The sequence below is a fragment of the Pipistrellus kuhlii genome, unplaced genomic scaffold, assembly GCF_014108245.1.
Source record: "Pipistrellus kuhlii isolate mPipKuh1 unplaced genomic scaffold, mPipKuh1.p scaffold_m20_p_142, whole genome shotgun sequence".
In the NCBI taxonomy this organism is placed as follows: domain Eukaryota; kingdom Metazoa; phylum Chordata; class Mammalia; order Chiroptera; family Vespertilionidae; genus Pipistrellus; species Pipistrellus kuhlii.
Genome location: NW_023425452.1, coordinates 195 through 141,856, shown reverse-complemented (window position 1 = coordinate 141,856; position 141,662 = coordinate 195). Strand labels below are relative to the sequence as shown.

At 55.5% G+C, this 141,662-nt stretch overlaps 3 protein-coding genes and 1 long non-coding RNA gene across 4 annotated transcripts; 1 reads left to right on the top strand and 3 right to left on the bottom strand.

Annotated features, from left to right (window-relative positions):
- Positions 1-8,135: 8,135 nt before the first annotated feature.
- Positions 8,136-21,686, bottom strand: LOC118718754. The gene is made up of 3 exons (XR_004987916.2): positions 21,538-21,686; positions 9,140-9,144; positions 8,136-8,148 (listed from the first exon to the last, which is right to left on the bottom strand). It is a non-coding gene; the product is annotated as an uncharacterized LOC118718754 (long non-coding RNA).
- Positions 21,687-72,115: 50,429 nt separating this feature from the next.
- ZSWIM2 (zinc finger SWIM-type containing 2) lies at positions 72,116-84,662 on the top strand. Its single transcript, XM_036437601.2, has 9 exons — positions 72,116-72,353; positions 73,930-74,006; positions 74,871-74,911; positions 75,628-75,838; positions 77,162-77,413; positions 78,325-78,409; positions 78,786-78,898; positions 82,136-82,289; positions 84,072-84,662. The coding sequence occupies exons 1-9, from the start codon at positions 72,186-72,188 to the stop codon at positions 84,660-84,662; spliced, it is 1,692 nt and encodes a 563-aa protein (XP_036293494.1). The 5' UTR covers positions 72,116-72,185.
- Positions 84,663-90,950: 6,288 nt separating this feature from the next.
- FAM171B (family with sequence similarity 171 member B) lies at positions 90,951-111,438 on the bottom strand. The gene is made up of 9 exons (XM_045581610.1): positions 111,128-111,438; positions 101,662-101,895; positions 101,097-101,189; positions 100,337-100,495; positions 99,288-99,458; positions 97,880-97,996; positions 94,693-94,816; positions 92,424-93,557; positions 90,951-92,334 (listed from the first exon to the last, which is right to left on the bottom strand). Exons 1-9 carry the CDS (start codon positions 111,312-111,314, stop codon positions 92,211-92,213), a joined length of 2,343 nt encoding a protein of 780 aa, XP_045437566.1. The 5' UTR covers positions 111,315-111,438; the 3' UTR covers positions 90,951-92,210.
- A 1,902-nt stretch (positions 111,439-113,340) lies between these two features.
- ITGAV (integrin subunit alpha V) lies at positions 113,341-141,082 on the bottom strand. The gene is made up of 20 exons (XM_036437602.2): positions 140,967-141,082; positions 140,044-140,246; positions 137,489-137,680; positions 134,166-134,211; positions 132,272-132,379; positions 130,346-130,404; positions 129,159-129,313; positions 126,874-127,011; positions 125,736-125,803; positions 125,078-125,225; positions 123,773-123,865; positions 122,086-122,165; positions 120,182-120,262; positions 119,592-119,697; positions 118,408-118,566; positions 118,101-118,211; positions 117,383-117,496; positions 117,198-117,305; positions 116,001-116,123; positions 113,341-115,448 (listed from the first exon to the last, which is right to left on the bottom strand). The coding sequence occupies exons 1-20, from the start codon at positions 141,017-141,019 to the stop codon at positions 115,353-115,355; spliced, it is 2,241 nt and encodes a 746-aa protein (XP_036293495.1). The 5' UTR covers positions 141,020-141,082; the 3' UTR covers positions 113,341-115,352.
- Positions 141,083-141,662: the final 580 nt, after the last annotated feature.

Genomic DNA, 141,662 nt, shown 5'->3' with positions numbered 1-141,662 from the left:
GAGGAGGGGGTGAGGAGCTCAGAGGCCTGGAGGAGGGGGTGCGTGAGCTCAGAGGGCTGGAGGAGGGGGTGCGTGAGCTCAGAGGGCTGGAGGAGGGGTGAGGAGCTCAGAGGCCTGGAGGAGGGGTGAGTGAGCTCAGAGGGCTGGAGGAGGGGTGAGGAGCTCAGAGGCCTGGAGGAGGGGGTGCGTGAGCTCAGAGGGCTGGAGGAGGGGTGAGGAGCTCAGAGGGCTGAAGGAGGGGTGAGGAGCTCAGAGGCTTGGAGGAGGGGTGAGGAGCTCAGAGGCCTGGAGGAGGGGTGAGTGAGCTCAGAGGGCTGGAGGAGGGGTGAGTGAGCTCAGAGGCCTGGAGGAGGGGTGAGTGAGCTCAGAGGCCTGGAGGAGGGGTGAGTGAGCTCAGAGGGTTGGAGGAGGGGGTGAGGAGCTCAGAGGCCTGGAGGAGGGGTGAGTGAGCTCAGAGGGTTGGAGGAGGGGGTGAGGAGCTCAGAGGCCTGGAGGAGGGGTGAGTGAGCTCAGAGGGTTGGAGGAGGGGGTGCGTGAGCTCAGAGGCCTGGAGGAGGGGGTGCGTGAGCTCAGAGGCCTGGAGGAGGGGTGAGGAGCTCAGAGGGCTGGAGGAGGGGTGAGTGAGCTCAGAGGCCTGGAGGAGGGGTGAGGAGCTCAGAGGGCTGGAGGAGGGGTGAGGAGCTCAGGGGGCTGGAGGAGGGGTGAGGAGCTCAGAGGCCTGGAGGAGGGGTGAGGAGCTCAGAGGGCTGGAGGAGGGGTGAGGAGCTCAGAGGCCTGGAGGAGGGGTGAGTGAGCTCAGAGGCCTGGAGGAGGGGTGTGTGAGCTCAGAGGCCTGGAGGAGGGGGTGCGTGAGCTCAGAGGCCTGGAGGAGGGGTGAGGAGCTCAGAGGGCTGGAGGAGGGGTGAGTGAGCTCAGAGGCCTGGAGGAGGGGTGAGGAGCTCAGAGGCCTGGAGGATCGGGTGAGTGAGCTCAGAGGGCTGGAGGAGGTGGGCTGGGGCGGAGGAGCTGGGGCTGGTGACCTGGTACTGTCACCCAGTCCTGTTCCCGGTTCTGATCTGAACCGTCTCCCTGAGCGTGTGGTTTTGGATTTCGTTAGTTTTATCCTGGAAAACACGCATGCTTAGCCTGAGAATATGGGGATGGGGCCCGGTGGGCAGAGGCCGGCCGGGCCTGTGTTTCCCTGGCTTCCCTGTGCCAGCCTCGATGGGAACCCAACGCTGCAGGCGTCCAGCGGTGCCAGAGGTCAGAGCACAGCCCAGTGTGAGGAAACGGTGCCATCTGAGCACGGATGGCAGAGGCCCAGGGGGACGGCGCCAGCACCCTGGCTGCCCCCCAGCGCCATCCCCGGCCTCACACACAGGCCGCGGCCTCGTCCACCCCCGGAGCGTCCGAAACCAGACCGCACTCACCAGGCTTCACCGTCTTTTCCTTATTTGGTTTTTAAATCCTCACCCAAGGATATTTTCCCATGGATTTTCAGAGAGAGTGGAACGAAGGGGTAGAGATAGAGATAGAGGAACATGGCTTGCCTCCTGCACACCCTGACCAGGGCCCGGAACTAGCGAGGAGCCTGCAACGGAGCTGTGCGCCCTTGACCGGAATCAAACCCGGGACCCATTGGTCTGCAGGCCGGCACTCTACCCATTGAACACCCTGGCCAGGGTGCCTGTCCTTCCTCTGTCACTGTGACAGGGCTTTCTCAGGTGGAACCAGGCCAAGAGCTGTGAGGATAAGCCATCGCCGCACACGAAGACCACGATCTGAAAACCACAATCAGGGTTTCTCCTCATCGGGATTTCCTGGAAGGAGCTCTGAGGGACGGCTGCCGAGAAGGCGAGGTTCTGTTCACTTTGAACTTGTGAGAGGATCCTGCGCTGACCACAGAGGGCGGCCCAGAAAGCCAGATAAGAAGCTGCGGCGGAGGAGTGCCGGATCCGGGGCTGATTGCAGGGTGCACGCCCCGGCCCCTAGATCCAGGGCTGATTGCAGGGTGCACGCCCAGCCCCTCGGCCTTGGGGTCAGCCTTGCCCGCCCAGCTGACCAGGGAGGCAGCAGCTGCGGGGAAGATGAGGTGGAGGCGGGTGGGGCAAGTTCCCTCTGAGTTACATAAGCCTCCAAAAGGGCAACCCACATCGACGCCCCAACTTTATCTTAATTTTTCTCTGTAAGGTTAGAAAAGAGGAGCGTTTCCTTTGTTGGCAGCGTTGCCGGGAGACGGGTGTAGGAGCGGAAACGTGAACCGAAGGAGGCCGGGGCGAGGAGAGGCGGACTGATTGCCTTCCTGTTACTCAAACCCTAAAAATATGCTCCAGAGGCACAGGTCACGGGGAAGGGCAAGCCATCCGCGGGGTCACGGTGGCAGAGCGAGGCCTGGGCAGGCGGGTGACATCCGGCGGGGCCACTCCAGTCCTGCCACGGCCCAGGCCCCCCTCCTGCCACAGCCCAGGACCCCCCTCCTGCCACGGCCCAGCCCCCCCTCCTGCCACGGCCCAGCCCCCCCTCCTGCCACGGCCCAGGCCCCCCTTCCTGCCACGGCCCAGGCCCCCCCCTTCCTGCCACGGCCCAGCCCCCCCTTCCTGCCACGGCCCAGGCCCCCCCCTTCCTGCCACAGCCACGGGGGGAGCAGGTGGAGATCTCTGGTGCCTGAGGCCCGGGACGCGCTGGAGAGAAACAGGCCGCGGTGAACCTAGGACCAGCCGGGCCCCGGTCCTGAGTGACAGGCTCACAGAGCCTCTGAGAGGGCGACCCACATTTATGCCCGACGTTTATCTTAATTTCTTTATGGAGACGTTCTGAAAAGAAAAGCGTTTCCTTTGTTGGCCGTGTTGCTGGGGAGACGGGTGTGGACGCGGATATGCGAACCGGACGAGGCTGGGGCGAGGGGACAAGGAGCCGCGTCAGCATCGCATGGGGCACACACACCAGACGCTGGGTTTGTCCGTGAGCAGCTTCGGAGCCCCCTGAGCTGTCATCGTGTGTCTTCAGGTTGAGGGGCCCCATGACTCTGCCCAGAAATAACCCTCCTGAGTTCAGCCAGCCCGGCCAGGCCCTCCCCCAGGGCGGCCGCAAACCCAAGCGGTGGCCCTCGTGGACGCCTGTATCTATTTCTCTGCATTCCCTCATGACGCCTGTATTTATTTCTCTTAATGTGGTGAAATATGGGGTCTTCCAGGCCCTGAAGGGACAGGCCAACAAGCACGCAGCGCCCGACGCAATGTGAGCAGAGCTCCATGGAGGGCGGCTTACCTGGACCCGGAGAGACGCAGTGATCCGAACGGGCGCTGGGCGCCACACCTACCTCGGGCAGTCCTGAGGGTCCGGCTGCTCTCCAGCCCCAGCTGTCCCAGCGCTGTCAGAGGACAAAGGACACAGGTTAGCAATGAGGGCGATGTCCTTTTCCTTTCCAATATATTTGTATTGATCTCCCAGAGGAAGGGAGAGAGAGAGAGAGAGAGAGAAATATTCATGATGAGAGAGAATCATTCACCAGCTGTCTCCTGCACGCTCCACCTTGGGGATCGAGCCCACAACCCGGCCATGGAACCAGGACCTCCTGGTTCACAGGTCGACGCTCAACCACTGCACCACACCGGCCGGGCTAGTGGGATGTTCTTGACTCAAAGGAAAACCATCCACATACGGGGAGCGTGCGGTGCCTCGCGGGCAGCTGACTTTTATGAAACTGCAGGCACCTGTGTCGGCAGAGCTCTGTGTTCCAATCAGAAGAGAGGCTTATGAGAGAACGTGATGTGTGTATGGGTAGCAATTTCAACACCTTGGCTTTGGACAGCAAGAGTGACCACAGAACTCAGGCTTCAACCGTAAAGCGTGGAGCGAGAATGGTCCACGAGGCGGTCAGAGCAGGGCCCTCCGCCTGACGGGTGGATTTGGACACTCCTCGCAGGACGGGAGACTCGAGAAGAGTATGACTGGGTTTTAAACACGGGTGCGTCTCTGAGAATGAACCCAATGGGCTAGGCCAGCGGTCAGCAAACTCATTCGTCCACAGAGCCAACTATCAACAGGACAACAATTGGAATTTCTTTGCAGAGCCACATTTTTTAAACTTAAACTTCTTCTAACGCCACTTCTCCAAAATAGACTCGCCCAGGCCGTGGTATCTTGTGGAAGAGCCACACTCCAGGAGCCAAAGAGCCGCAGTTTGCTGACCATGGGCCTACGTGAACTCTAGGCTAAGCTCTGACAGTTAACCGGGACCACAGAAACCCAGATGTAGACGCCAGAGCAGAGCAAACCGGAGCCTTCTTCCCAGTGGTCCCAAAGCCTGCAGGGCAACGAACCACGAGGCACAGGCCGAAGGCGTATTCAGGCAGGGGGCAGCGGCGGGTCCCCACTCTCCAGGGCCTCGAGGGAACAGAACTCACAGGGAACGGAACCAGCAGGGACCAGAACTCACAGGCTGAGAAGCTGCGGGAAAGGACTTTTGGAAATTTATACCAAAACGAGGCCCCAGAATCAACCAAGCCAGAGGGATCCTGTCCTCCACCCTGAGTGGCCAGTGCATGTCCCGGGCGATGCCTCCTGGCGCCCTGGGAGCCCACATCACCGCTCTCAGGAAAGGAGGCCGCCCGGGGTCCTCGGGCCTAACCGGATTAGGCTGGGCCAGCTGCCCGGTAACTGCTCACCAGACGCAGGAGGAAAAGCGTCTGTGGAGGAAGATAATGGGATCGCAGCACAGCACATCGCAGCTCACATCTGTCATGGACGGTATCTGCTCTCCGGAGGAGGGAGGCAGCATGAAGAGAAGTTTAAAGGGGGAGGGTGCCTGCTGGACCTCCACGGCCCCGAGCGGAGAAAGGACAGCCTTACGGTGATAACGGGCACAAAACACGCATTATCTACGGGAATATCCTCTAGGATCCACCCTTTGTGTTAGGATCGAGACTTTTCTTTTCTTTCTTTTCTTTTTTTTTTTTTTTGCTTTAATTCATTTGACAAGAAGTAAAAATATCTGATAGAAAATGCCTAAAAGAGATAAAGAATTTTCTAAAATTGTCATTTTCTGAAAACGAATAAAGAACTGATAGAGCTGAACAGTGAATAAGTTCGGGCGGTTAGCAATGTTGCTCTCTGTACTTGACACTAGCTGAGGCAGTAGCTCTTTGGTTTTTCCCGCACCGAAATAAAAAAATAATAAAAAGGCAACAATGTCAGATGACGAAATGTTGATTAACTTCATCCTGGCAACCACCTATAAAGTATACCTATATCCAAACATGGCACTGAGCATCTTAAATATGTACAAATTTTATTTGTCTGTGATGCCTCAATAAAGGGGAGACATTGAATGACATCAATCAGCTAAAACCGGTTTGGCTCAGTGGATAGAGCAAATTGAAGGGTCCCGGGTTCGATTCCGGTCATCCGGTCGGGGGCATGTACCTTGATGTCCGGCACATCCCCAGTGCGGGGTATGTAGGAGGCAGCTGATCTATGATTCTCTCTCATCGATGTTTCTAACTCTCTATACCTCTCTCTTCCTCTCTGTAAAAATCAATAAAATATATATTTAAAAAAAAGGCATCAATCGATTAACAAATACCACGTGTGACTGGAACCACAGGACAATTCTCTCAGGAGTGATGGCGCAGCCACCACTTCGGGCTCTGTCTTCGGTCCGAAGAGCCTGCAGGGGACCAGCGGGTTATAATGCAGAAATGGGGAGCATTTCGCTAATCAGCACCGAGACGATGCTTCAGTCTATGGGTCTGAAAAGCAGGATGTAAACATGCTCCCACACGCACACCAGGGTCCCTCCCGTGTGAAGCACACGGCTGGCACGGACACCTGTGTTTATTCCTCTTCAAGCACAAGCCCCCTGGTTGTTCCTCTGTGGATGGCTCCCCCTGCCCTCTGACCTCTCAGGAACACAGATTCTCCAACGCCCTTGTTTTGTTTTCGTCATGGGCAGCGGTGGGGAGGGAAAGACGTCTCAGAGTTCACCGTCTTTCTTAACCCATCCTATTAATGTGTCGTTCCTAATAACTGCTTAGACGCCCCCTCAGGTCACTGTGTGAGGAGAAGTGTGATGGTGATGATCAGCACGAGATCACATTGAACTTCTGAGCGGCCTCCGTGCCATCCGTCCTCCCCGTCTCAGCCGCCGGGCGCGGCTCTGTCTGCTGCCAGTGGCACCGGCCCTTCCCCTGACTCCGCCCGCTGGAGCGGGAGCTCTTCGGCTCAGCAGCGCCCGTGTATGAACGCACATGAACTTCCTCGTCATGGTCATCACCGCCATCCTCACCGCCGCCTCCACACAGTCATAACACAGCCTTTGTCAATGCGTGTCTGCAGCAAAGCCTGCTGTCCCCGCCGACGCCTTCCTTCCCGCTTTCCACAGGAGCCGGTGTTCTCAGCGGGGCCCGCAGTCAGCCCCAAGAGGAGTCTCCAGCCCGTGCGTCCACCGCCTGCGGGCCTGATGCGCTTCCCGCCCGTGACGTGGAGGCAGGAGCAGCGTGAGCACCAGCAGGCCACGCCTGAGAGCAGGCCCGGCCCGAGGGAACGGGGCCCTGAACGGGGCCCCGCACACAGCGGGGGCACCCCCGGCGCTGCTGGCTCGCTCTGGCCAGGCTTCCAGAAGTGACTGCTACACACCGGCGGGTACGCTGTGGTCGCTGAGCATCAGCTATTCTCCAGGGCCTGCACCACGAACACCACACACGCCACAGCCCTGGGTCTCGCTTGATCTTTCCAGAGCACCCGCTTACGGCCCGCCTCCGGGAACTTCGCACGGATCGGAGGAGCACGGAGACAGAACACGTGTCTGGGTCCCAGGACCTCGTCTGAAGGAAGGATGTCAGCAATGGCCTGTCACCGCATCCGGGTTCATCCTGGGGCGTGGGGGTTGGAATGTCAACCTGTGGGTTCCGGGAGCACAGACTCATCCCCAGCAATGCCTGGTCCTGGGGTTGGATTTATCTACACTGATTAATGGGCAATATGCTAATTAGACCGGATAGGCCAGACGTCTTCCAGGCATCCTTCCCCACAAAGCCACGGTGGCGGGGCCGAGGCAGAGGCAGTAAGGGGCAATCAGGCAGACAGGCAGAATGATTAGGGGCAATCAGATGGCAGGGAGAACCGTCAGGGGTGATCAGGCCCGCAGGGGAAAGCAGTTAGGACGATCAGGCAGGCAGGCAGAGGTGGTTACAGATGATTAGGCAGGCAGAGACAGGGGTGATCAGGCAGGCAGGCAGAGGTGGTTACAGATGATTAGGCAGGCAGAGACAGGGGTGATCAGGCAGGCAGGCAGAGGTGGTTACAGATGATTAGGCAGGCAGAGACAGGGGTGTTCAGGCAGGCAGGCAGAGACAGTTAGGGATGATCAGGTAGTCAGGCAGAAGTGGTTACGGATGATCAGGCAGGCAGAGACAGTTAGGGGTGATCAGGCAGGCAGGCAGAGGTGGTTACAGATGATCAGGCAGGCAGAGACAGTTAGGGGTGATCAGGCAGGCAGGTGAGCAGTTAGGAGCCAGCGGTCCCGGATTGAGAGAAGGATGTACAACAGGGATGGGGCCACAACCGGCAGTTGGACATCCTCTGGACTCTCAGGAATATAAAGTTCTCAAACGCCATTGTTTTGTTTCCATCATGGACAGCGGCGGGGAGGGAAAGACGTCTCAGAGCCAGCCTCTTCGCATCGGAGCTGCGGAGATGACTTGCAACGCCTGGGGTCATGCTGGATCACGGCAAACATGGGTCTTAGCGGGGACACTCCCTGAGTCGCTCATCGGGGTGAGACTGGCAGCGATGGAGGTCCGGGGCGCCCTGGCGGCTTGGGAGCCCCCCGATGCTCGGCACGTTGACGGGAATCATCTATTTCCCTGCAAATAGGAGCCTTGTTCCCCGTGTTCTCTCCCAGCCCTGGGTCCGGGGAGGGAGAGGCCTCGTGTCAGAGCGTGTGATGCTCCAGCTGCTGAGCTAGCGGCCCTGGGCGCCCTCTGAGTCAGAGCCCCCGCTGCTCCATCCACCCAGGCCCTGCTCCGGGAGAGCCGGCCTCACCCGCCTCCGTGGGAACAGCACTGAGACCGTGACCCATGACACACCTTTCCTCTGGGAACCGGCACTGCGTCCCCCCCTCCCAGCACCGGGCCTAACCCTAACCCAGCACCGGGGCCCCTGCCAGGCCTGGCCGGCACGGGGGGGGGGGGGGGATCCTCCTTGCTCAGAGCCTCCTCTGGGACCGGGCGAGGCAATGCCAGCAGCTCTCGGGGACCTGTGGGGAGCAGGGGTCCGAGCTCTGAGCCCCGCCCGGAGGCCTGGCACGGAGCACCCATTGCTCAGGAAGCAGCGGAGGCAGAGCCCCCAGGAGGAGTCCGGAGCCATAAAGCTGTCACAGCCGGGCCCCACGTCCAGCAGCTGCCCGAGGGCGGAAACCGCGAGCACATCCTGCCGCCGGCCTTGGAGGCCATTTCTCCCCAGGAGCACCCCGGGAGGAGGGGTGGGGGGGGCGCTTTTTGCAAGCGGAGGGGGGGTGGACGGCAGGTGCTGCTGTGGCCAAGGAGAGGCCAGCAGCTCCCCTTGTCTCTGCTGCCCGCGCTGTCAGGCCAGGGATGGAAAGGCTGGAACTGATCTCACCCGCATGCGGGTCTGATGAGTGTGGGGCTGGGGACCGGAAGGGAGAAGCCAAAGAACTTACACGTAGGTGCGCGGCCCGCGGACCATGGGCACGGGCAGGAGCGGATGAAGGCCGGGAGGAAGGGGACACATCCGTAATACTGTCAACAATAAAAAACACATCAAAAAAGAACCCAGGAAGAGAATACAATCCCGAAGGCCAGCTCGGGCGTCTGCGGGCGGTGTCTGCTTCACGTTGGAAAGAGCCGCTCACGGAGACACGCTCACGGAGACACGCTCACGGAGACACGCTCACTGTGACAAGGAGACACGCTCACGGAGACACGCTCACGGAGGCACGCTCACGGAGACACACTCACGGAGACACACTCACGGAGGCACGCTCACGGAGGCACGCTCACGGAGACACTCTCACGGACACACGCTCACGGAGGCACGCTCACGGAGACATGCTCACGGTGACATGCTCACGGAGACACGCTCATGGAGGCACGCTCACAGAGACATGCTCACAGAGACACTCACGGAGATGCTCACGGACACACGCTCACGGAGGCACGCTCACAGTGACACGCTCACGGAGGCACACTCACGGAGGCACACTCACGGAGGCACGCTCACAGTGACATGCTCACGGAGACACGCTCACGGTGGCACGCTCACTGTGACAAGGAGACACGCTCATGGAGGCACACTCACGGAGACACACTCACGGAGGCACACTCACAGAGACACACTCACGGAGGCACGCTCACGGAGGCACGCTCACTGTGACAAGGAGACACGCTCACGGAGACACGCTCACGGAGGCACGCTCACAGTGACAAGGAGACACGCTCACGGAGACACGCTCACGGAGGCACGCTCACAGTGACAAGGAGACACGCTCACGGTGACATGCTCACGGAGACACGCTCACGGAGGCACGCTCACTGTGACAAGGAGACACGCTCACAGAGGCCAGCGTGAAGGACCAGAGCTCGCCCGGCTCCGGCTATGCCCGCTGTGTCCACTGAAGACGGTGCCGCGAATAACTGGACAACTGGGACCTGAGGGAGCTGCCGGCAACACTGAGCCAGAGCTGCTGTGCTGCGGTGCATGGGGCTGGACTGGCCGAGTGACAAGCTGACCTGGTCAGAGCGACCTCTGAGGATATAATTCAGAGACAGGCAAACCACGCCCTGGCCCTGTGGCCCAGTGGATAGAGCGTCGGCCTGTGGACTGAAAGGTCCCAGGTTTGATTCCAACAAAGGGCACAGGCCTGGTTGTGGGCTCGTTCCCTAGTAGGGGGTGTGCAGGAGGCAGCCGATCCATGATTCTCACCATTGTTTCTCTCCCTCTCCCTTCCTCTCTGACATCAATACAAATGTCTATACAAGGGCTTTTCCTCGATTGTGCTAACGCCGAGAGGACCCCCCCCCCATGTGATACAGGCCTGATGGGTCCTGGGTTCGGAGCACCCAGCACTGCGGGGCGGGGGGATGGGCTGGAGGGACAGAGGGCTGGGTGCCGCTGACGGCTCCGGGCTCTGGGAGACCTCTACACGTGGTTCCTGCCGCTGGCCAGGCCGGCAGCTGCTCAGACAGGACAGCTGAGCTCCTGGGAAACCCGAGCGGCACAGGCAGCCCCACCGGGCCCCCCAGCCAGGCCCCCCGGAGCCCCCGGGCGAGGGGGCCTCCGGGCGAGCATGGCCCTGGGCCCTGAGACCGAGCGGAGCCTGCTCTGAGGCCAGCGGGGTCACGTCTGCGCGGTGCTCACAGCCTCCACTCCCAGCAGCAGGACGGACCGGAAACAGTCCCGCACCGGAGCCCGGAGCACCCCCCCAAGGAGAGGGAGTGCGTCCCACACAAAGCCTGGGTGCTGGGCGGGCCTTCCGAAACGCGTGAAGATAAATGTGTGTGTGTGTGTGTGTGTGTATAGACTAGTGTGTGTGTATATGTATGTGTATATGTGTGCATGTGTGTGTATATGTGTGTATGCACGTATATGTGTGCATGTGTGTATATGAGTGCACGTGTGCGTGTGAGTGTATATGTATATGTGTATGTATGTGTGCACACATGTGTGCACCTTGTGTATGTATGTATGTACACATGTATACGTGTGTATGTGTATATGTGTGCGTATATGTGTGTATATGTGCATGTACATGTGTATGTGTGTGCATGTGTGTATCTGCATGTGTGTGTGTGTGTGTGTGTGTGTAAATAAATAAATAAAGCCTGGTCTCCAAATTGAGCTCTGAGCTGCAGAAAATGGCAATGGGCATACACGAGTTAGCTGACCTGTGGAGCTGACTCTGACCCCAGGACACATGGATGCAGCCCGTTAATGAGGTGTGAGCCTGCTGGTGGGAAAGGCGGCTGTGACCTGTGACCTGTGACCTATGGTGGCAGCAGTGGGCTGTGACCTGTAACCAGTGGCAGAGCAGGGGTCTCCCAGGGGCAGTAACGGGGTCTCCCAGGGGCTGGACCCACCAGGACGGGGCGGCCGCAGTGGGTGCATCAGCTGCCCTAGTCCCTCCCGAGTGTGCCCCCTAGACAGCTGTGGCGGGAAGGTTGTAATTTTGCAGGAAAGAAGGAAACAAGAGAATGACAAACGGCTTTTAGAATCCTCTCCCAGAAACATGGGGAGCACAGAGCTCGGGGCAGAAGGAAGAGATGTGCAAACACTATGAAGCCCTCATTCGTTTTTGTCCTCACAGTTAACTCTTTAAACAACAGCCTGAGCACTGCCTGCAGGTGAGCTTCTGGCCCTGGTGTTTGGCATCGGTGATGACTGCCTGATGGATGCCCAGTGAGTCCGTCCGTCAGAGAGAGGGTTTTCCCTGGTCTCAAGAACACGTATGAACATCCAGCCTCTGCCGTGCTGCCCACGTGGCCACAGAGCTCACAAGCACCCTCACCAGCACCCCTCAGCAGCACCCCCTCGGCATGGGCTGTGCGGCTGGGACACTGGGGTAAACGTCCATCGGGGGCCTGGCCTGCCCCCTCCCCGGCCCTCCCCCCTCCGGCTGGGGTGCAGGCGAGAGGCAGGAAGCGCGGCCCCGCCTGCTCCCAGCCGCTGGTGCAGCTCGAGCCTCCACAATGGCAGGAAGCGGGTGAGGACTTTCCTAGAAGGGCCCGCCGCGGCCGCCCCCAGCCGGCCCGCCATCAATGGGAGGAAGCCTGGCCCGGCCTGGCAGGCCGCCCCACAGAGACCGCTCCCGCAGACGGATGGACGGACAGGCTGCCAGGGCGCGCCCCCCTCCATCCCCCACCCTCCCCGCTTCCTGCGCCCCGCTCCTCGCCCTCCTCCCAGGCTCCACTTGGCGATAGCCTGCCCGTCTCTCTTCTCTGGAACACGTCCAAGGCGGCTCCTGAGAATGACCCCGACCACACACTGCCCAGGGCCACCGGACTGAAAGCCCGTCTGCTTCCGGTTGGAGCAGGAGGCCCTCCTCCGGGGACACAGGAGTGTGTGACCAGAGGTTCGGAAGACGCCCACCCAGGAGCCTGCGCCTTCCCGTGACAGCGCCACCAGGAGCAGGGAGGGCCCTGGTCTTTACGTTTGCCTCCGTTTTAACTGTGAGGATGGGGGAGGACATGAGCACAGAGCGCCTGAGCCAGGCACTCTGCCCCGCAGCCGGCTGCCCACACACAACGCAGTGAGCTGCACAGCAATGAGCACGACGCAGGGAGATGCACAGGACACAGACGAGGCAGGGAGATGCACAGCAATGAGCACGACGCAGTGAGATGCACAGGACACAGATGACGCAGTGAGATGCACAGGACACAGATGACGCAGGGAGATGCACAGGACACAGACGAGGCAGGGAGATGCACCCGGCCTCCCCCGGGCGCTTCCCCGGGCCACGCAGCACAGGAAGGTGTGGAAACAGGAGAGCGCTCAGCCGTCAGGCAGGCGCTGCTGGGCGTTTGCAACTTCCAACAAGGCTGCTCTCCCCCCACACCCGTGTGACACGTGAGTCAGTGCCCGTGGCGGCTCAGGCTCAGGGTCCCAGGTGTGTGTTTCTGTGGAGGCACGGGCCCCGGTCGCACTGCCTGCTTTCCAGCTCGCACAGCGGCGAGGAGTGAGACTGCCCGGGAAGAGAGGTGCGTTCGAGGTGATTAGGACATTGAAATCGTGTCGTTGCACACCAGGCCGTGCTGTCACTCGCAGGACGGAGGAGGGAGCTGTCAGCCACTTTCGGCGGTCAGCGCCCGAGTAACACATAAGCATGGTCAGGTTCACAGTGAATTAACGGAGACCTGTTATCGTGTACTTAGGATTCCGTCGTTTTCCCCGGGCGGGCGTGCTGGGAGTGGGAGGAAGGCGCCGACGTTAAGTCACGGAGAAGATCAGTTACTCCCGAGGCCTGGACATTAACCCTTGGCCCACGCCCACGGGGGAAGGATCAAACCCAAGGAGCTTCCAGGCACGGTGAGGACAAGGAGGCAGCTGCTTCCGGAGGGCTCAGCGCTGATTAGAGGAGCTGGGAAGCCTTGGGCGTCACTGCCGCCCGCCCTCAGCCCCCGAGCGCTGCTGTTTCAGGGCTGACAGCCTCAGAGAGCGAACGGTGGTAGGTGAGCTGTCTTACATTTAAAGCATTTTGTGGCCCAGGAGACTCCCGCTGCCTTAGCCATTTCAAGGCGCCCTGCAAGCTGTGTGCTCACAAGCAGTCCGCTCCCACGGCCTGAGAGCCACACGGAACGGCCGAGGGGTGTTCTCAGCCTCAGAACCACAGAAGCACGGACCCTGCGACTCCGAGGAGGTTCATTTCTTCAAGGAACCTTTCTCTCCAGCATGCGGAGACGATACCCTCGTTATAAAGGCTGGTGGAGTGAGATAATAAAATAATACGGTGCGGAACACTTCATACAGCCCCTCCCGGGGACCGCTAAGCTGAGTCCCTCACACGTGTCGCTCATTTCCCTGAAATCCGGGATTGTCTTATTTTGGTTTTGCCTCTTCTTGTTCCCCCAGAAATGTCAAACTCTAAAGCAGGCCAGTTAGAGTCTCCATCATGTCATTCTGGCCTGTTACTCGTCCATACGGTTAGGACATGAGGGCCGTCTGTTCCTGCAGCAAATCTCTCCCACACTCCAGGTGCCGGGACCTGCCAGACGGCGGTGTGAGCACAGCTCCGTCTGGATAAGAGCAGGGTGTGCGAGGCCGTGTGTGGCTGGCTCGGAGTCTCTGCCCCTCTCACAGGCAGGAGTCTGTCTGGCTGTGCTCCCAGGATGGAGAAGCTTCTGCTCTGGTTGTGGCCGGCGCTGCTCCTGGTTCAGAGGGAGCACACGCCCGGGCTGCCCATCATTGATGTTTCTCTCCACCCCCCTTCCTCTCTGAAGTCAATAAAAATATTTTTAATCAGTTTTTGGTGGTGAACTCTTAAGTATAGTGTACAATTTGCCAAAGCAAGAAAGAAAAAAAAAAAAGTCTGGTAAATAATATTTTCTCTCTTTTATTAAAATACCCAATTCACGTGGTCTGCAGTGACGATCCCTCACACCTGTCCGTTCCGGCGAGCGGGGCGTTCCGTCGTTTTTTAATTGGTGTGGATCAGACGTGCTGTCTGGGCGTGCTCCCCTCTGCTCACAAACGGGAAGGCCCCTGGACGGATTTAGATCAAAGAAATGGGAAAACGGGCAGCAAAAGCAGCATCATCACAGGGAGCGTGGGGCCAAAGGGCACAGGCCGCTCGCCTTCCCCCTTCCTCTGAGCACCTGCCCTGAGCGCCTCCTGCAGGAGGAGACCTGCGAACACGGGGAAGAGGACTGACCCCTGTGTCTCTGAATAGATCGGTTCCGGCAACTGTAGCAGGTGTTCTCACTAACAAAAACAACAACCCACAGTCTTACCTAATAATAGACAAACATGTAAACTGACTGCACCTCTGCTACACTCACAGCCAATCAGAGTGCGTATGCAAATTAACCCAACAAAGATGGCGGGATAATTTGCATATGCAGGCTTGGAGCAGCCGGCAGGAGCAGGATGCCTGCTATGAGGGGAGGGGGCCAGTGGAGGGAGCCACAGTGCTCCGGACAGAAGGGACTTGCGGGCACTCGGGCGGGCCTGGAGCGGGGACGTGCCGGCCCCCAGGTGGCTGGGAGGGAAGCCAGGGGAGGGAAGGCCTGTTCTTGCCCGAATATCGTGCACCGGGCCTCTGGTATAATATAAAGGAGGTGAAAAGCGGGAAATGGTACAGAGGAGCAAGAAGCAAGCTCTAAGGAACTAGAGAAACCTCATGGAAGGGTTTGTATCTAACCTGGATCCTGAGAAACAGGGGACTCGTTACTTTATTTCAAAAAGTTCAGGACATGTACGAGGTTTTTACTGAAAACAAAATACAGAAACATCCAGCTCTCACTTTACAGTACAATTAACAGCATTTTCCAGAACATTCCTGCACCATGCTTATGACTATGAAAACCCAAAAGCAAACGCTAAGAAGACCAGTGTGGCTTCACTCATGTGTGGAAGGTAAAACAGACAGTCACGGACGAGAGCGTGGCAGTGACGGAGGGAGGGGTGGGCAGCGAGGGGCCACGGGGCCACTCGGCCGGTGGCCAGGATGATGGGACGCGGGGCGGTGGCATGCAGAACCACACACAGAACCACACACAGAACCACACACAGAACCACACACAGAGCCACACACAGAACCACACACAGAACCACACACAGAGCCACACACAGAGCCACACACAGAGCCACACACAGAACCACACACAGAACCACACACAGAACCACACACAGAGCCGCACACAGAGCCACACACAGAACCACACACAGAACCACACACAGAGCCGCACACAGAGCCGCACACAGAACCACACGCAGAACCACACACAGAACCACACACAGAACCACACGCAGAGCCGCACACAGAGCCGCACGCAGAACCACACACAGAACCACACACAGAACCACACACAGAGCCGCACACAGAACCACACACAGAACCACACACAGAGCCGCACACAGAACCACACACAGAACCACACACAGAACCACACACAGAACCACACACAGAGCCGCACACAGAGCCGCACGCAGAGCCGCACGCAGAACCACACACAGAGCCACACACAGAACCACACACAGAGCCGCACGCAGAGCCGCACACAGAACCACACACAGAACCACACACAGAACCACACACAGAGCCGCACGCAGAGCCGCACACAGAGCCGCACGCAGAGCCGCACGCAGAACCACACACAGAGCCGCACACAGAGCCGCACGCAGAGCCGCACGCAGACCATGGTGAACCTTCTCCTCCCAGGTCTCCTTATTTCTCTGGATTTGATGTCCACACTTTCCAGGAGGCGTGCGGTTGCTGTGTTTGAATTTGACGGATTGTGTGAGGTCTGGGCTGACGGCTTTCTTACTTCCTGAGGCCACGGATAAGGCTGGGACATGGCACAGAGGCGTCGGGGATTAGCCAGGAGGCCCTGGGAGGCTGACACTGAACGTGGAGGGACGGGCGGAGGACACGGCGGTCAGGGTGGCAGCTGGAGGCGGTCGTGTTAATAACATTCCCGCACCAGCGGCTGCTCCACCGCTATTGCTGCCCCACCGGGCAACAGCCACTGCCCCGGGCACAGCTCTGAGAGCTCGACAGAGAGAGACAGAGAGAGAGAAAGGAGAGGGAGAGAGAGACAGAGAGAGAAAGAAGAGAGAGGGGAGAGAGAGAGAGAGAGAGAGAGAGAGAGAGAGAGAGAGAGAGAAGAGAGGGGAGAGAGAGACAGAGAGAAGAGAGAGAGGGAGAGAGATAGGGAGAGGAGAGGGAGAGGAGAGGGAGAGAGAGACAGGGAGAGGAGAGGGAGAGAGAGACAGAGAGAGAAAGGAGAGAGAGGGGGGAGAGAGAGAGAGAGAGAGAGAGAGAGAGAGAGAGAGAGAGAGAGAGAGAGAGGAAGCATGAGGGCCTGGAGCCACACTGCGGGGATGATAACGAGGATGGCGTCACCCTGTGAGTCGGTGGTTTGAACACACACCGCTCGCCACACACTCACTAGGGCCAACGGAACAAGCTCTCCATGAGGCAAACCTACATGAGCAACTAGTGACACACACAGTCAGTCAGAGCAGGCAGCAAAGACACCCTCAGAGACCGGAAGCTAGACTTGACTTATTACGCATCACTTTCTCCCGGAAGAACTGATGTGACTTAGGGGATGTGTAACCAACATCCAACCTGTGCGACTCACTCAGATGTGAACATGAAATTCTTATATTCCAACCGGGGCCTGGAGATAATTAATTAATTAATTAGAAGGTGGCCGGTGGGGCGGGACTGGGCGAGGCGGGCCAGACACACCCTGGAGCCAGTCTCCCGTGGCCCCTCCCCGGCTGGCTGCAGCTGGGCAGCTCGAAGGGCCTCTGCGGAGTGTGCAGCCCCTCTGGCTGGCTCTCCGACATTCCCCGAGGGTCCCAGGTGTGCGAAGGCGGTTCTCGGGTGAAGCACCCCAAATTGGGCTCCCTTCTCTCTGATTCCAGGTGGGTCACCGAGAATCACAGCTGCCAAGTCACCACAGCTCGGCAGCTCCTGCATTGAGCGTCTGCCCCCTGGTGGCCAGTGCATGTCATAACTACCAGTTCTACCATTGCTTAGCCTTTTATATAGAGAGAGAATTTTATCAGAAAAGTTCCATCGAGACATCTTTTCCACTGAGTAAACTTCCTTAGACATCTGATAGCTCGACTTCATTACTTTTGTATTTAAAACAGGCTTATCCTAGTGGTTTGGACTTAGTCCCCTTCGTTTAAAAACTTTAACCTCGTGGTTAATTCAAATAAAAAATAGCATCTTACATGTTTGCTGTTGGTAAAATGGCCATCTTCGTTCTCTTCATCATGACTAAAGATCTACTGCTTCCCTCCAATGCCAGGTGGACAAATACCCAGCCTCTAATCATATGTTAGTACCTCTTACCTTCTTCCTATACAAACAACACCTGGGTTTTCACTGAATGCCCTTCTATTCAACTAGATTTTTACTGACAGATTTTTTAAATATATTTGTATTGACTTCAGAGAGGGACAGAGAGAGAAACATCAATGATGAGGGGGAGAATCATTAATTGCTGCCTCCTGCACGCCCTCCATTGGGGATCAAGCTGGCAACCTGGGCCTGTGCCCTGACCTGGAATTGAACCGTGACCTCCTGGTTCATGGTTCGACACTCAACCACTGAGCCACATTGGCCAGGCCTGACGGATTTTTTAAATTATTAGAGGAAAAGTTTTACAGAACCATTTTGATTGATCAAATCAAATTTGATTTCTTCATCAATGCATTGGATTTCTCATCCATTCCATTGATTTCTCATCATAGATAGATATGCATATGCATATTCACTTTCATACATTTATATACGTAACTATGTACATGCTATTTGGCCACAACACACATTATAAAATAGTCTTCTCTGCACAGATGCAATATTATTTTCTGCTACATAACTTAAACCACATCCCACCTCTTATTGGAACTTTACCGTGGCTTTCCGTAGCATTTAGAATAAAACCAGCTCTCTCACCAAAGCTGACCTCATGGAACCCAAACTGCCTTCCCAGCCGCCTCAGGGAAACCTTTCCCCGGGCCTCACACGCCTGGTCCTTCTCCCCAGCCTCCAACAACTGTCAGAGAATCACACCCCTCCCGTCACCGGCCAGCTCCTTCTGTGGTGGCTGCTCCCCTTACGCTGTCTAAACTCGTATGCTCGTCTGTGCATGGGTTTACTGTATTCCCATGATCCGAGGACCTGTCACACAGAACACAGACACCAGGCCCACAGAAGCATGCAATGCAGATGTCTGTTGACTGAAAAATGTTTACGAGGTAAGTGGGCATATAAATGATGTAGCCCATACAATGGTTCATGCTGTTGAAACTGAGACGGAAAGAGAGAGTACCACTTTGTTTATAAATAATTAACAGCTGGGTAGTGGCAAAGCGGGACAGAAGCTCTAGTCCTCTGTTTTCCTCATGAAAGCTGTGGTCACTGGCCGCCATGTATGCTATCCACTTAAAGGCATATACGATGACAGAAGAGAAGAGCCGATGGGATTTTACAAATTGTAGAAAACAGCACTTAATACAGACAACGTAATTTTGAAAAAATGCTCGAAGTCAATCAATGTCTTGATATCTTAGCAGTCTACCTTTTTTTTAATCCATTCTAATTTTTTCCCCACTGAATTGGTAAATGTTATTCAGTACCTTTCACGAGCTGGATATGTTGTTAGAAACACCACTGGTTAAAGAAGGATGCGATGTTTCTGTTATAGAGGCTGTATGTGTGGTAGTTAATACTATGACTTAGCGGGCACTTCCACAAAAGCCTCGTTTGCAGCGGAATCGGTGGCAATAACACCATTATTTCTCAGGAATCGCTCACCAGAGTGACTCGTCAGGAATATGCATCACGTGTTCTTTATTCCTCAGTAAATGGCCTCATGTCTACAATTCTTTACCAAATCTCCTCTCTGCCAAATCTCCTTTCTTGCAAAGACCTTATAAAATCCGTTTACATGACTGGTGTTTTTTTAAATTATTTTCTTATGGCCACCAAATAAATCTATGTGAATAACTAAAAGGGATGCTTTAAAGATATAGGGAACTCATCTATTAAGCTTAAAAAAAAATCCTTATTCTAACTAAAGTTAATAATGATTATACTGACACATTTTCCCAGAATCTTTAGGAAATGTTTTATTTAGTCATTACTATGAATTTTTAAAAATCAAAATAATAATACAGTTTTCAGCCAATTCAACAGATGTTGTTTTTAACTTCAGTTCCAGAGGAAATTATCAAAAGAATTGACAAAAATGGACCAAGTGCAATCACTTCGACAATTTTTCCTGGGTGGCTTCGTAAAATACAATGCTTATCTTTATAAAATAATTCTTAGGGGAATCACCATGAATTCAATGACAACATCTAGTATCGCCACTGACAAAAACAACAATGGCCATGACTCAAAGACACTGAAAGAGTGTTTACTCTAGATGTTATTTGGCAGCGCTGTGTACTGGAACATTAGATCAAAATCACAGTTCCATTTCACGTGGAGACCGTGGATGTTTCCGGAAGGAAGGTAGTCAACTACTGTTTAGCCATCTGAGTGATGCTCGCGCTGATAACCGTGCCACAGAAATGTTCATCAATAAACATGCCACAGGAAAGCTTTAACAAAAGGATTGACATGAGGAGTTATTTTAAGGAAGTAAAGACTGCGTGTTTGTGTGTGTGCTTCTCCTCAGGGCACACATTTTACATACATGAGGCCATTATCACAATAAATACTTGCCATTGGATAAGTCAGATTTGAAAAGAATATGCATCTGCCCCAACTTGAGACTCCAAAATATTTGCAAAATTGCATCGGTTTTGTCATCGGACTATACGAATACACGGAACATACCGCCACGAGAAATACCCTTTAGCATAGAGCAGTGAGGTTTCCGGAGGTGTTTCTAGCCAACACTTCGATAGCTGTAAGGACATTTTAAAACCTAAGTTCACAGTCGGAATTTTCAATGAGAAGAAACCGGTGCCTCCGCGTGTCCCATGCTGTTTGCAGAGCCACACGGCTCAGGTGCCCACGTCGGAGAGAGCCCAGTGCGACCCCCAAAGACATCGTGGCTCTTCAGGCAGCAGCTGGTCCTCCGGCCGGAGGTTCCCCATCGGAACCCAGCTGAGGCCTCGAACCCAGCACCGCTGTGAGCAGGCGCGACCTCTCTGTCCTCCTTCCCTCCGAGGGGAGCCGTGTGTGCCTGTTCTGGAAGGTCTTCCTCTCGCTCTCGCCCGGCGAGCAGCCTGGTGGGCAGAGGGCATGCTGCGGTGAAAGCCGGGGCCGCGGAGGACCTGGATGTGGCCAAACCTCGGGATAAAAGCCAAGCACATGCACCCTGTGGCTCCGCATGGCGTGTTTGTTACAAGCAGTGCTTTGTGGCCTGGAGTGCAGGGTTAGGAACTATGTGGAGGGGAACGCTGCTTAGTATTTAAAAAAGCAAACATGCTAAGAGCTACCCGATTTGGAAAACATGAACTCTGGGCTGCCCACGCGCTAACAGTGAGCTCGTTAAATGGAACAAGGGGCACTCGGGCCTTCTTTCTGAAAGTCCTAAAAGGCCAGCTTTATAAAGAAAAGAGGGGGCCCAGCCTCCTACGTCTTTGCCGACAAACATGTGTCCCATGAACGTGACCTGAGCAGCCAGTAGGTCTCGGCTCTGGGTCATGGGTCTGAAACGATGAGATACAAACCCCGGTGAGTTTATGATCTACCGGGAAGACAGGCCTGGGCACAGACAAACCCAGAAACGAGACAGGAACAGAGTCTCCCCGGAGCTAAAGGCGGAGCCACGCTCCGTCGGGGGAACCCTCTGTGACACTTGTCCACATGGACAGTTCTCGGCCTGCACATCACACCTGCGGAGTCATCGTCTCGAGGGCCACCTGGGGATTTGGGGGAAGCTTTGCAAGCGCCCCGAGATGAGTTTTCATGTACAGACGCTCCCAGCCACTGGAGAGGAACCCCCACTTTCTGAAAATATGGGGCAGTTTACTCAATAAGAGGGCGCCCCGGGACCGCCGTTCTTTGTCCGAGGTGCGTGGGACAACGGGAGCCGATGGCCTTGTCCGTCCTCACTCGGTGTCTGGTGAGTCACTAGGTAAGGAGCACCTGCTCTATGCCAGGGGCCTGGTATACGGGGCTGGGCAAAAGTAGGCGGACAGCGGTGGGTACACAAAACACAGACTTACTCTTGTATTCTTGCTTAGTAACTGCTGTGTTATGTATTGGTATCGCAACTGTAAGCCTGCTTGTGCCCACCGCTGGATGTGAAGCAATGGGCTCGGCGACACTGAGCCTCAGGTTTAAGAAGATAAGAATGGGCCCTCTCACTCCATGGCAGAAAGGAGAGGAGACGCGGCCTGCACGGCTCAGGGCTGAGCTTCGGACCTATGAACCAGGAGGTCCCAGTTCGATTCCCTGTCAGGGCACAGGCCCGGGTTGTGGGCTCCATCCCCAGTGTGGGGCTTGCAGGAAGCAGCTGATCCATGATCCTCTCTCATCATTGATGTTTCTCTCTCTCCCTTCCTCTCTGAAATAAATATTTAGAAGAAGAAGAAGAAGGAGGAGGAGGAGGAGGAGGAGGAGGAGGAGGAGGAGGAGGAGGAGGAGGAGGAGGAGAAGAAGAAGAAGAAGAAGAAGAAGAAGAAGAAGAAGAAGAAGAAGAAGAAGAAGAAGAAGAAGAAAACAGAGCACTTAAAAGCCATGCCTGTAGAGACCTTTCCCAATGGGAAGAGTCAAAAGGTGTCAGAAGCCCTTTTTATTCCTTTACTAGTGACAGTGCAAGTGGGGCTTGAGGGGAGGGTTTCCCAGGTCCTGGAACGCTGATGTGGGAAATAAGAGAGCAAAAGTGTGGAACGGTAAACACACTCAAACCCAAGGGAGCTGAGTGACAAAGCCCGGTTCAGGATCACCTCCGGAGACCAGGAGCCGCTTTCCGGGACGGTAAGTCCAGAAGAGAGAAGAGCTTTGTCACCTGACTGCGTGGCTCTGTGGTTGAGCGTCAACCTAGGAACCAAGAGGTCAAGTTTGATTCCCGGTCAGGGCATAAGCCGGGGTTGTGGGCTCCATCCCCAGTAGGGGATGTGCAAGAGGCAGCCGATCCATGATTCTCTCTCATCATTGATATTTCCATCTCTCCCTCCCTCTCCCTTCTTCTCTGAAATCAATATAAATGCATTCTTTTTACTTAAGAAGATGGCTCTGGGCTTGCTGAAGGACCTGGGAGAGAAGAGGATGGTAGCTGGAAGGATGTGGCGATAATTCCAGACAGAAATGAGGAAGGCCTGGATACGGGTTGCGGAAGCAGAAACACACGCCGTGGGCAGACGGCTCTTTGGGACGTGGATGGGAACTGGTGACTGGCCGTGTGAAAGGGGCGGGCGGGAGGGGAGGAGGCTGCAGTTGGCTGTGGGGCCGGCTGGACGGGGCTGATAGAACGCAGTGTAATCAGAAACATAAGCTTGGCCGGGCTGGGAGAGGCGCTCTGGTTCAGATGTTGTTGGGCCACGACCCGAGGCCTCCCGTCGGGCTGGGGGTGCTGCGTCGTAAGACTCGGGTCCGTATTTCTCTCTGGGACAGAGCGAGGCTTGTCCCCGGGGGCGCCTCCGTCGTCCATGGCAACTGGGAAAGCAGAACATCTCCTTGTCCACGTCCTCTTTTCTCTGGGGCGTGAAGCAAGTAAACAAGCGCGTCAAAACAACAACAACACTCACAGGCGTTCCCCTTTCACAGACATCAGCGCCCTGCGTGTGAGCGCTCCTCTGGGAGTGGAGGTGGCAGCTGGGACGGGATCACCTCTGTGTCATGTCATCGCTGACGGAGAGCAGCTCCGACCAAGTCCCTTCTTCCCAGCATGGACCACCCTCCGCACGGCCCTGCCCATCTGTCTAGCTCTTCTTCTTCTTCTTCTTTTAAAATATATTTTATTGATTTTTTACAGAGAGGAGGAGAGAGGGAGAGAGAGCTAGAAACGTCGATGAGAGAGAAACATCGACCAGCTGCCTCTTGCACACCCCCTACTGGGAATGTACATGCCCTTGACCTGAATCGAACCCGGGACCTTTCAGTCCGCAGACCAATGCTCTACCACTGAGCCACACCGGTTTCCGCCAGCTCTTCTTTTTCATCGCTTGCCTCTCTCGGCAGTGATGCCAGCTGCACAGGAGCAAGCAGCTGACTTTTATTTTTGATCCTTACCACCACCCCAGCGCCTGGAGTGGAGTGGGCTCAAAACCACCATCAGTGGCTGCGATCGTGGCCGAGAGGGGCGTGTCCGCTGGAAACCTTTGCTGGATCTCCAGCCTCCTTCCCGGTTCATCGGGAGAAAATGCCCACCCTCCCGGGGCCCCTCCAGACTCTCGGGTCAGGACAGACTGCTCGCCGGCGGAGGTCCGTGACCCCGGGGCTCTGTGCTCTGCCAAACGGCCCTCACTGCTCGGGCGGCCCCGCCGTGCACGCCCCTCGGAGCGGGGTGAACTGGAGTAAACCCGCTGATGTCAGGGCGCTGAGCTCACTGGGTGTGACGGGGACATCTCCGTCTGTCCCGCTGTTGTGAACAGGGTGTGAGCACGAGATCATTGTCACAGGACCGAGCTGGCCTTTTTCTGGGAGAACATTGCAAAGCACAAGAACAAGATAAGCTCCTGGAGGGAAGGGCAGGGCCGGAGGCGGCGGGGGAAATGGCCTGTCCCTATGACACAGGAGCGAGCGAGGGGAGGCCTCCCCTGGCACGCGGGTTCCCTGGCAGCTTCCCCGGGGAGCAACCGCCTCACGCTCCCCAGCACTGCCAGGAGAGGGTCTCACAAAGGGGAGCTGGGCTCCTGGGCGGTAATGTCAGGGTGCGAGGGAAGGGGCTTGCCTGCCAGTCTAGCCAGGGATAAAGAGACGTATCTTTGATGAGAGAGAAACAACATGAATCAGCTGCCTCCTGCACGCCCCCTCCTGGGATCGAGTGTGCAGCCTGAGCATGTGCCCGGGCCAGGAATCGAGCCAACTGGTAGATCGATACCCAACCACTGAGCCAGCCGGCCGGGCGGGAACGGCCTGTTTTAAGTTCAGGCGGGAAAGGCTCGTTCAGCAGTGTGGACAGGGAGTCAGCCATTGAGTCACTGAGTGCCTGTTCTCCCTCAGTCACAGGCTGATCTGATATCCCAGCCTCCTCTGCTCAGTCCTTCCCCAAGGCTCCAGAAGTCGGCACTGGAGGGGCGTCTGCAGCAACCACACCGGCTCTGACCTCACCTCCAGGCACCAGCCCGGACACCCTACCAGCTCTGCTCCCTCTGTCTGGTGGACTCAACTTTCTCCAATCTCTCCCTAAAATACTTGTATTTTTGTAATATATATTTGCTTGATTTTTTACAGACAGGAAGGTAGAGGAATAGAGCCAGAAACATTGATGAGAGAAGAACATCGACCAGCTGCCTCCTACACACCTCCCACTGGAGATGTGCCCGCAACTAAGGTACATGCCCTTGACCGGAATTGAACCTGGGACCTTTCAGTCCACAGGCCAACGCTCTATCCACTGAGCCAAACCGGTTTCAGCATATACTTGTATTTTTAATGTGTCTAGTGCCTAGGCAAAGTAGTAAATCATAAGGTTAGGAAAAGAGGCTCATTATTTTGGCAATCCCCATGCTTTTAAGTTCCTTCAGTCCTTAGGGAAGTGCCTAGCACATGGTAAGTACTCAGTCAGCATCGCAAGCTAATTGCAAACGGTCCCCTGAGAAAGACATGTTTCATATGGCATCATGGCCATGCACAGAGATGAAGAGTAGGAGAAGGTAAAACTAAACAGAGTCACATTATTTTACCAAATAATATTTCCATAGTTGAGGGAAAGATGGCAAAAAAAAATGACTAATATTGATTAAAATTTAGAATTCGGTTATTATCTGATAGAAAGAAATAATTACCTATAGCACTCAGAATTTTTTATTTAAATGACCACGTTTTTATTTAAAATATGTAATAAAATGTTACAGTGCACATACACACAGAAAATAGAAGTGTTACGTACACTAAGAACTCAGTGATAGGTTTCCATAAATTTCTGCAAACACCTCTTTACCCACCAACTGCTGCTTGTTTGCATCTTTCATATTGACTTTAATGTCACTTCATGGGTATCCCTCTCTTCAAAATCCTTCTAGCGTGTTCCGAGGCTGTTGCAGAGGAAAATAGCTCCTGTTTTGCAATAATTCCTCTGGACTTGAGTGTGCTTTCCATCCCATAAAGTCTAACCGCACCAGCCACCTATAAGTGGGAAAACACCCGTCCTCCAAGCACACAGCAGAAAGAACTGGGACATGGAACGCGTTGAGATACCAATAAACAGTGTACATTATTCCTGGCTTCCGCTGCCAGTTAGATTTATTGGCCATTTGGGAAAAGAAATGAGAGTCATTGTCTCAGCGCTCTGAGGGGAAGAGGGAAGGCCAGTTACATGGTGTGCTGATACATAAGAAGGAGCAACAAAGGAGAGACTCTCCACCGAAGCACTGGCTGGGCCTCTGGCTGCCCTCACTCTGACAGAGAGGCCGAGGGGAGACAGACAGACAATTACAGCGGGTGACAGATCGCCGGGACCCATCTCGCTCAGTGCTGGGCTGGTCAAAGGCCCCACTGGCCACCGTCTCGTTCAGGACGCCGACTACCATCTGGACGATGAGTCCCTTTGGAGCTCGATGTTCCCAGAAATGCCGCCTGGTCATCCGCTCCGGATGCTGCTCCCAGCAGCTGGATGGGCCCTGACCCTTCCTTCATGTCTGCTCCTGACCTCTGGGGTCATGACCTGAGGTAGCATCCTAGAGAGTGTCCCGAGGTGCGTGGGAGGAGGCAGACCAAGAATACAGAGCTCTGCTGCAGGCGCTGTGGTCTAACCGTGTCATCTGAAACTGAGGGAGAACATCACTGTTCAATCTTCTATAAGATAAAAGCGTAATATGCTAATTAGACCGGATGAAGTCAGGGCTACGAGGGAAGCCTGGGTCCCAGGTGTCTTGCACGAATTTTGAGTATCGAGCCTCTAGTTAAGAATGATGCTTAAAGCTGAAACTGGTAGATAGAGCGTCGGCCTGCAGACTGAAAGGTCCCAGGTTCGATTCCGGTCAAGGGCATGTGCCTTGGTTGCAGACACATCCCCAGTAGGGGTTGTGCAAGAGGCAGCTGATCGATGATTCTCTCTCATCGATGTTTCTAACTATCCCTCTCTCTTCCTCTCTGTAAAAAATCAATAAAATATATTTTTTTAAAAAAAGAAGAAAAAAAAGAATGATGCTTAAAATAGGTTTACCTGAGAAAATCATTCTACAGAAAAGAGTGTTTTAGAGCTGTGCTGACTTGTGGAAACAAGCTGGTTTTGCCGGGAGTAGAGGTGTGTTTGGGAGAGAAGGCACGTTTTTCACCTGCTCCGATGGCAGGTAGGCAGCACCAGGTGCGGAGCCCAGCAACCATGGGGATGCAGGCTCCATCCCAGCAGCAAGGAAGGAGCTGAACAAGCTGAACCCTAACCCTCCCCTCAGATCTGCAGGAGATGTGGGGTCCCCGGCAGCTGCTCCCCCAGCACCGGAGAGACGCCCCCAAACTGAGAACCACAGCTCCGTGGCCAGAAAGGCGCGGCCACGGAACCGGCCGCGTGGGAGAGCCCACCCGGAGCCAGGACCTTCCGGAAGCTCGGGGTGGACAACTCAGGCCCTGAACCCCCGGAGAACCTCCCCCCTCTCCACCCTCCACCCTCCCCCTCACCCCCGCACTCCACCCGCCCCGTCTGTGAGGCCTACCTCCAGAAGCGCAGCCCAGCGGGTCTCGGGGTGAAGATCCCAGCAAACCCCCTCTGGCTCCCGGCGGGAGGAGGCCCGTGGAGAGCCACACCTGTGGGCGCTCATCCTCCTGGCAGGGCCGCCCTCAGGAGGAACCAATCCCCCAGCTCTGCCCGCTGGGTGCAATCAGAGCCCCCGGACCGAGGAGGGGCACCTCAACCCCAGGGCCTGCTGGGCCCTGGCCGCTCAGCAGGGGGCACCGAGAAGCACTTGGGGAGTCCACACCCCAAGGCGCAGGCTCCCTGAAGAAGGAGACCGGCCTGCAGAACCCTCCCCTCCCCATCGCTGGGTGACCGGAGGCCCGCGGGGGGCGGTCTCCTGGGCGTGGGCCTGGGTGCAGCCCCAGGACCGCCAGCCGCACCCCGTGCGGCCGATGGAAACGCGAGCAGCGCGTGAGGTCAGAGGGGCCGAGGCGGTGGCTGGAAAGCCTCAGAACAGACGAGAAGGAAACTCGGAGACAAAACACAGAGAAATAGGATCCCTCCGGTGAAGAGACGCAGCGGAAGAAAGATCTCACAGTTTGCCTGGCGGGCGTGGCTCAGGGGTGGAGCATCGACCTAGGAACCAGGAGGCCAGGGTTCGATTCCCGGTCAGGGCTCAGGCCCGGGTTGCGGGCTCCATCCCCAGTGGGGGGTGTGCAGGAGGCAGCCGATCCATGGTGTTCTCTCTCATCATTGATGTTTCTATCCCTCTCTCCCTCTCCCTTCCTCTCTGAAATCAATAAAAATATATTTTAAAAATAAAATACAGCCTAACAAAAAGGACCTCACAATTTGAGGGTATCTCAAAGACACCACTGGAAAAGACTTTTTAAAATAGAACAGACGATTTTAACTAGAATTTAACGTACAACAGCTAAAAGGTATAGATAGCCTGGGCAGTGGTAATACCAGAACTAGAGAAAGGAACAGAAGAAATATTTAAATAAATAATGACTAACCATTTCCCAAGGTCAATGCCAGACACCAAACCACATACTCAAAAACTCAGAGAACCCCAAGCAGGATATGTGTGTGGTGTGTGTGTGTGTGTGTGTGTGTGTATAATACACCTAGAAACATCCGTACAAACTACAGAAGATGACCAGTAGGAAATATCCCGAAAACAGCCAGAAGAACAAGAACCACCTGGCCACAGAAGAGAAGAGAGGAGACTTACAGCTGCTAATTTTTTCTCAGAAGCCATGCAAACGCAAGAGGAGAGTGAAGTGTTAAAAGTTTAGAAGAAAATAAAACCAGTGTACTGTCCTGGACTAAACCCGATGAACAGCCTTGAAGCTAGAAAGGCTCTCTCCACACGGAACAGGCTCTTTCTAACACGCAGGCTGAGGCCAAAGCAGGGCTGCAGTTGTTTGTGTGGGAAACAATACAAGAAGAAGTAATAAAGCGAGAATAAACTAGCTCTGTGTCTCGGTGCTTGTTTACAGCGGAGAGCCTGTTGGACACGCTCCCCTGACCTCAGACACCGCGGACAGTGCTCAGCACGCACTGCTTTGGACGCTCACCGCTGAGCCGCCCTCTTTCCCGGCCGCTGGTGAGCTCTGCTCCCTGCGATCAGCCAAATTGGCCTCGCCGCTGCCTCCTCGCTCCAACTTCTGCAAACGCTGAGACGCTTTGCGGGGGAACTGCATGTGGGGTCACCTGAGCACTTGTCCGATTGAAAATCCCACGTCTGCCCCCGTGGAGAAACTTCTCTTCTTTGGAAACAGGCTCCACCCGAGAAGGTCCGGGGCCGGAGCCTCCCTGGGCCGTGGTCAGCAAACTCATCGGTCCACAGAGCCACATACCAACAGCACAACAGTTGACATTTCCTTTGAGAGCCAAACTTTTAAACGTAAACTTCTTCTAACGCCACATCTTCAAAACAGACTCGCCCAGCTAAAAAGATTACAATGCATAAGGTAATATTATGATACCAGGAGTGAATTTTATTTCCTGGGCTTCGCTGCTGAGGGCACACTCTCGCTTTATTCCCTGGCTCCGCTAGGAGCTTTCCGTACGGGTTTGTTAGCTGTGCATTCCCTTGTCCTGCTCTGGGTGACTGGACATTTGTCTCCGGGGAGCACAGCGCTGACCGTCACAGTGAGGGTGCGGTGGCGGCCCCGTGGCTGAGCTGAGCGGAGCGGCTCCCTGTCCGGCGGCCCCCGACAGCGTGTCCCCAGGACGCTGCCCGCGTGGCCCGTCCTCCGAGTCACTGCGTGTCCACTCTCGTTGGCGAAAGGATCTGGTTTAGACGGTGAATCATGGTGCCCCCCAACACGGAGACCTCGGCACACACACCTGCTGTGCGATGCCCAGGACCACCCCTGCGCAGAGGGAGCACCCGCCTCCGTACCCAGCCCATGGGGGGGGAGGGAGCCTGCAAGACTGAGACGCCATCTGCATGCGGCTGGCTGAGCCTGCACGTCCGGACCCAGAGTGTGAAGACACAACGTGCTCGGGGATTCTGCGGACACACGTCCGGCCTTCTTCCTTCCTCGCGGAGCTCCCGGGCCTGGCCCCGGGGGTTCAGCTAACGGTGTGATGTGTAAGACGCCCCCGACAGCCACTGGCAGCGGAGGGAGGGCCCGAGGGGGCACCGCCCGAGGAGCAGTTTGGGAGCCAGGCTCCGGGTGCAGACAAGGCACACGGCGTCCCCCAGGGCGTGGGCCGGGCTCCCAGAGGCCTCGGGTGATCTCCCTGCCCTGTGGGGCCCACCCCCCCTGGCCCGATGGCTCGGCTCCGCCAGCCGTCCCAGAGCCAGCCGCGTCTCGGGAACAAGCTGACCGGGTTCACGCTCCGGGGTGAGTAAATAAGAGCAGAGTGTGACTTGATCCGCGTTGTGAAATAACGGTGACAGGGGTTCCAGCGCCCGAGGCTCCCTGAGCCGCACATGTGGTCCTTCCGGCTCACCCAGGGCGGGCGGGCGCTCCTGGGAGGCGGCTAACCCATGTGCAATCCAAACACCACCGGGGCGAGATGGGGCCCCTGTTAGTGACACCGGTGCAGGCCGCCGAGGAATTCCTCTCCCAAGGGCTGGCCAAGGCGTCAGGGCGCTCAGTCTGCTGGCTAACTGTCTTCTCCTGGGCAGGGCGGGTGGGAATTGCCACATTTGCCTTCTGAGTCGTTTTTTGTTTTTGTTTTTAACATATTTTATTGATTTTTTTTTTTTACAGAGAGGAAGGGAGAGGGATAGAGAGTTAGAAACATGGATGAGAGAGCAACATCGATCAGCTGCCTCCTGCACACCCCCTACTGGGGATGTGCTCGCAACTGAGGTATATGCCCTTGACCGGAATCAAACCCGGGACCCTTCAGTCCGCAGGCCGACGCTCCATCCACTGAGCCACACAGTTAGGGCTGAGTCGTTTCTTAAAGGCGCCGGTGACTAACCCACCTGCACCCCGTGGAGGTGCTTTCTTCAGGCGCCTCAATGCTCCCCGTCCAGTGCATTCGAGTCGGATAGCTCGTAGAGTCGTGCTCACTTGGTGGTTTTTTTTAAATATTTTCATTGATTTCAGAGAGGGAGAGAGACAGAAACATCCACGATGAGAGAGAATCCTGGTGGGCTGCCTGCTGCACACACCGCACTGGGGATGGGGCCCACAACCTGGGTCTGTGCCCTGAGTGGGAATCGAACCGTGACCTTCTGGTTCACAGGTCGACGCTCAGCCCCTGAGCCAGGCCAGGCCAGATGTTTCTTTTAAAAGTCCTTCTGCTCACCAGTGTGCTTGTCCTGTGAGCCTCGTCTTCCCCGGCCAGGCCCCGGGGCCCTGACAGGAGAGCCAGGCCCTGCTGAGGGGTGTAGACACACACACACACACACACACACACTGCCATGGACTGTTCCAGCTGCTTCTCAAGTGGAATTGTTTGTTTTTTCTCTCTGTGTACGTGTGATTGCCAGGTTACAAACATTCCCCCTGCACTTATGTATTTGCTCCTGTGTGTATTCTTTGGAATTGACCAAGGACCGAAAGAAAAATCAATTCATAGTAACACATAGTCCTCACGTGTCATGAAGAAAACATAGCAAAGATGACAGCACTTACAAGAGCAGGGACACAAGCGTTGTGGGGCCTTCGGTCGCTCCCGGAATCTTGAGTAGAATTACAGCTGTCACACTCTTGTACAACAGCCTTCACGATCTGCACGCTTCAGGCCGCCTGGGTGTCTGTAGGTCCTGACGATCCTAAGAAAGCAGACGGGGAGCTCCCCACGTTCCCATTCTGCACTCAGTAACTCTGAACTTAGAAAAGCACCAAAAGGTATTTTTAAAAATGGAAAATGACCAGAGGACCAGCTCAGTGTCCACTTGAGCAAATCATGTACATTCCGGGTGTCAGCGCCCGGGCCAGGAGCACACCGCCCCCCGGCCCTGAGCTTTTCCTGTCCGTCTACCCCTCGGACCCTTCGTGACTGCTTGTACGCAGCTCCCGGCGGGTGGCTTTCTGTGTGTGCTCTTTGGAATTGAATTGCCTCCAAGACAGGGGGTCCCAGGGAGGGAGCGCCTCCGCCCACTCACCCCCCATCTGTCCGGTCAGACGGCAGCCCCTGGGAGCCGGCACACGGAACGTCCCTGGTCCGTCCAAACTCCAGGAGCCAGGCTGTGGGTCTCCTTGGGAAAATCTCAGCTTAAAGTCACACTGCAGCGGAGAGAACTGACAGTTCTGAGCCAATTTCAAACTCACTTCTTCCAACCTAAAACTACGGATCAAATACATACAAGCATACACACACGCGTGCACACGCAAACATGCCTACATGCATGCACACGCAGATACACACACTATTGTTACTCTACAGAGAACCCTGCATGTGATCATAACCACGTTTAAACAAGGACACCTTGTCATGTAAGCACCGGACAGGTGGCACCAAGTTAAACCAGCCTGCGGCTGTGCCATTGCCAGCTTCCGCTGTCATAAGTGACTCTGGGTATTAATAACGGTCCGAATGCCTCAGGCCAGAGCGAGGTCAGATCCCCGCTGTATGCGGTAATCCCTCCCCCAGAAAACCGGGCGATTGGGTTACACGTTTCCGCAGCCCCGTCCAGCCGTACAGACGTCTGTCTGCTGTTCCCAGCAGTGAGAGGGAGGGGATGCGACTCCATCTCCGCCTCAGCACGGGACTGCCCGGGTCACCGGCTTCCTTCTGTCCCCAGGAGCCTCAGCTTTGACTGACGTGCGTGGATGTCCAAACGCTGGGGAGCAATGGGAAGTGGGAAGGTTCCCGTGCTCAGGCGACCACATGCTTCAGCTCATGGAGATGCAAAAGCAAAGACTCGCCTTCATCCCCAGCGGAACTGACCCCGTGGCGGCGGCAGCAGCCGCACACTCAGCCTCACAGTGTCCCCAGCGCCCCTCCACTTGGCTGGGAGCGGCGATGTGAGAGCTCTGTTAATACGGACGGAGCCGCAGCCAGAGCCGGAGCGGATCTTTTCCAAAGAGCAGCTGGCCTCCGCCCCGGGCACCGAAGGCACATGCCAGAGGGAGGGCCGCAGGGGGTGAGCGGGCCTCTGAGCAGCCGATGCATCAGCCACGTGGTCTGCTTCCATTGCTACAGAAGCAGCGACCGGAGAGCATTCCGTTCTGTGAGCAAGAAGGCGGCGTCTACACTCCCTGTAACCGACTCCATTCCGCCTCCTCTCCTCAGTGAATCTCCCCTGAGCTTGGGGAGCGCCAGGCGTCCCCTCCCGCTGGGCTCTGTCTGCCGGGCTCCCTGCAGCTGCAGGCACGGCAGGGTGGGCGGAGAGCCACGAGGGTGAAGACAAAAGGGCAGCAAGAGTGTCACCCGCTCCCCCCGGGCTCCGAGGTCGCCCCTGAGCACCCGCTGGTTTCCCAGCACCCACACCGCACCTGCCCAAGCTCAGGTGCTCAGCACGCCACTGACACCCAGTGCACATGGAACAATACAGACACACATCATGTATGGACAGCCAGTGGGCGGTGTGCAGAATCCTTTCTATTCTCCCCACTCCCCCCGCCTGCTTCTGCCCAGGACTCAGAACTACGTTCTGCTCTAACCTTCTGGCAGTATGACCTCTCTAGGCACTGGAATTCCCCACTGAGCGCTACTCTCGTCCCTTCTCCCCCCATCACACCCCCTCCGGGGCCTGTTCTCATCTTCTCCGGCCTTAGCCCCCGGCGCTGCGCCTGCCGGGATCTGCAAGTGCGACCACAGCCATCAGAGAGGGCGTGGCCGGTCACCCTGTCTCCATGTCTGCTGAGGCCCCGGGCGTAAGTGCCAACCGTGTCCCCTCCCTGCGAACCCTGGGCCCCCGGCAGGGCTGCCCAGGAGCTGCCGGGAAACCAGCCTCCACACCTCAGGGTGCCCCCAGTCCCGGCTCCCAGAGGGGGCGCCGCGCCTGGTCCCCGGAGGGCGGAGAGGGTTCTGTGGAGACGGCTCCTGGGCACAAGGGGAGTTGGCCCTGGTCCCCAGTCGAGGGAGAATGGCTCTCAGGAGGGCATTTCCTGGGGAGTCTGATAGGACCCCCTGGAGCCTGGGACACCCAGTCCGGCCTTCAACTCAGGACCCTGTCTGCAGGAGGTGGCAGAGCGGCTGCCAGGGACGCTGTGGGCCATCCATTGGGCAGGGCCGTGGGGCCGGCGTCCTGAAGGACGAGGCCCGGGCACACGGGAGGTAGCAGCGGGAGAGGCTGTAGGTCGTGTCCAGGGGGCTTTCCGGGAGGGTCAGACAGTCTCCCCGGGGAGGTCCAGAGTCGGGCGCAGAAGCCGTGTGGGAATCACCCCGGACAGAGGAGAACCGAGACCCAGGCGGGGGGCTGCAGGCAGCCAGGAGGGGCTCCCCGACACCGGGAAAGGGGCGCCTCCAGCAGGAACACAGGCCGAAAGGGGCACCAGGCTCTCCCGGAGTCCAGAAGCCTCCTTTCTCTCCCCTGTTCTTGTTCTTGGATGGGGTAGCAGTGACCCAAAGGGCGCCTCCAGAGTCCAGATCTCCGGTTGAATGATCGCTTCTCATTTGGAAAAAGGTACAGAGGAGTGCTCAGGGCGAAACTGGCATCCTTCTTTGGCTCCTGATGCCTCAGCTGTTCCCACTCTGAAATAAAATAATGTAAAACAAATGGTCCGTGTGCTGAGAAAGGGGGGCTGGGAATTCTTACGGAAAAAATACTGAGTTTCTGTGACCACTGCATCAAATGATCACAATGCATAATGCACAGCAGTGTGTCCCAAACTTCTCTCAGGATGAGGATCACCGGGTGGAGTTGTTAAAATACAGATTCCTGGATCCCGACTAAGAAGTGCTAAACTAGAATTTTTGGAAACATATAGGTAAAATTGTATGCTTAACTAGTGCTCTGTCTTAGAGCACTAGTTAAGTATTGAGTCTTCCCATTAGACTCAATCCACTCCCATTCCTTAACTCCCTGTCTTAGAGCACTAGTTAAGCATACAATTTTACCTATATGTTCCCAAAAATTCTAGTTTAGCACTTCTTAGTCGGGATCCAGGAATCTGTATTTTAACAACTCCACCAGGTGATCCTCATCACGAGAGAAGTTTGGGAGACACTGCTGTACAGGAAAGGTTACTTACCTTCTCATCGCCTGTCACTTTATTGTCTTTTACTGGCCTAAGGTATCAGTTCATCATCATCATCACCATCATCGTTCTATGGAGCTCACACTTCTACACCAACTTCGCAAACATCTGTGTTAATAAGGGGCCCGTGGCCGTGGTGCCGTCACGCAGTCCCAACCGAAAAAGCAGCGGCTCTCCTGGCGGGTGGGTGGGGAGCTGCGAGCAGCGGTGGTGGGGCAGCCGGCTGAGGCAGGCGGAAGAAAGCTACTTGTGCACAGTTTCCTGCACGCAGAGCCTGTTCCTTATAAAAATGCTTGGAATTTTTGTTCCCATTTTACATGAATATTGGAATTACGGGACAAAGTCAAAGAGTGAATCAGCAGTGGAGTCGAGATTGGAAGCCATGATCCAAGATGATTTGTTTTTCATGCATACGGCATGCCGCTCCTCCATGCCGTAGTCATCATGAGCCATGTTATTGACATCACACAATTCAGTCAGTATTGTGCTGTTGACATTTAATCCATCTCTAAAATTTTACAAATATTTTTTTGTTCACAAGTCCACTATGCTGTTTACAAATGAACTATATAGGCACGGCCAAAATTATCACCCACAGAGAGGGATGGAAAACATTGTCCAGCCGTCCCAGGCCTCTGGTCCCTCTCATCCATCTTTGGATCTAGGGTGAATCTTAATGACATAACCTATTAACTAACATGATTTTCTCCCAAATCAGCAAGAAAGTAGGAAGTACCCAACGTTCCATAGCGCATTTCAGCTTTAACTCTTGCTGGTCACAGTCCCACTGTGTTTGTGGCTGAAAGCCAAAACCTTCCTTCTCGCCTTGTCTCGGTGAAGTCTCTCTCCTCGGTATTTGACTTACTTGCATAGTTTCCCTCTTATTAAAAGTATTGAACCTGCTCCTTCTGTGTCATCCGGCTAATCTTGACCCATTTCTTTCTTCACTTAAACCCTCTACTCACAATTGGATTAGGACATTCCACTCAAGTATGTTCAGGGGACATCAGCCCTCTAATCCAAGGAATTTCCTTACAAATAATCAGCTTTTTTTAACTGTATACTGGCAATCAAAGTGCAATATTCAAATTAATCATTGCTCCAGAATCAATCACTAAGATGATTCCAGATATAAAGCTACATGTTAATGATTTGCTGGTACTGATTAAGTCTCTGTTATTCATAAATACTGTCCATGAAGGAGTTTATTTCTGGTAAGGAACATGGGAACTAACCATTAAACAGTTTTTAAATTATGAATACATGTACTAGCTCTTGAATGTACACTGGTATAAGAACTCAGCTACCTCCTAGGGCAATGGAGGTTAAGGAGAAATTACACAAATGGGACTACATCAAAATAAAAAGCTTCTGCACAGCAAGAGAAACCATCAACGCAACAAGAAAGCCCACCATATGGGAGAATATATTTTCCAATGATATTTCAGATAAGTGTTTGATCTCCAAAGTTTACAAAGACTCATACAACTTAATAAAAGGAAGATAAAATCCCAAACAAAAATGGGCAAAGAACCTAAATAGACACTTTTTGAAAGACGACCCACAGAAGGCTGAGCGACATGTGAAAACATGCTCAAAGTCACTAATCATCCGAGAGATGCAATCAAATCAACAGTGAGGTAGCACCTCTCACCCGTCAGAATGGCTATCATCAACAAATCAGCAAACGACAAGTGTTGGCGAGGATGCGGAGAAAAAGGAACCCTCGTGCACTGCTGGTGGGAATGCACTGCTGGTGCAGCCACTGTAAAAAACAGTATGGAATTTCCTCAAAAAGTTAAAAATGGAGCTCCCAGTGATCTCACTTCTAGGAATATATCCCAAGAAACCAGAAATACCAATCAGAAAGGATATATGCACCTCTATGTTCATAGCAGCACAATTCACCACAGCTAAGATTTGGAAACAGCCTAAGTTCCCAACAGCAGATGAGTGGATTAGAAAACCACGCCAGGGGTCCTCAAACTTTTTAAAGTGGGGTCCAGATCACGGTCCCTCAGAGAGCTGGAGGGCCGGACTACATGAACTACTAATTCCTACTGTAACACCTCGGCTGCACTCACTGCCCAAAAAACCTGGCGGGCCGGATCAGACTCCTCTGCGGGCCGCATGTGGCCCGCCAGCCGTAGTTTGAAGACGCCTGGTATACAATGGAATACTACGCTGCATGAAAAAAGGAAGAAATTATTACTATTTGCAACAGCATGGATGGAACTGGAGAGCATCATGCTAAGCAAAATAAGCCAGTTGGAAAAAGATAAATATCACATGATCTCACTCATTTGTGGGATTTAATTAACAACGTAAACCGATGAACAAGAATAGAACCAGAGACAAATGGCAGGGGTGGGAAGGAGGGTTAGAGAGTAACCAAAGGACTTGACTGCATGCATATTAGCATAACCCATGGTCACAGACATTGGGCCTGCCCAGGGTGGGAATGGCTTGGCGGGGCGATCAATCAGGGAAAAGGAAACATTTGTAAATCTTTAGACAATAAATTAAAAAAAAGAACTCAACTACAGATTCCTGTGTGACCCTCCAATCTATTGAGTCCAACATCAGGGTAAACAGAACATTAAAACAGTACATGAAGCAATATCCTACTATTCATCCATTTCATAAACATCCATCGGGTCCATAATTTGTTCCGGGCTTTCAACAAGGTACACAGAAGAAGACAAATGAGCTGACCTCAAAAAGCTTGCACGCGGGCCGAGGAGAAATGAATAAACCATGAGTTAGGGGCAACGCGGAGTGGGTAAGTTGCTCGTGCCTTCGTTCAGCAGACGTTTCTTTAAGATTACTTTGTGCCAGACCCTGTGGCGGCCGCTTGGGATAGGAAGGCTGTAACTCATGATTTCTTCCGTCCAGGGGAACCCATGGTCGCTGCGCATTAGGATGTGACACTCACTTTGTCTTTCTAGATGCACCTGGGGGACCCCGGAATTCCGAAACCTCTCCCAAAGGGCCACTGGGTAGCCCTAACTGATATTCCCCAGAGCATGTGTTAGGTCACGATTGTATGGCACTTTAAAATGTATCTTTCTTATCGATTTCAAAGAAGAAGAGAGTGGGAGAGAGAGAGAGAGAGAAACATCAATGATGAGAATCATGGATTGACTACTTCCTGCACGCCCCATTCTGGGGATGGAGCCTATAATTCAGGCCTGTGCCCTTGACCAGGAACGGAACCATGGCCTCCTGGTTCATAGGTCGACGCTCAGCCACTGAGCCACGCCATCTTTTGAAGACTGGTTGCACAGATGAATCATATGACCACGGTTTGAAAATATTGCTTGAATTAGGTGACTCCCATCTTTCCAGCTTGGCAACAGGGGAGAGCTGATGGACAGGTCATCTAGCTGTGAGACACAGAGGGAGGGCAGAGGGGGGGAGTTCTGAAGAGGAGAGACCAGCGTGGGCTCAGGGCACAGACTCACTTGCACGTAGGACACTTCACCTCCACGATCGCCTTGGCGAGAAGCAGTGGTTCCCATCTTAAGGAGGAAGACAGTGAGGCTCCTAAGAATGATGGTGCTTTTCACACATTGCACAGGCAGAAAAGTGGAAGAAAGGCTCTGAAACATTTTCCCCCATTTAAAATGTGTATTTTGCGAGGTTTCCCTTTAAATTAACCAATATAAACCTTGCTTTGTATTTGGAAAGTTAAAAAATGCAAGGACATGCTGTCATTAAACATCTGGCTGACACCATCATCTGGTTTTATGTGTATGAATTAAGTTATTTTTTTTTCTGTCCCGTGTTCACGTGGATCATTCTTCATAAAGAAAAAACCAATCGAATTATAATCCTGCCTGTTCTGCGGGTGAGAGAGAATGAAGGACCAGGCTATTTTTTTTTCTCTGAATTGCCCATTTCCACAGAATGTTTATCCTGGGAGGGACTCTGTAAATCACCGAGGGGAGACACCCGATGCCTTTGCCTCACAGAGACACGGAGCTCAGACATTTATGGGCAGAACGGGGTGGGTGGGAAACCCTGGTGCATTGTGAGGGCTGCCACGTAACATCGGCAATGATTACTCCACTTCCCTCTGCCCTCTCCTCTGCAAACACTCTAATTGCTCTTTCCAGAAAAGCCGTGTCCCCAGTGCCCGGGTCTCAGAGCAGAACACAAAGGAAGGGTCACACCGGGGAGGAAAGGCGGGGCTGGGAACGCCCTCCCTGCGCCTCAGAAGGCTCAAAGCCTTTTTTCTCACTCCCACCTCTTTGTGTGTGTGTGTGTGTGTGTGTGTGCACGCACGCGCGCGTTTTATCCTCACCCAAGCATATTTTCCCATTGATTTTTAGGGGGAGTGAAAGAGAGAGGGAAAGACAGAGAGGAACATCCATGTGAGAGAAACACGCTGATTGGTTGCCTCTTGCGTGCAACCCCGACCAGGGCCTGGGCCGGTAGGCGCCTACAACCCAGGTAACTGCCCTTGACGAATCCAACCTGAGACCCTTTGGTCCGCAGGCCAACGCTCTATCCACTGAGCCACACTGGCTAGGGCTTCACTCCTACTTCAGTGCACACAGACTGAGCATGTGGGAGTACAGGGGGTACTGGGGGCACACTGCGTTATCTCCAGCTCCTATGGAAATTAGACAAGTATTTTTCTCTTCCCATCTTGATAGGTGACAACTAGCGTCTCAAAGATTCACTTGCCCCTTCGGCGTCTGTTTTCCCACTTCCTTCCCGCTCCGTGAACATGTCACCTCGTCTGTGTCCATGTTCGTTTCAGCTCTCTGTCCGTCAGGACGGCCTTTGTGGCAAAGGGCCCCTCCGGCCCACTGCCCCCCCCCCAACCACCCCCACCCCGGTCTCTGCCTCTGGAACCCGTGGAGGGTGGTCGGCTACAGGGACAGTGTCCCACAGGGGAGTCAGCCGAGGCCATCGAGAACCGTTGTGTATTTTGTAGCTTAACTAGGAGCCGCTCCTTTCCAATCTGGGCAGGAGCTTTGCAGGCCAGAGGGGTTGGCAGGAGAGAGTTGCAGTGATGAAAAGCAAGGGCCTGTCACTTGGAAGGTCAGAGAAAGAGCTTCCCGGACAAGACAAAGCTACAGGAGTTCGTCACCACCAAACCGGTGTTTTCTGAGATGCGAGAGGGTCCTGATGAAGAAGAGGAGGAAGAAGGAGCTTATAAACAATAAAAAGTCAGCGAATACATATAAAGATCAATAATTGAATCTAAAAAACACAATAAACGAATAAACGAACGAGCAGGACAGAAACAGACTCACAAACACAGAGACCATCTCACTGGCTGCCAGGGGGGAGGGGGCTGGGTGAAAAGGTGAGAGATGAAGAGGTACAAGGTGGACCTTACAGGACAGTAACAGGGACATGGAGGACCGCACAGAGAACACCTTCAATCATACCGTAACGGCCGTGTGAGGTGTCAGAGGGGTATGACCACTTATCAGGATGACCACTTAGCATGCTACGTAATATCTAATCTCTGGGGTGTACAACTGAAATATAATAACGTATATCAACTGTAATAGAAAATTAATGATTTTTAAATGGGGGGGGATCAGGGTTGAGGGGGGCCAGCGGGGGTATAAGGGGGCACATCTGTAATACTTCCAACAATAAAGACACATTTAAAATAATAGAGTAAAATGGAAATGGGGGGATTTAAAGATATCATTTGAAACCTTCACAAATGTAAGCTGCAGGCCCAGATGACTCCGGTAGGGAATTATACCAAGTATTTAACGAAGACATGATACCAGTTATTCCACATGGACTCTTACAGGGACCGGCCAATTCCTTCCACACAGCCAGTGTCTCCTGGGTCTGCCAGCCAAGGACGTCACAGGAAAACACAGCACGCTGTCCCGTATGAACACGCGTGACAGAGCCTCCATGCTGCAGCGAACATGCGTGCCCCCAGAATGCACGTGGTGAAACCTTCACCCCCAGAGGGGACACCATTAACAGGGGAGGCCTCCGGAGGTGGTTGGTCAGGAGGGGGTAAGTGTGTTTATCTGACTAACACCGGCTCCGCAGCCAAACTTCTTAAGTCAGGTCTCTGGGATGGAAAATCCCACGTTGGTGCTAAATTAACTTGGTTACTTTCTAAAAAAATAAAAAATAAAAAATAAATAAAATAAATTAATATCAATTTTGTTGATTTTTCACAGAGAGGAAGAGAGAGGGATAGAGAGTCAGAAACATCGATGACAGAGAATCATCGATCAGCTGACTCTTGCACACCCCGCACTGGGGATGTGTCCGCAACCAAGGTACGAGCCCTTGACCAGAATCAAACCTGGGACCCTTCAGTCCGCAGGCCGACACTCTATCCACTCATAACCTTGTGAACACACACAGGTATGCGTGCGTGTGCACACATTATCAAAACTGGTTTCAAGTGTCCCAGGGTTGCCTCCAGCGCTGGGCCTGCTCCCTGGCTGACCTCTGGTGAATTTCTTAACGAGGGAGAGTGAGGAGCTCGCCCTGATCACTAAGCCATCTCTGGACAAGCAGGTCTTGGCCCCTGTTAGTTCACCCGTGGATCCCGCCCAAAACGCATTTGGCGAGCGTCCTCATGAAATCACACGGGAAGCCACAGAGGAACAAACTGGGGTCATGGGAGTCATCCCGCTGGTCCTCCAGACGCTCCGAGCCGCCTCTCCAGGGCAAAGTCAGGTTAACATCACAGACCAAGACCTTGGTTCAGGTTCTTGTCAGCGGTGAGCCGGAGGGGACAAGGTGGAGAGAGCAGAGAAGGGACAGGGGATGTTGGGTAGGACGTTGCCAAATGGCTGGAAATAACTGGTTTTTTTAATCATAAATTTGAAATCATTTCGAAAGAAAGGATCATATTCATAAGCTATACTGTTATCTTTTTAATAAAATATTTAAATCCTACTTCTAAAATAAAAAGTAATACTCTATTAAAAAAATTTTTTGGTATTTCATTTCAAAGTTCACAAAAATATACATCCCAGAAGCTCTAAAACTAAAGTATTGAACTCTCAAGTTTATTTAGCCTTTCTTCTATCGATGAAATCTCATGTTCTTAAGTTCTAGACAACTGTCTGGATAGAATGCTATAGTTTTAGTCATACCAATATTACCAAGTGAATTAAAAATCTGTACAGAATAAACTGGTGAATATAATAGAATCAGGGGCATAGAAAGGAAGTGGACTGACCACTCTCGGGGAAAGGGGTGTGGGGCGTGCGGGAAGAGACTGGACAAAAATCGCACACCTATGGTGAGGACAGTGGCAGGGGAGGTAAGGGAAGAGGGTGGGATGGGAACCAGGTGGAGGGGAGCTACGGGGTAAAAAATTATTTTTTAATGTATTTTATTGATTTTTTACAGAGAGGAAGGTAGAGGGATAGAGAGTTAGAAACATTGATGAGAGAGAATCATCGATCAGCTGCCTCCTGCACACCCCGCCCCCCTACTGGGGATCAAGCCCGGAACCCAGGAGTGTGCCCTTGACTGGAATTGAACCTGGGACCCTTCAGTCTGCAAGCCGACGCTCTGTCCACTGAACCACACCAGCCGGGGCCATGCCCTCTGTGTAAAGCGTGTTTCCTGTAAACACACGGTCACATCCCTCCTTCTCCAGCTCGGCAGCCGCGTGCTCCCCAGTGAAAGCAGAACACAGAGCCGCCTACGTGCCCGCCCGGGCCTCCGGGCCCCGCCGGAGGTCACGGGCACCTCTGCCATCCCTCGGGCTAACACGCATGGAGCCGCCGGCCAGACGTTCCCACTGAGCTCACGCTTCCCTCGGTCTTCCTGAGTTTGAAGACGGCGATAAAGCACTCGCGTCACCGAGACCTTCTGGCAGAAATGTCCCTGGGTCACTCACGTCTCAGGAAAAAGGGCTGATTTATTGGCGTGGAAAACACTCAGGCGGCATGAGAGGCGTTTCCTACGCGCGTTTACTTATGCCCAGTCGGGCTGCTGCCATGGAGCTCGATGCAGACGGACCCGGGGCACCCGGACGCCAAGGGCACCCCCAGGCCAAGGGCACCCCAGCAACAATGAGAGCAGCTCCCCCACCTTCCCCCCGCCCCCCCAGGCCCTGCCCTCGGCCAGGAAGGTGCTCCTGGCAGTACAGCTCAGATGAGGGCGGGGCAGTCTCCGCCCTCGGTGTGATTGGAGCAGGTCAGCCCCTTTAGAAATTAAATTAAACATAGAAATTAAACAGGAAATTAGATATAGACTTGTTGGCGGGAGCGTGTCTGCTCCCTGCTGAGGCTGGTGGAGGGAGGGATGCAGGAAACACCACCACCTTCTCCGGGAAGAGAGACCCACCCTCCGCCGACAGGTGGCCAGGTCCCCCTTCGTGCGGTCAGGGCGGTGGGGTGGAGGGCGGCCTGACCCACAAGCTCTCTCTCTGGAATAAGGAATCCTCTCCAGGTGCTCAGCTCAGCGCAGGTGGTCTGTGCAGAGAAAGAGCAACGGGCCTACAACCAGGCACCAGCCCAGCCGGCGTGGCTCAGGGGCTGAGTGTCGACCTACGAACCAGGAGGTCAGGGTTCGACCCTGGTCAGGGCACAGGTCAGGGTTGCGGGCTCGATCCCCAGTGTGCGGCATGCAGGAGGCAGCCGATCAGTGATTCTCTCATCCTGGATGTGTCCATCTCTCCCTCCCCCTTCCTCTCTGACATCAATAAAAACATTTTTAAAAGAAAAGAAAGAAAGAAAGAGAGAGAGAGAGAGAGAGAGAGAGAGAGAGAGAGAGAGAGAGAAAGAGAAAGAAAGAAAGAAAGAAAGAAAGAAAGAAAGAAAGAAAGAAAGAAAGAAAGAGAAAGAAAGAAAGAAAGAAAGAAAGAAAGAAAGAAAGAGAGAGAAAGAGAGAGAGAAAGAGAGAGAAAGAAAGGGAAAGAAAGAAAGAAAGAAAGAAAGAAAGAAAGAAAGAAAGAAAGAAAGAAAGAAGAAGAGGAAGGAAGAAGGAAAGGAAGAAGGAAGGAAGGAAGGAAAAGGAAGAAGGGAAAGAAGAAAGAAAGAAAAAGAAAGAAAGAGAGAGAGAGAGAGAGGAGAGAGAGAGGAGAAAGAAAGAAAGAACGAAAGAAAGAAAGAAATAAAGAAAGAAAGGAAAGAAGAAGAAAGAAGAAAGAAAGAAGAAAGAAAGAAAGGGAAAAGAAACCAGGGACAGGGCCTGCAGCAGACTCACCGGCTCTGAGCGCCATCCCCTGCCGGGAGGTCAGCAACCCAGTCGCCTTGTCGAAGGCAACGGCCAGAGGAGTCTCCATGGAGAAGCCTCCCTCCTACCCCCGTGGGGCGCGCCCTCTGGGAACAGAACGTCTGTGGGCAAAGGGCAGATATAGCCGGGATCCCCCTCTGCAGGAGCGGCCATGGAAGGGAAAGAGGGATGGAGGGATGGAGGGAGGGCGGGAAGGTGACAGTGACGGCATCGGCTCCAAGTCAAACGCTGCCTGTGCCGACCCAGCGAGCATCCCGCCTCCGGAGGCTGAGGGTGGTGTGTCCGTGTCACGGAACCTCTCAGAGGAGCGGGCGTGCAGAGCCGGCCACAGAGAGGCCGCAGCCAGACGCAGCGCGGGGCAGGGAGAGGCCAGGCCGGGAGGAGAGCTGGGGAAAGGTTGGGTTGCTTTTACTAAAGTCATCAAAAGAGAATTTTAAAATTTTAACATATTTGTATTGATTTTTGAGAAAAAGGGAGAGGGAGGGAGAGAGAGAGGCTTCCATGATGAGAGAATCATGGATTGGCTGCCTCCTGCACCCTTCACACTGGGGATCAAGCCCACAACCCAGGCCTGTGCCCTGACAGGAATCGAACCCTGACCTCCTGGTTCACAGGTTGATGCTCAGCCACTGAACTATGCCTGTCAGGTAAGGACTAAACTTTTAAACAGTTCCATGTCACTTATCCAAACGTAAGGGTGACAGACGCCGGGTTGGTTTGATGGTTTCAATAAAGACTATTTACCCAGCAGCGAGGCGGACATGCTGGTGGGGCAGGAGGGAGCAGGAGCCGGGACATCTCGTCCTGGCCACAGGGCACGTGTTCGTCCCCACGTGAGGCCATCTGACACGAACTGAACATTACCCCGTGGTTTCTAGGCTAACCTCGCCTTCGGAAGCCAGTGGCCCTGTGACAGCGATGCTTGTGGGAGGCCCCGCCGAGTCCTAGCGACTTCACCTGATGCAAGCCGGACTGTCAGGGAATACCCTTGGTTGAGCCTAACCGGTGTGGCTCAGTGGATAGAGCGTCGGCCTGCAGACTGAAAGGTCCCAGATTCCATTCCTGTCAAGGGCACGTACCTTGGTTGCAGGCACATCCCCAGTGGGGGATGTGCAAGAGGCAGCTGGTTGATGTTTCTCTCTCATCGATGTTTCTGACTCTCTATCCCCCTCTCTTCCTCTCTGTAAAAAAATCAATAAAATATGTTTTAAAATAATAATAAATACATAAACTTGGCTGACTTCACAGATGTGAGTGAGCAGCTGCTGGTCTCATCCTGCCCCGCCCTCCTAGCCATTGTTTCTCCCGATCCAGGCGGCCATTCCCACTCCCGGCTGCCCCGCCTGGTTCCTTCCCTTCTCCCCATCCTCGTCTGGCCCCTCCCAGCCTCGCTGATTAAGCAGCTGGAACTCAGCACCCTCCTCAAAGCTTTCCCCACCCCCCTCCCTCCAGCTGGGCTCCCAACCCCCCCACCCCACCCCCCTCCATGAGAAACCTCCAGACTGAACTGGCGAGGAGCAATTATAAATCGTGTCCCTCGCCCAGCCCTGTCTCAGACTGAGCGCACACACACACACACACACACACACACACACACTCACACAGCGCCCCTCGGCTGTTAGGTAACAAATGGGTGAGTCACTCCAACTCAAATGTCATGTGTCACTGATTCAAGGTCAGAAACCAGCTGAACAGTCACTAAATCTGTCTCCCCATGAAGTCGCAGCATTCTGCAGAACACAATCAACTGCATGAGTTCTGACTTCGCTTTGCTGTCTTGTTTTCTTTAAACACGTACGTTTGAAGGTTTTCCATCGCAGTTTAATTGGTTGTGGCCTTGTATTAGTGTCCGGAGCGCAGCACAGCAGACAATCTTACCCTCCACAGAGTGCCCCTGATGTTCCCCTCCCTTCCTCTCTGTAAAAAGCAATAAAATATATTTTACAAAGAAGTACCCATAGACACACTCTACCCCATGATCAAGGGCAGTGCTCCTTCTTTGTCAGTATCGTTCAGATCCCACACGTGAGTGAACCCGTACGGCATTTGTCTCTCTGCCTCACTCACTTCACTCAGCACAGTACCCTCTTGGCCAGTCCGTGCTGTCCAAACGGTGAGATTCTGTTCTTTTTCATGGCCGAGTAATATTCCACTGCGCCTGTGTACCACAGCTTCTTTACCCATCTGTCTACGGACGGGCACTCGGAGTTCATTTTGTAGCAAATTTTAACCTGCAAATCCTTAGGGAGCTCAGTCCAGTGCGTATCTAGCAGCAGCCTGGGACGAGGTCAAACCGCGGCTCTGGAGCCACAGGCGGCTCTCTGGCCCCTGGAGTGTGGCTCTTCCACAAAATGCCACGGCCTGGGCGAGTCTGTGTTGAAGAAGTGGTGCTAGAAGAATTTTAAGTTTAAAAAATGTGGCTCTCCAAAGAAATGTCCATCGTTGTGCTGTTGATATTGGGCTCTGTGGACTGATGAGTTTGCCGACCACGGGGCTAGGTGGCGGGGACAGGCCACCGGAGCCCCTGCCCCCGCTCAGGGCCGGGGCCGGGAGGCCTGTGACCACGGTTAGACACGGACACCGGAGGAGACGCCCCCAGACCCGCTGTGAGCGCTGGTGCTGCTGAGCACAGCCACGGCTCTCAGTTCGCCGTGAGGCGCCTTCCCTCCAGGAGGCCCTTGGCACCCACATGCTGTGGCCTACCCGGGCCCTAAGGCTCCATGGCGTGTTTGAAGTATGTTCGTGTGCCCCTCCGGCAGCTCAGCCACCTCAGCCCCAGGCAGGCCTGCCGGGAAGCAGGCGCTCCCCAGGCCGTGACTTAGTTACACGGTTGTTTCCATGGGAACCAGAGGGGAAGTGCCACTCGCTCCCAGTGTCCCAGCTGCTGGTGCTCTTCTGGAGAAACGGGGTTATTTTTATCTCAGGAGGGATCCACACTCGGCCTGCGCTTCCTCCTCTCCGCCTGGCTGTCCGGAAAGGAAAGGCCATTTATACTCACCACCAAGTGGGTAAAAGTCTCAATTCCTGCCTCCGTCTTATTTGGGGTTCCTGATTTCTCCTTGCCTCTTTTTTTCTGCTAATCCCAAGCAATGTTCTCTTCCTCAGTCTTCTTTTATTTATGTAAACACCTTGAATTCTTCATTTAACAACAGGTTAAAACGATGAAGCAGGCGTTCGACAAATGTCTTTTCAAAACCGTGAGAATGGAATGCATCACTGAAGTTAAAATTGCACGGATGTTACGTGTACTAGTGTGCTTTGCTTTCTGAGACCCCTTCGCCCTGTGTTAGGTGAATTCTTATCTGTTCTTTAACCTTCGCTCCTCAGGACAAGTTCGACGACATGCATTATCGATAGAACAAGACTGAGAGCTGCAGCTAGCGCTCCTGTCCTGTGCTTGTAATGTGTGTGACGGAGCCTTTCCAGAGGGTAACTCTCCTAACTTAGCGATTTGCTCAGTGAGAGGCGGCTCTCAGGCTGTGCCCTCCAGACAAGCGTGACTCGCAGTCTCAATGGCCTGGAACCGCGGCCTCTCCGCTCGGAGGTGGTCAGCTCAGGCCATCTCTTTTGAGTTTTCATTGCCCGCGACCTCGTATTCATACTTTTGTAAGCTAACGCCGCAGGAGGGAGGGAAGCACACCCCCTGTGGGACCTCGGGAGGCATGGGGGAGTGGAGGGAGCAGGAGGGAGTGGGGGGTAGAGGAGGGAGCAGGAGGGAGTGGGGGGTAGAGGAGGGAGCAGGAGGGAGTGGGGGGGAGAGGAGGGCGCAGGAGGGAGTGGCGGGAGTGGGGATAGGGGTGCTGTTGCTGCAGGGCTCCCAGAAGCCAGCACGGAGCGAGCTGACATGAACAGCTCAGGCATCAAAAACAATAAGGGCCCCTGTCTCAGCTCAGAGCTCCTGCGGTACAGCTAACGTTTAAAGACGAAAAACGGGCAGCAAACGCTTCCGATGGCTTTCGCTAGAAAGGACTGTGGCCGAAGTCCCCATTCCTATTGAATCGTTTCCATAAGTATTCCGAAGAACAACATTTCTGGGCCATTTCACATCTGTGTGGTTTGCCAAACCCGCAAGGAAGGATGCATACATGAAGCTGCCTAATTCACCTCACACTGGGGACTGGCTCTCTCTCCATGTGTCATTCTTGTGAGGGTGCCACAGGAAGAACAGCCCATGGCTCAGATGAGCCAGGGGTCATCAGCTCATCACCATGTCCGCCCCGCGTCCAGGAGCGGAGCACACTCGTGGCGCGGTCCCCGTGAAGCTGGGGGAGCTCTTTAGAGAGCCGGGAAACATTCTCAACTTCCCCTCCACAGACTGCCGGCACCTGGGACTGCACGGTGCATGAGATGACTGCATGCGCATGGCTTCTTAAAGGAAACCACTGTTTGACATGGAAATTGGGTCTCAAAAGAGCGGGTGGCCCAGAAAGAAACTCTACAGACTGATTCATCTGCCTTTCAGCATAACCATTATTGCTTGTCCTGTCTTTGATTCTTTTTTTTTTTTAATATATTTTATTGATTTTGTACAGAGAGGAAGAGAGAGAGATAGAGAGTTGGAAACATCGATGAGAGAGAGTCATCGATCAGCTGCCTCTTGCACAGCCCCCACTGGGGACATGCCTGCAACCAAGGTACATGTCCTTGACCGGAATCGAACCCGGGACCTTTCAGTCCCCAAGCCGATGCTCTATCCATTGAGCCAAACCGGTTTCGGCTTGTCTTTGATTCTTATAAGTATATTTCCAGTAGGACACGATCTCACTCATCTAGGGGAAATGGTGAACAACACAGACTGATGAACGAGAACAGACCCAGAGAGAAGGAGCCATGGGTCAGACTGTTGGACCTCAGAGGGAGGGTGGGGATAAAAGGGAGAGGTCAACCAAAGGACTTGTGTGCATGCATATGAGCCTAACCAGTGGTCGAGGACAATAGGGGGGTGGGGGCATGAGTGGAAGGGGGGGCAGGGGATTGGAATGAGGGGTTGAGGACAAATATGTGATACCTTAATCAATAAAGAAATTAAAAATAAATAAATAAAGGAAAACAAGGAGGTTGGAAAACAGCAGCCGTCATAGGTCATGGAGCCCCCGGGCCGGGAGTCCCAGCTCTGCCTCCGAAAGGTCACTCCCCGCTGCTGCAGCCATTTCATCACGCCGTTGCCTCATCGTCCGAGAGGCCTGGCGGGGTTTGCCGTCGCTAACATGTTGACAACTTGATGGCTAACGCGGGCAGATGAGCAAAGTAGCATGACAGTGACACGCAGACCTTTCCAGAACAAGAAATGACCCTGTGGGAAGCAAAAGATCCCATTTTTATACATGTGTCTTTCACCACCTGGAGATAACGTCACATCAGTTTGAAATTAAACACTGATCGGGAGGCCCTGGGTCAGTCAGGGAGAAGAAAAGTCGTTTCTCCTGAGAGCTTTTATTGATTTCAGAGAGCAGGGGAGAGGGAGAGAGAGATGGAAACATCCCTGATGTGAGAGAGAATCATGGATCGGCTGCCTCCTGCACGCCCCACACTGGGAATGGGGCCCACAACCTGGGCCTGTGCCCTGACCGGGAATCAAACCCTGACCTACTGGTTCATAGGTCGATGCTCAATAATTGAGCCACACTGGCCAGGCTCCTGGGTTTCTTTTCATACAACTGACTTAGGGAAAGTTTGAACATCGTGCTGTTTAGCAACGTTCTGACTCCCTCTGGTGACAAGTAAATGAAATGTGAGTGCAGCCTAAGAGTTTCCACAGCAGTTTCGATGAAATTCCCCCAAAGCTACCTGGATTGTAAACGTTCATTAACGTCAGTTTACTATCAAGGACTGCACACATCTGAAAAGAGTTTATTGGAAGAGAAACTCATCATGATTCATCCAAATGTGACAATAGCAAAATTTTACCTTTTTTGTTTTTCTCTTTACTTCAGAACTCATACTTCACATGTCTGCACTTCTTGGCAAATGACCCTGCAGTGCAAGACAAGCAGCGCTATCTCAGCTGGATCGAACTGGAAGTGACTCTAGCCAAGGCCCCATCTTACTGAATGGCTCCCCCGAACACTGGCCTCAGACGGGACTGGGGGTGGCAGGAGAGGAGGCGCTGTCCTGAAGTGTCCAGGCCAGACCCGGGACAGGCCCGGGGGAACCGAGCCCCACACCACGGCCTCCTCTCCGCTCCTCGGAGGATCCCGAGAGGACCCGATGGAATGGCTCTCGGCTGGAACACGAGGAGGCGACGCTTGCTGGGATGAATTCTTCCTGTTGGGCAGCACTGCTTCCCGGCCGCGATTCGAGCATCACCTCCCTTTTGGTCCAGAACCCAGAGCTCTCTCGTGGCCTCGGGACAAGATGTCTGCCTGGGCCTCTCCCCCAGAGCCATTGGCCTGTGTCCCATGGCACCGAACGCTCCTCACACAGGTCAGCAGCTGCGAAACGACCCCTCTCCTCTCATGACCATACCTTAGAGCACATGTGTCAAACACAAGGCCCGCGGGCCAAATCCGTCCCGCCAGGCCTTGCAATGTGTGCCGCACCGCGCTGTCATCACTGCACTCCGCTGCGTTTCCATCACAATGACAGTTTATGACTGTTCAGTAAACCATTCGGCCCGCGATTTAGGCTGGATTTTAGATTTTGGCCCCTTCTCTGATTGAGTTCGACACCCCTACCTTAGAGAATAGTTGTGCGTATAGGTGCGCCAACACACCACACACACACACACACCACACACTCACACACACACACACACACACACACATACACACACTCACACACATATACATACATACACACATACACACACTCACACACACATACACACATACACACACTCACATATACACTCACACACATACACACACACATACACACACTCACACACATATACATACATACACACATACACACACATACACACACTCACATATACACTCACACACATACACACACACTCACACACACACACTCACACACACATACACACACTCACACACACACACATACATACACACACTCACATATACACACACATACACATACACACACACATACATACATTCACACATACACACACATACTCACACACACTCACACACACACATACACACACTCACACATACACTCACACACACACACACACACACACACACACACACACACACACGCTGGTTGAAACTAAAATGTACCTGGTAAAAGTTTGCCTCTCACATCCTATATCTCCACTTCCCAGGGGATTCCTGGACATATAACCCTTTATCCCAACATAACACAGGGTTCCAGCTCAGCGGTAAAGAAGTGAACGTGTAGAACACTTACTTCAGCAGGTACTGTACACGGAGTGTCCAGATTATGATGATCTCCAAACAAATAACAATCTGGCCACTCGGTATACATATATTAGAGGCCTAGTGCATGAATTCGTGCGTGGGCCAGAGGGGATGGGGGGGTAATGGGCGATTGGCTGGCCTGCCTGTTGGTCGTCCTCCTGGTTGAGGGGTTAATTTGCATATTAGCCTTTTATTATATAGGATATACACTGAGTGGCCAGATGCCAGATTATTACGCATTCAGAGATCATAATAATCTGGCCACTCAGTGTATTTGGCTCTTTGTGGACATTATCCCACTTAACCTTCATGACATAACCGTCACTTGTGATGACAGCATGGGTATCTTTGTTTATAATTGAAAAAAACTAATCCTGAAAGCAGCAGCTCCCTCAAGCTGCTTGGTTCATGGCAGATCCCAGTGACCCACCCAGGTCTGTCTGGCTCCCAAGTGACCCACCCAGGTCTGTCTGGCTCCCAAGTCTCAGCTGCTCGTCTCCAGCAAATAGGATGCATTTAGACCCAGAGACTTTCCAGGTGATTCTCACTCAGCACATGAAGGCTGTTGTCTATTTATCTTTGCCTGATTGTCTTCCTGGTGAGCTGGGTCGTGCTCAGTGCATCAAATATGGACAAAGTTCTCAAAACTAAACATATAAACATGAGGTGGCTGAGCTGATTCCCCCCAGGTCCCAGAGATGTCCTTGTGGGTTTTATAGTCCTGTATCACTTACTTCATTGCATTATGAAATTCTGTAGAATTGTAGCTTGATTTCATTATACATCATTAGAAGCATTTGAACATTCACTTGAATTTACCCACCAGTTATTCATTGAAATCTATCATGATTAAAATATTATAGGTTCCCCAGCCAGCATGGTTCAGCACCGCCCTATGAACCAGGAGGTCACTGTTCGATTCCTGGTCAGAGCACAGGCCTGGGTTGTGGGCTCCATCCCAGGGTGGGGCATGCAGGAGGCAGCCAATCAATGATTCTCTTTCATTATTGATATTTCTATTTCTCTCGCCCTCTCCCTTCCTCTCTGAAATCAATAAAAATGTATTCTTTTTTAAAAGAATGTAATTATGTAGTAATTTATAGGATTATTCCATTCAGCAAGGCTATTATAATGAGATCCTTTAGGCTAGGGGTGTCGAACTCAATCAGAGAAGGGGCCAAAATCTAAAATCCAGCCTAAATCGCGGGCCAAATTGTTTACTGAACAGTCATAAACTGTCATTGTGATGGAAACGCAGCGGAGTGCAGTGATGACAGCGTGGTGCGGGCCACATTGCAAGGCCTGGCGGGACGAATTTGGCCCGCGGGCCTTGTGTTTGACACATGTGCTTTAGGCATTTCAGTAAATAAACTCCTTTGGTTGAAGTTCAAGATTGGCTCACCTTATACCAAAAATTTATGTAGTTGACATAATTTGGGAATTTTCTCTTTGAATTTTAAAGCGATATACCCTTTGAGAATTACAGTAGATATATGCTAGCTGCTTTGTTTTCTGAACTCCACTTTACATTCGTTTTCTGACATAACGTGGACATTCCTCCCCTCTCTACAAAATGTTTTGGTAGGTTTGTCAATTCTGATACAGCTGACTGTTCTACCATATCCCGTAGATGTGATTGACTCAGAATATATCATTGGCAGTCGTTGGACCTAATTTCCTGAGTGTACTTACACTGCGTCAATACAGTTGTGAAGAATTAAGTCAACACAAACCTTCCCCTACTGTGGTCAAATGCAGCTTTTGTTCAACTATTCACTGTATATTGGAATATCATTTTTTAAAATATATTTTATTGATTTTTTTACAGAGAAGAAGGGAGAGGGATAGAGAATCAGAAACATCGATGAGAGAGAAACATCAATCAGCTGTCTCCTACACACCCCCTACTGGGGATGTGCCCACAACCAAGGTACTTGCCCTTGACCGGAATTGAACCCAGGACCCCTCAGAGGCTGAAGCTCTGTCCACTGAGCCAAACCAGTTAAGGCTGGAATATCATTTAAAGGAGCTCCAAAAAATACTAGATTATAACTAGATAAGCATATTTTTATTTTTTAATATTTTTTATTGATTTCAAAGAGGAAGGCAGAGATAGAAACATCAATGATGAGAGAGAATCATTGTTCTGCTGCCTCCTGCACGCCGCCTACTGGCGATGGAACTTACAACCTTGGCATGTGCCATGACTGGGAATCAAACCTTGACCTCCTGGTTCCTAGGTCAACATTCAATCACTGAGCCACACCTGGTGGGCTAGCGTGTTTAAATAAAAAATAAAAAAATAAAAAACCACAAAGAAAAAGTGTGTAAATCATGAGGATTGTATCAGCAATGTAACGAGAAAGACAACTGCTGACACTTGGTCGCCTCAGCAGTGTGGAGTAGGAGTTATTTCTACTGTAGAAAAGCTACCACACCCTCAGATCAAATATGTCACTTTCTCTGACTCCTCGCACTCCTCGTATGTTTCTGGTTCTTGTGGAAAAGAACAGGCTGGCTGGTGGACAGAGGATTGGATTATGTTGGCTGTTATAGTTCTCATTGTCGAATAACTCCCTGGCTTCCTGGTTGATACACTGTGGTCTCTGGTGAGTTTGGTCAGCCAGCACCTCTGACTTATCGTACTGACAAGAGGAGTCTGGTGAACTAGACCGGGGACAGCATCTGTGCTGTAGTTACGCTTTGGGTGGCCTCTTGGTCTCTTGAAATCTAATCAGCTGGCTTCCCCACCCTCAGTGCCTCCCAACCTCCATATCAAGCAGAAGCGATTAAGTACAACAGTTAGTAGGCAGGCTCTCCTTCCATCACCCTGGGTGTCTCAATATGATTGACGTATGAACATCATAACATTCATTTACATTTACATCAAGACTCTGTTCCTCCCACCCTGACAGGTTTGGCTCAGTGGATAGAGAGTCGGCCTGCGGACTGAAAGGTTTTGGGTTCGATTCCGGTCAAGGGCATGTACCTTGGTTGCAGGCACATCCCCAGTAGGGGGTGTGCAGGAGGCAGCTGGTCGATGTTTCTAACTATCTCCCCTTCTTTATGAAAAAAAAAATCAATAAAATATTTTTTTTAAAGACTCTCTTCCTCCCATGTTCATTTATGTAGAAAAAAACACACCCTAAAAGCAGATTGATTTTTCAGTGCAGCAATGCCTTTGTAACAAACACCACCGTGTTTTCTAGAAATGAAGGCCTGTTGGTCATGATGAAGAAACGGGGAGACAAACAGTGTGTTCGAAGCAAGGTGTTAAGATGGACAAACCTGCAGCGCTCAGCCGTGTCCCTCCCTCGGGTGGGAGGAGGAGGAGGACCGGGAATCAGCACCAGGACTGCGAGGGGGCCAGGTGATACCTGATGGATAGAGACTGAGCACAGGACCCTCGGCGCTGGGCTCTGTTTACGCGGCCAAGAACAAGACCCACCGAAGGCCACAGACAACCTGGCTTCCCTGCCATGACCTTCAGCCTCCACCTCTCCACCCACACAAACATGAATATGAAACTGGGATCTTACCTCGTTCTGGACAGCTGGACGGATACAGCGCGTGGAGAAGGGGAGGAGCGGCCGTGGTTGCAATTCCTCTCCGTCTTTACAACGTGGAAAAGGAGGAGGAGCTGAGGCTGAGCTCTGCCCTCTATCCTCACAGGCCCTCCCCCACCTGACTGCGGCCTCAGGGTGTGGGCGGGAAGAGGGGAAAAGTGCGGGTGGTGTAGGGAGCAGGTGGAGGCGATGTTGGCACGAGTGGGTGAGCTGGAAATCCCCTGAGACTGCAGTGTGCGGGGCAGTCACAGGCGTTGGGGTCAGATACACCTGGGTACACTGTGAGCGCACAGCTAGTTAGCTTTGCGGTTTCCGTATGGCCCGCGACTTCTCCTTCATGAAATCTGAATGGTAATTTCTATTAGGGATGTTATGAAGAGTACACAAATGACTGAAATAGTGACTGGCAACAGAGTAGGTACCCAATAAATGATGGCCACTATTAATAAATATTCTGGGAAATTTATCTGTAGATCATACATACTTTCTTTGCATAAGGGGGGTTTATATAAGAGACAAGGAGCCAGGACCCTTTTTTACGTTGTGCTTGGTAATCACTTATTTAACATTTTCATCTCTACTAAAATGATCTTTAAAACATTTCACTTAATAATAGTTTTCCTGTATATGACCTACTACCAAAATCATCCAACTGCATAAGAACTCCGTGTCCAGTTCTCTCAGGACTGGATGTTCTCTAACATGCATCCATTTCTATCAATACTTAAGAGATTCTAAGAGCATTTCTTTGGGTTCAATGTAGACCTACTAAGTGTGTGTTAAATGTGCTACACTCATTTGGATAAATACCCTTAGTCTTGGTCATGACATCATTTATTGTGTGTGTGTGTGTGTGTGTGTGTGTGTGTGAGGAAAATATATATGAGCCTTTTTCATTTTCTAAAAATTAATTTTATTCAACATGGCCATCCCCTGAGACTTAGTCATGCCAAAGTTTGCATAGCAGCCGAGTATTTCATCATGGAATTGTGAAATGGAAATCTATTCTGCCAAAGTTATTGGTGGACAGTAAATGGTGAAATTCAATAAACTCTTACTAATGTATAATATGTCCTTAGGAACTTATTTTTACAACAGTAGCTCACTGTGAGATTAAACTTGAGTAAACCTCGATCCAGTGAAATATTACTTACCTTCTAGTCTGCTTTATTGAGGTTTATTTTTATTGAGACATAATTCACATGAAAGCATTGTGTAAGTTTGTGTTCAACATGTTCATCTGTACATTTATATACTGCATACGATTGGCTCCATAGCATTAGCTAACAATGGTATCATATCAGAGACATTACTCCTTTTTGTGGTGGAAATAATTAAGCTCTGATCTCTCAGCGACTTTGCGGTTCCAATACAGTATTATTGTCCATAAACGTTATGATGTGCCTTACAGCTCCTTCTCTTTTAGGCTGTCCAGTTCCTCGGCATGTAATTACCCAGAGCAGTCTCCCACAATCCTGTGCGTTTCTGTGCTATCGGTAGCAATGTCTCCCTTCATTTCTTCTTTTGAATCTCCTCTCCCTTTCTTTAAGTTATACTGGCTGAAGATTTGTTGATCTTTTTGAAATACCAGTTCTTAGTTGTGCTTTTTTATTGTTTTTTCAGTCTCTGTTTTATGTTTCTGCCCTGATCTTTATTTCCTTCCTTCTGTCAACCTTGGGCTTTGTTCTTTTTCAAGTTCCTGGAGTTGTAAAGTTAAGTTGTTCATTTGAGATCTTTCTATTTCTTAATATATCCATTTGGCACTATAAATTTCCCTCTAAGAATTGCTTTTGAAGCATACCAGAGCTTTTGACAGGTTTTGTTTCCATTTTCATTTGTTTTTCTTTTTTTTAAATTTTTTCTTCTTTATTTGTTGTTCCACAGTATTGGGTTTAAATTCCACATGTGTGTCCATTTTCAGCTTTTCTTTTGTTAATGATTTCTTGTCTCACATCTTTGAGGTTGGAAAGGTACTTGGTATGACTTCAATATTCTTAAATTTCAAAGACACATTTCATGTGCTTTATACAACCTTCCCTTAAGAACGTCCCGTGTTCACTGAGAAGAATGTTCACTCTGCTGCTGTTGGATGACATGTTCCAGAAATGTCCTCTGCGTCTGTTTGCCCTAATGTATGGCTCAAGCCCAGCATTCCCTATCGATTTCCTATCTGGATTATCGATCCGGTGCTGAGAGGAGGGTACTGAGGTCCACTGCTATTTTCGGGTTGCTGTCCATCTCGCCCGTCGGATCTGTCAGCATGCCCACATGTCTATGATTGTATCTTCTTGATGTATTGACCTCTTTATCATGATATAATGACCTTTTGTCCCTTGCTACTGTTTTTGGCTTAGTATATTTTTGAATATTAGTATAGCTTTCTTTTGGTTTCCACTTCCATGGAATATCTTGTTCCCTCCCTTTACTTTAAGCCGATATGTGTCCTTAAAGCTGAAGTGAATTTCTTGTAGACGGCATGTAGATATTTTTTTTATCGGTCCAGCCATTTTCCTTTTGATTGTGAATTCAATCCATTTTCATTTAGAGGTGCTATTATTGCCATGTAAGGACTTACTCATGCCATCTTACTTATCGCTTTCTGGTTGTTTTGTGTTGTTTCTTTTTCTTTATGTCTCTCCCTACCTTTTTATGTTCCAGTTTTCCATGGTGGTATGCTGTTTCTCCTTTCTTTGTCTTTTATGAATCTACTCTAGGTTTTTGCATCATGGTTATCGTGAGGCTTAAATAAAGCATCTCATTAACAAATTGGCATATTTAAGCTAACAACAGCTTACCTTCGACTTCCTACAAAAAGAGGTAAATGATGACATTCCTCTCCTTATTGTAATTATGTCATCATTTACCTCTTTTTCCATTGTGTATTTGTTAGCAAATTGCAGTAGCTATCATTATGCTTAATATTCTCCCCTCTAACCTTTATGCTGTAGTTACGTGGTGCACACCCCTTTCGGGTCCAGAATCCCCTCTGTGTGTCTGACCGTGACCTTGCCGTTGCCGGTGTGGTGTCCTGCCTGCCTTCGCGTCCCTGTCAGTGTCTTTTCACATCAGCGTAAGGCCCTCCGCCCAGCGTATCCTGCCTGGCAGGCTTAACGGGAAGAACGCCCTCAGCTTCTGCCTGTTTGGGAAAGTCGGCTTCTCCTTCTCACCTGGAGGGTGACCTTGTATGGAGTATTCTGGGATGGCAATTTTTCTTTCAACACTTTGAACACGTCATTCCAATCTCTCCTGGCCTGTGGGGTCCTTCATAGGTTTTACTATGGTTTTCTCTGGCTGTTTTTAGGGTTCCCTGTTCATCTCTGACTTTTGACAGCTGCATGACGTGTCTGTTGATATAATAGCGTGATCGCTTGGCTTCGTAAACTTGGATGTGCAAGTCTTTCTCCAAATTGGTGATGTTCTCAGCTACTATTTCTTTAAATAAACGTTCTGCCCCTTTCTCCCTCTCTTCTCCTTCTAGAATCCCAGTTATTCTAACATTATCTGTATAATAATAATTATATACCATATATGTGTGTGTGTGTGTGTGTGTGTGTGTGTGTGTGTGTGTGTGTTATTGATTTCAGAGAAAGAGAGAGGGGGAAAATAGAAACATCAATGATGAGAGAGAATCATGGATCGGCTGCGAGGAATGATTCTCTGTGCTTTTACCTCCCCACCATTACTGTACCCTCTTCCTCTAAGCTTATTTTCCAGTAAAATAAGCTTACTTATTTTAAATGGTAAAATATTGGAACAAAATTGTAAAATATTGGAACACAATGTCTATTTCTATTAGCTCTAAGACTGAACTAGGAAGGCACCTCCAGCTGAGAAAGTGTATTTTAGAAGGTGGTGTTCATGTTTATAATAACAAAATCAAGAAGACCGGACCATTTGAAATGGATTTACATTAAAGAAACTCTTTTAACAAAAAAGCGTGGTGGGGACAAGAAGAAAGAAGCCGTATGTCCATTGTGTCACTCCCCTTCTATCCTTTGTTGTTGTCATTTCTCTCACGTTTGCATTTAGAGGAAAGAGATCCGAAAAGAAAAAGAAGTCTGTGTGGTGGGGAAACGGTCATGGGGTTTATAATCGTAAAATGTGAGGTTCACTTTCTGGTTCCAATAAACTTCAACTTTGTGACTCTAGCATGTTAAATAACACTTGATCTCTGTTTCTCATCTGTAACGGGCAGATAAGCTCTCCCTCAGGTGGGAGAACTGAACAGAATGCTGAGCTGCCGGCATTTGTTGAATTGCCATGTGAAGCCAGACTTAGCCTCTTTCCCCTTTCCTGTCCTTTCTTTTCAATAAGAACAATAGCTTCCTTCCCTACTTCACAGCTACTTTTCAAATGTAAAGAATGCCTTCAATTTAAGGAAAATCCCAACAAGTTAAAGGCACAGTTTTTGCTGACATCCAGCAGTTTTCTTTCCCTTAGAACTTCATTCCAGAGCAGGTTTCTCTATCTCAGGGGCTGGGAGCGTGAGGAGAGTGCCCCCAATATTACTTCTTTAAAGCACCTCTGCCTGGGTTCTACTAAGCGGGCAATAAATATTGTTAGTGAATGCCACCAAAACCTTACGGAGAGATGAGAAGTAATGGGCTTGATAAATTGTCTTACACAAATAATCTGCACGGATATTCACTGTATTTTTAAAAGTTAAAAGTAAATCAGTTTGGATGAGTCTTTTCCTCTCAGCGTCTCCCCTCTGGTTTGACTTGAATAAATGAATTTAAAAATGAAAAGTTACTTTACGTTACACACACAGTTTTAAATGGGAAGATGTGGTCACTAATGAGGTAAATGTTTATGTGCCACTCTGAAAACACAACTGAAGCTAGGACTTTTCCCCTTTATCGTGGCAAGACGTATTAATAGGACATGAGTTGCTGGAATAAAGAAAACTTGGCTTACAGTTATACAACTAGAATTTTGTTAGATTAAATTCTATTCCCTAGAATAGTTTCATAAATGTCATTGATACTCCTACTGAGTTTTTTATTATTCTTTTTAAAATATATTTTAATTGATTTCAAAGGGGAAGGGAGAGGGAGAGAGAGACACATAATGATGAGAGAATCATCAATCAGCTGCCTTCTGCACGCTCCTTACTGGGATTCACCTGCCCTGACCACGAATCAAACTGTAACCTCAACCATCAGCTACACCGGGCGGGCAATGATTCCTTACTATTCTTATTGCTGTATTCTATTCTTTCTGGTGAAAGACCTTGAAAACTCCCTAGCATCATTACATGTGAAAGTTCTAATCTGATTGACAACTCTCTTTCTTAACTGAGTGGAGGAAGAGCATGAGGAAGAGGAATGCGACACCCTCGTGTCATCACAGCATGGCCACCACAAGATGGCCGGCAGGGGAGGGCAGTTGTGGGTAGCAGACCAGCAGGTCTAAGTCCTCTTTGAAGTTTATCCCCCATAATCCAAAAAAAGTCAGTGGCAAGAATAATTAGAAGTGTTTAGAATTGTAGTTTTTAATCAAAGAATAGAGCATGAGTGGGGTTGGTTTTTTTACAACTACAGTAATCGGTATTCTAAAAATGTGTAAAACTCTAAATTTAAAAACTAATTTACAGCCCACTGGGCATGACTCAGTGGATGTGCATTGATCTATGAACCAAGAGGTCGTGGTTTGATTCCTGGTCAAGGGCTCTTGCCCAGGTGGTGGGCTCAATCCCCAGTAGGGGGCACACAAGAAGCAGCTAATCAATGATTCTCTCCCATCATTGACATTTCCATCTCTTTCTCCCTCTCCCTTCCTCTCTGAAATCAATAAAAAATATTTTAAAGTAATTTACAGAAATGTGGACTTCTTTAAACTAAGTTTAAGATTTTTCTTTGAGCTACATGTAACGATATCACATTTCTCATTACGTTTTTAAAAGCAAATGAGAAGGGGACATCTATAATACTTCCCACAATAATGATAATAAAAAATAATAATAATAATAATAAAGCAAGTGAAACATATTTCAAACTACCTGACAGCTTTCCTTTCAATGTCATTTACCAATAAAATACCACGAAGACAAAGGGTAAGCCCTGCTTTGATAATTAGGGTGAACAGACCAAGTTACCAACTACTGTCAAGGATGCCGTCTGAAGTGCCACAGGGTGGGGTGTGAGAAGAGTGTCCCGCTGAGCACACCCCTCAGACCGGCGCTGGGAGGACCCACACCCCACCCCACGCCCCACCCACACACGGCTGCCCGGCCCCCGGGGCCTGGCCCTGAGTGGGAGAGGCGGGAATAAACAGTTGGAGATTGCACAACTCAGGAGCCTGGCCAAGCGCTCCCAGCCCCTCGCCTGGCCAGGCGGCCGGGACGTGCTCAGAGGGCTTTCCTCGGATGCCAGGAGCCAGACGGGCCGCCCCAGCTGGTGGCCTCCCGGTCAGAGGACCATGGCCAGCAGCTGGAGCAGCTGGACGCAGCGAGGCCTCCTCCGGCCGCCAGCAGACGGCCAGGAGCTCAAGGAGATGCTGTCTTTCTCCTAGTGTTTCCGGGATTTTGCTCAATACGAACAGGACAGTGTTTGTTTTCCAACCCAGCTGGGTGGCAGGCTTCTCTTTTGTCTCTATTGTGGTTTTTCAAGGAAAAAACTTCCTACACAAAAGCATTGAATGCACGTATTCAGTGTGCACTTTGTGGCCTGGCCTGGGCTCAGGGGTGAGAACGTGGTCCTTATGCGCAGGAATCAACCAGCGCACGTATGATACGTGGGACAAATAACTGGCGAATGCATGTGTAAGTGGAACCACAAACCCCTCTCCTCCCTTCCTCTCTCTCTCTCTCTCTCTCTCTCTCTCTCTCTCTCTCTCTCTCTCTCTTTCTCTCTCTCTCGTCTCGCCACCTCCCTCCCATTCTCTAATTCTCTAAAAACCAATGCAAAAACATCCTTGAGGGAGTATTAACAACAAAATATATGATGATGATGATGATGATGATGATAAGTTTTTAAGAATAAAGATTATGAGGAATACAAAAACATGAAAAAGAGTGGCACACCATTATCTAGCGTTAGCAGGTGGTGCTTAGAGTGTAGACGCACATGCATGTGCGCGCACACACTGACTGCATCTCACAAACTGTGCCTGGAGAGCAAACAGTCCAAAACTCACGGCCACAAGGAAACGGGAGACCACACAGGATGGCTGTGGTTCCCCTTTGGTCTCCTGGGCTTCACAATCAGGTTGGAATCTTCTTTGAGAGAAGGGTTTAGAAATCATTGTGCAAACTTTTCAGATCATTGTCTTAGTTATCTTTGTTTGTTTCTTCTTTACTTTTGTTGTTGACAGCACTACAAATGTCCCATTTTCCCCCCTTTGCCCCGATCCACCCAGCCCTGCCCCACTGAGGCCCTCACCGCCCCATTGTCTGTGTCCACGGGGGATGTCTATATGCGTGCGAGGTCTTTGCTGACCTCTTCCATCCTCCTCCCCCTGCCCTTTGAGAATCTCAGTCAGCCCATGCTCCATGCCTCCAAACCTATTCTGTTCATCAGTTTATTTTGTTCATTAGGTGACACAAATGAACAAGATCACGGGATACTAGGCTTTCTCTGCCTGGCTTATTTCACTCAGCCCGATGCTCTCCAGCCCTCCCTGCTGCCTCACAGGGGAGAGATCCCTGTCTTTACTGCTGCACCGTGTTCCCTGGTGTAGATGCTCCCCAGCTTTCTTACCCACTCCCTGCGGTGGGCACCGGGCTGTTTCCATATCTTAGCTGTTGTACATTGTGCTGCTATGAACATAGGGGTGTATATATCCTTTCTTATCAGTGTTTCTGATTTCTTAGGATATACTCCTAGAAGTGGGATTACTGGGTCAAATGGGAGTTCCATTTTTAGTTTTTTGAGGAAACTCCATACTGTTCTCCACAGTGGCTGCACCAGTCTGCATTTCCACCAGCAGTGCACGAGGGTTCCTTTTTCTCCGCATTCTCTCCAGCACTTGTCTTTGTTGATTTGTTGATGGCAGCCATTCTGACAGGGGTGAGGTGATGTCTCATTGTAGTTTTGATTTGCATCTCTTTGGTGATCAGTGATGTTGAGCATCTTTTTTATATGTTCCTTAGCCTTTTGTATGTCCTGTTCAGACTATTTTTTTTAAAAATCCACCCTGAACACATACAACTATGTTGGTATACATCTCTAGAATATGCCCACCAGGACTCAGATAACTCTTTAGAGCCAAATGCACTAAAATTTACAACAACAAAAAAAATCCTTGAAGGAAATTTTTATAGCTTCCAAAAGGCAAAAATCCTTTACTTAAGACAAAACGTCAGCCACAAAAATGGAAATCCTCTCTTGAAATAAAAGAACAAAATTGGAATTTTTTTATCATAGAAAAAAGAAGGGGAACAACTTTTAAATTAAGAAAATTTTTCTGTTTCAAGAAATTGTGTTATTTCCAAACACGACTGTTTTAACTGTTGTTTCCCTGTGTTTTTACAAGACGGCCGCCATCCCGAGGGAGGAAGCGAGACGCTGCTCCTTGTGCAGCTGCTGGGAGTGCGGGGTGCAGAGCGCTCTCTGGGGGACAGCTGCTCGGACCCGCCTGGGTCTTACAAGGGAGGCCCCGCACAGCCTCTGCTAACGGCCTCCCTCGCTTCCTGTGTTTGTGCTCCGTCCAGCCGGGCTGCTTCCCGTGAGGGTGCCCACACGCCCCGCTCTGCCGCTGCCGCAGCCGCTGGCGTGAGGGCAGGCGGTGCCCTCTGACCCTCGGGGAGCAGAACGGCTTATCGGATCCTCCCCAGACAGCGCCGAAGGAAGCGGCTGTGCAGGCCGCCTTCGGGAGGAAACATATTTTATAGAAGCTGTCACTGCTGACCTCCGGGTCACGCACTAGAAAATCACTGCGAAGCCGGGTCCTCCCAGACAATGCAGCCAGGCCACGCTCAACGGAGAAAGTCACAAGAAAGGCGCAGCTGGCAGTAAATCCTCCTCCTGCCGCTGCGTGGCCCAGGCTCTGCCAAAACACGGCTCGCCATGGAAACTGGAAACTGAGTCTAAAGTCCAGTAAGTAGTTAAAGGGTCAGCACCAATGCACGGTTTTAAGCCTGTGTATATCACTCAAACATATTTTACCTACATTTAAGTTGCAATAGGTTTATGCCTAAGTCTGTTTAGTCTCTCAGATTACATTGGGCAGAATGGTGATGGTCACACCTTCATATCTCCGCCCCCAACTGATCTCCACATTCACATACATAAGAAAACTGTTAACCCTAACAAACAAATTTAGAAAAGTTACAAAGTTTATTAAAGGAACAAAATTAACATATAAAAATTATTTTTGTATATTAACAGCAAGCAATCTGAAAGGAAATTAAGAAAACAATCCTATTTACCATAATATCAAAAAGATAAATACTTAGGCCAAAGTCAGTTTGGCTCAGTGGATAGAGCGTCGGTCTGTGGACTGAAGGGTCCCAGGTTCGATTCTGGTCAAGGCCATGTACATTGGTTGCGGGCTCATCCCTGGTAGGGGGTGTGCAGGAGGCAGCTGATCGATGATTCTCTCTCATCGATGTTTTTAACTCTCTATCCCTCTCTCTTCCTCTCTGTAAAAAATCAATAAAATATATTTTTTTAAAAAAATAATAAATAAATAAATAAATCATTGCAGAAAGAAATTAAAGGAAATACCAATAAATAGAAAGACATCCAATGTTCATGGATTGGAAGGCATCATATTGTTAAAATGTCCACGCTACTTAGAGCCATCTACAGAATCAATGCAATCCCTGCCAAAATCCCAATGGCATTTTTACAGAACAGCAAGAAACAATCCTGAAAGTCAGATGGAGCCACAGAGGACCCCAAATAACCAGATGACCTTGAGAAAGAAGGAGAAGGCTGAAGACCTCACACTTCCTGATTTCAAAATAGATTGCAACGCCCACGTGATCCAAAGAGCATGGTACTGGCAAAAAGACAGGAAAAAGGGAAATGGAACAGTCTAGAAAGCCTAGAAGTAAACCCATGCATATACCGTCAACTGATCCTCAGTAAGCGTGTCACGAATACTCAGTGTCTTCAACAAATGGATTTGGAAGAACTGATTTCCATATACAAACACCACTCACATGGACCTCTAGAACTAAGACGACAATATTGGGAGCCCACCCCCAAGCAGCCGCGGCCCGAAGGTCACTTCAGGGGACACAGGTTAACTGGGGGAGAGAAATCCACGCACACAGAGAGTACCTGGAGTGACCGCAGCATTATTTTAGCCAAAAGCTGCTGCCATGGCAAGAGACACGTGGCCCTGGGCATGGCCAGGAAACGCTCATTGGCTGCCCGCTCTGTGCCCAGCTCGCAGAAGCAAAGGGGTCTAATCAACATAAAAATGTGAGGATTAATTACACATAATGGCGGCCACATTTCATAATAAAATCTTTTAGAAAGCATTAATCTTACAAAATTTTACAGAGAAATTTCTTCCACAGTTAACTGTATTTTGAGGTGTTGGCCTCTTTATACTTCTTGCATTCTGTCACTGATATTCTAGTTCAAGAAAGTGAAATACAAAATATTAAATATTTTCTTGCACTAGTTAAGCTCCAGAACTTAATCTTGTTAAAGAGATACGTTAGCATGTCATTTTTTGGTGCAGACGATGCTTCTGAATTAACAACCGAAGTCATGCTGGATAAAATTCTAGCCATATTCCTAAGTGAGGATTAGCCGTGGCTCTAATGCTTCAGTCAAAGCAGTGGTCGGCCTGGCCAGGGTGGCCCAGCTGCCCCTTGGGGGGAGGGTCTGACCCCCACCCCCATCTAGGTGTGTAAGGAAGGCAACCAACCCATGTTTCTCTCTCACATAGACGTTTCTCTCCCTCTCTCTTTCCTCTCTCTTTCTTTCTCTCGCCTCCCTTCCTCTCTCTAAGTATGTCCTCAGGAAGAGGATGAAAACAGAAAACACCAGAGTGGGCACATCGAGAACAGAGCAGTCACTGACCTCAGGCAGCAGGCCTGGAAGGCACAAATGACTTTCCCTTCATGGTTCCTTCTGCTTTGGCTCACATGGCAGCGATTCTATTTACATGTTAAGCACACACATCAGACACTTTGAATAAAACACAAGAAATCCCTTCATTTCTATGATTTTAAAGATCCAGATGTTTCAAGTCAGATAGACCAAATATTCAAATATTTGAATATTTCTTCTTCATTTTATTTACATGTTCGGGTGTTTTAGAAACAAAATTCGGAGTGAGAAATAATGGAACCAAAATGAACCAAGTAGAATGTTTATTTTGAATAAATTTTGAGGAACAGCTGGCAGGCATTTTGAATGCGTTATTTGTGCTTTTTGAACAATGGACAACCTCCAGTACCTACTCCAACATGTGAGTAGTGATTTTCTACTTGCACGAGATCAACTGTGAGAGGACATTTCACGATCAGAGCACCCTGCTAGTGGGGAGCACCTATTTAGTGGGAGCACCATTAGTGGGAGCACCCCGTTAGTGCGGTTTCCCACTCGAAACAGCCCCCAGCCAGGTTCCCAGGCTGCCTTCAGGGGACGCATGCTTCCAGCTGAAGGTGCAGACACACGCCCTGATCCACAGGCAGGTCTGCTGAGTGAGCAGATTTGAGCTCAGACAAAACGTTTCTATTAAAGTGACTGTTTGGCACATCATGGCTGTGCTATTATTAGCTCCAGGCGCACAGATGGCTTCCTGGTGACATCCGAACCGGGCATCGGGTTTTCTTCTTGGCACAGCCATGTGCTGAGCATCCACTCCCAGAGGGAGTGGCTCCCGCATTAGACGGATGCGGCCTCGCAGTCCTGACTGTCCAGTCTGCGCCTTTACCGCAGGCATCGCACCAGCTTACTGCTCTACAGAACAAAACACCTGCTGGGCAGGCCTGGCTGTGGGTGAGAGTCAGCCTATGAGCCAGGAGGTCGCAGTTCCATACCTGGGGGTCAGGGCACATGCATGGCTTTCAGGCTCCATCGCCAGTGTGTGTAGGCTGTGCAGGAGGTGGCCGGTCAATGATTCTTCTCTCATTGATGCTTCTGTCTCTCTCCTTCTCCCTTCCTTTCTGAAGTCAATAAAAAAAATTTTTAAAGAAAGCAAACCCAGGAGAGGAGGAAAGAGGAGTCTGGATGGTGGTGTTTAAGCTCCTGCATCCAGCTGGCTGACGCTGCATGGAGCTGGGGTCCCCCGCTGCAGTGGGCCAATAAACCCCCACTCTGGGTTAACAGTAATTAAAGTTGGATTTGTGTAATTTACAACCGAATCACTCCTGACTAAAACAGCTGCTGCTGAGAGGCATGTTCCTTGACAGAAGCACCATTAAGACTTTTCATCTAAACATAGTTCTAGCCTCAAGGTCATGGCCAGGTCCCCAGGCCTGTCAGCAGAGCGGCTGCTCGTCCTCTCCCTTCACAGGATCCTTCCGGCGAAGGGCGCAGGCCGCGGCATTTCCTCTCCGCTACCACCCGCACGCTCCCTCCTCTCCTCCCTGTCGGCCTCAGCAGCAGCTGCACTGTTGTCTGCGTGATTTAACACCGGTCATTGGAGTTAACTTCTCTGGTGATACGGAGCACCTCCATCCCTTCTTCCAGCTAAAAAAAAGACGTGAGGTTTATTCAGAAGAGAACTTTAAACTAATTATGTAAGTGTGTACTTGGAACCTTTTGTTGTTCCACTTACACAGAGTGGACAGATAACAGCGTAGATTTAAGCAGGCTTCATTAAAACCTGCCACTCAGTACTCCTGCCCACTGCGGACTCGGAGTCCTGGCCGCCTCTACTCGCTGTCACCTCAGTCCCAGGGAAAACTGGCATCCCACACGAGACACGTTCCCAGCATTTAAAACACGGCACCGGCCTGGCTGGCGCAGCTCAGGGGCTGAGCATCAACCTAGGAACCAGGAGGTCACGGTTCCATTCCCAGTCAGGGCACAGGCCCAGATTGTGGGCTCCATCCCCATGTAGGGCGTGCAGGAGGCCGCCAGTCCATGACTCTCTCCCTCCCGCTTCCTCTCTGTCGTCAGTAAAATATATTTTAAAAGGAACAACTGCATGGAAACCAGGAGCCAGCTGTGCTCCCTCCGCGGCAGGTTTTCTCAGTGTGGTGACCGTGACCGCAGGAGCTGCTCAGGATCCGTGTCTGCAATAACCTCAGGTCTGGTGCATGAATTCGTGCACCTGTGTGGGCCCTCGGCCTGTCCTGCAGCCAATTCATGCACCGATGGAGGCCCTCAGCCTGGCCTGTGGGGATCGGGCCAAAACCAGCAGTCCGACATCCCCCGAGGGGTCCTGGATTGCAAGGGGGCACAGGCCAGGCCTCTAGTGAACTTACAAAATCCCTAGAGAAGTCCCATGTACCACTGACTCAAGCTCACTATTTAACTCTAACAAACAGGGATGCTGGCTTTATCTCCTGGTTCTAGAGCAGCAATTTTCAACCTTTCTCTTCACCTGGCACAGAAACTAATTACTGAAGTTCTGCAGCACACACACCAGAATACATGTTTTACTAATCTGACCCCAACAAATAGGTGTAATTTTCATTCATTCATACAGTCGTCACGTTTTAATCTGACAGTCTCGGGGGAAAGAAGTCCAGTATCACAAGTGTTAAAGCCTGTGGCACGCCGGGTGAAAATCACTGCCCTGAGGCCTGGTGCTAGCCCGGTGAGGAGGCCCTCTTCGCTTCCTCACACGTGGAGAGGGACGATCAGGCAAACGCCATGTGCTCACTCTCCCATGCTGCCTGCGGGAAGCACGCTGCTGTGTTCCTTGTTGTCGACTTTATCGGGGTGACAATGGTTAGCGAAATCACACAGGTTTCCGGTGCACGATCCCACTGAACATCATCTGTGCACTGTACTGAATGCTCACAAACCCAGGTCACATCTCCTTCCATCACTGTTTGTCCCCATTACCCTGCTCCACCTGCCCCCACCCCCTCATCGCCCACCCCCTCCCCCCGTTATCCGCACACCGTGTTCATGTCCCTGAGGCTTTTTGTTCAGTCCCACCCCCCACCAGCACTCCCCCACAGCTGTCTGTTTTGCTTGCTGCTCACTTTATTATTAGCCTCCACATGATGGGATTATGTGGTGCTATTTCCTGTAAGATGAAGCTGATGAGCAGATGAATCCGGTGGACACACAGGCAGAGCCAATGGTGCTGCGCTGGGCAGGCAGAGCCAGAGGACAACCAGGCCGTGTAATTCATGAATTACCTGACGTGCCCCTTGGCGAGAAGGCCGGTCACTCACTCGGGGCGGGACACGAACTGGCCAGCTCTTGCTCACATCCTACCGGCGTGTGCACAGAGCAGATAAGGGAGAGGGGAAACGGTACGCTTTGATCTCCTCGATGGTCCGCGTTTCTCTCAGAGCTACTGAGGAGGAAAGCGCTGACTGAAAGCCCGCACACAGAACAGGAAGCACTCCCTGCTGCGTTCCTGCGCCCTCTGCTCGGTCTGGTCCTGGATGTAGATCAGCTTCCCCGTGCCAGCAGCTGGCACTGGCCTGAACAGGGCACATAAAGCGAGCGTCTGGGCAGCGGGGATTACTGTAACGCACGAGATGACGGCGTTATTAGATCTGCATTTCCCAGCCCCGTCCTGGGAAAGACCCACAGAAGCGTGTTCAGGGACAACAGTGGCTTAGTGTTCACCCCGCTGTCCACGGTGCTACACTGACACCTGGTGGAATGGAAGTTCCCAGCTGCCACGGAATGCACATTTCTAACTTTTCCCACTTAACCTATAGACTAACTCACACACACACACACACACACACACACACACACACACGGCGGATACCATAAATACATGCCAAAGGACAATATGACATTGGGGCCAACTTAGTAAGAAATTACTTGAAAGCAGACACTACATTGGATCTCAAATAATAACCCCTCACCAAGTTCTATAAATTCGATGAATAGTGGCTGTGGAAGAGATAGAAGAAGATATAAACAAGTGGGATGGTGTACCACGTTTATGGATCAGTAGAGTCAACATCATTAACATGTCCATACTACCCAAGGCAATCTACACATTCAATGCAATTCCTGTTAAAATACCAATGGTATATTTCACAGAGCTAGAATGAATACTCCAAAAATGTATATGGAACCAAAAAAAAGACCCTGAATAGCTGCAGCAATTTTGAGAAAGAGAAACAAATACCAGATTTCAAGTTTCACTACAAATCCACAATCAAAACTGCCTGGAACTGGCACAAGAACAGACATACAGACTGATGGACAGAACGGAGAAACCCAGAGATCCACCCAAGCCATTGCGTTCAGTTAACATTTGACAAAGGGGGCAAGAGCTTAAACGGAGTCGGAAAGGCCCTTCAGGGAATGGCGTTGGGAAAGCTGGACAGATACATGCAAAAGGGATGCGGCTGTAACTAACTAGTTACTAATAACAGGAAAAGAGCAACAGAGGCAGACATAAAGGCATGTTCTCTACAAAACACGGGGAAGGGGACTGGCAGAGGGAGCAGACACGCCCAGGAGAGTTGGGGTGACAGAGGGAAGGCAGTCAGTCTGTCTGTCAGTCACACCTGGGAACAGGTCACTGGCCAGGATGGGCGTGGCCACTGTCAGGGCATGAAGATGTGGCACTGAATTCCCTGCCCGAGGAAGGCCCCTCTCTCAGCCTCCCTCGGTTCCTCTTGGCCTGCTGCCTGGGACTCCTGGCCTGCGGGGGCTCTCGCTCCTGCCTCCTGACCTTCTCCCTTGGGACCCACGGCCATGCGGACCCCCCACACAGTGGGCTCATGGGCTGCAGCTGGCCTGACGCTGGCTGGGCCCCAGCTCCAGCTCAGAGAGGAAACTCGGGCGCTGGCGCCGTGTCAGCTCCACTGGACCCAGCTGCACGGCCCCTGTGACAGGAAGGCCCGGGGACACGGGGACGCAGGGTCGGAAACCAGGAGTAACTCAGTGCACACAGGAACCCCTCTTCACCCCTGTGCGTCCAGGAAGTGCTTTTCCTCGGGATTGTGTAGGAAGCTCACCCGGCACCTGGTGGGGAGGAGGACCGACCTTGTCTGGTACCCCAACTCACCCACACTCCCCTCCCACCATCTGTGTCCCCTCGGGGAGCCTTTTCCAATGAGTCCCCTGGAATGTCATAAATTATCCCTTTATGTTTTCTTCTCTTTGTTTTTCTAAAATTTCTATTAATGAGGTATTAGAACTCTTGTACTATCTTATAATATTCGTTTCCCACTGAAATTCTACCTCTTTGTTTTTTTGGTGGTAGTGGTGGTTAGCTGGATCTTGTTTTGTTAGGATAGATTTGTGTGTGAGGAACATTTCCTTAGCCCTAAAGTCCTCATATGTTGTTGTTGTTGTTATAACTTAAGTTGCTAAAAGCTCTTCTTTGCTCTCTTCATATTTAATTGCACCATTCTGTTCCTTTTCCTTTTAACAGTTTCAGTACACAGACCTCTGAAAAGATGCTGCAAAATTTTTCACCTTTGCTTCTTTCTGCTAAATCTGTTTCTTACTCAAATTTTTGTTCCTTTTAATTATTTGGTTTCTTTTACGTTTCTAACCTTTGATTACTAGATCATATTGGAGTGGGTGATAGCCAATCCCAGTTCAAAGAAAAGACTGAGAGGGAAAAAAAAGATGAAAGAGTAACTAATAGATAAGAATGACAAAAAACAAGCAAATAAAATCAGATACAAAATGCAGATAACTTATGCTCCTTAAAAGAAATCCGAAGCAACCCAGCAGAAGCAATATCAAGAATATCAGAGACTAAGACACAGGGTCGACCAAGTGCCAGGAAAATTTAATGGAAAATTTAATCTTGCAATGATCCTCATTGAAGTGTTAGACACTGAGAACCTCTAAGCTGTGGAAATAGAAGTGCTGCCATTACTTAAAAGATAAAAAACTGGGCTAGTCTCAGACATAGACCCTCTATATCACATGTGTCAAACACAAGGCCCGCGGGCCAAATCCGTCCCGCCAGGCCTTGCAATGTGGCCCGCACCGCGCTGTCATCACTGCACTCCGCTGCGTTTCCATCACAATGACAGTTTATGACTGTTCAGTAAACCATTCAGCCCGCGATTTAGGCTGGATTTTAGATTTTGGCCCCTTCTCTGATTGAGTTCGACACCCATACTCTATATCATGGATCACCTGAGAATAGGTAGCAGTGTCGTTAGAGTTGCAGATGAAAGACTTTAATCCAAGTATTTTATACCCAATCAAACTGTCATTCCTGTGAAATGAATTGTAAGACGATTTAGGTTCTTGGAGACTACAGAAAATGTACCACCCACATTCTCTCTGCAAGAACTATTAGGTCCACACAACAGGGGCCCGGCCCGGGGACCCCGCGGAGGGACGCAGACTGACGGCCTCCGCCCAGGCCCGCCCACCGCCAGCAGCATCCTCCCCGCCCCACCTGTCCCGCCTCCGCTCGCGCAAGTCACGCCGGGATGCCGTGGTCCCACGCCGTCGCCAAGGCAACGGGCGGCGCGGTCGCCAGGACAACGCGGGCGCCGGGCGGAGGGGCCGCGGAGGCCCGGGGATGCAGCGCCGAGGCCCCTCCACGGCCGCCCCGCGGCGCCGCCACCCGAGCCGCCGGCTGAGCCGCGCGCAGGACCGGGCGCTGGGCGGCGGCCTCTTCCTGCTGCGGGAGAGCGGCCCCACCGGCTTCCTGCTGCGGGAGGAGGCGCCGGCGCCGCGGGACTTCCGAGTAACGGCCCATCTGCGCCATCAGCCCCACCTGCCCCCCTGCCCCCCTTTCAGCCCCGGCCCCATCTCCCCGCCCCGGCCCGCCTGCCGCCAGCCCCGCCCTTCCCGCCCTCCCCACCTGCCCCTCCAGCTGATCCTGACCCGCTGGCCCCGCCGCTGGCCCCCGGCCCCGCCCCTGGCCCCCAGGCCCGCCCCTGACACCCCAGGCCCCGCCCCTGACCCAGGCCCCGCCCCTTCCCCAGGTCCCGCCCCTGACACCAGGCCCCGCCCCTGGCCCCCCAGGCCCTGGCCATCTGGCTCAGCCCCTGGCCCCCAGGCCCCGCCCCGACCCCCAGGCCCCGCTCCTGACACCAGGCCCCGCCCCTGGCCCCCAGGCCCTGGCCATCTGGCTCAGCCCCTGGGGGAGCTGCGCGGGGACCCTGTTGTTTGGAGAAGGTTTCCTCTAGGGGGGCCTCCAGAGGATGCCTCTGGCCTCGGGCTGGGGAGGAGGCCGGGGTGGGGAGGAGGCTGGGCTGGGAAGATGGGGTTGGGAAGGATGCATACTGAGACGTCAGAGCCCGCACTGGCCCCGCACCTGACACCAAGGGAAGCCTGCCCTCTGCACACCGCTATGGCAGCAAAACCGTTTCCTCCGCCATCAGCCAGTCCCAAGCTGATAAAACCCTAAAAAATATGTCAGTGACAGCGCCCCGAAAGGTCTCAGTGAATAGAAGTCCAGGGATGTTTCAGATACTCGCACACCCTGCCCTCACCGTCCACACCAGCCAGCACACACACACACACACACACACACACATACACACACATACACGCATACACATATATACATACACACAGCCACACACACATACAAACATACGCACATATATATACTACACACATACACATATATACACATACACACACATATATACACATACACATATATACATACACATATATATACTTACACATATATACACATACATACGCACACGTGCACATATATACACTTACACGCACACACATACACACACCCACACAGCGGGCGGGGCTGGGAGTCCAGTGGTTCATGTACCCGCCTGCCGAGTGGGTCCTACCAGCCTGCTCATCCCAGCGCATCCTCTCACCCCGGTGCTGCTTACAACACCGCAGTCAATGGGCTCGGCCAAATAGGGGTGTGAACAAAATTAAATAAAATTAACTCACCAATTCAAATGTACCAAACAGACAAAAACCCAACATCTGAAAAAGGTCTTTAGTTTCACTGCAAGGTAGGAGAGAGAGGGAGAGAGAGAGGGAGAGAGGGAGGGGGGCGGGGGAGAAAAGAGAGATTTAAGCTTTTAAGATTAGCCTTCTTTTCCCTTGCCCGAGATTAGGCCTTTTAGAAACAGTCTGTGCCTAGGCAAAGGCAAAGGATTCTGGGAGTGAAAATGAGCCAGGTGTCAGGAATGAAGGGGTCCCTGCAGCCCAGATGCAGCCCTTCAGTCACGGAGACTGAGGCCTCTGAGACCTGTGTTAACCCAGTGGTCTGTTCGGGCAGCGTGCCTCTCGCCAAAGGCCGCCTGGAGCGTTAAAGCGAGGCTTTTCCTCCAAAGGTTCTCCTGGGGAACCCGCACACCTGCAACTGCCCCGAGTTCCAGAAGCGGGGCGAGCTGTGCAAGCACATCTGCTGGTGAGTGGCCGCAGGAGCCTCCGATGAGCAGCCGCCGCCTAACGTGTCCTTCCTCCTGTGAGCGTGCAGGACTAAAGATAACGTAAAAGCAAAATGGCCATGGCTCACCACCATGCTTTAGCGTGTTTTATTTCATGCTTAAATACCATTTAAGTTAAGAAATACTGTCCCCTCTACATGTTTTGAATGTTAATAGCTATACTATAAAATAAAATAAAAAGGCAATATGCTAATTAGACCAGACATCTTCTGGACGTCCTTCTGGACATAGCCATGGTGGCAGGGGCCAAGGCAGAGGTGGTTAGTGGCGATCAGGCCAGCAGGGGAAGGCAGTTGGGGCAATCAGGCCTGCAGGAGAGGGCAATGGAGCGATCAGGCTGGCAGGAAAGTAATTAGGAGCAAATGTCTTTACTATAAATGTTTCCGTTTCCATTTCTCATACTTTTTTCACATATGCTTCTTTTTTAAAATACATTTTATTATTTTTTACAGAGAGGAAGGGAGAGAGCTAGAGAGCTAGAAACATCGATGAGAGAGAAACATTGACCAGCTGCCTCCTGCATACCTCCTACTGGGGATTTGCCCGCAACCAAGGTACATGCCCTTGACCGGAATCGAACCCGGGACCCTTCAGTCTGCAGGCCAACGCTCTATCTACTGAGCCAAACCGGTTTCAGCCACATATGCTCTTTTAAAACATAAATGTAATCGCTTTCATAACAGAAAGCTGGTGAGGGTTTTACGTTTTCCCTCTACGTTCAGTAGTATGAATTCTATTTCCTACTCTAAAATTGGAATGAAATAATTTTTGAGGTTATATCAGAAATAAGTGTGTTATTTTGTTTTTCTACTTGTGAATCTTAGGATCTTGTTGAAAAAATTCAAGCTTCCAAGGAATCATGAATGTAAGTTGTATGTGCTTTTATAAAAACTTATGTTGAAGTTAACAAATCACAATCATACAATGAATCCAAACCCTTAAAATCACTGGCTGTGCGGGCTCTGGTCAGTGAGGAACGTGAGGCAATGTCCATCCTTTTCCTAAATCAGTCTTTTCAAAGCCACCCATTGCTTCACTACCAGAGTGTCAACCCGGAGCCCGGAACGCTGGTGAACTTTGCCAGAGCTATGCACCGATGGATTGGTCCAGACAACGGGGGCTCAAGCAATTTCCTGACCAAATGGTCTCAGAGCAAAGCTTTACTAATAGCTCCTGGCCTCTAAGACAGTCTGTCTGCTGCCAGGTTGCCTGCCTGAGTAAGGGTATAGTGTATCCAAAACTGAATAAAAGGCGGGAAGGCCTGGGCACCAGTGAGGTCCTTCCTCTGGCATTGGACTCTCCGCCCGGCCCTCCAACTTCCAAATTACTATTTCTCTCATCTACACGTGGCCCTTCTCCAGACCCTGAACCCTACGCCACGCAGGACGTGGCTCACACATTTCCCGACCATTTGCCTCTGAAAAGAACACAAAACAGGGGTCAGGGTGGTGTAATAACACCCCAAGCTGTCTTTCCAACACGGAGCGAGAAAGCTCGCGTCAGCTCAGAGGCTCCGTGTGTGATGCTCTCCTGTTGCCGCTGAGTTTTAACGTGTGTGTGTGTGTGCGGGGTCTTCACTAGATGCTCTGCAGCCGGGCCTGGTGGAAGGAGAGATCGAGGAGCTGCTCCGGGGGCTGAACCGCGTGCCGACTCCCCCCAAACCAGCCAGCGACCCCCACACACCCACGGAGGGCGGCGGGCGCACGGAGCAGAAGGAGATCGGCCCCGAGGACATCTGCCCCATCTGCCAGGAGGCGCTGCTGGAGAGGAAGCTGCCCGTCACCTTCTGCAGGTGGGGCTCCCCGACACGTGTGTGCGTGTGTGTGCACGTGTGTGTCTGTGTGTGCGTGCGTGTGTGCACGCGCGTGTGTGTGCGTGCATGTGTGTGTGAGTGTGTGTGCGTGTGTGTGCGTGTGTGTGAAAGTGTGTGTGTGAGTGTGTGAGAGTGTGTGTGAGTGTGCGTGTGTGTGAGAGTGTGTGTGTGCATGTGTGTGTGTGTGAGTGTGTGTGCGTGTGTGAGTGTGTGTGTTTGTGTGTGTGTAGTGTGTGTGTGTGTCTGTGTGTGTGTGTGAGTGTGTGTGTAGTGTGTGTGCGTGTGTGAGTGTGTGTGTGTCTGTGTGTGTGTGTTTGTGTGTGTGTGTGTGTATGTGAGAGAGAGTGTGTGTGTGAGTGTGTGTGTAGTGTGAGTGTGTGTGGTGTGAGTGTGTGTCTGCGTGTGTGTGACTGGCTGGCTGGCTGCGGGAGGACATGCGGGGCGGCAGACAGGGTCTATCTGAGGGACTGTTCCCTTGGCTCCTCTCGTCTCCCAGTCTGCACGATGTGAGGTCTCTTCTTCCTGTGAGTGTTTCTGGGCGACTGAGAAAGGGTAAACACTGAGACCTAATCTACTCCTTTCATTAAGTTTATTAACGTAGAATATTCTTGACATTTTCCTTTACCACATGGATAAATGCCATGTTATAGAGTAGTTACAGGGAGTTTTCCAAAAGTAAAGATTATTTTACTTTAAATGATTAAAAAAATCTTTTTCTCAGCTCCGTTTGTAAACCTATAATAGATCAGAATTTCACACAAAGGTTTATTAAGTGTCATCGTCAGCTGTTCTTGAAGGCAGTCGGATTTGGAAAATGTGGACAACCGTTTGCTGCTGAACTTTTTTTCATCCTTTGTTTTCCCTCCTGGTTATTTGCCAAGATGGTATCCACGTGTAGTTCTCACCGCTTCCCAAGCCCTGTTCCTCAGGGACGTTTCCCCGGGGTTTCCAGGAACAGAAGGCGGCCACTGCTCTCCGCTGCTTTTTGTTTAAAAAGTATTATTTTTAAAAAGTAATAATTATTGTTATAATGTTCCTTTTTATTAATACGATGTGCATTCTCTCTTTACAAATGGAAGACATTTTCGCGCTGCAAAATTTTCCCACCATTTCATTGAACGGGGGAGTTAGCTTGGAATTCTGGTGCAGTGAGTGAGAGACGACAAAGGAGCTAGACCTCAGTGACGTCAGCCAGCGAGTGACAGCGGACGGGCTGTCCTGTGGGATGAGGCCGCGGAGAGCACTGCCTGTGTGGCCACACACAGCCCCTGTGCCGGACGTGACCCGGCTCTCCCCACGCAGGTTCAGCTGTGGCAACAACGTGCACATCAAATGCATGAAGGTCCTGGCCAGCTACCAGGACGCCGGGGCGAGCAGCGCCACGGTGAAGTGTCCCCTGTGCCGGGAGGACTTCGCGCCGCTGAACCTTCTTCTGGAGGAATTCAGGAACGCCAGCCAGCTGGTGACCCGGGCGGAGAGGGAGCGCCTGGACCGCCAGCTGGGGCTCCCCTGCAACGGCTGCCTGCGCTGCCCCATCGAGGGGCCGTGCTTCAAGTGAGTGTCCCCTCTGCGCTGGGGATGAGCGTGCAGGGCCGGCATCGCATCAGGCCTCCCTCCTCCTCCTCCTCCCCGCCTACCTCCTTCTCCTCTTCCCCACCTTCCTCCTCCTCCTCCTCCATCCTCCTCCACCTTCCTTCCTCCTCCTCCTCCTCCTCCATCCTCCTCCTCCCCATCTACTTCCTCCTCCTCCTCCTCCCCCTCCCACCGCCTACCTTCTCCATCCTCCGCTCCTACCTCCTCCCGCCCAACCGAGTGCTTTCCAGACTGGGATGTGGGGGAGCCGGGCCTCAGAGGTCCTCTTCCCTCACCCTAATCCCGGGCTCCGTGCCGTCTGGAGCGGGATGCTCAGTGGTCCCCACCTCGGGGTCCTGTGCTGTCTGTCCTGGACGCATTCCCAGGCTCAGAGCCCTGCTGGGGAGCCGGCTCCCCCTCCCTCCCGGCCCTTCATCCTCCTTCGCCCCCTGGCCTGGCCGGCGTGAGCCCCAGGGCTCTCGGAGGGGACGAGGGGACCAGGAGGGGGGCCAGGAGAGGGGAGGAAGGCAGGGCGGTGCTGCCCCTGTCCCTGAAGGTGACGGAGTGGAGGGGCGGGAGGGGGCGGGGAGTTTTGAGGGAGTCACAGGAGGAACAGGAAGGCGGTGGCCGGGAGGGTGGACGGACAGGAGGGGCCCTCGTCCAAAAGGAAACGTGTCCTCCTGGCCCTTGACTGCAGCCCGGGGAGACCCACGCAGGCTGTGTCTCTCAGCACAGGAGCCAGCGAGCGGCCCTCGTTACCATAGAGATAGGAAGGAGCACAGGTGAGGCGGGTAAGACGGGCCTCCTCACACCTGCCCGGCTCCTAGGACACTGACCAGAATTCTGCACCCCAGACCAGCTAACGGGTTTCCCTTGTGCACGTGCGTGTCCAGGTGCGCCCAGTGCGAGGAGTACCACCTGTGCCAGGCCTGCTTCGACAGCCGCTGCCACCGCGCCCACGCCTTCAGCTTCCGGGAGGTGAGGTCCACCTCCTGCCCCCTCCCCGTCCGTCCCGTCCGTCCCACTGGAAACGCCACCGAGCACAGCTGAGAACAGGAGGACGCGGTGGCGCTCTGGGGCGGGGCGGGATGAGCCTAAATGGACACCAGAGGCCTCAGGCTTTGGGGGACTCTCCCACGGGATGTGCGAGGCGGTCCGCATGCACATTCGCGATCTGTAACGTCCACAGGACAGCCACAGGGCCGCCTTCGCACCCTCCTGGCCGTGCGTTTTTAAAGGCCCTGACATCGCAGACCGAGTTCTCACATTACGTTCCTGATACGCAGCCTGTGAACTCCGATTCACAAACAAAAGTGAGATTTGCCGAGGAACACGCATGTTTTCTCTATTGCAGAAGAGAAATCAGAGATGGAAATCGCTAGAAAAAAGACCAGGTGGAGCTGAGAAACACAGAGACGTTAAAAACGACGTGGAAGAACAGACGCCGCAGCACCCAGAAACGCCAGGGTGAGCCTCTCCGCGGGACCGCGGGAGGAACGCGGGACCGCGGGCGGGACACGGGGCCGCGGGAGGGACGCGGGGCCGCGGGCGGGACGCGGGGCCGCGGGCGGGACGCGGGACCGAGTGCGGGACGTGGGACCGCAGGAGGGACGCGGGGCCGCGGGAGGGACGTGGGACCGCGGGCGGGACGTGGGGCCGCGGGCGGGACGCGGGACCGCGGGAGGGACGCGGGACCGCGGGAGGGCCGCGGGGCCGCGGGCGGGACGCGGGACCGAGTGCGGGACGTGGGACCGCAGGAGGGACGCGGGACCAAGGGCGGGACGCGGGGCCGCGGGCGGGACGCGGGACCGAGTGCGGGACGTGGGACCGCAGGAGGGACGCGGGACCGCGGGAGGGACGTGGGACGTGGGGCCGCGGGAGGGACGTGGGGCCGCGGGAGGGACGCGGGACCGCGGGAGGGACGCGGGACCGCGGGAGGGATGCGGGACCGCGGGCGGGACGCGGGACGTGGGGCCGCGGGAGGGACGTGGGGCCGCGGGCGGGACGTGGGACGTGGGGCCGCGGGAGGGATGCGGGACCGCGGGCGGGACGCGGGACGTGGGGCCGCGGGAGGGTCGCGGGACCGCGGGCGGGACGTGGGACGTGGGGCCGCGGGAGGGACGTGGGGCCGCGGGAGGGACGCGGGACAGCGGGAGGGACGCGGGACCAAGGGCGGGACGCGGGACCGAGGGCGGGACGCGGGACCGAGGGCGGGATTGCGTGGGTGCTTATAGGATGTCTGGGTTTGACACGTTTCGCTCAGTCCTTTACCTGATAAACACACATCGAGTCCTCCGTGCAGGCCAGGGGACGTGTGTAGCCAGTGGGAGCGCGGCCAGGCGGACAGCTCAGACCCAGGCCCCGGGCAGCCAGGCCGGGCAGTGACACCTCCCCTCCCTGCGCTCGGCACCGGGCGATTCTAAAGCCGGCCGCGCAGGAACTGCCGAGTCCGAAGGGAGTTAACACACAGCAAATGCTCCATCACGTCGTCTGTAATTACTATTAGTTCTACCAGAAGTGGGACTAGGTCCTGGGGAAATAGTACATTAATTAAATGATCGTCTTAATGAATGTAGAGTTAAGACTGACACATTAGGTATGCACCCCCACGTTCATAGCAGCACCGTTCGTAATAGCCAGGATGTGGAAGCAGCCCGGTGCCCACCGCAGGGAGTGGGTCAGAAAGCTGGGGAGCATCGACTCCGGGGAACACGGGGCAGCAGTGGAAAGAGGGGTCTCTCCCCTGGGAGGCAGCAGGGAGGGGCGGAGAGCAGCGCGCTGAGTGGAATAAGCCAGGCAGAGACAGACCAGTATCCCATGATCTCGCTCATTTGTGGCATCTAATGAACCAAATAAACTGATGAAAAAAATAGACACAAAAACGTGGAGCAGGCTGAGGAATCCCAGAGGGCAGCGGGGGAGGGTGTGTGTGTGTATGCACAGCCCACAGACACAGACAATGGGGAGGGGGAGGCTGGGAGGGGGAGGGGAGGGGCGGCTAGAGGAGTCCATGGGAAAAAGGGGGCACATGTAATGCTTTCAACAATAAAGTCTAAGATAAACAAATCTGAAAGTGGTTTGAAGAAGAAGAAGAAGAAGAAAAGACCACCACAGGGGATGTGAGATCTGCTTTGACGTGATTGGCCCCGCAGGAAGGAGGTCTCTCCCTCCCCCCACCCCCTCCCCACCCCGCCCCGGGCAGGGAGAGTGATGGGCTGTGATTAGAACACAGACGGCGGGTGCTCCAATGGCCCGGCCTCCAGACCCTGTGCCGTCCACACTCCTCATCTATCACAGAAACCAAAGCTGCTGTTTTCCACTAACCTACCAGCTACACGGTAGATACATACAAACGATCGCTTTTAAAGGGTGGCATAAAATTGAATACTTTTTAAAAATAATTTCAGTGAATTAAGCAAACAAAACGTCTGTATACACCAGAGGCCCGATGCACAGACTTTGTGCAAGAGCAGGCCGTCCTTCCTTCCTTCCCCCGGCGGCCGGCACCGGCTTCCCTCTGGCACCCGGGGCCAGGCTTCCCTCACGCCCCCACCTTCATCAGGCACATGGTCTGGAAGGACGTCTGACCTATCGGCATATTACGCTCCTATTATTATAGATATGCTAACCCAGGGGACAAACACCAGGCCCGTGGGCTCTCCATGCGCGTGGGTGCGACATGCGCCTGCACAGAGGGCCTGGCTGGTGTCACACCTCCCCGGGGAGAGGACTGTACGGCGAAGGGCGCGGGGGTCTGTGGGGAGCCAGTGAGCATCGAGGAGAAGGACAGTGTGGACAGAGGTGCCCCACGAGGAAGGAGCTTCGAGCAGGAAGACACGGAGCTGATGGAAACAGCAGGGGCCTCTTCCCTGGGACCCGGCGGCTGGTAAGGGCGGTCTCCATGGCCGCGGAGGAGCAGGAGGCGCGGCTGTTGCCATGGAGACGCTGCAAGTGCGCTCCCCAGGGCTGTCCCAGGGCTTCCGAACCGAGGGAGGCCTGCGCCTCAGCGCGGTTGGCTGTGGCTCTGGGTGCAGAACGGGCGGGGCCCTTTCCCAGCCACAGCCTCGCCGGCTGCAGCGCCGAGGTCAGCGCGCAGGGAAGGCAGGGCCTCGCCGGCACCCTGTGCCCTGCGGGACCTCTAACGTGGCCCCGAGCCCCTGCTGCCCACAGACGGACAGTCAGCTGAGCTGTATTTCTCTAACAAAACAAACAGAAAAGCCTACGCGTTGGCTCTGACAGAAACAATTTGTATGATTCTCATCAAAATTCTGCTCTGGTTTGCAGGTCAGCATTTTAAATTGAAATGACCAAATTTCATTCTTTTTTTAAAATGTGTTTTTATTTATTCCTTTTAGAGAGAGAGAGGCAGGGGGATGGAGAGAGACAGACGCATCCATGATGAGAGAGACTCATGACCAGCTGCCTCCCGCACACCACCCACTGGGAACCAAACTCTGACCTCCTAGGTGGATGCCAAACCGGCTGGGCCTAACCCTTGTTCTCAGTGAAGCGGATGTGAAAGCCGGCTCCTCCTTGCTAAGGACGGAGACAGCAGGCTTTGCTGAGCTGTGTGCCTCTGCGACTTCTCTCTCCCGTCCAGGAAAGCTGGTGCTGGTGGGCGTTCCTGCCATGGAGGTCGCCCCGAGGCAGTGGCTGCTCCGATGGGGAGCCACGGCCAGCCCTCACGCCCCTGTCCTCCCCCAGCCAGGCGCTCACGCCGAAGCACGTGGTGCGGTCGCTGCCTCTGCTCATGGTCACCAAGAACAGCAAGCTGCTGGCCCCTGGCCTGCAGTGCCGCCTCTGCCTGCGGCCCTACTGCCCCGGCCAGTACGCCCGGCTGCTCCCCTGCTCCCACAAGGTGGGTCCCGGCCCCTCCCGCTCCCCCTGCGGCTGCTCCCCCAAACGAAGGGACCTCAAAACGTCTCTCCTCCTCCCTGGAGTCCGAAGACATGCAGGTGTCAAACCGAACGTGTCTGTGGAGGAGCAGAGACCACGGAAACAGCAGCTATGCCCCTCAGCGTGGGTTCCTCTTGGCTAGCGCTTTTCCTGTGCCGACTGTCCAGGAAAGACGGGCCCTTTAAGGCAGATTCTTGTATCCACTGCAGTTACCTGTCAAAAGGAAAGGCTTACAGAATACTACATTTTATATGTGTATTTTATTGATCTTAGAGAGGAAGGGAGAGGGAGAGAGAAACATCACTGATGAGAGAGAATCATTGATCAGCTGCCTCCTGCACGCCCCACCCTGTGGGGGTTGAGCCCACAACCTGGGCTTGTGCCCCCGACTGGGAATCAACCTGTGACCTCCTGGTTCCTGGGTAGATAGATGCTCAACCACAGAGCCACGCCTGGCCGGGCCAGGATACTAACATTTTACTGTGTTTTATGATTCTCTGGATGAAGCAGAGATGCCTCGTGTGACAGAGTTAATTATCATTTCAGATGAGCTACTAGAATCAGAGTCTAATGCTGCTTGATCTCCAAGTTCTTGGTAACCAGGTTTTCCCTGAAATAGGCTTATCTGTTTTAGTTTAGTTTTCAGTTGTTTTAGTTTTAGTTTTCAGTGTGCATTCAGTATTATCTCATGTTAGTTTCTGGTGCAGCAGGTGGTTAGACAGTCACCGTCTTGACCAGTGTCTCCCCAGTGTTTCCCGGGCCCACCTGCACCGCCACGGTGGTTACGGCAGGGTGTGCAGGAGTTTAACCCAGGGGACGGTTCCGCAGCTGCCAATACAGAAACTCACTCAGACTGGGAGGACGGAACATAGGCTGCCAGAGAGGAGGGGCGAGAAAGGGAAGGCAGTAAGACGTACAAACTGGTGAATGAAATTGTTTCCATAAACAGACATGTATAGCCATAGAGTCACCCTTACTTAAGATCTCTGACGGTTTTTTGATCCAAGAATGTGATGTATTGTGTACCTTACCGTGAAGAGAGCAATAGTCGCTCTGATTGGTTATGACCTTTTTGTTATTTAATCATTTTCATTCATTAGAAACAGTAAAACTAGTGGCTTAAACAGTCTTAAACAAAATTACAAAAATAATACCCATAGTACGTTTTCCATTTCAATGTTGAAAACGGACATAATAATATAGGTATATTATACTTTATGAAAATAAAATATACCTATAATAATGCTATAAACTATGCCACATTTACCGCGGTTTTCTGTTTTGTTTTCAAGAAACGTATAACCCATAATTAATTACAGTTTTAAGAGAACCTCTTCAACATATTTTCATAAAACTTGGTAAGTTATAATTGCCTTTCATTTTTGCTAGTTTTAGTAGTCACTCCTTAATGAAACAGGAAGATGTGCATAGATTGTATGTGTAAAAGTCTAATATGCTAAGTGTCCGACCCAGAGGTCGACTGTCCGATCAGTCGCTATGATGCACACTGACCACCAGGGAGCAGATGCTCTGACCAGTAGGTTAGCTTGCTGCTGGGTCTGGCTGATCCAGACTGAGTGAGACAGGCCTGACACACCCTGGAGCCAACCTCCGGTGGTCCCTTCCCGACCTCTAAAACATTTCTCCTAATTAATTTTTTTCAATGTGCATGAATTCGTGCACTGGGCCTCCAGTATACATAATAAGCAAGATCATTCTACCCCCAGTTAACCTTTTTTTGAAGTTTCACAGGAAATGCATCGACAGCTGGCTGTTCCACAAGTCCAACGCATGCCCTGTGGACGGACAAGTCCTATACAACCCTCTGCTCTGGAAAGACACAGCCGTGAGTGGGCGCGGCCATCACCCCGCTCCAGACACGGAGGCCGCCCACCCGTCGAAGCAGGAGGAACTGGGGCTCTTCATTCCCGGCACAGGGTTAGCGTTACCGCAAAGCGGAGCCGGGGGGCTGCCTGCCATCCGCCAGCGCGATTCCGAGAAGCCGAAGACGCCTCCGCGCTGCACAGACGCCCAGGGGGAAGTGCCCTTCGGGGACCCGTGCTCGCTCAGCGCAGACGATGCAGATCCGAGGAAACGGATCTACGAGTGTAAAATCAGGCAGCACTTCCCCCGGTTCTTTCAGGACCTGCCCACGGGACCCTGTGGGAAAACGCCATCTCAAACCTTCCTTCCTTCCATCACCCGCAAGAACAACGGGCGTCCCCCCCGGACGGGACGGCCCCGGAACGGTGACGCCGGCCAGAGCCGGAAGCCGACCGCGGGCTCCAAGCACATCCACCACCATCTGAAGAAGGTCCTCGGCACCCGCCTCTGAGAGGAGAACCGGAGACCACAGACGCCGGGAGGTTCCGATCTCATTGCCAGCTGGGGTACAACCGAGCTTCGTTCCTCTACACGGCGTGCTGATTGTTTGGGGAAATTTAGGGCAAATACCATCATCGATCAGAAGGCCTGCCTCTCACCCTTCAAATAAAGCAGCACTGAGCTGTCCTTAACACTGGAAGGAGTTCCGTCATGAAAACACACTTTGGACTAACATCAGGAGTTTTTACTATTTGGATATTAAACATGAAATGTTGTGGGGGTTTTTTGTAGAACGTAAAACAGTATTCTACAGCTTTGACAAATAGGTATAAAATTTCCAGTTGTCATTTTGCTCACTTGTCCATGAAGAGCTAACTACACACAAAGGAAATTAGTTCCTTCTTTATAAGACTTAACGTGTTAGGTGTCTCAATGAGTTATGTTCAGGATGTTATGAATTATGAATAGTTTTTTAACTTTTATATCTGATTTTACGCTGATTAAAATAATTGTTATTACTTGAAGGAAAGAGATTTTTCTTGTATTTAATCGCTGTTTTCAAATATTCCACTCGATAGCTTAGAACAGGATCCTTCCCACATACATGTGGGATGCTGGTAGAGAAAAACAGCCCTGCTGTAACATTTACTTTCCATGAAAAGAAAGATATAACACAGACACTTTTCCTATACTAGTCAAAGTTATCAATGATAACTCTGCCATCACTGAGTTTTCTTACTCCAGCAGTAAACCATGCATGAACTATTCCGCCCATGGCCTGCTGGGGGAACAGCGAATCCGTGTAACTTTCAGTAGGATGTTCGGACGGTCCCGGAGCAGGAGAGTCCACAGAGCCCCACAGCGGTCATAGACGTGCGTGACTGTCTCCTCCACCGAGTGAGGCTTCCTATGCCCTTTCCTCGCGGACACAGAAAGGGTGCACGTGCTATAGCTTTACGTCATGCGCCTGAGGTCATGTCCATCTCCTCTGGCAAGCACGTCCCAGCTGGCACAGCCGCTCAGCCGGGATTCCTGCTTCCTTCAGTCTGTGCTTGCAGCCACCCACTGCCTTCTGTCCGGGACCCTCTGGGTGCCACAGGGCCGTCATGGTGAGGCACCCGGAAATGTGACCGGGACCCCAGAGTCTCCCAGGCGGCACTGATTTCCCCTACGACCTCCTGGAGGTAACTCCATTTCCGATTTATTTCTTGGCTGAGTTTAGGGAACCATTCCAGAAGCTTCCATGTGGCTGTGATCACCCCTAACAACCACAGGCCAGGCACTCGGGTGGGGCTTGTCCTGATCCCACAAGACCTCATTCTCCATCATGCTTCCAGGGGCTGGGGAAATAATTGCTCGGTTGGTCTGAAGACATAATGGGCCCATCACAAGCCAGAACTTTCTCAAGACTCTGCTTGTCACCTGGCCCTCCCAGGCCCCAGTTCCAAGAGAGCAGCGGTTCTCCACCTTCCGCATGCCGCGGCCCTTTCATACAGCGCCTCGTGGTGTGGTGACCCCCAACCATAACATTATTGTCGTTGCTACTTCATCACTGTGACTTTGCTACTGTTATGAACCATAACGTAAATATCTGTGTTTTCCGATGGTCGTAGGCGACCCCTGTGAAAGGGGTCTCAGCCCTCAGGTTGAGAACTGCTGCTGCAGAGCCACATGCGGCTCTCCGGCCCCTGGAGTGCGGCTCTTCCACAGAACACCACGGCCTGGGCGAGTCTATGTTGAAAAGGTGGCGTTAGAAGAAGTTTAAGTTTAAAAAAGAGATTTCAGTCGTCGTGCTGCGATATTTGGCTCTGTTGTTGACTAATGGGCTGGGTCCTCTCGCCGACCTGTAGCTAAAACCACCCCCTGGGACTCCCCACCTCTGTCCGCCGGCATCAGCTCTCACGCCTGACGTTACCCTAATCGCCCGCCGTCCCAGGACGGAGCCCAGGAACATGGGAACCTTCCAGAGGCCCTGTGATCCCAATCACTGGGAATATCCACACGAAAACGACGGGTTCCCCTGCCTCTCCCCCTCCCCCAGTCTCCCAGCGACCCCAAGGGTCAGCAAAAACACCAGATGGAAAAACTATGTGAATACACTGTCTGTGAAGGTACATGTTTATAAACATCTGCCAATGGAAACAAATATCAGAAGCTGAATTAGAAATCCAGGTCTCAAAACAGTATTGTTACAGAATGCCGGATATTGGAGATACATCGATTAAGCTGAACAAATTTAAAAATGCTTCTTTAAAACAAATCCATGGGGCCGGGACCGGTTTGGCTCAATGGATAGAGCGTCGGCTTGGGGACTGAAGGGTCCCAGGTTCGATTCTGGTCAAGGGCATGTACCTTGCTTGTGGGCATATCCCCAGTAGGGGGTGTGCAAGAGGCAGCTGATTGATGACTCTCTCTCATCGATGTTTCTAACTCTCTATCTCTCTCCCTTCCTCTCTGTACAAAATCAATAAAATATATTTTAAAAAATAAATAAATAAATAAAACAAATCCATGGGGATATACAACACAAATACTATTGGGACATCTACTCCACGATGATGCTTCCTAGCTACCATTATCCTGTGAGTAAATAGTGCTTCAGGCGGAGTTTTACCAGAGCCGCTCCAGGGTCATCAGCCCGCGACCCCGGAGCGTGCGCACCCCTGGCCGTCAGGAGGCGGACGGTGCAGGTAGCCGCGAGTTCCAAAGCGGTCTGCAGGGCGTAGAGCCAGCAGCACATGGACAGGACATGTCCAGTAAACCACCTGGGGAATGGAGTGGCCCTCAGGACTGGGGGAAGTTGCTGACAGCCACAGCGAGCATGGGTTTGGGAACCAGGAAATACAGGGTCCAACCAGGAAAGGTTTACTCAGCAAAGGGAAGAAAAAAAAATCTACTTTTCAACACATGGGCATCCCCACAGAAACAGGAAGATGCTTGTCCGCTAGAGCAGTGGTCAGCAAACTCATTGGTCCACAGAGCCAACTATCAACAGGACAACGACTGACATTTCTTTGGAGAGCCACATTTTTTAAACTTAAACTTCTTCTAACGCCACTTCTTCAACATAGACTCGCCCAGGCCATGGTATTTTGTGGAAGAGCCACACTCAAGAGGCCAAAGAGCCAAGTTTGCCAACTCCAGCGCTAGGGCAAGCGAAGCAGAGAACCGTGTGACTGCGATAGCTCAGCAGCCACCCAGGTGTGGGCTGTGAGCGCGGCCGTTACAGCTGTCCTGGATGAGAAGGTTTCTCACCGTTTGTAACTCGTTTATTCGCTTTTGGGGGTTTAAAATTGCAATTGCGATCGATTTCCAAACGATTTTTCTCCAGCGGCGCTCTGAAAATGTATTTGTAACGAAAAACACGCTTTCCGCGTTGGCCATGGAGTGAGAACCGCACGTGAGCCGGTGCCTCCCGCAGAGCGTGCCTGGTTCCGCTCACAGCTCAAGGCGGTCTGCGGGGCCGGATACAGCAACGCCCGGGGCCGTGTGACTGTCCAGCCGGGGCGCAGGCTGGGGCCTCGGGCTGCCACCTGACCCCATGCTGGGGGAGTCACTGCTGATAAACCCATGACACACTCACTCCAGCCAACTCCCCTCCTGAGCTCCTACCGCCGTCCTCTCTGTGCTGCTGGGGGGGAGCGTGAGAGCAGCAGGCGCCATCACCCGTGGGGCCGGCTGGGCGCCGGGTCATGAGGAATGGCTGTCCCTGACCCCGCCCGCTCCCTGAGGGCGGGTCCTGCGGGCCTCGCCAGGGGCTGGTCATCCTGTTAAGACTCCAGACTCCCCCAGCTGGCCGGCGTGGCTCAGGGGCTGAGTGTTGACCTAGGAACCAGGAGGTCCGGGTTCCATTCCCGGCCGGAGCACAGGCCCTTTCGGGCTCCATCCCCAGTAGGGGGCGTGCAGAAGGCAGCCCATCCATAGTTCTCTCTCATCACGAGTGTTTCTCTCTCTCTCCCTCTCTCCCTTCCCCTCTGAAATCAATAAAATAGATTTTTTTTTAAAAACTGCAGATTCCCCTCCATGGAGGCCAGGGACCCAGATGGAGCGCCCACCGCAGGGCCCCGGCTGGGAGGTGGTAATGACCTCGGTGTGGCCGCGGGGACTCAGAGCCCAGTTCCCGTCTGAACTGACCAGATAACATGGTGTTCCTAGGCCCGCGTTCATGTTCGCTCCGCAGACGGTCCCAGAGACCCCGAGGCCCCCGGTGCAGGGCCTGGAGGTGCGTGCCCCCGATGGAGCCAGCACACGGGCCTCGGAGGGGAGCCGCGCTGAGTGGGAACAGCCGTGGCTCCCCGTCCTCGGCCGGCAGCCCAGGGCACACCCCAAAGGAGGGAAGGGGGGCAGGTCCTCCTCTCGCCTGGGTGTTTGGGAAACGCGATTGATCCCGTTACAGGAAGGAGTCTCCTCGTGGGGGAAACCGGTGTGTCCGTCTCCGGCTTCCACAGCAAAGAGGCGAACTTGGGAGGACGTGACGAGCCACGAGGGACCAAGTTCCTCCTCTGAACCAGGGGCGGTCAGTGCAGAACACCCGTTCTACCGCAGGGCGTGCGCGGAATTGAAAATTACTATCGGAGCTCTTCCGGGATCAAATGAGAACGCAGAGGGGAATATTGTGTTGTTTGCCCAAAATAAACAACACCTCCGGCACATTTTCGGATTTATTTTAATCTTGAATGAACTATGTGTAATATTTTACAGATCTCTGGGTTGCTCAGTCTCCAGTGGTAGGAACAATAGCAAAGGCCATAAATACGCCGGGATGGGTCTCCTCTGACGAAGAACACAAAAGCTAAAAACACTTGGAGTCGGACACTCACACAGCCAGACTCCGCAAAGACAGGAAGTGCATGGCGAGGGTGTGCCCAGCCCCTGTGAACTCGGACGGGCCACTGAGCGTCGAGGGGGAGGGTTGAGGGGTACTGGTTGGCTCCCTGGTCCCTGGAACAGGCAGGGGTGTTGATAAAAGGGGGTGGTCCCACACGGCTGCTCGCACCCCGTGAACACGGCTCCCTGAGGTCTCAGGGCCCTCACCTGCATCCAAACATGCACGTGGCTGTGAGGGAATCGGGGAGGCTTTTGCCTCTAGGATAGAAGCGAAGTCTGTACGAGAGATCCTCACATTGAACTGTCTGGGGCCAAAATTCTCCAGGTTTACAGGGGCAAAAGCCGGGTCAGCTTTCTGTCCATCTGGCACCGTGGGGAAGGGGTGCACGTAGTAGGCTTCTCCCACTTCGGCTTTGGAAGTGGATGCCTCAGCCTGGGTGCCCCAGCCGTAACTGCCTCAGCCATGGTGCCTCAGCCGTGGGTGCCCCAGCCGTAACTGCCTCAGCCGTGGGTGCCTCAGCCTGGATCCCCAGCTGTAACTGCCTCAGCCTGGGTGCCCCAGCTGTAACTGCCTCAGCCATGGTGCCTCAGCCTGGGTGCCCCAGCTGTAACTGCCTCAGCCATGGTGCCTCAGCCTGGGTGCCCCAGCTGTAACTGCCTCAGCCTGGGTGCCTCAGCCATGGGTGCCTCAGCCTGGGTGCCTCAGCCATGGGTGGGGGCCTGGCAGTCCCGTCTGGGGAAGGGCTCTCAGGCTCACCCACGTCCCCCTGCCTCACGCGAAAGTGACTCCTTCTGCTTCTTTCAGCATGTGAGCCTGCGTCTCCCAGTGGCTCTCCCATTGGTCAGAGGGGTGAGAAATGAAGCCATTTCCCCCCATTTTTCCCCCAAGAAAAGGGGGTTCTGCTTCAGCATCGGCCACCGTGGAGATTTAAGAGAAACGGGATTTGTACTGCAGGACGTGGGAATGGTAACTCAGAGTGGAAACATAGCTATGAACAGCTCATGTGTTCACACAGAGTCCTCTGCTGTGACAACAGGAGACGGACACGGGCATGTTTCTTCCAAAGCTGGGCGTGGGCGTGGGGGTGGGGGTGTTGCTAAGGATACAAGCATTTTAAGAAAAAAACTTACTCTTCCCATGAAACGGAAACTGTTTTTCTCAAACATCTCTTATGAATACTAACAGAAGAAAATCTACACACATACCTAATATCCCAAAGGCATTTTTGAATCTCAGGAAAATGGCGTTTCTTTTTTTATTTAGCTTATCAACATTTAAAAAAAAAAAAAACTGCAGCTGAAACCGGTGTGGCTCAGTGGATAGATCGTTGGCCTGCAGACTGAAGGGTCTCAGGTTCGATTTCCAGTCAAGGGCATGTATCTTGCTTGTGGGCACATCCCCAATAGGGGGCGTGCAGGAAGTGGCTGATTGATATTTCTCTCTCATCGATGTTTCTCTCTCTCTCCCGCTTCCTCTCTGTAAAAAAGCAATAAAATGTATTTTTAAAAAACTGCAATTTATTTCCTCTAGTTCCACACACTCTGTTAATTTTTTAATGTTCATAAAAAACATCATTGATTTTTTTTAAGTCAAGTTTAATAGCATTTTAGTGTCAGAGTTTTTGTCAATAAAAGGCATGCCTTAGAACTGATGTTAGCTTCCATGTATCAGAGTTGAAACTAAAGGTACGTTCGGTGGGGTCTCTCTCTGGATCGGTGTGAAGTTTCATGGACCGCTAAGCTCATTTCACTTTTGAGGGAAGAAAAAGGGGACTTTAAAATAAAAATGTGACGTCGGAGCATCCACTTCTCAGGTTTCTAAATAACAATCCTCACCTCCCCGCTGGCTCTGGACTTTTCCTCTCTAGCAACCAAGGGGCTTCTTGGCCATCGCAGGTGCGTGTGGGGTTGGCTGGAGGTTGACACAATATACGTGCTGTTTGCAGCCACAACACAAACAGGCTGTGTGGCCTCTGACCTCTAGAAAGACATCCATCCGGGCCACTGGCCCGCGGTGTGCAGGGCGGGCGGTGGGCACAGAGCGGAGATTTCACACGAGGACGCCCGGGCATGGCTTCCCCCCCGGCTGCACGGGACACCCTCCGCGCGGGGCGCCCTCCCCAGGGCAGCAGCCTGGGTGCCGTTGCACAGCGCCCTCCTGAGGGAGCCGGCGGGGAGGCTGCCAGCCCACCTTCCCAGACGAGGTGCCCCGCGGGGCTGCTCCGCGCCCTGGACGCGCGTCTGCTCCACCGCAGCCCGGACAGAGAAGGAGGGGCCGCAGGTCCCGGCACCGCCCTCCGCGGAGTCCGCTTCCGTCCCCTCCGCTCAGGCCCGCGGGGCCGGCGGCCTCGCCTCAGTTCACGTTGGACCGGCCGGCGGCTCAGCGGTGGGCGCTGACCTCGAACCAGGGGTCAGGGCACAGCCCGGGCTGTGGCTCCATCCCCAGACGGGCGCGCAGGAGGCGGGCGGGCCATGGATGGCCCTCTCCCTCTCCCTTCCTCTCTGAGATCAATAAAGACATATTTAAAACAAAAGTTCCTGCTGCACCTTACACCGGAAACCAGGAGGAGCGGAAGCCGGTGCGGCTCCGTGGACAGAGCGTCGGCCTGCGGACTGGAAGGCGCGGGTTGGATTCCGGTGGACGGCATGACCCTGGGTTGCGGTCACGTCCCCAGAAAAGGCAGGAGAATGAGCCCCGCGTGCGGCGGGGCCCCAGCCAGCCCGGGCCGGGCTAGTTGATGGGGAGCAGCGGGCGCTCCTCCCGCTTCCTCCAGATGCTGGCCTTGCCGTCCCGCTTGGCCAGGGGCGGGCGGCCGCGCTTCCCGGTGGGCGAGGCGCCGGCCCCCGGGTCCCGCCTGCCCGCGGGGGGCTCCGGGGCGCGCGGCTCCGGGCGCGGGGCTCCGGGGCGCGCGGCTCCCCGCCGGGGTGCCCGGGGCCGGGGTGCCCGGGGCCGGGGTGCCCGGGGCCGGGGTGCCCGGGGCCGGGGTGCCCGGGGCCGGGGTGCCCGGGGCCGGCGGGCTCCGGCGCGGGGTCCTCGGGCGAGCACACGGCCGTGCCGCTCTCGCTGGAGCTCAGGTCGGGGTCGGCGGGGCCGGGGCGGGCGCCGCGCAGGAAGGTGCGCTCCCGCTCCCGCTCCGGGCGGCGGGCCGGCGGCTCCCGCAGGTCCACGCCCGAGTCCAGGCTGGCGTCGTGGTCGTGGCCCCGGCCGCGCCGGCCGCGCCGCAGGTCGATGAAGGAGTGGCGCACGGGCGCCACGGGCGTGCCGTCCAGGGACACGAACCAGGCGCGCGGGTGCGGGCAGGGCCGGGCGCGGCTCAGCTCCCGCAGCGTCTGCTCCGACACGCCCTGCAGCTCGGCGGCCGCCAGGGGCGCCACCACCACGGCGCGGCTCAGCGTGCCCGGCACCGACACGGACTCCAGCAGGCTGCGCGGGTAGCGCGCCCAGGCGGCGCCGGGCGGCGGGCTCGGCGGGCCCCCGCGGGGCGCGCCCTCCTCCGGGCCGGCGGGCGGGCGCCCGGGCGCCGTGGGCAGCGTCTGGGCGAAGGGCCCGCGGCCGCCCGGCTCGCCCTTCCGGGGCAGCGTGGCCGCCTTGGCCTCCGGGCGCGGCTCCGGGGCCAGCAGGTCCGCGCTGCGCAGCAGGGCCAGCGGGGGGCGGTACAGGTGCAGCAGCGGCTCGGGGAGCCCGTACCCCTCCGCGTACCCCTCCGCGTACCCCTCCGGGGGGCCCGCCAGGAGCCTCAGCGCCTCCTCCGGGGCGTCCCCCCGCGGGGGCTCCGGGGCCGGCGTGGGGGCTCCGGGGCACGCCTTGGGGCGGGCGGACAGGAAGGAGACGTCCTCCCCGTAGAGTCTGAAATGGTCCTGGGTCCTCACCACGGCCAGGCGCCCCTCTGGGCCGGGCCGCTGCGGGCTGCGCGCGGGGCTCCTGGCGCCGCGGGGCGCGGCCCGGTCCTCGGCCCTCAGGGCGGCCTGGACGGAGCCGATGTGGTGGATGTGCGTGGTCGACGTGGTCTGGTCCCTGCGGAGGGCCTCCAGCTTGGTGATGGTCCTGTCTCTCTTCTGGGGGGGCCCACACCTGTCCCTGGGGAGAGAGGGGGGCCACAGTGTTCACCAGCCCGCAGCATGGACATCTAAAAGCAGACTAGAGGATCACAAGAATCAAGTCAAAATTTGGGATGCAAAAAAGCAAAAAACACTCAACAGGAAAAACAAAAAGAAAAAAGAATCCAAAAATGTTAAGATAGTGTAAGAAGCCTCTGGGACAACTTTAAGTGTACCAACATCAGAATTATGGGGGTGCCAGAAGAAGAGAGAGAGCAAGATACTGAAAACCTGTTTGAAGAAATAGTGACGGAAAACTTCCTCCACCTGGTGAAAGAAATGGACTTACAAGTACAGGAAGTGCAGAGAACCCCAAACAAGAGGAATCCAAAGAGGACAAGACACATCATAATTAAAATGCCAAGGGCAAAAGACAAATATTAAAAGCAGAAAGAGAAAAACAGTTAATTACCTACAAGGCACCCATACGATTGTCAGCTGTTTTCCCAACAGAAACTATACAGGCCAGACGGGAATGGCAACAAATATTCAAAGTGATGAATAGCAAGAACCTACAACCAAGATTACTCTACCCAGCAAAGCTATCATTTAGAATTGAAGGTCAGGTAAAGAGCTTCCCAGATAAGAAGAAGCTAAAGGAGTTCATCACCACCAAACCAGAATTATATGAAATGCTGAAGGGGGTTCTTTAAGAAGAGGAAGAGGAAGAAGAAGAAAAAGATAAAAATTATGAACAACAAATAGGTATCCATCAACAAGTGAATCTAAAAACTAAGGGAATAAAAACTCAGATGAACAGAATAAACTGGGGACTTTAATAGAATCAGCGGCACAGAGAGGGAGTGGACTGACAGTTCTCGGGGGGAAAGGAGAATGAGGGGTTTGGGAAGAGATTGAACAAAAACTGTACACCTATGGCTGAGGACAGGGGGGGGAGGTAAGAGAAGGTGGGGGGGGACTGGTGGAGGGGAGATATGGGGGGGAAAGGAGAAACAATTGTAATAATCTGAATAAAGGTTTATTAAATTTTAAAAAAAAAACCACCGACTCCCAAGCCCACACTTTGTAACACACAGCACACGCACAGCACACGTGGCCACCCCATAATGGCGGGCGTGGGGTGTGCACGCACGCACGCCCGCACACGCGTGTACCTGCAGTAGCACAGCAGCACCGCGAAGAAGCCGACGACGATGACGACGGTGCCCCCCAGGATGGCCGTCAGGAACGCCGTGTGGTAGGCAGCCATGTCCCCGGGCTCTCCACCAGCGCCCGGGCCTGGGTTCGGTATAAACAGCAAACAGCAAACAGGAAATGCACCCTTTATCGTCGTTATTCTGTACCCCTCGCCGGAGGCTGTTTTCTCTCTGGTTTTCAGAGAGAACTCTCCTTAAGGTTCATTATAAACACAGACCCCTATGGCCACGTGCCCCTCGGCAGCTCCGGCTGGGTGACCAGGCCACCTCAGCTGGACAGGAGCTCTCACTGCCTCCCAGGTGTGCGGAGAGAAGGGGTCGCCACACCCAAGTCCCCGTTTAGAAGCCAGAGAACGGACTCAGAGGGGCCGGTGCCTATGTCAGGCGCCCGCCGGGTCAGTGCCTGCAAAGGCAGTGCCACTCAGGCTGCCCGGTGTCCGCAGGCATAGCGCCCCGGCGGGACTCGCTGGCGGCAGTGGCGGCAGCAGCAGCAGCAGCAGCAGGAGCAGCGACGGGATCCGGGTCAGCCCTGGGGGACCTCCCTTCTCCTCCAGCACCTGATTGACCCGCAGGCTTCTCCCACATGAAGCGCAGACCGAACATCCGTCTCAGAAAAGCACTCAGCTCTTACAACTCCTAATGGTCAGCGTGTAAGCTGGCTGTTTCCGGTGTCTGTTTAGGGGAAGGGACTCTTCTCTCTAAGCCACAAAGTAAACTGATGAACGGAGCAGATCCAGGCGTGGAAGCAGGGAACAGGTCTGGGGTCTCGGGGGGCAGGTGGGGGGCGGTGGGCGGGCTCCTCTTTATAGCAGGTAGATTAACTAGAAGAGAGCTAATCAACCAAAGAAAGACCTGTGTGCACACATGCAGGGTCCACGTAGAAAACGGACAATGGGGGGTGGAGGCTGGGTCAGGGGACAGCGGTGGGCTGGAAGGGGTCAATGGTAGAGAAAAGGGGACATATGCAATACTTTTCACAATAAATAATTATTTAAAATATAAATAAATAGCCCTGGCTGGTTTGGCTCAATGGATAGAGCGTCAGCCTGTGGACTGAAGGAAGGGTCCTGGGTTCAATTCGGGTCAAGGGCACATGTCCAGGTTGTGGGCTCGATCCCCAGTGGGGGGCGTGCAGGAGGCAGCTGATCAATTATTCTCTCATCATTGAGGTTTCTATCCCTCTCTCCCTCTCCTTTCCTCTCTGAAATCAATAAAAATCATACATATTAAAAAATGAGGTAAAGTAAAAATAAAATAAAAATAAAAATGCCAAAAAAAGAGGAATACTTCTCTATAAAAGCCCAGTGCTCCGCATGCAGTTTTTATCAGACATGAAATGATGCTGAGTTACATTAAATATTAACTGCTCTTTCTCATCAATATTTCATTCCATTTGCAGACCGGGAGCGGGTGAGGCCGGACAGCTGGCAGGGCGGCGGCGTGCTATTTCGCCTCGTGAGGAACAAAAGCCGCCCCCTGTGGTTTCTGAATAATCATGCGTCAGCACTGAGGTCAGAACGGAGAACAGCCCTCTGACCTGCAAGGCGAAGGGCTACCGTTCTCCTGGGCGACGACCACGTTCCAGCTTCACTTACAAAAAGTCCTGTCCGGTTTTATCAACCAATGTCACCCCAATGAATTCAATTTTTAAAATGTCCTGTTACTGGAGCAGTTTAAAATGCAAAGACTACCGAAACCGGTTTGGCTCAGTGGTAGAGCATCAGTCTGTGGACTGAAGGGCCCCAGGTTTGATTCCGGTCAAGGGCATGTACCTTGGTTGCAGGCACATCCCCAGTGGAGGGGGTGCAAGAGGCAGCTGGTCGATGTTTCTAACTCTCTACCCCTCTCTCTTCCTCTCTGTAAAAAATCAATAAAATATATTTTAAAAAAATAAAAATAATAAAATGCAAAGACTGTCAATAAAACTATGGAAGTTAAAACCTTTTTTTTTTTTTTAATTTCGGAAAAACTGAGTCTTCAAATGAGCAGGCAGCAGGATGGGGCGACGACAGGGCGCCGCGGAGAAAGGCGTGTGGGCGTCACCGGGTCCCGGTGGGTGTGTGTCCTGGTCAGCGTGGGTGCTGAGACGGTCCTGCCCGGCCTGGAACAGCCGCCATCAGTCGCCTCCCAACCGGGAGCGGACACTGGGCCAGGATCAGCTCTGGCACCGAGTGGGTGGAGGGATGACCTACACGTTCAACTTTCACTCTCCCCACCCAAAACACCGCAGAGCGGCACTGACGGTTTTGCTTTGCTTTGTTTTTGGAGATGCAAATCCACGATTACAGGAGGAGGAAGGAGACAAGAGCAGATGCCGGGAAGTTGCCTTGGCAACACTGGCTGCAGGGAAGCCAGGAGGCAACTCCATTTATGGCCCCACCCACATCCACACCCCCACCCAAGTCCCGCCCCACCCCTGCCCGTCCCCACCCCCGTCCCCAGGCTCCCCCCAGCCCCACCCCCAAGTCCCCCCCACCTCCGTCCTCACCCCAGGGCAGCAGGCCTGTGCAGCCAGCCCACCTGCAGCAGGCTGGAAGGCCTTTCTTTCTTTAAGAAGAGTTATGCTGGCCAGCTGGCTCCTACATTGAGCATCTGCCCCCTGGCGGTCAGTGCACATCATAGCTACCGGTCAAAGTGTCTTTCCCCTGGTGGTCATCCTGCATCATAGCTACTGGTCAGACGGTTAAACGTTCAGAAGTCGCTTAGGCTTTGATACATACAGATGTTCTATATCTATGGATGGTGTTCCCTGAGAAAGTTTAACTCCTGCCACAGCTACAGCTACTGAAAAGACCTGGCTCACTTAAAAAAAAAGAAGGGGGGGGGGAGAGAGGGAGAGAGAGGGAGACAGAGAGAGGAGAGAGAGAGGGGAGAGAAAGAGAGAGAGAGGGAGAGAGGAGAGAGAGAGAGGGAGAGAGAGGGAGGGAGAGAGGAGAGAGAGGAGAGAGAGGGGGAGAGAGAGGGAGGAGAGAGGACAGACTTGGCCTGAACAAACCTCACATTCACCAGCTCTCGTAGCTAAGAGACCTGGGAGTTCGCGGAGCCTAACTCTTCTTATGGGGAGCGCGCTGAGGCGAGGTCAGCTGTGTCAGGGCCAGTGGCTGCGGGCTGTGCTTTTCACACGGCTTGTCCCACGTCCACGTACCTCGCGTTCCCGGGAGGGGTGCCGCCATCCAGTAGCCCAGGTGCGGTGCGTCGTACGTCCACACTAAGTGGCTGTCGGCCTCCCTGACCGTCCCCCGGCCATGGCTGACCCAGGCGCCTGGAGAGGAGGGCAGGGAAAGGCCGCCCTCAGCCTCCGCAGAGCGACGAGCGTTTGCTGGGGGCCGTGCACAGAGTGCAAGCAGGGCTCTCGCAAAAATGATGAAAACCGGAGCCATAGGTCACCGTGGGATACTATATACATCGCAGGTTACATGGTACTATAGCACCGATGGTGATAACACGTTCAATAAATAATGTGAAAGATTCGTCACAACTGCACAAAGTAAAACCATTGCAAAGACATACGAAATGTTTCAGGAAATCATAACTCTTCCAAATAACGTTTAAATGGTGCCTGCTGAGCCCGACCAGCATGGCTCAGTGGTTGAGTGTTGACCTATGAACCAGGAGGTCATGGTTTAATTCCAGGTTAGGGCACATGCCTGGGTTGTGGGCTCGATCCCCAGTATGGGGTGTGCAGGAAGCAGATCAGTGATTCTCTCTCATCATCGATGTTTTATCTCTCTCTCCCTCTGCCTTCCTCTCTGAAATCAGTAAAAATATATTTAAACTAGAGGCCCGATGCACAAAGATTCCTGCAAGTATGGGCCTTCCTTCCCCTGGCTGCCGGCACCACCTGCGCTCCTACCCAGAGGCCCTGAGCTGCTCGGGTGCTGCAGAATGCCTACATCATCATTATGGCGATGATGCAAGTGTCCTGCCCCACCCCCAGCCACGAGGTGCCTGCATATGCAAATTAATCCACCATCTTAGTTGGGTTAATTTGCATACTCACTCCCAATTGGCTGGTGGGCATTGTGGAGGTATTGTCAATTTGCATCTTTCTCTTTTATTAGAGTAGATTGTGCCTATTGAGATTATCTTAAGGATGTGAATCATGAAATCCGACTTGATCAGCAGGGGGTTGGTTATCTATCGCCTGTTCTGGGATTCCCATTAAGCAGGGACAGCGTATGCAGTGTTTGCATACATGATACATCAACCCAAAAAAATTCTTTTCGCTGGAAGGTGCAGTAGAGAAAAAGGCCTTCACCAGAAGGAATCATCTGAAATCAGGGCTCAAAACAAGATCTTCTTCCAAGTGATTGCAAGCAACCTCTCTTTCCCCGTGCAGGAAACTGAGGCCCAAGGAAGGGGTGTGCTCAGACACAACCCTGGTGAGAGGGCTGCTTTCCATGTGTGGCCTTTTGCGTTACTCTTTTCTCCACAGAAACAGACTTCCCTCGTCAAGGACACTCAGCGAAGCTGCAACGAGCGTGCAGGGACCTGCTCCCGAGGCCAGACCTCACCGGGAGGCGGCCAGACCGCCTCGCGCGCGCGTTACGCACCTGTGTCCATGTCGAAGGTCCAGGCGGGCACGTGGTCCCCCGCCCGCACGTCCTGGGTGTGGAGGAGGGGGAGCGAGAGCTGCACGGAGCCGGCCACCTGGAGCTCCCGGCCCCCCGAGTACATCTTCACACACACCGCGGCCAGGGGCGTCAGCTCGATGCTCTCGAAACCTGGGAAGACGCCACTTCTTAAATCTCACCCAAAGCCCGGGTTGTAGCTCCACACGAGCACTGTTCTCAGGGCCCCGATACCCGTTCCTCTCCATCAGCCAGAGCTCTCCGTTCTGGACACGCCTCACCCATTCGATGAGGATGGACAGAAGGCCACACATAAAGGACGTGTGCCAATTTCTCTAAGTCCCATCTCCATTTTTAAATATGTCACTTACTTATTTATTTTCAATGTATTTTATGGATTTCAGAGCGGGAGGGAGAGGGAGAGATAGAAACATCCAGGATGAGAGAGAATCATGGATCAGCTGCCTCCTGCACGCCCCCTGCTGGGATGGAGCCCACAACCCAGGTATGTGCCCTTGGCTGGAATCGAACCTGGGACCCTTCAGTCCACAGGCCGACGCTCTATCCATGGAGCCACACCAGCCAGGGCTAAATGTAGTTTTTAATTGACAGAGTCACACAACAATCATTACTACTGTCTTCCACCCCTGCCTTGACCCCTTTTAGTAAGGTGACCAGTCGTCCCGCTTTTGGCGGGACAGTCCTGATTTTTAACCATTTGTCCCGCATCCCACAGCATCTTAAAGTCCCGATTTTTGGAAAGATTCTTTCCAAAAATGTGGAGTGTTTTAAAGCCCGGCTGGTCACCTTACTTCTAGGAAAGGCCTGGAACAGGGTATGCAGGGGCTTTGCGTACTTTCTCCCCGGCCTGCGAGGGGCGGAGTGCTGTGGCCTCTTCACCACAGGCCGTGTTTCCGAGGTGCCACCCCCGCCCCAGAGCTTCAGCGAGCGCCCAGCCACACCGCCCTGACGGCTCTGACCAGGGCCCGGCTCTCCCCTCTCCAGACGCCTCCCGTTGGGGGAGGCAGCACCTGCTTTGCTCAGCGTGACTCCGGCCGCGTACGGGGCGCCGCCCGTCCTCAGGAACTGCCGCAGCACCGTCAGGTAGCCCGTCACGTTGCTGAAGTGGTGGCTGTCCGGGAGGGCGATGGAGGCTTTGGCAAACTGGACGCGGGGCTGGGACTTGGCCTCTGGAAGAAAGAACAGCCCGGTCCACGTAGGTTCGCGCCTCGGTCAGGAGCCACGGGGCTGCCACGGCCAGGAGCCACGGGGCCGCCACGGCCAGGAGCCACGGGGCCTGTCACGGCCAGGAGCCACGGGGCCGCCACGGCCAGGAGCCACGGGGCCGCCACGGCCAGGAGCCACGGAGTCCGCCACAGCCAGGAGCCACGGGTCCAGGAGCCACGGAGTCCGCCACAGCCAGGAGCCGTGGGGCCGCCACGGCCAGGAGCCACGGGGCCTGTCACGGCCAGGAGCCACGGGGCCGCCACGGTCAGGAGCCACGGGGCTGCCTCGGTCAGGAGCCACGGGGCCTCCACGGTCAGGAGCCACGGGGCTGCCTCGGTCAGGAGCCGCGGGGCCTCCACGGCCAGGAGCCACGGGGCCGCCACGGCCAGGAGCCGGGGGCCCGCCACGGCCAGGAGCCACGGGGCCACCACGGCCAGGAGCCACGGGGCCGCCACGGCCAGGAGCCACGGGGCCGCCACGGCCAGGAGCCACGGGGCCGCCACGGTCAGGAGCCACGGCCAGGAGGGGGCCCGTACCGCCCGCCGAAAGGGGCGCTGCGCTTACCGGCCAGCTTTCCGGTGATCAGAACGGTGTCGTCAAACAGCCAGATGTTCGCCGGGCTTTGCGGGAACAGCGAGAGGGTCAGCGACGAGTAGACTGTGAGATACAGCACACGGGAGAGGCGTTATGGAGGCTGGGGGCGGGGAGGGGGTGGGGAGGGCAGGGGGGTGGGAGGGGAGGGGGCGGGAGGGGGCAGGGGGGGCGGGGGAGGCAGACACGCAGGGCGCTGCGCCAGCCAGCGAGGCCCTAAAAAGGGGTGAACAGCAAACTGGGAGCCAAGCCGGCCGGGCTGAGCGCCCACCTAGGAGCCAGGAGGGGCTAGATCCCCAGTGTGGGCATGCAGGAGGCAGCCAGTCCACGACTCTCTCGTTACGGATGTTTCCCCCTCTCTCCCTCTCCCTCCCTCTCGGAGGTCAGTAACGTACATCTGAAAGGAGAGGAAACCCTTAGAAACTCCTTTCTAACGCCCGTCACACGATCACACCGACACCCGCTGCGTTCCCGGAGCCCGGCCCCAGGAGGGCGGCTGGGATGCCCCCCCCACCGCCTCCCCTGCCCCCGCGCTCACTGGGCATGCGGCCGGGCCGCCAGGCCAGCGGGGCCAGCACGTAGCCCAGCTTGTGGGCCAGGACGGTGAGGCCCAGGCCGGGCGCGAAGGGCACGCGGAGCAGCGCGGCGCCCCGGCCGCCCGTCACCGTGGCGATGGTCCTCGTGTGGTTGACGAACACCTCGACGGCCGCCCGATGCAGCGGCTGGCGGCTGACCACGTCATTCACCTGCACCTTCAGCGAGAACGCCGGCCCTGCAGGGGGGAGCGGCCTCAGCCCCGAGCGTGTCCCTGGAGCCAGCACCCTCCCCATCCCACTCCCACCCGAGCCCCTCACACCCCCACCTTCCGGCCCTGTGGGGGGGGCGGCCTCAGGCCCCGAGCCTGTCCCTGCGTCAGCACCCTCCCCATCCCACCCCCACCCGAGCCCCTCACACCCCCACCTTCCAGCCCTGTGGGGGGGGGGCGGCCTCAGGCCCCGAGCCTGTCCCTGGAGCCAGCACCCTCCCCATCCCACCCCCACCCGAGCCCCTCACACCCCCACCTTCCAGCCCTGCAGGGGGGAGCGGCCTCAGGCCCCGAGCCTGTCCCTGGAGCCAGCACCCTCCCCATCCCACCCCCACCCGAGCCCCCACTCCCCTCACACCCCCACCTTCCGGCCCTGTGGGGGGGGGGGCGGCCTCAGGCCCCAAGAGCCTGTCCCTGCGTCAGCACCCTCCCCATCCCACCCCCACCCGAACCCCACTCCCCTCACACCCCACCTTCCGGCCCTGCGGGGGTGGGGGGGGGGGAGCGGCCCCAGGCCCCAAGAGCCTGTCCCTGCATCAGCACCCACACACCCCACTCCCCGCAGGAGCTCGGGGACAGGACGTGAGGTGGAGCCACAGGAGGAGGAGGACAGCCTCCCGGCAGGTTCCATTCTTCCTGAACTCCACACATTGGGGGTCACGGAGCCCTCTGTAAGGTCACGGGCTCCCTTCATTCCATCCCCCATCCCATCCTCCATCCCCTTCATTCCATCCTCCACCCCCTTCATTCCATCCTCCACCCCCTTCTGGCCATCCTCACATCCTCAGTCCATTCTCCATCCCCTTCATTCCATCCTCCATCCTGCATTCCATCCTCCATCCCTTCATTCATCCTCCACCACCCCGTCAGTCCATCCTCCATCCCCTTCAGTGATCCACCTCCATACCCTTCATTCCATCCTCCATCCTTCATTCCATCCGCCATCCCTTCATTCCATCCTCCTCCTTCATTCCATCCCCATCCCCTTCATTCCATCCTCCACCCCCTTCATTCCATCCTCCATCCTTCATTCCATCCTCCATCCTTCATTCCATGTCCCATCCCCTTCATTCCATCCTCCATCCCCTTCATTCCATCCTCCATCCTTCATTCCATCCTCCATCCTCCATCCCCTTCATTCCATCCTCCATCCCCTTCATTCCATCCCCCATCCCATCCTCCATCCCCTTCATTCCATCCTCCATCCCCTTCATTCCATCCTGCATCCTTCATTCCATCCTCCATCCCCTTCATTCCATCCTCCACCCCCTTCATTCCATCCTCCATCCCCTTCATTCCATCCTCCACCCCCTTCATTCCATCCTCCACCCCCTTCATTCCATCCTCCATCCTTCATTCCATCCTCTATTTCCTTCATTCCATCCTCCATCCCCTTCATTCCATCCTCCATCCCCTTCATTCCATCCTCCATCCTTCATTCCATCCTCCATCCCCTTCATTCCATCCTCCATCCTTCATTCCATCCTGCATCCTTCATTCCATCCCCCATCCCCTTCATTCCATCCCCCATCCCCTTCATTCCATCCTCCACCCCTTCATTCCATCCTCCATCCCCTTCATTCCATCCTCCATCCCCTTCATTCCATCCTCCACCCCTTCATTCCATCCTCCATCCCCTTCATTCCATCCTTCATCCCTTTTCCATCAAAACCCCTTCACGTGTTATCTCAGCTGTAAGTGCCGTTCGCATCAGAAAATCGTAAAGTGGTTGGAGGCAAGGGGCCAGGCCAACTGGAAAATTCAAAGGCCCGACGTTCCCAGAACACGGTTCCCCAGCCTGATCGATACGCTAATCAATACGTTAATCCATCAGCGGTCTCCACTAGGGCTGGAGCGACCGCAACACTAGAGAGAAGCCATTCACTCCTCCTCGGACGTCTGTTCCAGAAAATAAACAGGATTCCGTCTGCGGTGCAGCAGCATTCATTCCTGAAAAGAGAGTCTGTCCAAGACTCTCCACTTAGCGGACAACCACAGGGGAGCCCGCGGACAGTGGACGGAGTCCGATCCACGTGCGTTCACGGGAGGACGCGGGGGAAAGCCCTCGGAGGGGCCTCTGGGTCAGAGGAGGCACTGCGGGGGGCGGGGGGCAGGCGGGCGCAGCGAGGTGACGGGCCAGTTCTGTGTTCCAATCAGTGCTGGTCACAGGGGACACCATCTGTCAGACAGTACGTGAGGGGGCACCCATGGGCGTGTTTTACCTCGAAGGGAGAAAGAACCGGCGAGGTGGGAATGGGTGGAGGGGTGGGCACAGATGTCCCAGCTGAAGGTAACCTTGGTCAAAGCTGAGACACGCACGGGTTTTTCATTTGTCTTCATTGTGGAAAGATGTCCCCTTCATTCCTGCCCTTTACCCACCATCGCTGTGTCCATGGGCTATGATATATGCATACAAGTCCTTTGGTTAATCTAAATACTACTTTGTTTGCTTCCTATAGTGTTCACATTTCCCAGAATAAAAAGTTTAAAAATATGTATCGGTGAGATGTACAATCAAAATATGTTTATAATACCGTAAAAGCACACTTTCCCTCCGCGAGGGCATTCACTGCCCCGGGAGACCACTGGATCCCCCTTGTCGGAGGATCTGGGGCGGAACCCCCGCCCCCGGGCCTCACGCCCCCCGGCCGGCCGGCAGAGTTAGCATGACTCTGGCCTCAGCCACCAGCTCCGGGACCTCGCACATACGTGTTCCTCCCGGCCACACATCCGTGTTAACAGCTGAGCCTGGTGCATCCGAGACCCCGGAGCGGCCCCCTCCCCCCGGGAGAAAACCCTGCCGAGGCCTCCGCCTGGCCTTCCCCCCACTGCTCCTCGGAGGGCGCTGGGTGAGGCAGTGAGAGCACGGACACTCGTGGCTCTTAAACCCCGGTTTCTCTAAATCTCACAGCCTGCTGTCCCGTTTACTTCCTGTTTTATTTTAATCCTCACCCAAATGCGTGGGTTTGAGAGAGAGAGGCAGGGAGAGGAGGGGGGAGGAGAGAGGAACATCGATGTGAGAGAGGAACATCCATTCGCTGCCTCCCACGCGCCCTGAGGGGAACCGAGCCAGCGGCCTCTGGGCGCACAAGACGCCGCCCAAGGAGGGGCCACGCCGAATCCTTCTAACCCCATTCTTCGTTCTCACGCCCAGACAGACGTCGTCTCCGAATCGGAAAACCCCGAGAGAGGGCACTCTCCAGGGCCTGGGGCTCGTTTCTCCGCTGTTGGCGCAGCCCCCCCCCCCCCCCCCCCCCCCCCCTCCCCCCCCTGTGTGTGCCATCGCTTTCTAAATTTCACCGAGAAAAGCCCTTCGCTTCTGCACACACCGTCCGGAGCATCGGCACCCACCGGAGGCAGAGCCATTCCGAGGCTAATGCCTCCCGGCCGTAAGAGGATTATCGGTGCTCAGGGGCCAGAATTTTCCAGGGGCGGGACTCTGGTGTTGGTACCATCAGTCGGCTCTGGTCAGCATAAGACCAACACTGACATCAGCTAAAATCCAAAGTTTATACATGTATTTATAACCTCTACTTAAAAACACTTCCACCTGACATTTCCTTGTTTTGCTATATCCCCTGCTAAATTCCAAGAAGAATTTCACAAGGGGTTACATCAGCGAAAGGGACCCTGGTGCCAGTATTTTTAAAAATATATTTTTATTGATTTCAGAGAGGAAGGGACAGGGAGAGAAACATCAATGATGGAAGAGAATCATTGATCGGCTGCCTCCTGCACACCCCACCCTGGCGGATCAAGCCTGCAACTTGGGCCTGTGCCCTGACCAGGAATCAAACTGTGACCTCCTGGTACAAAGGTTGAAGCTCAACCACTGAGCCACACTGGTTGGGCTGACACCAGCATTCTTGTCCATTCATTCATTCATTCATTCATTCATCTATTTATTCATCCATTCATCCATCCATTCATTAATCCATCCAACTATCCATCATCCATCCATCCATTCACTTATCCATCCATCCATCCATCCATCCATCCATCCATCCATCCATCTATCCATTCATCCCATCCATCCATCCATCCATTCATTCATCCATCCATCCATTCATTCAACAAACCCGTGCTTACCTAGGCACACCAGGTGTTCTTCTAGGTATTAAAGAAATACAGAACAACCTATATATCAATATATATATAAAAGGCTCATGTGCCAAGTGTCCCCTTGGTTTGACTGGGAGACCGGGAGTTCACTCACTATGACATGAGCTGACCACCAGGGGGTGGTGGAGAACGAAGGAAAGGAGGCCCCGGCTGGCAGCCCCCATTCAGCCCTGATTGCAGGCAGGCCTAGGACCCTATGTGTGCAGGGACGTTGTGCCCAGCCTGTGGTTTAACACACAGTGCCCAGAACCAAGCGGGTGCTGACATGGAGCTTGTGATCCAGCAGGAAGACGGCTTCTGAGAGCCGAGGGCACGGTGTGCATGGGAGAAACGTTACGGACGGTGCACAGACGGTGGTTCACTCCGGCACCCAGCCAGGATGGAGACACATCGGGGTGCGCCCCCCTGTGGGGTGATCTGGCCGGGAAGCTCCCTGCCTGGCAGGTGGCAGGTTCTGGGTGTCATCCGAGCACCGAAAGGCTACCGGTCCCCTCTGGCCAGGCACAGGCTCGGCCGCAGGCTTGACCCCCAGGGGGAGGCCATGGGGGGGGGGGGAGATCAGGCAACCAGGCCAGCACGATGGGGGCAGTTGGGGGCCCCCAGGCGGCAAGGAGGTGAGCAATTAGGAACCAGCAGGCCCGGAATGTGGGAGGGATGTCCAACCGCGGCTCTCCTGGAGGCCTCAGGCCGGGGACACTGTCCCTTCGCCGTGAAGTGCTGCCTCCCTCACGCCAACACCCCGGCCGACGCCCCAACCGACGCCCCAACGGACGCCCCAGCCGACGCCCCAGCCGACGCCCCAGCCGACGCCCCAGCCGACGCCCCAGCCGACGCCCCAACCGACGCCCCAACCGACACCCCAGCCGACGCCCCAACGGACGCCCCAACCGACACCCCCACCCCAACCAACGCCCCGGCCGACGCCCCGGCCGACGCCCCAGCCGACACCCCAGCCGACGCCCCAACCGACGCCCCAACCGACACCCCAGCCGACACCCCAACCGACGCCCCAACCGACACCCCAACCGACACCCCCACCCCAACGAACGCACGCCCCACCCCGCCGCCCCAACCGACACCCCCACCCCAACCGACACCCCAGCCGACGCCCCAACCGACGCCCCGACCGACACCCCCACCCCAACCGACACCCCAGCCGACACCCCAACGGACGCCCCGGCCGACGCCCCAACCGACACCCAAACGCCCCGACCGACACCCCAACCGAGGCCCCAACCGACACCCCCACCGACACCCTAACCGACACCCCCAACGGACGCCCCAGCCGAACCCCAACGGACGCCCCGCCGACCCCCGACATCCCAACCGACACCCCCACCCCAACCGACACCCCGACACCCCAACCGACGCACCGATGCCCCGACCGACGCCCCAACTGACGCCCCAAATGACACCCCAACCGACGCCCCAACCGACACCCCAACCGACACCCCAGCCGACACCCCAACTGACACCCCGACGCCCCAGCCGACACCCCAAGGGGAGAGCCGCCTCCAGCTCGGCGGGCCTGGCCGGGAGCCGCTTCTGAGGGCAGCAAAGCTCAGGGGGAACCTGTGGGCTCGGCTGGCCCCGGCCGTGGTTCCTTCAGCTCCCGCACCGCAGGGCAGCCTGCGGGCTCCCACCGCCCTGCACACACACAGATGTCCCGGGCCGCGCCTCACACACCCTCCTCACACACCCACACGCACCCTCCTCACACACCCTCCTCACGCATCCACACACACCCCCCTCACGCATCCACACGCACCCTCCTCACGCATCCACACGCACCCTCCTCACGCATCCACACGCACCCCCCTCACCCATCCACACGCACCCTCCTCACACACCCTCCTCACGCATCCACACACACCCCCCTCACGCATCCACACGCACCCTCCTCACGCATCCACACGCACCCTCCTCACACACCCTCCTCACGCATCCACACGCAACCTCCTCACGCATCCACACGCATCCACACACACCCTCCTCACCCATCCACACACACCCTCCTCACACATCCACACACATCCTCACACACCCTCCTCACACACCCTCCTCACCCATCCACACGCACCCTCCTCACACACCCTCCTCACCCATCCACACACACCCTCCTCACACATCCACACACACCCTCCTCACCCTCCTCACACACCCTCCTCACACACCCTCCTCACACACCCTCCTCACGCATCCACACGCAACCTCCTCACGCATCCACACACATCCACACGCAACCTCCTCACACACCCTCCTCACCCATCCACACACACCCTCCTCACACATCCACACACATCCACACACACCCTCCTCACACACCTTCCTCACCCATCCACACACACCCTCCTCACACACCCTCCTCACCCATCCACACGCACCCTCCTCACACACCCTCCTCACACACCCTCCTCACACATCCACACACATCCACACACACCCTCCTCACACACCCTCCTCACCCATCCACACACACCCTCCTCACACACCCTCCTCACCCATCCACACGCACCCTCCTCACACACTCTCCTCACACACCCTCCTCACACATCCACACGCACAGCCACAACCGCTCACTGTTCCCCAGAGATAAACAGAATGGAAACACACTGCAAGCCCAGCCGGCCACACTCCCACACTCTCCCTAGGAACCGGGTGATGGATGTGCCTCCGTCATCCTGCCTTCTCGTCGGTACGTGAGTGGACGGCTCAGACGCCGGCGACCAGGCCTCAGCCCCGGGACAGGCCCCGCGGGAAAGCCCATCCACGGTGCCCCGAGCTGGGACCACGTGGGAGCGTCAGGCACTGCTGAGAGGGATGTGAGGGATGCTCAGAATCGGACAAGTGAGAGCACTGGACAGGGAGAGCACCCCGACGGGTGAGGGCACCCCGACAGGTGAGAGCACCCGACACCTGAGAGCACCCGACAGGGAGAGCACCCCGACGGGTGAGGGCACCCTGACAGGTGAGGGCACCCGATTGATGTGTCTCCGTCCCGGCCAGGTGCCTGGGGTGGCTCTGGTACACTCAGGGCACCCCGACAGGTGAATGAACCCCATGAAGGTGTCTCCACCTGGCGGGGGCCTGGGCCACCTCCTCTGTAAACACCTCCTTCCCGCAAGTGGGGAGCACACGCATGGAGCACACGGGCAGGACGCAAACACACATGCTTCCCTCGCCCGGTTCTGCGGAGCCTCAGCCCGTTCCCACCCATCGCTGGGTTTTCTTCCCGAGGATCAGCCAGGGCGAGGCCAGTGACATGGGCGGGGACCTGCCTCCTGAGTTCCCCCAACAGGTCAGGGGGCCAGCATCCCCGGCTCCATCCTCCCTGCCCTCCCTCTCCCCCATCACCAATCCCCTTGTGGCGGGTGACATCGCAGCCCCTCATGGCGGGTGACATCGCAGCCCCTCATGGTGGGTGACATCGCAGCCCCTCATGGCGGGTGACATGGCCTCCCCTCATGGTGGGTGACATCGCAGCCCCTCATGGTGGGTGACATGGCCTCCCTCATGGTGGGTGACATCGCAGCCCCTCATGGCGGGTGACATGGCAGCCCCTCATGGCGGGTGACATGGCGTCCCCTCATGGCGGGTGACATGGCCTCCCCTCATGGCGGGTGACATGGCAGCCCCTCATGGCGGGTGACATGGCCTCCCCTCATGGCGGGTGACATGGCAGCCCCTCATGGCGGGTGACATCGCAGCCCCTCATGGCGGGTGACATGGCCTCCCCTCATGGTGGGTGACATCGCAGCCCCTCATGGTAGGTGACATGGCCTCCCCTCATGGTGGGTGACATGGCCTCCCCTCATGGCGGGTGACATGGCCTCCCCTCATGGCGGGTGACATGGCCTCCCCTCATGGTGGGGGACATGGCCTCCCTCATGGTGGGTGACATCGCAGCCCCTCATGGTGGGTGACATGGCCTCCCTCATGGTGGGTGACATCGCAGCCCCTCATGGTGGGTGACATGGCCTCCCCTCATGGTGGGTGACAACACCTCCCCTCATGGTGGGTGACACGGCTTCCCGGAGGGATTCTGCAAACCACCCGCACCTTCCCGGAATACGGAGATAAATAAACGGAAAGCATTCTGGGCTTTCCCTCCCTCTTTTCCTCCGGTGCCCACACGTGACCCCGCAGGCCACGGAGTAGGGACAAGGCGGGGGGTGTCTCCTGAGGATCACCGTCTGTAGGACAGAAACGGATTGAGAGCAGGTGCTGAAGGCTGTGACAGCCGTGTGTGCGTGCGCGTGTGAAAGAGTGTGTATGAGTGTGTGTGCGTATGAGTGTGTGTGTGTGAGTGTGTGTATGAGTGCGAGTGTGTGTGTGTATGAGTGTGAGTGTGTGTGTGTATGAGTGTGAGTGTGTGTGTGTGTGAGTGTATGTGTGTATGTGTGTGTGAGTGTGTGTGTATGAGTGTGAGTGTGTGTGTGAGTGTGTGTGTGTGTATGAGTGCGTGTGTATGAGTGTGAGTGTGTGTGTGTGTGCGTGTGTGTGTGTGTGTGTGTGTGAGTGTGTGTGTATGAGTGTGTGTGTCTGTGTGTGTAAGTGTGAGTGTGTGTGTGTGTGTGAGTGTGTGTGTGTGTATCTGTGTCTGTGAGTGTGTGGTGTATGGTGTGTGGTGTGTGCACAGCCCCGCAGGGGAATCACTCAGGAAGAGGGAGAAAGAAAAAGATCAACTGAGGCCCAAGGGGCCGGGGCGCAGGGGGCCGGGGCGCAGGGGGCCGGGGCGCAGGGGGCCGGGGCGCAGGGGCGTCGGGGCGCACACGGGATCGGGGCGCAAGGGCCGGGGGCGCAGGGGGTCGGGGTGCCCAGGGGGTCGGGGTGCAGGGGGCCGGGGCGCAGGGGGCCTGGGCGCACAGGGGATCGGGGTGCAAGGGCCCGGGGCGCAGGGGGCCGGGGCGCAGGGGGCCTGGGCGCACAGGGGTCGGGGGCGCAGGGGGTCCGGGGCGCAGGGTGCCGGGGTGCACAGGGGGCCGGGGCGCAGGGGGCCGGGGCGCAGGGGGCCGGGGTGCCCAGGGGGCCGGGGTGCCCAGGGGAGGCCGCGGGGCGGGGCGGGGCGGGGACCCACCTGGCGCCGGGGACGGGGAGGCGGAGGCCGCGGGCGGGTCCTGGTCCGGGTTCTGGTCCCGGTCCGGGTCGGGGCCGGGCGGCGGGCGCGGGCGGATGAGGCTGAGGTCGGAGCGGCCGGGCCGGGCGGCGGGCAGCAGCAGCGCCAGGCCCAGCAGCAGCGCGCACGGCCGCCCGAGCCCCGCCATGGCCGCCGCGCATCGCGGGCTGCGGGCTGCGGGCTGCGGGGTGCGGGGTGCGGGGTGCGGGGTGCGGGTCCGGGCTGCGGGGTGCGGGTCCGAGCTCCGGGCTCCGGGCTCCGGGTCCGGGCTCCGCTCCCGCCCCGCTCCTCCTGCGCCCGCGCCCCTGCGCGCTCCCGGGCGGGGAGGGAGGGAGGCAGGGTCCCGGGGAGGAGGGAGGGGAGGGGAGGGGCGCGAGGATGCGGGTCCCTCCTCCCCATCACCTCCCGCTCCTCCCGGGACCCTCCCTCCCCCCCTCCCCGCTGGGAGCGCGCAGGGGCGCGGGCGCAGGAGGAGCGGGGCGGGGCGTCACCTGCGCGGAGACCAGGCCGCGCCCTAACCCCCACCCGCGGCACAAACACAAACCGCAGTCAGCAGCATCAGGACCGGAACGGGAGGTGTAGGCTTTGTCCTGCCCCCACGGCGGCCGCGGCCCAGGCCCAGGGCAGCGGGAGGCCGCTCACCGGCCCGTAACGTAACGGTAACGGGGCGCCCAGCCCAGAGGCGCTGCTGGGCCCGGGGCGGGCCAGGGCCGGCCGGACCGTCCCCCTGGCCGTGGGCGGAGGAGGAGCACGGCCGAATGTCCACCTCCCCAAAGCCCTCTGCCCCTCACCGCAGTCCCTTCCGGCACGGAGGCGGCATTTTTCGCAGAAATGCTTTTTTTTTATCCTAAAACTCATAGGAAGCCACAAAGACCGGGAGCAGCCAAAGCAATCCTGAGCAAAAGAACAAAACTGGAGATGATACCCCGGCCGACTTCGAAATATCACCCAGCCCCCAGGCCCGCCCAGGGGTCTCCGTGGACCCAGGAACCAGGAGCTCAGGGTTCGATTCCCGCCAGGGCACAGGCCCCAGTTGCAGGCTCCATCCCCAGTGTACGGCGCACAGGAGGCAGCCGATTCACGATTCTCTCTCATCGTCAATGTTCTCTCTCTCCCTTCCTCTCTGAAATTATATTTAATATTAAATTTTATATGGATTAAGGTGACCAGACAGCCCGCTTTTGGCGGGACAGTCCCGATTTTTAACAATTTGTCCCACGTCCTGTGGTGTTTTGAAAAAGTCCCGATTTTTGGAAATCCTTGCCCAAAATCGGGACTTTTTAAAAAATGCTGTGGGACAAATTTCCAAAAATCGGGACTTTTTCAAAAAGAGAGGAAAGGAGAGGGAGAAACATCGATGATGAGAGAGAATCACGGACCGGCTGCCTCCTGCACGCCCTGCACTGGGGACGTGGGACTTGGCGCCTGGGACGCAGGCTGGCCCTCTCCCGGGAGAGCCCTCGTGCCAGCATCACAGGGACGCCAGCCCGTCCCTCCCTCCCCCGCCAGCCCGGGGGACGCGCCAGACACTAAGGGGAAGTCATTCCGTTCACTCCACCTGGCCCTGTAGTCCGTCTTCCAGTTCACGTTTTTCCTTTTTTATCAAACCACCACCTGTAGGCAGGCGGCACCGGCCAGGCCTGGGGAGCCGAGCGGCTTGGACCTCACCAGGCCAGGCACTGCCCCTGCCCCAGGAACGCCCACCGCCCCCCACGCTGTGTGCCCTCTGACCCCACTGAGCTCGCCCCCGAGCCCCGTGCCCTATGACCCCGCGGACCCCGCCACGCGGCTTTCCCACAGAATGCCCCCCTCAGAGCCAGGGGTCGCTGCCAACCCCTCCTCCGCCTCCTACGGAGCAGTCTCTCTCCTGACACGTTCTCTTTCCATGGGAATATGGACGAGAACTCATCAGGAAGGACAGTTCCACAACGCAGGCACGCTTGTGGCACGGAGTTTCCGATTGCCGGACACGTCAGCATTAGGAACGCAATCAGAATTATCATCATGATCGCAAGAGAGAGGTAGAGGGGAGAAAGGAAAGAATGACTCTCGTACAAGTGTTTTTCAGAATATTAATTCCCAAACAAAAGCCTATATAAGAAATCAACGGTAACGTCAGTATTTCTCACCGATAACAAACGCTTTACATGTCAGGTACCTCACTCACGTGTTTCTAAACTGAAGCAGATTACAAGGGTGGTATGCTCAAACTGGATTGTCGTTCTCAATAAATAACGCAATAGCCATGAAAACAGTTGAAAGTTTAAACGTTTTCATAGGGATTTGCTGGTGGTTGTGTTTTATATTTTAACCAAACACTCTGACCCGCTCCTTACAGGAAAGAATCCCAACGTCTCCCTCCCCGAGGAGGCTCTCCCACTAGGCTTCCTCCGTGCTTTTTGGAGACAATTCACAAATCCTCATTTTTGGAAGAAAACGCTCCGGCCTCAGACCGCAGCTCACAGAGGCGATCAGACACATCCCGCTGGTTCCAACGAGGCAGCCTTCCGTCTCCGGTGCGAGACGGGTCCTCGGGACAGAGGCCGCTCGAGGACGTGGCCATGGCCTGACGGAGTGAATCTGCCCAACACGCCATCTCGGGAGTGACGGTCACGCGTGGGACACGGGGAAAGGCGTGACAGGGCGCAGGCCCCCGGAGAAACCCGGCTCTCTCTCTGAAAACATCAAATGTGTTGGTGATGAAGTACGCGCTGCAGGGGACCGAGCTCTCTAATGACACCTATCTACCCAAGCTGTTCTCTTGTAACTGCGCTGAAGCGAACCCGGGGTCCCGCCGTCCGACCCCGTGTAGCTCGCCCAGCCGTGCCTCCCGTGCGGCTGCAGGGCCGTGACCACACGAGTCACGGCAGGACAAACCCAGCGGCTCTGACCGGGAAAATAGTCAGCTATTTCAGGGAAGTGCTTGTCGCTGCCTGAGGAAGACAGCAGTGAGAAAGCTCCGAGCCCTCGGTTTCTGGTGCCGAAGGTGATGCAATTGCACGAAAATAGCGGTGAGCTCACCGCACGCCGGGCTCCGAGCGCTGGGAGCCCCCTGCAGGCAGAGCGCGCTCGAGCAGCTTTTATAAAAACCCCTAGAAAAGCAATTGACGGTAATAAACCTGAGGAAGCTTCAAAAATCTTCCCAGGAGCCCCAATGGCTTAGAAAAGTACCTTTTAAAAATGACTGAGCGCGCGGAGGCCGGCCTCACACACCACACCTCGCTCTGAGGAGGGCACGGCGGGGACTGGCCGCGGAGACTCCACGCCGAGCCGTCCGGGCGGGAGGCCGGGGGCCTGGCGGTGTGAAGGCTCCTCCTGGACCCTGACTCTGACCTTCCCCAGTGACAGGGGGGACACAGAGGAAAAAGCACGTGCCCAGCAGGAAAATAAATTAACCCAACGAAACAATCTAACCCAAGGACATTCCATGGAGAACTACAGACGTGGCTTTTAAGTTAAAACGCTGCTGTGTGTGTGTGTGTGTGTGTGTGTGTGTGCGTGTGTGTGCGCGCGCGCATGGGCCAGACTGACACAGGGAACGGGTGGTTTCCAGCTCCCCGCGGACGTAAGCATGGCGAGGCTCCGCTGAGGTCGAGCTGCCACTCCGGAGGTGTTTCCGATGCGAGAAGGAGTTTCCAGCACAGGCTGACGCCGAGGCAGGGAAGTACTGCTGACCTGTAAATACCTAAAACGTGATGCGGCAGACTGGGGGCTGAATATAAATAAAAACTGAACAGCGCGTACCGGAATTCCATAGCAAGTCAAACCACTGTCCCTATCTACCGTCCCAGGGAAGGATGCTGACGTAGGTGACAGGTGGAGGCGTCACGGTCTTTAGTGGCTGAAGACGCGCCTGTAGTGTGACGGGTGCTAACAAGCCCCTGCGCCGACGCTGTGGAAGCTCAGGTCCAGGCAGGAACGGCTTCAGAGCAACCGCCACCTCAGGCCAGGGGACCAGCGCACCGCAGACACAGCCCCCGCGGGCGGCGGCCCCGCGTCACAGGGAGGGAGTGCTGGCGGCCAGTCTGTGCGCACGGATGGCCGTCCGGGGAATTGTTATTAGACGCCGGACGCCCACGCCCAGGAGGGGCCGGCGAGACGCGGCAGCCGCCGCTCTGGTCCCGCGGCGAGGCCCGGGCGCCGGGCGGGGGGAACTGGGCCGGCCACAGGCCGAGCTCGCCGCCCGCTAGGTCTCCGAGTTCCCCTCGCCGTTCTCGTGCGGCTGCAGCTGCTCCCTCTCAGGCTCCTCCTGGGGCGGCCGCACGCGCTTGAAGAAGCCCATCTGCCCGTCAGACAGAGACACGGCCGTCACCACGGAGGCGGCGGGCAGTCCGTGCCCACGGGCCCTGCCATCCCCAGGGACAGCTTCCTCCGTCATCGGTGGAGCTCCTGGCGCATTGTCACCGACAAAGAGCCGTCCGCCTCCCCTTCCTCCGTCCCTCTCCCTCCTCCTCCTCCTCCTTCCCTCTTCCTGCTCCTCCTCCTCCTCCTTCCCTCTTCCTGCTCCTCCTCCTCCTCCTTCCTTCCCCTCCTCCTCCTCTCTTCCTCCTCCTCCTCCTCCTTCTGTCTTCCTGCTCCTCCTTCCCTCTTCCTCCTCCTCCTCTTTCCTTCCCCTTCTCCTCCTCTCTTCCTCCTCCTCCTCCTCCTTCTCTCTTCCTCCTCCTCCTCCTTCTCTCTTCCTCCTCCTCCTCCTTCTCCTCCTTCCCTCTTCCCTTTTCTGGTTCCTCCTCCTCCCTCTCTCTTCTTCCTCCTCCTTCTCTCTTCCTCCTCCTCCTCCTCCCCTTCCCTCCTGCCCATTCTCCCTGCCCCCGCCCCCCCCATGCCCACTCCGTACCCGGTGCATCACAAACACCAGCACCGCCAGCAGCAGCAGCCCTGCCAGGACGGCCAAGATGATCACCCACACAGGCACCGGCATGGGTGCCGGCTGGATGCCCCAGGTTACGTCCGTGGTGACCTGTCGGGGGAGAGAAGGTCTGGGTCTTAAACACAGCTCACGGACAGACTCGGCCACTGCCTGCGTGCCGGCTCCATTTTAATGGCGTTTACGTCCTTTCCTTTTCTTGTGTGCTAGAGGCCAGGTGCATGAATTCACGCACAGGCGGGTCCCTTGGCCTGGCTGGCGACAGGGCTGGCCCTGGGAGGTTGGCTGTAGGCGCACACTGATCACCAGGGTGCAGCTCCTGCATTGGCAGTCTGCCCCCTGGTGGTCAGTGCACGTCATAGCAACTAGTTGACCAGTCTTCAGTACACCTGTCTTAATAGTTGCTTAGGCTTTTATATACAATATATAGATGAGAAGTTACGATTAAATATCTGGCATCGACAGCAGACACACACACACAAACACACACATACACACACACACCTTCCAAGGAGAGGGCCACTTTGGTCATCACTACTCACACGGATTTCAGACAATCCGATCCAATTGGTGATGTGTTGGTCCAATTCTCAATCCTCCATTTAAAGATCCTTAAAATGTCTTCCCTTCTCCTAGTTAATTTCCAACTTTCTGACTTTAAGGGGAAAATCTGCCCCAAACGTCCCCCATGAGATTCAGGGAATGCTAAGACTCCCTCACTCAGGACGAGAGGCTGAAGAGGAAGATCTGCCTTTACCATGTCCGGGGCGAGGGAGCCAACCACTAAGCTAACTTACAACCCGATCCAGTGACTCCTCGTTACGTTAAACCAGCCAAACCGCCTTCTCTGAGTCAAGGGGGCCCGTCCACGGCCGAAGCCGAGCGCCCTGCCCGCCCGCCCGCCCGCCTCGCCTACCCCGCCCGCCCGCCCGCCCGCCCGCCTCGCCTACCCCGCCCGCCCTGCCCGCCTCGCCTACCCCGCCCGCCCGCCCGCCTCGCCTACCCCGCCCGCCTCGCCTACCCCGCCCGCCCTGCCCGCCCGCCCGCCCCGCCCGCCCGCCTCGCCTACCCTCCCCGCCCTGCCCCCGCCCGCCCCGCCCCGCCCGCCCGCCTCGCCTACCCCGCCCGCCCGCCCGCCCGCCCGCCCGCCGCCTCGCCCCCACCTACGAGGGTGGAGTTGGCGACGTCGTCGATGGGCAGGTTCCTGTAGGGGAACTCGATGACGCTGAAGGCGGCGGACGACTTGAGGGAGTAGGAGCGGTTCTGGTTCTCCTTCTGCGGGGGACAGGGGTGTCGGTTCTCAGGACTTTGGGGAGCGGGCGGCAGTCTGCTGGGGCTGCGCCTGCACTCACGTCCATGAAGGTCTGGGTCCACAGCAGCGACCGCACGTACAGGATGGCGCTCTTGCCGCGGTCCAGGCGCCCCACCTGGCAGACGATCTTCAGGCACTCTGCCACCCCGCAGCCCTGCCGACGAGACGGCCGGCCTCTGCACCCTTTTCTAAAATACGTTCTTCCAGGAGCTCCCCTGCCCGCTGCCCAGAGGCTCTGCACGGCTGGAGGCCCATCCGTGTTCCGCCGGCCGCTCATGCTGCCCACGCTCAGCGGCCTCCCCCCCCTACACCCAGACATGGGGCTGAGAGGACGACGGGTGCCACCATTGTGACCGAATGACGGTCATAATGTGCCTATTCCCCCTTCATTAGATAGAACTGATTTCAGAGGAAGAGAGAAAGAAATATCAACGATGAGAGAGAATCCTTAATCAGCTGCTTCCTGCGCGCCCCCCACCGGAGACGGAGCCGGCAGCCTGACCATGTGCCCTTGGCCTCCTGGCACAGAGGTCAGCGCCCCACTGTGGGGCCATGCAGGCCGGGCATGCAGAACTGCTAAATTCCAAATGTTATCCTCGTGTTTCTGCTGAGGTCTCTGGGATCCTCCTGCCGCTTTGCACCGAAGCTGCAAAGGTCAGGGCGAGCCGAGGAAGGGCGAGTTCGGGCGAACAGACAGCTCCGTGGAGCGGCGTCTCTCCTGGACGCCCCGCGGCGCCCGCTCCAGCCCCCGCACTCACCAGCGTGTGCACGCCCCCGTCGCCCTGGGCGAGGTCCCGCCGGGTGACCAGGTGGCCGCGCCCGCCCTGCCCGGCCGCGCTGTCGTTCTCCGCCGGCTGCCCGCTGGAGACCTGGCCACGGAAACGGAGGCACGCTTTTCAAACTTCCCCTTCTCCGAACGCCTCTTCTTCCGCACAGACCCGCCCAGGCGGGGCCGTTCCGTGGAAGAGCCACACTCCAGGGGCCTGTGGCTGGCAGCGCGGGGTGCCGACCGCCCGGGCTCAGGGAACGGGCATAGGAGGTGCCGGGGGCGCGCGCCGGGCCCACCTTGATCCGCAGCGGGTTGACCTCGGCGTCCGCCGTGCAGTTCATGGGCCCGTCCACGTCGAACTGCAGCACGTACAGCAGCGTGCGGTTGCGGAACTTGTGCGGCCACTGCAGCGTCAGCATGGCCTTGCTGAAGGCGCTGGGCCCGTTGTTCCGCAGCTGCGGGCGGGAGAGGGCACCTCGGTGCTCGGCCCGGCCCCGCCTCCCTCGGCCCTGCCCGCCCTCCCCCTGCAAGAGCCTTAGCAACAGGCAGAGCGTCTCCATGGTGACCCTCAGGTCACACATATGCCGGTGACCGTGCACAAGGGGCCACACGCAGCACCTGCTCAGGGGGAGGCCGGGGTAAAAATACAAACCGAGAGGAAGAGCTGGGCCCTGGCCGGTGTGGCTCAGTGGACAGAGCGTCGGCCTGGGGACTGAGGGTCCCCGGTTCGATTCCGGTCAAGGGCATGTGCCTTGGTGGCGGGCACATCCCCAGTGGGAGGTGTGCAGGAGGCAGCTGATGGATGTTTCTAATTCTCTCTGTGAAAATCCAGTAAAATATATTAAAAAGGAAAAAGCTGCCGATGAGACGGCACGGACACGCTGGTCCTGCCGGCCCGGATGTGGGCTCTGCGGCACCTCTCCCGCCGTCGGTCTGCAGGGTCCCCCTCAGCAGCACCACGGTTAGACACCACGGCGCCGGCCGCCCTGAGGCCCTCGGAGCAGCTTGGCCAAGGGAGATGAACACACACACACACACACACACACACGCACATCACATACACACACAGAGAGACACACCACACACACGCACATCACACACACACATACATACACACATACACACACACCACATACACACACACGCACATCACACACACCACACCACATACACACATACGCACATCACATACACACACAGAGAGTCACACACCACACACACGCACATCACACACACACATACATACACACATACACACACAGAGAGAGACACACCACATACACACACACACATGCACACACGCACACAGACACACACGCACGCACACGCACACCCCACACATACCATACACACACACATGCACACACGCACACGGACACACAGACACACACGCACGCACACGCACACCCCGGTGCAGTCTCACCGCACCATGCCCACAGAATGCAGACAGGCAGACAGCCGTCCCCCCACCCCCTCGCACCTCGTAGATGTGCTGGATCACCGGCCCCACGTCCTCCTCAGTCTCGGGGTGCTCCTTGTACTCCCAGTTGGGGATCGGGAGGAAGACATGGTCAGGACTCGAGACCCTAAACAACCAAGGAAAACCCACCCACATCAGAGGGACGGTCGGTCCATCCTCCCTCGCGCCCTGCACCCGGAGGAAGGACAGCAGACCTGGCTTTATTTACTTATTTATGTATCTGCTCCCACCCTCCCACAGACCTGACTCTTACAGCGCGCTGCGCCTGCGAGGGCCGAGGCTTCACCTTCAAAGGGTAACCTGGCCCGTCCCCCCAGACCCGTCCCCCCAGCCCGTCAGTGGTTAGCGCACGGCCTGCGCCCGGAGGTCATGGGCTGGATCCCGGTCACGGGCCTGCACCTGGCTTGCAGGTTGGCTCCCTGGCCCCGGGCGAGGTGCGTGTGGGAGGCGACCATCCATGTGTCTGTCTCCCTCTGTCTCTCCCACTCCCCTCCCTCCCACGTGCGCTCAAACCCCGGGGGACAGTCCCCGGGCGACGGCCAGCAGACCCCTTTGTGGAGGATGGAGACGCCCGCCGGGGATGCACTGACCCTCGGATCTCCACAGCGGCCAGCACGGCCAGGTCCACACGGTGCGACACCACCGGGCTCACTTTGTCCAAGAGGTTGGAGCTGGAAGAGGAGACACCTCAGGACCGGACCGACCCGTCCCCCAGACCCGTCCCCCAGACCCGTCCCCGAGACCCGTCCCCCCAGACCCGTCCCCCCGACCCGTCCCCCCAGACCCGTCCCCCAGACCCGTCCCCCAGACCCGTCTCCCCAGACCCGTCCCCCCAGATCCGTCCCCCCAGACCCGTCCCCCAGACCCGTCTCCCCAGACCCGTCCCCCCGACCCGTCCCCCCAGACCCGTCCCCCAGACCCGTCCCCCAGACCCGTCCCTCAGACCCGTCTCCCAGACCCGTCCCCCAGACCCGTCCCCCAGACCCGTCCCCCCAGACCCGTCCCCCAGACCCGTCCCCCCAGACCCGTCCCCCAGACCCGTCCCCCCAGATCCGTCCCCCGAGACCCGTCCCCCAGACCCGGCCCCCCAGACCCGTCCCCCCAGACCTGGCCCCCGAGACCCGGCCCCCAGACCCGGCCCCCAGACCCGTCCCTCCAGACCCGTCCCCCAGACCCGTCCCCCAGACCCGTTCCCCCAGACCCGGCCCCCGAGACCCGGCCCCCCAGACCCGGCCCCCCAGACCCGTCCCCCCAGACTCGTCCCCCCAGACCCGTCCCCCTAGACCCGCCCCCCAGACCCGTCCCCCCAGACCCGTCCCCCAGACCCGGCCCCCAGACCCGGCCCCCAGACCCGTCCCCCCAGACCCGTCCCCCCAGACCCGTCCCCCCAGACCCGTCCCCCCAGACCCGTCCCCCGAGACCCGTCCCCCGAGACCCGTCCCCCAGACCCGTCCCCCAGACCCGTCCCCCCGACCCGTCCCCCAGACCCGTCTCCCCAGACCCGTCCCCCAGACCCGTCCCCCCAGATCCGTCCCCCCAGACCCGTCCCCCAGACCCGTCCCCCAGACCCGTCCCCCCAGCCCGTCCCCCCAGACCCGTCCCCCCAGACCCGTCCCCCCAGACCCATCCCCCAGACCCGTCTCCCCAGACCCGTCCCCCCAGACCCGTCCCCCCAGACCCGTCCCCCGAGACCCGTCCCCCCAGACCCGTCCCCCAGACCCGTCCCTCAGACCTGTCTCCCCAGACCCGTCCCCCCAGACCCGTCCCCCCAGATCCGTCCCCCGAGACCCGTCCCCCAGACCCGTCCCCCAGACCCGTCCCCAGACCCGTCCCCCAGACCCGTCCCCCAGACCCGGCCCCCAGACCCGGCCCCCAGACCCGTCCCCCAGACCCGTCCCCCCAGACCCGTCCCCCAGACCGTCTCCCAGACCCGTCCCCCAGACCCGTCCCCCAGACCACCGTGGCCACGCGGGGACACACACCGAGCAAATCAGAAGCAACAAAGAAATTAAAAACCCACTGTCTTCATTGGCATATTAAATTAATCCAAGTTTTACTCAACTCCTTGTCTTATAAACCCAAACCGACTAAGTCATTCTTATGACGTGAACAGTGACTTTAAAAGGGGATAATCAGGTAATGAAGTGTTAGTCTAGGCCAGCGGTCGGCAAACTCATGAGTCAACGGAGTCAAATATCAACAGGACAACAATTGAAACTTCTTTTGGGAGCCACGTGTTTTAAACTTAAACTTCTTCTGACGCCACTTCTTCAACGTAGACTCGCCCAGGCCGTGGTGTTTTGTGGAAGAGCCACACCCACGGGGCCAAAGAGCCGCCTGTGGCTCGAGAGCCGCGGTTTGCCGACCACGGGCCTATTCTACCGCATATTAAATCACATACCGTTTTTAACAAATATCCCCTCAACAGCTACACAGCGAGAAGGCGGCTCTTAGTCCCCAATAGCTCAGGGAGGCAGAGGGAGGGCGTGCTGACCTCTGGATCTGCAGGTCGAACTTCACCGACGTGTCCATCTCCGACTGCTGGTGCACGCTGAACCGGAGGCCGGCGCGGAGCTGGGGGCGGGGAGGGCCGCGTCAGGGAAACCAGGCCAGTGAGCGACAGCCCAGCGGCCAATGAAAAACAACGGCCTGGTCTTTCTGCCGGGAGAACCTGGGCGTGTCTCAACGGCGTTCCTTCGGGCCTTCCAGCAAAGCTCCTTCAGGACCCGGGGCCGACCCCAGTGGGGCTCGGGAACAGCCGTCCTTTTTTGTTTTTTTAATATATTTTATTCATTTTGTACAGAGAGGAAGAGAGAGGGATAGAGAGCTAGAAACATCGATGAGAGAGAGTCATCAATCAGCTGCCTCTTGCACAACCCCCACTGGGGGTATGCCCACAACCAGGGTACACGCCCTTGACCAGAATCGAACCCAGGACCCTTCAGTCCACAGGCTCTATCCACTGAGCCAAACCGGTCTCGGCGGGAATGACCCCTCACCTCCGTGTAATTAACACCCATTGTCTCCCCGAATGAAAGCGTCAATGGAGGGTGGGGGTAAGGGGAGAGACCAACCAAAGGACTTGTGTGCACACGTATGAGCCTAACCAGTGGTCACGGACAACAGGGGAGGGGCATGAGTGGGGGGGGTGAGGGATTGGAATGGGGGGGATGAGGACAAATATGTGATACCTTAATCAATAAAGAAATTAAAAAAATAATAAAAGTTAAAAAAAAAGTGAAAACGTCAGTGTCTGTTCATTCGACGGAAGCAGACAGCTCCGCTCAGCGATGTGCCTGCGGGGCGTGATGTGCCAGGGCCTGGAGGAGGAGCGGACGGGTCACGGGCACAGGACGGGGTTCGCAGACACGGGCAGGGCCAGCCCGGCCTCCCCAGCTCCCAGCCTCCACACCACGCACCGCCCTCTGCAGTGAGGCTGTTCCGAGAGGAGGGGAGGCGGCTTCGGGTCCGAGTAAAGGACACAAAGGCCTTTCTCCAAACCACCTCCCCTGCGCTCAGCCAGAGCTGGCCACCAGAAATAACCGGCCTGGTCGGCAAACTTCGGCTCAGGAGCCACATGTGGCTCTTTGGCCCCGTGGGTGTGGCTCTTCCACAGAACACCACGGCCTGGGCGAGTCTATCTGGAAGAAGTGGCGTTAGAAGAAGTTAAAGTTTAAAAAATTTAGCTCTTAGCCGAAACCAGTTTGGCTCAGTGGATAGAGCGTCGGTCTGCAGACTGAAAGGTCCCGGGTTTGATTCTGGTCAAGGGCATGTACCTTGGTTGCAGGCACATCCCCAGGAGGGGGCATGCAGGAGGCAGCTGGTCGATGTTTCTCTCTCATCGACGTTCCTAGCTCTCTATCCCTCTCCCTTCCTCTGTGGAAAATCAATGAAATACATTTTTTTTAAAAATGGGGGCTCTCAAAAGAAATGCCCATCGTTGTCCTGTTGGTATTTGGCTCTGTGGACACATGAGTCCTGGACGGAAGGAGCGGTGAGTGGGAAACAGGAGGAGAACAGAAGCACGCCCCGCTTGTGAATGAAACCTGGCCGGGCTCCGAGGCTCGAGCATCTGCCAATCAGGGCCCCGAAATCGAAGCCCTCGGAGAGGCACCATTTTGGGGCAAAGTTTACTGCAGACAGACCCCCCCTCACACTTCCTGCGGTAACTGACAGCTCACCTGGGTGCCGGCCTTCATGGGGTTCCCCAGGTCACACACCACCTGGCGGGTCTGGTTCTCCGTCTTAAACGCACAGGAGAGCCTCGCCAGGGCCTGGGGCGGACAGGGAGAGAGGGTTATGAGGAGGATGCATTAACGAGAGAGAAAAGGAAGAGGGAGACCGCAGATGCCACGCAATAACAGCCCCCAGACAGGGTCCTGCGGTCAGACACCCAGGTCCTGCTGGACGGGCAGGTGCACCGTCTGAGCACGCGGGCGAGGCGGGGCGGGCAGAGGCCAGGCAGGCGGGCAGGCGGCCGAGGCCGGGCGTGCACAGCGGAAGCCCCTCTGGGGGTCCTGGACGCAGACATGGAACCCCGGGCCCTGACAGCCGAGTCCGACGGCCAGGCCGGGGCACCCTCTGCCCAACCGGTTTCGGGCCCTCTGCAGGCCCTGCTCACTGCACCAGCCAGAGCCCCCGCAGGGAGGAGCGGCCAGGGGACGGGGACGGGGACGGGCACACCGCCTGGCTGAGAGGCCTGAGGGAGGGGGCCGGGCTGGCCGAGGAGCCCGGGGCACGGAGCCCGGGGCACGGAGACCGGGGAGTCCTGGGGGCACGGAGACGGGGAGCCTGGGGCACAGAGACGGGGAGCCCTGGGGGCACGGAGACGGGGAGCCTGGGGCATGGAGACGGGGAGCTCTGAGGGCACGGAGATGGGGGAGCTCTGAGGGCACGGAGACAGGGAGCCCTGGGGGCACGGAGCCGGGGAGCCTGGGGCACGGAGACGGGGAGCCCTGGGGGCACGGAGACGGGGAGCCCGGGGCACGGAGACCGGGGAGCCTGGGGCACGGAGACCGGGGAGCCCGGGGCACGGAGACCGGGGAGCCCTGAGGGCACGGAGACGGGGAGCCCTGGGGGCATGGAGCCGGGGAGCCCGGGGCACGGAGACGGGGAGCCCTGGGGGCACGGAGACGGGGAGCCCGGGGCACGGAGACCGGGGAGCCTGGGGCACGGAGCCGGGGAGCCTGGGGCACGGAGACGGGGAGCCCTGGGGGCACGGAGACGGGGAGCCCGGGGCACGGAGACCGGGGAGCCTGGGGCACGGAGACCGGGGAGCCCGGGGCACGGAGACGGGGAGCCCTGGGGGCACGGAGACGGGGAGCCCTGGGGGCACGGAGCCCGGGGATCCTGGGGCATGGAGCCCGGGGAGCCCTGGGGGCACGGAGACGGGGAGCCCTGGGGGCACGGAGACGGGGAGCCCGGGGCACGGAGCCGGGGAGCCCGGGGCACGGAGACGGGGAGCCCGGTCCCTGAGGCGCGCCCACCTCGCTGTTGCGGACGACGCCGATGAAGTCGGCCTGGGGGGGCAGGGCCACGGTGAGCTCGGCCTCGTAGGCGCCCTCGCCCTGGTTCTGCGCCGTCACCATCAGGGTCAGCGGGTTGTCGTCCCCGACGTAGATCTTCTTCTGGTCCCTGCGGGCGGCGGCCGGGCACCGTCAGAGGGACAGGCCGCCACGTGGCCGTCCCCGAGTCCCCGGTTCACACGACGCCCCCTCCGCAGGAAGAGCAGAGCCAGGGCGTCTGAGCGACCAGCGCCCACGCCAGGGCCCGCTCCGGCCACGCACCCACCGCGGACGCCATTCCCGTCTCCCGTGTCACTGACTGAGCCTCCGGTTTTAGGAAAAAACTGAGCTGCTCGCTTGTCTCGATTCTGATAGGAACTCGCTGCAGCTTGTGTCTCATGCAAAGGTGGTGGGATTCCTCCCCAGGCCTGTCGCCCACAGCCAGCGGGAACTCGGCGCCCACTGCTCTGAGGCTCAGTGCGCCGGCTGGGCCGTCACACACAATCACACAGCCCCCTCCGAGGGCCAGGCCGGGCGCCCTCTGCCCCTGGAACTGGCCCTCACGCGGACACACCGCCCGGGGAGGGAGGGGACGGCTCCCTCTCGGCCGCCCTGTGAGCGCGTCCCGGGACAGCCTCACCTGTCCACCGACACCTCCAGCTTGGGCCGGCACACGTTGTCCTCGCCGCAGTCCAGGAGGATGTGAGCCTAGGAGAGAGGGCGTCCGTGTCCCTGCATGCAGAGGGCGCCGTGCGGGGCACACCGCGGGCCTGGCAAACTACACGGGGAGCCGTGAACACGCATGTGCGCACGTGTCTACACGGACAGGGAGGTGCCAGCTCCTCCGCAGGCTGACAGGCGGGGCCCGCGGACTGCCAGGGGAGGCCCGGAGGAAAGGACGCGGACATGAGGGACTGGTAGACGCGTTTGCTCCATCGCCAGGGGAGCCGTTACGACTGGAAGGAAGTGTCACGGAGAAGGGAAAGTGACGGCCGAAAATGAGCTCCAGCCGGGCAGGCATGGCTCGGTGACTGAGCCTCAAACTACGGGCCAGGAGGTCACGGCTCGATTGCCGGTCAGGGCACATGGCTAGTTGCAGGCTCCATGGCCAGTGTGGGGTGCCCATGATTCTCTCTCATCACTGATGTTTCTATCTCTTTCTCTCTCTCCCTCGTTCCTCACTGAAATCAATAAAAACATATATTAAAAAAAAAAAAGAGTATTTGAGATGTTAGAATGTTAGATACAGAAGAAACAACCAAAATGTAGATGAAGAATCCTAATAAAGAAGAAATATTAACTAAAAATATAAAAAATGCAATAAAAAGAGGAAAGAAATAGCAAAATGCAACTGTCATATCCGAATACGTGGGTTTTACATAAGATTTTCTAAAAATATTGTAATACGGCCTGTATGACGTTTTATCGCTTATTTGGTTTTATGAAAAGGAAGTACTACACACATATATATCTATATATGTGTGTGTGTGTGTGCGTGTATTTTTAAATTAAGTCAAAGATAAAACAGATATTAAACTCGTTTAGCAAAATATTAAAATACGACATAAATTGGCGTCTTGTTGTTTTCCTTGAATATTGAACGGTCTCCTGCGAGCCCACCACTCTCCCGTATCTGAGCTCTCCGCGGCTTTCAGCGTCTCTGACCGAGTCCTCCCCTCTGACTCTCTGCCTGACACCCAGGTCACCACAGCGGCCCTGGTGCTGCTGTGACACAGGAGCGGCCGGCCGCCAGGGGTCCCGCGTGGCGGGGCTGGTACCTGCCGGCTGAGGTTGGCGGGCGTGAACTGGTTGAGGATGGGCCGCAGGCCGGTGGCGTCGGCCGCCGTGCGGTAGTCCAGCCGGTACTCCATGAACACGGTGATCGGCGTGAGCTTGTCTCTGAACTCGGACTCGTCCTGCAAGCGGAGAGGCCGGCGTGAACAAGGACTCGCGCGCCCGGGGAGACGGAGAGCAGGACGCACGGCAGCTGTGCGGCTCGAACGCCACCCAGACCCTCCGGAAACCGTGCTCATGCCGAAGAAAACAACCAGAACACGCCTGTTCGCCGAGAACGCAGCCAACTTACCATTAAAACGGGATTATCTCATTCACACAGAAATTAATAAAGCGAGCACTCGCCGACACCGGCGTGGCTCAGTGGACAGAGCGTCGGCCTGCGGACTGAAGGGTCCCAGGTTCGATTCCGGTCAAGGGCATGTACCTCGGTTGCGGGCACATCCCCAGTAGGTGTGCAGGAGGCAGCTGATCGATGTTTCTCTCTCATCGGTGTTTCTAACTCTCTGTCCCTCTCCCTTCCTCTGTGTAAAAGAAAAATCAATAAAATATATATTTTTTAAAATAAATAAAAAGTAAATAAAATGAGCACTCAGATACATGCCCACCCTGGCCTGTGTGGCTCAATGGTTGAGCATCGCCCTGCGAGCCAAGAAGTCACTGGTCCAATCCCCGGGCTGCGGGCTCAGTTCCCATCGGGGGCTGCAGGAGGCGGCGGATCAGTGATGTTTCTCTCATTGATGTTCCTCTCTCTCCGTCGCCTTCCTCTCTCTAAAATAAATAAGACCGTTTTTTCTAAAAACACAGGCCCAATACTGTAACTGGAACATTCCTGCCATCCATCAGCTACCCCAAGGTCCTCTCTGGAGCGCCTCAACCCTCTGCCTTCCCAGGACCCCATCCTGGGCTGGGCCCCTCCCCTGACCCCATCCTGGGCTGGGCCCCTCCCCTGACCCCGTCCTGGGCTGGCCCCTCCCCTGACCCCGTCCTGGGCTGGGCCCTCCCCTGACCCCACCCCATCCTGGGCTGGGCCCCTTCTCCTTGCTGGCCTGCAGCCGCCTGTTCCCGTGTGCGTCTCTGGACAGCAGGGCCCTGAGTTAGCCTTTCTGTCTATTTAAAATTAGATCGTACAGATTCTGGTTTTCTTCCTTCCGTTTAACACTCTAGTTGGAATCCTCAGACCCGCAGCCAGACGCCTTCTGCTCCCGCCATGGCCCGCTCTCATGGCCACCGCACGTGTGTCCGTGTTTGCATCTTCCCGCTTTTCCTTTCGCGTTTTACAACTTTCCGATCCGGGATTTCACACGCTCCGTTAGATTCACTCCAGGTTGTTGTGGGTTTTTGGTGCAATTGTAACTGAGACTGCCCTCTTAGCTTCCCTGCCTGACAGTCTGTTACCAACAGATACAAACGCAGCTGGCTCGGGTACTTATTTTGTATCCTGCGGCTTTAACGGAATTCGCCTGTCAGTTCCGGTAGTTTTTGGTGGAACCTTTAGGGCTTCTGATTTTATTTTTATTTTGGAAAGAGAGGGAGAGAGATACAACATCCATGGTGAGAAGCACTGACGGGCTGCCTCCTGCACGGCCCCCACTGGGGATCGAGCCCACAGCCCGGGCCTGTGCCCTGACCGGAATCAAACCAGCGACCCCTCAGTCCACAGGCCGACGCTCTATCCACTGAGCCACACCAGCCAGCGCTCGGGTCAGAGGTTTTAAGGAGCCTCACTTCCTCACGCGTCTTCCCGCGGACCTCACCCCCGGAGATGTGCGGAGTGAGGCCGCCCGGTGAGAGGAAACGGCAGGAGGGGGGGACAGACAGCGGGGGGAGGAGGACGGACAGCGGGGGGAGGAGGACGGACAGCGGAGGGAGGAGGACGGACAGCGGGGGGAGGAGGACGGACAGCGGGGGGAGGAGGACAGCGGGGGGAGGAGGACGGACAGCGGGGGGAGGAGGACGGACAGCGGGGGGAGGAGGACGGACAGCGGAGGGAGGAGGACGGACAGCGGGGGGAGGAGGACGGACAGCGGGGGGAGGAGGACAGCGGGGGGAGGAGGACGGACAGCGGGGGGAGGAGGACGGACAGTGGGGGGAGGAGGATGGACAGCGGGGGGAGGAGGACAGCGGGGGGAGGAGGACAGCGGGGGAGGAGGACAGCGGGGAGGGGGGACGGACAGCAGGGGGAGGAGAACGGACAGCGGGGGGAGGAGGACGGACAGCGGGGGGGAGCACAGACCCGGAGGGAGCAGTGCAGACCGGGGAGCCTCACCCGCAGGTACGCCACCAGCTCCTCGCACTGCATGCGGCCGCCCCGGGACACGGTCATGTTCTTGGGGTGGCCCGGGGACCGGCTGTGGAGGAACAGCGCTCGGCGGATGGCGCCCTTCTGCTTGAGCTTGTCCAAGAGAAGCTCCACCTGGAAGTCTGCACGGACAGAGGGTGTAACCAACGGCCCCGCAGACAACCCCCCCAGCCCCCTCCCCCGGCCCCGCAGACAACCCCCCCCCAGCCCCCTCCCCCAGCCCCACAGACAACCCCTCCCAGCCCCCTTCCCCGGGCCCCGCAGACAACCCCTCCAGCCCCCTCCCCCGGGCCCCACAGACACCACCCCAGTCCCCTTCCCCGGCCCCGCAGACAACCCCCCCAGCCCCCTCCCCCGGGCCCCACAGACAACCCCCCCTAGCCCCCTCCCCCGGGCCCCACAGACAACCCCCCCCAGCCCCCTCCCCCCCCCCGGCCCCACAGACAACCCCCCCAGCCCCTCCCCCCCCCGGCCCCACAGACAACCCCCCCAGCCCCCCCCCCCCCCGGGCCCGCAGACAACCCCCACCCCAGCCCCCTCCCCCGGCCCCCCAGTGTGACCCCCAGCCCCCAGTGTGATCCCCAGCCCCCCAGCCCCCAGTGTGACCCCCGGCCCCCCAGTGTGACCCCCAGCCCCTCATCCTCAGTGTGACCCCCGGCCCCCAGTGTGATCCCCGACCCCCCCAGTGTGACCCCCAGCCCCTCACCCTCAGTGTGACCCCCGGCCCCCAGTGTGACCCCCGGCCCCCCAGTGTGACCCCCAGCCCCTCACCCTCAGTGTGACCCCCGGCCCCCCAGTGTGATCCCCGACCCCCCCAGTGTGACCCCCCAGCCCCTCACCCTCAGTGTGACCCCCGGCCCCCCAGTGTGACCCCTGGCCCCCCAGTGTGACCCCCAGACCCCAGTGTGACCCCCAGCCCCCCAGCCCCCAGTGTGACCCCTGGCCCCCCAGTGTGACCCCCAGCCCCCCAGCCCCCAGTGTGACCCCCAACCCCCAGCCCCTCAGTGTGACCCCCGGCCCCCCAGTGTGACCCCCAGCCCCTCACCCTCAGTGTGACCCCCGGCCCCCAGTGTGACCCCCGGCCCCCCAGTGTGACCCCCAGCCCCTCACCCTCAGTGTGACCCCCGGCCCCCCAGTGGGCCCCGGACACTCACTCAGCTTCGGGGGGAGTGTGCCTTTGCCGTCCGCCCGCAGGCAGAACCTGACGTTGAAGCTGCGGGAAAAGAGGACACGGCCCGTCACCCGGGCAGGCAGCGCGGCCGCACACGCAAGACACGCCAACCTCAGCCCGCCTCACACCGTCCCCTGCAGAGGGTCTGTCCGTCCGTCCGTCTGTCTAACGTACTGAACACGGGACACGAGGCAGCACCGCACTCGGCCTAAATCCGCAGCCGCTGCCCGCCATCGGCCCCTCGCGGGAGAGGGATCCGCTCCCTCCCTCCGAGTCCGCAGAGGGGAGGCCTCCCGACCCAACACCCCCGTCCGCAGCCCCGACGTGCCCCCCGCTGGCCAGCGAGCCGAGACCCGCTCTCGGGAAGGACGGTCCCTCAGTCCCACTCCCTCCTCTCCGCGCTCCGGCCGGAGCCAGGAGCCGGGGCCCAGAGGGCGGCCCCTCCTCACCGAGTCACACTTGTCCTGACGTGCAGGAGAAAGACACTGGCTTCTCCATTTTATCTTAACGTGTTGTAAACATACGTCAGCTTAAAGAAAGAAACCTTAATAAAATGACAAATACATGCACTGTAAGAATAGCATAAAAATACCTGGCCAAGCCTCTCTATGAAGCTTTCAGAGGAGAAAAGAAAAACAGAAAAAAAAAGAATAACATAAAAATATGGAGACTTGAGAAACCCCAAACTATAGAAGAATTCAAACGTTAAATTTTTTAATTAATTTTTTTTTTCTTTAAAAACTACTAAAGTGAGAGACTGGTCTATTAGAGCAAAATAATATTTTTTCATACAGCCACTCAGATATTAAATCTGAAAAAGATCACACCTGTTAAAAATTAAAATGTCCATGGGTCTTTCTTAGAATTAAATACAATATAAATGAATTCTGAGATCTTATTAGCTTTTTCTTCTTTTTAATATATTCTCTGAGCATGCGTCAGCTAAAAACTGCAGTAGTTTTTGGCCAGGCCGGTGTGGCTCAGTGGTTGAGCGTTGACCTATGAACCAGGAGGTCAGGGTTTGATTCCTGCTCGGGGCACAGGCCCGGGTTGCAGGCTCCATCCCCAGTGTGGGGCGTGCAGGGGGCAGCCGACCCGTGGTTCTCCCTCACCACTGATGTTTGTATCTCTCCCTCTTCCTTTCTCTAAAACGGCGGTTCTCACCCTTTCTGACGTCACAACTCACAGGTTGAGAACCGCTAGCAGGGTCGCCTAAGACCTTCGGAAAACACAGATATTTACATTACGATTCATAACAGCAGCAAAATCAGTTATGAAGTAGCAACAAAAATAATTGTATGGTTGGGGGGTCACCACCACATGAGGAACTTATTAAAGTGTCCCAGCATTAAAAGGGTTGAGAACCACTGCTCTAAAATAAAAAATAAAATAAATAAAAAATAAATATATATAATACACACACACACACACACACACACATAAACTTTACCCTCGTTTTTAACATATTCTACAGCTTTCTATAGATCTTTCTGGAACGATATTTCTATAACCCAATCGACGACGTAGTAAGAGAGCAGACAGATGAAATCTGCATCAGCTGTGTCACCCCTACCTTCACTGTCGGTTGTTTTGTTTTTGTTTGGTTTTTTTAAATATATTTTATTGATTTTGTACAGAGAGGAAGGGAGAGAGATAGAGAGCTAGAAACATCGATGAGAGAGAGCCATCGATCAGCTGCCTCTTGCACACCCCCCACTGGGGATATGCCCGCAACCAAGGTACATGCCCTTAACCAGAATCGAACCCGGGTCCCTTCAGTCCCCAAGCCGACGCTCTATCCATTGAGCCAAACCGGTTTCGGCTGTCGGTTGTTTTTATATTATTTATAATGACCGAACCACAGTCAGAACGAGGACCGTAACCACCAGAGCACAGCGAACGCTCTCACCAGGACACTTTGAGGTCCGTCCCCGGCAGCGGGCAGGTCTTGTTGTCTTGGTTCAGGATGCTCGGGTAGACCTCCAGGCTGGCGTGGACGGTGATGACCGGCCTGGCTCTGGGGAGGGCGAGGGGGACAGAGAGGGGGAGTGTTTACAGCGCTGGGCGGGCTGAGCAGGTCGGGCTCACACCCACTCCGGGGGCAGAGGAAAGACAAGACCATCGCCTCAGAACGAACGCCACTGTCCCCGAGCCCAGGGCTGCCGGATCCCGGCAGGCGAGGCCCGTGACCGGCAAATTCCTCGGCCCCAGGCGACGTGGGACGATCAGCCACACCCTCCGAACTCTGCCCGTGAAAGCAGGACAGGGAAGCCAGCCGTGTGCTATGGAGCCTACACACACCCACGCACACGCACACACACACACACACCCACGCACACGCACACACACACACACACACACACACGCACACGCACACGCACACACACACACACACACACGCACACGCGCACACGGGGAAGCGAGGGCCGTGCGCCATCCGTGCTGTTTCGGAGGATCTAAGATCCATGCCACATGTAACGTCAGTGCGACACGGGAAAAATCCACAATGTACAAAGGATGCGCGCACACACATTATTTTAATGCCTCGTGTGTTTCTGATTCTATACACTAATCTATATATATAAAAGGATAATATGCTAAATGTCCAACTGTTGGACTGTTCAACAGGTAGCTATGACAGACAATGACCACCAGGGGGCAGACGGTCCATGCACAGGCATGGAAACATGGAACAGAATAATGAATCTGAGAGGAAGAGGGGGAGAGGGAAGGTGGGAAGAGATTAACCAAAGATCTTATATGTATATTAGAGGCCTGGTGCATGGACTCAGGCACTGGGGGAGTCCCTCAGCCCCGTCTGCGGGGATTGGGCCGAAACCAGCAGTCTGACATCCCCCGAGGGGTCCCGGATGGTGAGAGGGTGCAGGCCAGGCTGAGGGACCCCGCCAGTGCATGGATCTGCGCACTGGGCCTCTAGTACACTAATAACGAGTCTGAGAAGAGACTTTTTTTTTTTTAATCTATGCCCTTTTAAAATTATTTGAATGTTTATCACTTGCATGTATTACTTCATTATCGGCCATTTTAAAAACTGAAACAGGGTCCAGCTGGTGCGGCTCAGGGGTTGAGCATCACCCTATGAACCAGGAGGTCAGGGTTCGATGCCGGATCAGGGCACAGGCCTGGGCTGTGGGCTCCATCTCCAGCGTGGGACCTGCAGCCGGTCCGTGATTCTCTCTCATCCCGGATGTTTCTCTCTCTCTCCCTGAGAGCCACAGTCCCGTTCCCCCAGCCCCAGCCCATCAGCCTCGGCCGGTTCCCAGCCTGTGCATACGCCCTGGACGGTGGCACCTTCCTCTCCCTGGGCGGCGAGAGGATGCCCGAGGGCAGGGGGCACGGGCACGGAGAATGACTGGGACGAGAAGGAGGCTGGGAAACAGGCGTGGGCTCACACGCTGCCCTGCACCACGGCGGTCCCGGACGCCGTTCCGTGTGGCCTCTGTGGTCAGAACGTGACACAAACACGTCAGTTTCCCACCTCTCCGCAGAAAATGTCAGTTCCTATAACCTGGGGGGATGTTTAAACGGTGGGAGACTCTCCAGACACGATTTCAAGAACGGAGAGGGAAAGCCTGCAGGCTTTCTGAAATCGAGAACACCTGCAGCTCCCTCTACTGGGGACTCCCCTTCTGCAAGGACCACCTGCCTGTGGTAAATCTTAACTATTATAGAAAGAACAAACCGCCGTCGCTTCAAGAGGATTAAGCTGAAGTTAGAACACGGGACTTCACCGTAAACGTCCAGGTAATGCGGAACAGAAGCGGCCGTGGGAGCGTGCTCACCTGTACAACACGGCTCTGTCCACTCCAAACGCTCCCACAATCAAGTCTTAGAAAGAGCAGAAAAAAGTGTTAGTGATAATGATGGTTTTTGAAAACTCATGCCATTCCATACAACTGTCAGTACACACAGTCAGGATTCAAACACCGTCTCCGAGGAGGCTCAGGATGACCTTTAAGGCCAGAGTCTGAAAATTCTAAAGGGGCTCCTACCGATGGCAAATGCTCCTCATACAACGTGCCTCTCCTCCAGGCGGCAGCCTGCTCGTCGGGGGGCACAGCCCCACACACACGGACCATGGAGGGAACCACTGTGTAGATGCCTGAGGGGTCCACTGCACAAACATCTTTTCCTTTCTATTATTTTTCTAACCAAAACCAAAGAGCACATTACCTACACATAGAATACTTAGAACGGACAGCAGGCAGCACTCACATAGACACGAACTGAATGCATCCGTTTTCATATGTAGGAGGTACGAAGGACTCACAATTTGAAAGAAAAAAAATGCTGTCACAGCTCTCTCTCAGCATAACAAGCTGGATGTGAGGAACCCCCTTCCAGGCAAAAAAGGACAGGAAAAAAAACAAACATAAAGACAGGCAGACTGTAGTACATAAAAACCAAGAATGTCTGTTGCTCAAAAAAGCAAACGTGACAAACTAAGAAATACACGGGGACAGGAAACAGTGGGTGTACGGCTATGTGCATAGGATGCACAGAGTTCATTCTCGTACTATTATTTATTGTTGTTGTTATTTTCCACACCGACAACTGTAAATCTATCTTTGTCTTAGTGAACAGCCTAAAACATGCTATTTTAAGGCACCTGCCGTAAGTTAAAAAAAAATGAATGAAAGAAAAGCACCCCAATAAAAGAGAAAAAAGTACGTAAAAAAAGAAATTCACAAAAGTAAACAAATGCAAATGAATGAAACGCTCACCCTCACTAAAAACCAAAACAGAAAGCTAAGACACAATGCCGTTCCCGCCCGACACACACAGTTACTCCACAGGGAACGGAAGGGGACTCTCCACGTGAGAAAGACTGAGGAAAGCACCTCCCTTGCGACTGCCAGGGGCTGAGGAAGTGGCACACCTGCGCTCAGAGGGAGTGGGGCTGTAGCTGACAGAGAGAATCAACAAGCACCGTGCTTCCCTTTGACAAAACAATCCTCAACCTTTGTCTAATAATGAAAAAATGGGGGGGGGGGGAATAAAAATAAGGTGTACACACACCAGAATTATATACAAGAATATAAATGCCCCCAAATAAGGTAAATGAGATAAAATAAAGTCATTTGATAACATGGAAAATATAAAGTTCATATTTTTTAAGAAAAATTAATAACATGGGAAACATTTCTGATACTTTAAGTGAATAAAATATGCTATTAGTATTGCATAAAGCATAATTCTATTTTGTTCATAAATGTGTATGAATGCATTTGGAAGAGATTGCAAAATATGTTCTGCTGTATTTTCTAGAATTTCTATAAACACACTGAGTGGCCAGATCATGATGATCTCTGAACGCATAGTAATCTGGCCACTCAGGGTATATATGTTCTGGTGCATGAATTTGTGCATGGCTGGGGTCCGGCCAGCCTGGCCAGAGGTAGGGGATGTGAGAGGCTGGCCGGCCTGCCTGCTGGTCTAACTCCTGGTTGAGGGGACAATTTGCATATGAGCCTTTTATTCTTCTATAGGATATACACTGAGTGGCCAGATTGTTATGTGTTCAGAGATCATCATCATCTGGCCACTCCGTGTATCTTGCACTTATAACCAGAAAATTCTTGAGCTAACAAGACAGAGAGAAGAACCAGCTTCCTGTCCTGTTGCTAAGAGCACTGCATCAGACTGGCCCACTGAAGAGCAGACGGGCTCCAGTCCTCGGTCTGTCACAATGACTCGGGAGTCACAGGAGCCCGGAGAAAGATGTCCCTGTTTCCGCTGGCTCCAACCAGTGGGCGGGTGGGGCCAGCTCCTTTCTGAGTCTCTCTTCTCCAGAGAGAGGTGATGGGCTGAGAAAGCGCGCCTTCTTCAGACAATTACACAAAATAACGTGTTTGTTACAATCACAAAGAGTGGTCACATCCACAAAAATGTTAGATCACTGAAAACTAAGAGGCCCTGGCCAGTTTGGCTCAGTGGATAGAGCGTCGGCCTGTGGACTGAAGGGTCCCGGGTTCGATTCCCAGTCAGGGCACACGCCCAGGTTGTAGGCTTGATGCCCAGTGTGGGGCGTGCAGGAGGCAACCGATCCATGACTCTCTCTCATCATGGATGTTTCCATCTCTCTCTCCCTTTCTCTCTGACATCCATAAAATACGTCTATATTTTTAAAACACAGAAGGATGGCTAACGCTAAAACCTCAGAAGGAGCGTTCGGCTGGTGTATCACTTCTCAGACTTTCCCTCACAGGCTCAGAGCAGGAAGCTCAGAGTCTGCGGTTTGGCTGCAAACGCCCAGAAACAGAGCAGCCTTTCCTTCCAGCCCGGGGCAAGGAGAGGGCTGCCCACCACATGTGCCCGGCCGGCACGGGAGAGCCTGGACCGGACGAACACGGAGTCCATGTGGGACCATGTGCCCGGCCGGAAGGGGAGAGCCCGGACCGGATGAACACGGAGTCCATGTGGGACCGTGTGCCCGGCCGGCACGGGAGAGCCCGGACCGGACGAACACGGAGTCCATGTGGGACCGTGTGCCGGCCGGAAGGGGAGATCCCGGACCGGACGAACACGGAGTCCATGTGGACCGTGTGCCCGGCCGGCACGGGAGAGCCCGGACCGGACGAACACGGAGTCCATGTGGGACCGTGTGCCCGGCCGGCACGGGGGAGCCCGGACCGGACGAACACGGAGTCCATGTGGGACCATGTGCCCGGCCGGCACGGGAGAGCCCGGACCGGACGAACACGGAGTCCATGTGGACCGTGTGCCCGGCCGGAAGGGGAGATCCCGGACCGGACGAACACGGAGTCCATGTGGACCGTGTGCCCGGCCGGCACAGGAGATCCCGGACCGGACGAACGTGTGTCCATGTGGGACCATGTGCCAGCCGGCACGGGAGAGCCCGGACCAGACGAACATGTGTCCATGTGGACCGTGTGCCAGGCCGGCACGGGAGAGCCTGGACCAGACGAACACGGAGTCCATGTGGGACCGTGTGCCCGGCCGGCACGGGGGAGCCCGGACCGGACGAACACGGAGTCCATGTGGGACCGTGTGCCCGGCCGGAAGGGGAGATCCCGGACCGGACGAACGTGTGTCCATGTGGGACCGTGTGCCGGCCGGCAGCTCTGCCTCCGGGCGCACGCACCTGGGTACCCGTTGCGGTCGATGTCCGTCTGGCCCTTCATGGCGTAGCCGAAGCTGGGCGGCATGGTCTGGGCGGCCCAGCGGCCCTCCAGCGCCTGGGACGGTGCCGTGTTCAGGCCGGTGGCCCTGCCGTTGAAGATGTACACGACGCCCTTCCGGCCCTCACCCCCGTACGGGGCGGCGATGGCCACGTCTGCGGAGGGGAGGGGAGGGGGGGAGGGGGGAGAGGAGGGGAGGGGGGAGGGCGGGAGGGGAGGGGGGGAGGGGGGAGAGGGAGGGGAGGGGGGGAGGAGGGGGAAGAGGGAGGGGAGGGGGGAGGAGGGGGGAGAGGGAGGGGAGGGGGGAGGAGGGGGGAGAGGGGGGGGAGGGGGGAGGAGGGGGGAGAGGGAGGGGAGGGGGGAGGAGGGGAGGGGAGGGGGGGAGGGGGGAGAGAGGGAGGGGAGGGGGGAGGAGGGGGAGGGGAGGGTGGGAGGGGAGGGGCGGAGGAGGGGGAGGGCGGGAGGGGAGGGGGAGGGAGGAGAGAAGAGGCGGGAGGAGAGAGGCGGTCTTAGTTTGGCTCACTCCCTAACGCAGCCCCGGGTTCGAGGACTGCTGCAGCCCTGGGTGGAGGTGACCGGGACGCGGAGGCAGACGCTCTGGGTCTGACCTTGGACAAGCCCGTTAGCCTTTCGGGACCTCACGCTCCTCGTCCTTCAGTGGAGGGAGGGGAGGGCCAACACCCCGGCTAACGGGCGAGGTTTGGGGTTTTTTTCCCCCTTAAGCAAAAGTGAATCTGGCTTGGAAACTTAAAAATCAGAAATTCATCGTGGTCTTGCTCAGCTTACACTGAAATCACATAAACCAATAAACGTCTGGAATTCTAAAAAAAACAACTAAAGCCAAACCACCAAGCGGTCACTACGACCTTCCTAACTAAGCTATTTTACAAACGGCCCTCCCCTCCGGCTGCAGTGCCGCCTGGGAGCGCCCCCACCGCGGCCCGGGCCCTGGGAGAGGGAATGAAGTTTTCCCTTCGTTTAGAACGTCCTCTGAATGGTCAGGGGCCCATCCCATGTGCTGTAGATACAACACTGGCAGCTCAGCCCTGCAGCCTGTGGCTTTCAGAAAGGGCTTTCGTAGTGCTATTATTATATTTTAAATCTTGGTCGAGTGTAACCTATTCAATACATTTCATCCTATAATATAAAAGCCACCTTAAGTTTTTAAAAAACGCCTACAGCGACTGATTAGATTACTAAACGGGCTGTTCTAACACAGGGAGCTCCTTCCTTTTACAGCCTCCCTGGGTCACAACCAAGGGACAGCGTTAGGAGTGTCCACAGCCGATCCCAGCTCTGAGTGCGGGTGACAGCCCGGGCCCGGGGCCTGGGAGCGGGTTTCCTGGTCTGCTTGTCCCCACGGCGGGCACAGGGGGCGCTGCGAGCCGAGGCGGACAGCGGCTCGGGCAGGAAGAGAAAGCAGCGCCTGGGGATCCGTGTCTGAGTGAGCTCCGGATGTTAGAACCGTCCAGTTTGTTAATCTAACATCTGAAACGTCCGCTCTGGTTTGTAAGGGAAAGCACGTCACGGTGAACCTGGGAATCTGACACCGTCACTCAAGTCCTCCCCGGAAGGAGCTGCTCAGGGGGCAGGTCTCCCATGGGCCCGGACCCGAGCCCCCTGCACCCTGCACCCCGCCCCCGGCAGGCCGGGCCCTCACCGTTGAAGCCGTCCTGGTCCAGGTCGCCCAGGGCCCAGGGCCCGGACCCGAGCCCCCCTGCACCCCGCCCCCCGCAGGCCAGGCCCTCACCATTGAAGCCGTCCTGGTCCAGGTCGCCCAGGGCCCGGACCCCAGCCCCCCTGCACCCCACCCCCCGCGGGCGGGCCCTCACCGTTGAAGCCGTCCTGGTCCAGGTCGCCCAGGGGCCCAGGGCCCGGACCCCAGCCCCCCTGCACCCCACCCCCCGTGGGCGGGCCCTCACCGTTGAAGCCGTCCTGGTCCAGGTCGCCCAGGGCCCGGACCCCAGCCCCCCTGCACCCCGCCCCCCGCGGCCGGGCCCTCACCGTTGAAGCCGTCCTGGTCCAGGTCGCCCAGGGGCCCAGGGCCCGGACCCCAGCCCCCCTGCACCCCGCTCCCCACGGGCGGGCCCTCACCATTGAAGCCGTCCTGGTCCAGGTCGCCCAGGGCCCGGACCCGAGCCCCCCTGCACCCCACCCCCCGCGGGCGGGCCCTCACCGTTGAAGCCGTCCTGGTCCAGGTCGCCCAGGGGCCCAGGGCCCGGACCCCAGCCCCCCTGCACCCCGCCCCCCGCGGCCGGGGCCTCACCGTTGAAGCCGTCCTGGTCCAGGTCGCCCAGGGCCCAGGGCCCGGACCCGAGCCCCCCTGCACCCCGCCCCCGCAGGCCGGCCCTCACCGTTGAAGCTGTCCTGGTCCAGGTCGCCCAGGGGCCCGGACCCCAGCCCCCCTGCACCCCGCCCCCCGCGGCCGGGCCCTCACCGTTGAAGCCGTCCTGGTCCAGGTCGCCCAGGGGCCCGGACCCCAGCCCCCCTGACCCCGCCCCCGCAGGCCGGCCCTCACCGTTGAAGCCGTCCTGGTCCAGGTCGCCCAGGGGCGCGATGGCGCTGCCGAACCGAGCGAAGACCTCGGAGCCGTGGAGCCGGGCTGTGCGGAAGCCGCCCGCCGGCCGCTGCAGCGCCACCAGCACCTGCCCCACCTCCTGCAGCTTCCCGTCCGCGCCGCGGTCCATGAACAGCGGGGCGCCCACCAGCACGTCCGCCAGGCTGAGGACAGACCCCATCCTGTCACTCCCCCCGCCCCAGCTCCCAGCCAAAACCCCCATTCCACACCTCAGGGCCCCTCCCACTCTTTAAGAAAAGAAAACTCGGAGCCATCTACAAAACATTACTCTCCCCTTCCTGTCAGTGGTCAGCAAACTTATCGGTCTCCAGAGCCAAATACCAACAGGACAGCGACTGACATTTCTCTGGAGAGCCACATTTCTTAATCTTAAAATTCTCCTAACGCCACTTCTTCAGCACAGACTCGCCCAGGCCGTGGCACTTTGTGGAAGAGCCACACTCTAGGGGCCAGAGAGCCGCAGGGGGCTCGAGAGCCGCGGTTTGCCGACCACGGCTACATTTGATCAAAGCTATTAAAAGGAATGATGAGGGTTGGCAGGGCGGGGGGAGGTGAACTCGCATATGTACACGCATAGCCCATGGACCGGACAGTGGGGGGAAAGGCCTGGGGGGACAGGGGGGCTGGGAGAGGTCAGAGGGGGGACGGGGAGAGGTGGGGGGGATGGGGCGTCGGGAATACTTTGAACAACAGGATGTTAACAGATAAAACTCAGAGGAGCCTGTGTTCCTGACACGGCTGCTCAGACCGGCTCCCCGAACACACGACGGGAGCACAGGGCCCAGGGGCAGAAGCAGCGTTAGTCTCAGGAAAGCCGGTGTACACGCGGCCGAGCCGTGTCTGCACACACAGTTCTCACTCACTCGTCCCCGTTGATGTCCGTGGCAGCGACGGCGAATCCGAAATAGGCCGCCATCTGTGAGGAAGGAGAGGACAGGTTACCGGCGGGGACACGGCCGGAGGGGTTTCCCCTGTACACAGCGTGTCCTCTCCGCGCCTCCTCCCGCTCACACATCACACGCTCCCTCAGGCTCCGAGCACGTCTGTCCTAGACTGACTCTGAGCAGAGCGTGTCCCGGGTGCACCATTTCAGCGACTGTGCCTCAGACAGCCGGCCGGCTGGCTCAGGGGGTGAGCGTTGACCTGTGAACCAGGAGGTCACGGTTCCCGGTCAGGGCACAGGCCCGGGGTGTGGGGCGTGCAGGAGGCAGCCGATCCATGATTCTCTCTCATCATGGATGTTTCTCTCTCCCCATCCCTTCCTCTCTGAAACCCATAAAGAATATTTAAAATAATAATAACACTGCACTCGGGAGCCCCGGGCTGCCTAACGGTCCTAATGCGAAGCCGAGGTTCCCACAAGGAGCCGAGGAGAAGCTGCCTGCACACAGGAGGGTCATGTCTGCACAAGGGAGGATCATGCCAGAAGCCCATTTCAGCACGTCAGAGTGGCTGAGGGCATTTTCCCAGGCCTGAAAAGGATGCATAAATTGATAGTTTGCTGCCAGACAGCTGAGGGCACTTCAGTCTACATGGTATTGCCTCCTGTTGGCCAAACA

What these genes read in the sequence shown, in the direction of transcription:
- ZSWIM2 (XM_036437601.2), top strand. Translation starts at nt 72,186, where the DNA reads ATGCAGCGCCGAGGCCCCTCCACGGCCGCCCCGCGGCGCCGCCACCCG. An exon ending in CGGCGCCGCGGGACTTCCGA is followed by an intron (nt 72,354 to 73,929) that starts GTAACGGCCCAT and finishes TTTCCTCCAAAG; the next exon opens with GTTCTCCTGGGGAACCCGCA. An exon ending in GCTTCCAAGGAATCATGAAT is followed by an intron (nt 74,912 to 75,627) that starts GTAAGTTGTATG and finishes GGTCTTCACTAG; the next exon opens with ATGCTCTGCAGCCGGGCCTG.
- ITGAV (XM_036437602.2), bottom strand. Translation starts at nt 141,019, where the DNA reads ATGGCGGCCTATTTCGGATTCGCCGTCGCTGCCACGGACATCAACGGG. An exon ending in CTGGAGGTGTCGGTGGACAG is followed by an intron (nt 125,226 to 125,735) that starts GTGAGGCTGTCC and finishes CGCCGCCCGCAG; the next exon opens with GGACCAGAAGAAGATCTACG. An exon ending in GCGTCGTCCGCAACAGCGAG is followed by an intron (nt 123,866 to 125,077) that starts GTGGGCGCGCCT and finishes TGTCCGCCCCAG; the next exon opens with GCCCTGGCGAGGCTCTCCTG.
- FAM171B (XM_045581610.1), bottom strand. Translation starts at nt 111,314, where the DNA reads ATGGCGGGGCTCGGGCGGCCGTGCGCGCTGCTGCTGGGCCTGGCGCTG. An exon ending in GCGGCCCGGCCGCATGCCCA is followed by an intron (nt 101,190 to 101,661) that starts GTGAGCGCGGGG and finishes TGTATCTCACAG; the next exon opens with TCTACTCGTCGCTGACCCTC. An exon ending in CCCGGGCACCCCGGCCCCGG is followed by an intron (nt 92,335 to 92,423) that starts GCACCCCGGCCC and finishes CCCCGCGGGCAG; the next exon opens with GCGGGACCCGGGGGCCGGCG.